General features: G+C 43.2%; 2 protein-coding genes across 3 annotated transcripts; one reads left to right on the top strand and one right to left on the bottom strand.

Moving 5' to 3' along the window:
- Positions 1-30,872: 30,872 nt before the first annotated feature.
- On the bottom strand, positions 30,873-91,339 carry reck (reversion-inducing-cysteine-rich protein with kazal motifs). Its single transcript, XM_070852650.1, has 21 exons — positions 91,202-91,339; positions 71,839-71,897; positions 61,923-61,997; positions 58,852-58,888; positions 56,785-56,870; positions 56,637-56,684; positions 55,943-55,976; positions 55,175-55,372; positions 54,101-54,365; positions 53,809-53,982; positions 49,529-49,741; positions 48,360-48,496; positions 47,326-47,469; positions 47,044-47,232; positions 44,792-44,914; positions 42,850-43,021; positions 40,685-40,874; positions 38,348-38,558; positions 38,159-38,232; positions 35,077-35,232; positions 30,873-31,090 (listed from the first exon to the last, which is right to left on the bottom strand). The coding sequence occupies exons 1-21, from the start codon at positions 91,272-91,274 to the stop codon at positions 30,878-30,880; spliced, it is 2,871 nt and encodes a 956-aa protein (XP_070708751.1). The 5' UTR covers positions 91,275-91,339; the 3' UTR covers positions 30,873-30,877.
- A 22,318-nt stretch (positions 91,340-113,657) lies between these two features.
- hccsb (holocytochrome c synthase b) lies at positions 113,658-118,051 on the top strand. Of its 2 annotated transcripts, none has more exons than XM_070852653.1 (8): positions 113,658-113,739; positions 114,387-114,501; positions 114,616-114,656; positions 114,919-115,062; positions 115,584-115,732; positions 115,916-116,035; positions 116,194-116,280; positions 116,410-118,051. In XM_070852653.1, exons 2-8 carry the CDS (start codon positions 114,393-114,395, stop codon positions 116,606-116,608), a joined length of 849 nt encoding a protein of 282 aa, XP_070708754.1. In that variant the 5' UTR covers positions 113,658-113,739; positions 114,387-114,392; the 3' UTR covers positions 116,609-118,051. The 2 variants fall into 2 exon arrangements, with proteins under 2 accessions (XP_070708754.1, XP_070708755.1); XM_070852654.1 differs by having other exon boundaries at positions 114,616-114,663; positions 114,938-115,062.
- Positions 118,052-129,473: the final 11,422 nt, after the last annotated feature.

Here is a 129,473-nt window from a genome sequence, read left to right as displayed (position 1 = left end):
CAAGTCTTTTTCTTTTTTTAAATGATCTCATTATAATAATACATTGAAAACAGTTACCAGTTTGGATGGTCAAGGATGTGCTAGGACAGCAGCTGCATTGCCCCTGTCAGAGCCACCAGACTCCATGAACAATTGGTCAAATGTCATTTGAGTGTCTGCCACTGTCTTGATTGGTGACGTTGTTAGCTTTATTGTACCTGAACTAACCCTTTAAAACACCAAAGTCACACAATAACACAAACTAACGAACTGATCTGGTTGGTGGCTTTAAGAGAGCGATATCCCCACTGTCTCCTCAAACCAAAAGGATCTTCCAGGTCTCTCTCTGCAGGGATCCTTTCCATAATGCTGTCAGACACTTAGAATAACACTCTGAGCCTGTCAGTGGATCAAACAAGCTCTTTTAGTGGACGTTATTTGATTGGGTTTGTGATAGTCATTCATTGTGGGTTTTTTTATATCATTATCACTACATTAATTTGATAAATGAATTGATTTCAAGTAGAATTCAGGTCAGAATCAAACTTCTGTCTGAGAGTTCTGAAATGATCTGAAAATGAAAACAAGACATTTCAAGTTGTTTTAATTAACCTGGAGGTCTGCAGTCAGTTAATGATTGGTGGGTTTCAAAAAGAACGTTTTGAAAGACAGATACAAAGGGTGGTACTCTGACACTGAACCCAAAGTACTTATGACGCCGAATTCTCATCTTACATTCAATGGTTTTGTCACATCCTGAATATGATTCAAACCAGTACAAGGAATCCAAGCAGGTTTACTGAGCATCTATATATACCGTAGACAGTATATGTTCTTCCACAACCACAACCTGCATTTCAAACCATGTGCAAACCACGACTTAATAAATGACCTTGATGTCTTATGTCTGATGTCCAATGACAACTTCCACAATGTGTTGGTAGTGATCAATACGTGCACGGCGTCAGCTCTAAACACGCTGAAGTGAAAGAGGAATGATGGTATTGTTGCTGCAATGTGGAACTGTGAAACATGGGAAAAGGTAGCTGTCGCTTTGTCTTTCTTTCTGACAACACAGCCAGCATCACACAGACTGCTTCAGGCGCTCGGTTTGTTCACATTATTGCTTCCAGAAGGGTCCCAAGGAGGTGATTCCTGAAAGACAACAAGCTCCGATAGGTCAGGGAGCGACACGGAGGTGTGCACCTGCTGCTCTGAGGCAGCGGCCAACAGAGAAAAGGGTTTGTAGTCTGGAGGCAGCAAACAGTTTTTAGAATTGCTCATTCCCATTTTTCTGTAGAAGTTTGCTTTTTCAAAAGTCTTCACACAGTCAACACAGCAGTCAGTGGGGACTAAACAAAGTGCATTCATGACCACCTCTTTTAAATTCAATCAAGTGTTTCCTCATTCAAACTCAAACACCGCTTAAAAAAAAGGAAAAAATAAAATGCATAAACTTCTTCTTCTCCTTGATGACCTCTGAGAAAGCCCCGTGCTAGGGGAGGAACGTGGGCAGGTGAAGCAGAATCCACAGGGTTTTGTAATTGTCTGGGATGAGGTGGTGTTTCACAGAGAGGTTTACAGCCCATCCTAGGATGGTGTCACTTTTCCCTCCACTTTACTCTCCATTCCTCAGCCCCATAGAGAAATTGTTTCCTCGTCGAGGTGGAACACTTCCACATGATCAGATGTCCCTCTGGGATGTAATAAATGCTGGATGTCTGGACGTTCCTCCAGAAGATTGGCAGGGATGGATCAGACATTAGAAACATCCTTTCCCATGTGGATTACAACAGAGGAAAGAAGGAGTGGTGTCGATGAGAACTGATGAGGGGACAGAATTGACGAGCACTGTTGTATTCCTACATCTGTAGCAACATTTCTGATTCACCTCTGAAATATACGTAAGTATATATAGTATATATATAGTTTTATTCTAAATCAACAGCTGAATAAAAGAGACACTAATTGTAATGGTACCTGTTGTTAGTGATCTTTAAGGTCATTATATATTGAATGACAAAATGTTACTATTGACAAACTAATATCGTCAGTGTTCGGGTCCATGAGCTCAGTTGGAGAAGAGAATGAAATGTTTTGGTTGCATTAGTACATGTGGGATGTGAGAGGAAGTGTTGTGCTGAGCTGCAGACTTTGGACATGCCCAGCGGCCCTGACTAGTGCACGCTGCCTGGATCTGATCCAGCCTTGACTCTGTGTGCACCAAACTATTCTCACTAACTCGTTTTGTGCATATTCATGAGTGATGAAGTGTGAGTTAAAGGTTGTCTTTACTTATTCTCAGAAGAAGGCAGAAACCTAATGAATGTGCAATCAAATGTCAGACTAAACTTCCACGACACATTACAAACCATGAATCCACCTGAACCGTAAGTAGCTATTACACATGATATATAAATTCAATGTATTTAAAGCTGCTGAACTGAACACTTCTGCTCAACCACACCACTAAAACACAGTTTTTACAGTGTGCAGTATGCTTCTGTCTAATCTGTAGCTACATCTTCAAAGCACAAAACAAACAAGTTTCTTAAGCCCAATCCAATGCCAGAAGTATTTCTCTCTCTTGTCTGCTGGCACACAGCATGTCACTAATGAAAACCTTAAATATAGTAGAAAGCTTCCACTTTATACTATACAGCCCAGAGTCATATTGAAACAGCTGGTAAGCATTTCTTGTGTATTTTATGTCCACACATTTACAACCAAAGCCCTTGTGTATTGGAATTCATTGATCCCTGTCAGTAAGTTGATGTTGCTGAATAAAGCTTGTGCTGCAGCATCTCTGTCACTTACTATTTTCCCTGCAGTATATTTTAGAAGTAAAGATGACTCATTGGCCGTTAGATAGCGTGCTGCCACACATGCAACACTCGTGGAATTCATATTGTCTGCTGAACTGAAACATGAAAAGTAGTTTTTGTGATGCCACCAACTATTTGGCCAACTGTGGTGTACTGTAGGGGTGTTTAGAAAAAAAGTCTTGAATAGAGGAAACACTTGAAGGTAATTGTAAATCTAAATCACATCCAGAATCATGCTGACATCCTCTCCCTGTGGATATTATACAAAAATATGATAGAAATGGATGAATGAATATAAAAGGTATTAGGGGAAACAAAGCTCACACTGTAAATTAAGCGTGCATTATGTAGGATGAATAGTCAAAAACACACATAAATCACAATTTGGATTATTAAACACGTATCAGAAAAATGTGGACAAGACTCCCGACAGGAGCACTAGTGTGAATGTGCTTACTGAAAGACTAGATAGTTGCCTAATAAACTCTCCTCCACTCAACAGACACAGTTGGGAGGAAAGAAATAGGTGAAATGATCAATTATTGTATCATTTATGCCCTGCTCCAGTGATGATTCCCATTCATTATGCATCGCTGAGCATATCTTTCATGTGCAAAAGAATCCTCCAAATGTTCCCAAAACCAACACGTTACTGAAATATTTAATATTTGCTGTAGATGTGAAAACTTTCTTTTTGACTCCTCTGCTCTCTGGAGCTCTGCTAGAGTGAAGAACGATCCAGCACGTGGCCCTGCAGCGTGCAGAGTGTACATCAACAGAGTTTATGATGTTACTTTTTTTACACATCTGATATTTCAGATCAGCCATCACTGTCGCTTCAGGAGCGTACCAGGAGTGTAACCCCGTCACATTCACAGTAAGAAAGCTGTACGTAGGTGTTGAATTCAAGCTCTGAATGCTTTGAGGCTAATATCACATAGCATATAGTTGTGTTGTAGCTGTGGACCTGCGACTCCACAGGTGAATGTGTCAAATCTACAAATTGCGCTGACATCTGTAAACGGGTTAAACTGTGTAAATGCGTGGTTCAGTGTCGGCGTGTAACTGAATGCATGAACGAGTGAGATTCACATTGCACATGTTGTACTTTACATTCAAACTTGTAACAGTAAAACAAAATGAAATGTGCTCCATTACAACAGCCCTAATGATCCACTAATGAAGACTGCGGCACACGATTGAAGAACAAAGTGTACAAGATGATGCATACGGTATATTAAAACTGTTATTAATTCCAAATAAAGAGAGATCTGACTAATGTTAGGAACAAACCTACTGGATGAGCCTCTGAAAACACATCATTATTTCTTATCATTCATCATAAGAATATATATTTGTCATCAATATGATGCAAGGGGTGGAATTCACCACCAAACTGATTAATGAAGTCAGGCAAGTGTCAATGTTCTTTGTGTGCACTGTGTTTGTTATGTTGCCTCAGTATTACAGTTAGACTTATAGCAGCTGCAGCTTTGTGCGCAACGCCTATCAAACTGTGCACAATTCTTCCACATCTGTGGGACTCCAGTACCAGAGATGAAGGCAACGCATCTCTGTGTGAATCTCCTCAGGAGAGTCGACAGCTTTGTCCACAACGCAGTTTCACTCATCACAGTGGGGCTGTGGACTGTTGGTCATCTGAAAATGACTTTTGGGAGGAACAGTCAAGAAGTTAATAAAAAGAAAACTACATTAAACATGAAAAGAGATCAAATCCACCAACTGACTGCAAGGGTGATAATGTACAATAACTACACTGTGTGCACAATTATTAGGCAAGTGATTATTTTGACCATATCATCATTTTATCCATAATTTCCAACTCCAAGCTGTATAAACTTGAATGCTTATTGGATTTAATGCATATCAGGTGATGTGTATTTGTGTAACGAGGGAGGGTGTGGCCTAAGGAGATCAACACCCTATATCAAGGTGTGCATAATTATTAGGCAGATTCTTCTCCTCAGGAAAAATGGGCCAAAAAAGAGATTTAACTGACTCTGAAAAGTCAAATATTGTAAAAAGTCTTTCAGAGGGATGCAGCACTCTTGAAATATCTAAGATATTGGGGCGTGATCACAGAACCATCAAACGTTTTGTTGCAAATAGTCAGCAAGGTCGCAAGAAACGTGTAGAGAAGAAAAGACGCAAATTAACCACCAAAGATTTGAGAAGAATCAAACGTGAAGCTACCAGGAACCCATTATCCTCCAGTGCTGCCATATTCCACAACTCCAACCTACCTGGAGTGTCAAGAAGTACGAGGTGTTCAGTTCTCAGAGACATGGCCAAGGTAAGAAAGGCTGAAACCCGACCACCTCTGAACAAGACACATAAGTTGAAACGTCAAGAATGGGCCAAGAAATATCTGAAGACAGATTTTTCAAAGGTTTTGTGGACTGATGAGATGAGTGTCTCTTGACGGACCAGATGGATGGGCCCATGGTTGGATCAGTAACGGACACAGAGCTCCACTTCGACTCAGACGCCAGCAAGGTGGAGGTGGGGTACTGGTATGGGCGGGTATTATTAAAGATGAGCTAGTTGGACCTTTTCGAGTTGAAAATGGACTCAAAATCAACTCTCAGACCTACTGCCAATTTCTAGAAGACACTTTCTTCAAGCAGTGGTACAGGAAAAAGTCTGCATCTTTCAAGAAGACTTTGATTTTTATGCAAGACAACACTCCATCACACGCATCAAAGTACTGCACTGCGTGGCTGGCCAGTAAAGGCCTTAAAGATGAAAAACTAATGACATGGCCCCCTTCTTCACCTGACTTAAACCCTATTGAGAACTTTTGGGCCCTTCTTAAGCAGGAAATTTACAGTGAAGGTAAACAGTACACCACTCTGAACAGTGTCTGGGAGGCTGTGGTTGCGGCTGCACAAAAAGTTGATTCTGACCAGATCAAGAAACTGACTGACTCCGTGAATGGAAGGCTTGTGACTGTTATTGAAAAGAAGGGTGGCTATATTGGTCACTGAGGGTTTTTTTTTTTAAATTTCAGAAATGTTTATTTGTAAATTTTGAGTTTGTTTATTATTCTCACTTTAACAGGTGAAAATAAACAAGTGAGATGGGAAAATCTTTGTTTTTCATTTAGTTGCATAATAATTCTGCACACTAATAGTTGCCTAATAATGGTGTACGTATAGATATTCTCTTAAGAAAGCCAAAACTTCACTTTTACTACTTAAATGTTCAGGTTTGAGGGTTTGTTAACATTTTGGATTGACCAAGAGCACTGTAGTTGTACAATAACAAAATGTATCCTCAAAAATACAACTTGCCTAATAATTGTGCACGCAGTGTAGTAAAAAAAACTTTACAAGGTTTTTGCCATTCATTCACACACTGATGAGATGGTCCGACCATCAAGAGCAGTTTGGGGTTCAGTGACAGCAGCAGGTGGGGATCAAACCACCAACCCTGTGACTGGTCGACAACCACCTGATCTAACTCCTCAGCCATAGTCGCACCTACAGCTGCAAAGCTCCTCTCAGCTTCACAGCCAGACTCAGAATGTCTGACACACCCTTTGTATCCAAAGTGGCTACCCCCCTTCATTTCTACCGAGGGCTGGTTGGATGGAACAGCTGTTGCCATGACAGCAGACACCTGAATTTTGATTTTCTAAAACTATAACAATGACATTTCAGGGAGTTTGTGACGTTTTTCTCCACTGGCAGAATACTTATTTCAAACATTAAGTAATCACTACAGTGACAGAGCTCCGTTCCAGGCAGCCTGCACGTAGAAAGAGCAGGCAGTAGGAGCTCTCTGACAGTTTCCTCTCTCTCGCTGTCTGACAATGGAAAAACCTATTCGGTCCGGAAGGTGGTGGTACAGTGTGTTCCTTTTGATTTTGGAAGCAAACCAACAGCTGATAGGATCACTGTTGGTAATGAGAGTATCCAGCAGCAAGGTTTTGTTTTGCTTCCCACAGAGACAAGACTTGTGGGAGGCTGATAAGAGGAGGGCCCTCCACCCACGCCCCTGCAGCCAGCTACTACTCCGATCACATGCTACTCTCTTTGGGGATTTCAGCCTTATTTTCTCTCATCTGAGCTGTTGTTGGCCGTTTAGGAAAGAACGTGGAATGCAAAACAATGCACATGGGAGCTATGTGCCGTGCAGCCCTGAGTCAGCATGTGGCTGGTAGATTCCTCCTCATGCTGACAGGTGTGATAACCTGCAGGCCAACATCTCACATACATACCGTTATGTTAAGATTAGTTTATTGGAGCATTAAAAGACATTTCTTTCACTGGCAGTTCATGCAGTGTAGCAAGTGCACTGTTTACCTCTTCATCAGCTGCTCTCTCTCTCTCTCTCTGTCTCTCTCTCTCCTCAAATCAATTCTATTCAAGTGTTTTTATTACATGACTGCATACAATACTGTTGCCGAAGAATGTCCTTCTCTCTTTTTATCATCTGCTGCACTCTCTTCTCTGTCCCTCCATCATGTAACTCATATTGTGAATCAAAAGACAAATAATAAAACTCGCCCCATCATCACTCTTTCTCCACTCTATCCATTTTTCTTCACACTATTTAAAAAATCTCTGGAATCTCTGGAATCACACCAAACAAACCCATAAGGTCAGTTTATATGCAGACAATTTATTATTTATTTATTAAACCATCAACATTGTTACTTGCAGTATTTAAACTCATAGAAATAGTCTCCTCCATCTCTGATTAAAAGATGGTCAAAATCCACCATCCTCTCACTGAACTAACACCAACGGAATGCTGCAACCCCAAAAATTACCCTTGAGCATCTCAACTGGTAAAATTCATTGTCTGGGCTTTGATATTTCCTCCAGTTTTCCAATGTTCCCTCTCAACTTTACTCCCATCCTTAAATCCAGAGAAGAACAGTTAAACTGCTGGAATCATATAACACTCTCCCTTGGAGGCCTCATTGCAACAATCAAAATGTCAGTTTTACCCAAAATTAATTAAATAGATAAATAAAAGAACATTTTTACGTTTCAGCATGTTGCACTGTAAAGGAGCGGATGGCCTCCTGGTAAATAGGAGGAGGAAACGTATTGCTGTAAGAACTTCACTTTGTGTCGCATATAAGCTGAACATTATGTGTGTGTGGTTTTGGGTTGATTTTATTGGTTTGAACTATTTGCATGCATTTTGACTTTGATTTTAATTGGACCAAGCAACTGATTAAACCTCACCCATCATCTACTGATGTTCAAATCCATTTCTTTGGTTTTTCTTTGCTCACAGATCCATATTCTCGCACCAGACAAAAGAGCTGAAACACTGAATACAAATTCTTTCACAAATTGCTTGTTTGCCTATTTTGGATGCATTTTTAATCTGAGAAAGAGGTCAGGTCATACAGTGATGTCTGAAGTGTCTGTCTGACAGGCAGACAGGGTGAACATGTGGCTCATGTTCAGTAAAACACTTTTGGCTGAACGCCAGCTGCTCCTCTGCAAAATGCACCGGTGGGAGCACTTGAGAGCGCTTTGGGGGAAAATATCCATCAATCCATCCATCCATTGTCTATATCCTTTATCCTTAAGGTTTGTGGGGGGGCTGGAGCCAATCCCACTGACATTGAGCGAGAGGAGGGGTACACCGTGGACTGACAGACAACCATTCACATTCACACCTACAGGCAATTTAGAGTCACCAATTGTCTTTGGACTGCACGGGGAGAACATGCAACCTCCACACTGAAAGGGTTCTAACTGCAGACAGCCGGCCAGCAGATTCAAACCTTCTTTTTGTGAGGCAACAGGGCCAACCACAGCACAACCACTGCCCTCCAGGAAATATGCAGAAGTAACAGTATCAGTTTATGGTAGAGTACTATTCCAACTACTCCAAATGGAATAATGATTTGATATGCAACTCCAAAATCCTTCAACTAGCTATCAATACATTTTGGCTGTAGTTATTGAGTTGATCATTAATCATAAATACAAATGGATTATTTTATCTTAATGAGGATGAATTAGTTACATTTGCTATCTTTCCTTTTTATAGAGATGGTGCTTTACATGAGGCCCTATTAATTAATGTAATTATTATCTCTGAATTATTATTGATGTTCTGAAATGAACTCCTAGAAATAGCACAACCCCAGTAATAGTTTGCAGCACAGCTAATACAGCTATGCTGTAGCTAATGTGCACTACCTCAAAACTGTAGTTATTCATTCCAGTGGGGGGCACATGACAGACAGTAATGGTCTGGGAGTCTTGCTGTTGGATCAGTTTTTCTTATATCAAACTCTGCAGTAAGCTGGACCAATCAAAAGGAGGAGGTGGAAAATGACAACATAACACGACTCATAATAAAAAAAAAAGCAAATGAAAATGTTATTATAATTTTTATTATAGTTGTTATTATAATTATTCAAATGTAACCCGGCCTGTCGTCACCTCTAATTATTTGTGGCCAGTGAATGATGAAGCCAAATCCTGCCCCTGCTCTGCCACCATTTTATTACCCTAACCATATCAAACCCCCTGCGTAAACCTAACCAATTAAAGGTCCTCCTAACCCTAATCCTAACTCAACAAAGTGCAATGGAAATAAACATAGTGAACAGAGGATGATGTACATGAAGCATGTGACTTAAATGTCGCCAAGTTTCCAATGAAGAGCTGAAGACATCAAATCTGTGAGGAGTGATTAGGAGACTGTAACCTCTCTTCTCCTGCAGAAGTTTAACAGCACTTGACTGGATGATTAGTATCACCAACTCTTCATCTCAACGAACCAAGTCCTAATATTCACAGAACAGTGGTGGATCGAAATGTGTATCAACTTGCATTTTCTTCTTTTTGTGTGGAAACTCAATTAGAAAGTAGCTCTACTTTTGGATGGAACTATTTTAAGCAACCAAACAACGATGGACAAGTTCACAGTGATCAATGCCAGAACCACATGTACACATGGTCCTTGACAGACACTTCTCAATAGTTTTCTCCCTGATTTTACTTCTCTACACGTCCTCTTCTCTCTCTTCCTTCCCCTTCCCCACCACATTTCTTTCTTTTTTCGCCTTTCCCTCTCTAACCTCTATCTCTGTCATGGCGAGGGATCTGTTTGCAACAGATGGCGTCCAGGAGACACAAGCAGTTCCTGATGGGACAGATGGGGTTGCAGGGCCCATTAACACTCATGGAAGAGCAGAGCGTTGCTTTGCCCAGTCCCCTGCACAGATAGTAGGCACACAGGTGGGTAGAGGAGAGAGGAAAGACAGGAATCACAGACGATGGAAAAATAGATAAAGCTGTAAAGGCCCCATAGGGAAGCTGATTCGTGGCAGCAGCAAAATGTGATGCAATAAGGATGACACATGAGTAATGAGGCTGCTAATAGAGGGAGGGGAGGGGAGGGGCAGGGACACTAAAGGTCTAGTTGCTCATTCATTTTTATTGTACTCCATAGGAAAGCAAAATAAAACAACATGGCACAGCTTTCAGTGGTCTGTAGTTAAATCATATGTGGCCTTCATGCAGGACCGTCATCACTCCTGTGTCATACATGCAGTATCAGATGTCCAACATAAGACAAAAGGCCTGCAGTCTGACCCAAAACTAGCAGTTTATTGCTCATAATTGTTATGAATCCTCCCTGATCTCCCAGCATTCACACGTTCAGTCTACTGATATGTATTCATGGTTACCAATTCTCCAGATGGAGAACCAATTCTCCATTTCAGATGCTGCCACTCCCTCACCCTGTGCCTTCACCCCATGCCTTACCTGAGTTCCCCACCTGGAGCACATTCCCTGTTTTGTCCCTCAGCATATAGTCCGTTTCCACTTGTTCCTTGCCGGATTGTCTTGCATTTTGCTAAGCTTTCCAGTCCTCATTATCAGATTCCTGAACCTTCCTGATCCCCTGGACCCTGCTGGTTAAGTTTGCCTTCCCTGATAGATCTTATGGTTCTGACCCTTGCCTGTTTTCTGGAATAAACCCTGTGGAATTTGATATCTTAACTGATCATTTTTGTGTCATGCTTGTTTGTTCGTACATGTTCATGAGTCAGTGAGTGTTAAACATATAGTTTCCACCATCCATTGGACATTCATACGTATGTTAGACATCAGAATATTATTGAAGTTCATCACATTCACCTCATAGTCATTATTATGAGAAAGCAGGTGTAACAATGTATTCTGTGAATTCAGCTAGATTTCCTCTGTAAAAGTTACTGTATACTACTGTTATATTTTGATAGCTGTTACCCAATGGCACCATAGCACTTAGAGAGGATCACAAACTGTGATTGCTTGGATGTATTTCTGATGTGTGACTTTGTGTTAATGAATGATCGAACTTGGAGCAGGTCAGATTTATTTCCATGTGAACAATTCGAAGGACTTTTAATGTTGATATACTAACTCTTATGCATATCGTATAGTCACTATTAGTACATAAACTCTCCAACAATGCTGCAGAACACTACCGCTTGATTCTACATCCTTCAGTGTATTCACCTCATGTATAATTATGCCATCTCTGCCTCTACTCCCTCATGAGCAGTAGTGTGGGTGTCTGTGTGTCTATCTAATTACAGGAATGGAGATTGCTCTGCCCCCCAAAGAATCGCCACCTTATCGTGGTGGGGGGTTACGCGCCCTTGTGAACCTGGGGGTGGTGCTTACAGGGGCTGGTAGCGCTGGTACCAGCCCCTGGTAGCGTCTTCCAAGGCAAAGTGGGTCCATGGAAAGTGCCAGACTAAGAGAGATTCAAAAAAACCAACTGTATGAAGCTGAGCCCAAAGTGTTCCCTCGCACAGTTCAGGGAAACAGAGGCCCCCTCCTGGAGCAAGACCTGGGACGGGAGCTCGCAGATGAGCGTCCTGTGGATCTAGGCCCAGCCTGGCCAAGCCGGAAGGAACAACACGGAGCTGTAGGGGGTGTCACACAGGTCAGGTGCATAGCAAGCCGGGCGACAGGCTGAAGCGGGGTCCCCCTGCAGAACCCTGGCATCGCAGACTGGCTCTAGGGACGTGGAACATCACCTGCCCTTAATCAGCTCTGCTTTTGCCTCTCCCCAAGGATTATCTGTCCGCACCAAACTGGACCTGTGCAATTACCAACTCGTCTGCATTCACAAACGGAATTAGTGGAAAACATCATTCTACACACATGGACATTTTAAGTACCTTTTGCTTTAACTAATGCTCCGACTGTTTTTCAGCTGCTGGTCGATGACATCCAAGGTTTGTTTGTAGATCAAGTTACCATGTATGGCAGGGACTCCCAGTCCCCCTTTGAACATGAGCAGCATGTAAAAAACAGACTTTATGACTTTATGTTTATGTTTTCATGTCTCCACAGTGCCCTTCTTTGTGTATGTGTGCAAATGGACCATGCCAAGGTAACTGCTGTGCCAGAGTGGGCGTCATCCTCTAACCTAAAGCGGCTCCAGTGTTTCCTGAGGTTTGCAGACTTCAAAAGAAGTTTCATCTGCAACTCCAGGTGCATCACAGTCCCTCTCATAGCCCTCAACCCCACCTCCACTCCCCTCTGGTGGACTTCAGAACAGCTTTTAATGAGCTCAAGTGCCATTTTGTCTTTGCTCCAGCCTGATCCAGCCCTTCACTTCACTGTGAAGGGGGATGCCTCTGACACTGGGGTAGGTGATGTGCTATCACAATGTTCCCCTGCTGACAATAAACTTCATCCCAATCCTTTCTTCTCCCACAGACTATCTTGTGCAGAGAGAAGTGATGACACTGGCAACAAGGAACTTCTTGCCATTAAGTTGGCCCTGGAGCAATGGCGACGCTGGTTAGAGGGTACAGACCAACTTTTCATCGTGTGGACAGGCCAAAAAAACTTGCATCCAGTCAGCTATGAGTCTTAATTCACGTCGAGCTAGGTGAGCTCTGTTTTTTGGCAAATTTAACTTGAGACTTATCATCCAGGCTCATGCAACATCAAGCCTGATGCGCTGTCAAGCCAGTTCACTGCTGAGGAGACTGTTTCTGTTCCTGGTTCCATCCTGCTGCACACCTGCATCATTGCTGCCATGAGGTGGGAGGTAAAATCTGCTAAAACAAATACAGGATAAACAACCTCACCCCCAACTGGCTGTTTGTTCCTGACTCTGTCTTTACACACACTTCACTTGCCATCCGGGTATCAATCGGACGCTTGACTTCCTCCATCATCGGTTTTGGTGGCCCTCTGTCAATGCTGACACCTGGTCATTCATCTATTCAGTGTGTGCCTGTACCAAGTCAAACAAACTTCCAAACTTCCTGCTTTGTCACCTGCCAATCCCCAGCCAACCATGGTCTGATAATGCCTTGGACTTTGTCACTGGTCTCCCTCTATCCAAAGGTAATGTGATCATGCTTTCCATCATTGATTTTTGAGTTTTTCCACAGCTGCCAATTTTCTTGCACTTCCAAAACTTCCATCAGTGAGGGAGACCAACCTTCTGGTTTACCACCTTTCACCTGCATGGCCTACCTTCTGACATTGTCTGTGATAGAGGTCCTCAGTTCACCTCTCAAGTCTTGGCGTTCTGCACATCCCTGGGAGCCACTTCATCTGAAACTAATGGTCAGATAGAGCAGGCCAATGAGGAGATGGAAACTGCTTCTCGTCTGTCAACCTGTCTTCCTGGAGTTCTTGATCACCCTGCATGAAATATGCGCCCACCTCCCTGCCCAGTGCCTCCTCTCACTTTCTCTGCTCACTTGGTTAGCAGTCACACTTGTTCCCTGCACAGTAAGACGAAATAGCTGATCCTTCAGTTCAAGCCGACACATGTTGCGGCCACAGGACCTTGAAGTGTGCCGACACTGCCCTCCTTCATGCTGCTACCAGAGCCCAGAATCAGGCTAACCATCGCCGCACCATGTTACACTCCTGGGATCTTCCCCTCCTGGTGTAATCTAAAACACTGTCTCCTCACTATCTTGGCCCTTTAAAATTCAACCCACTGTGTCTTGTCTTGTGCAGGAGTCAGGTACCATCTGCTGATCATGATTAACCCAGCTGTAAAAACCCGGCTCAAACTCCACCACGCTGCCAGATTGTAGACGGTGTTTGGCAAAGGCCTGACTCCAGCTTCTGTCTCCAGTCCTCCAGCCCTGCTTGCCTCTCAAGTCAGCCCAATCCCTCAAGCACTAGCCAAGCCAAGATTAGAATATTACCATAAAACTCATGGAATGATATGTTCTCTCATACGATACAGACAAATTCTTTTGATGAATGCATTGCGATTCTGTAGTTCGAAAAGTAAACATTGATTTTCTTACAACTGAAACCAGACCAGAAAAAGTACAAATTTAGTACAACAGTGAGAGGTCTTCAATTTACTTAAGTGGTGAGAAAAAGTTTGCAAATATAGCATATTGGTATTAAGTCTTGTTGTTCAATATGAAATATCCCCAATGTCTCAGGGAGAATGATAAAAAAAAAAAATGTAGCTGTAGACATAATTCTGTTACTTTAACTTCACAAGGCTCACAGGCTCTTACAGAGGCCCACCTGACAGCCACTCACTTGTGTGTGGGAGTTGCACAAAACTTGGAAACATCTTATGATCTTTAAAGTCGGTGCAACTGCATAAGAATGTTAAAATGTACTTTAACTGTGTAAAGAAATACTAAAAAACAGAAGCTGGTTGGATCACAACCCCAGCTCATTTTCATATGCAAATTAACCTCTACACAACTTACTTTTCAGAATTTGCAAGTTGAGTTAAGGACATATTTTATGTGTGTACCTTGAATATTTTGGTAAAACATCTGTGGTAAAAGTACTGCACATGAGTATAATTCTGAGGTACTTCTGCTTTATTTAAGTATTTGTATTTCATGTTTTTCACACCTATAGTTTGTTTGCTGTGGTACAAATTAGTTGATGACTTGGAGTGTTTCCCCTCTGTTTGTTTTCTTCTCATAGAGAAGAATAAGAAGGATATAAACCAGCCAAAATGCATCACTACAAACCACATGAGACCGTTTTCACCGCCGACTGGTCAGATGTGTCTGGCCTCTGTTAAGGGAAACTAATCTATTTATCTGAAGGGTCGAGGTCAGACCACCTCTTCTAAATGAGAGAGATACAATACTACAAGAACAAAGGGTAGTTCTCTAAGTGTGTGTAAAAGATATTTATTCTATTTCAAGTTGTATTCTATACTGTGTGCAATATGCACAGTTAAAATGTTTGTCATACATCTTTTCATACTTAAGGTTGTTTGATGGAATAAAACATAGTTGGCTCAGTTGGCCAGCAGTTTCACTAGCAAAAAATAGTTCAACAATCTCAAGCATTTCTTTTCAGTTCTATTAGTTCATAATCATTGAACCAAACTACATAGGCTAATGTAAGATTCAGAAAAGAGAGTAAAAGTAGATTCTTAGTGGTTACAGTGGGCCTTGTGTTAAAAAGTGTGTGTGTGTTTAAAAGTTTAATGACCCCATTATGTGTAGTTTACAAAGGTCATTCAATTATTCACATTATAAAACATATAAAAAAGCATTTTGATGTTCATAAAAAACGTTTATGTATAATTATTATTATTATGTTTTTAAATATTATTATGTTTATGTATATATAAATTTTTTAGCATTTAGGCTAACACAATTGATAGTCTAATCTCATCTATCTATGTCATTATTTCTGGTAAAACAGACACCTTAACTGACTAGTTTAGTATAGTTAGTAGTCTACCCATGGCCCTATCCTCACTGTGCACATGTGAATCTCATGAAAACTTTATCCTGTAAGTTATCATGTCTAATTGAAGGAATAACTGATGTTACAAAGTAAGCTGCTTATGTACTTGATAGCCAAAGTATCAGCAGCTAGTGTGACGACTGTACCGTGACAGTTTCACAGAGTAACTTGGCTTTTACTTGTCACACAATCATTGCTATGATTAAGCTTCTAAATGCTTGTCAAAGCTGCAGATTAACTGTTTGATACCTTCTCCAAGTACTTGTATAATTTGTTGTGTGCTTTATGGAGACTGTAATAAAGTGTGACTGAAACACAAATGCATTACATACGGCCATGATTTACCATTTAGTACAGAGTTACAAGCGAAACTCTTTCGTATCTTCATAGTCAGGCTATTAAATGAACCAAGATTTTTATATCACCCGTTTCAGATGTAATTACCTAAAATGTTGTGAAAGAACATGATTATACACTGTTGCCCATAAAGTTGGAATAATTGTTCAATACCTCCAATCTTGTTGTAAAGCCTGAATACACAGTTTGCAGGTTCATTGTGGTTTAAGTTTCACTGTGATATGTTTGGAAGAGTTTGATCAATAAAGTTGAGAAGATATAAACTTTATTTATCAAGAATAAATCACATTGTCACAATCATTTCATGAGAAGAGGTCAAAAACATTCTGTTCCAACTTTATGGGCAGCAGTGTATTTGTAATCCCACAGGACCCTTACTACTATATATAAAAAACGACCAAAACTCTCCTGAAAAATGAAGCATTTTATTCACAGCCACTGAACCTGAAATATAAATGATGTATTATACACTGTAGCCCATAAAGTTGGAATAAAATGTTGTTTACCTCTTCTCATGAAATGATTGTGACAGTGTGATTTATTCTTGATAAATAAAGTTTATATCTTCTCTACTTTATTGATCAAACTCTTCCAAACATATCACAGTGAAACTTAAACCACAATGAACCTGCAAACTGTGGATTCAGGCTTTAACTAAATTGGAGGGTATTGAACAATTATTCCAACTTTATGGGCAACAGTGTATAATTTTATGTAAGCAGTCCAATCATGTCTTCCACCAGTGTACAAGTGTTTCTTGTACACTCAAGTGTTACCCCTTGTCTTCTACCTTTGGACGCAGAGACTTACTGATGCTGATGGTCACTGTGTTGTCTTCAGGTCGTTGCCTGACTAAGGCCCGACCTGCTCCAACAATACCTTCCTCCTCTGATGGGTCCAACACACACCTGATAACATGGTACATTCAGTGTTAATTGTTAACAAATACATAGCAATATGAGTAGTAGCAACGCTAGCTGCAAGATATTATATGAATAAGGTACGAGCTATGATAGAAACACAGCTCCTTTCACTCGGGAACACATTTTAACGTCTGTAAAGAGGAAGGTCTCAGCTTCATGGCAATACTAACATTATCTTTCTAATCCAAATAATCTATATAATCTCTTCCAAATGTTGACTGTCATCAAATCTTGTTTTTGAGAAAAAAGGGGCACGAAAGATACTCAAAGTGAGACTCCACACCAGAGGATAACACATGCACATGTGTGCCTCGGATAAGTGCACCCTTTAAGCCCATTAAAATCCTTCGCAGTCATGCACTTAAAATATGGGCCATTATATTACATATCCATTACATTTGTTTTGTTATATTTAAGTTGGTTTCTAAACATTTCATCTCTTCCAGACGTTCATAACTGGAGCCAGCCTGCATGCATGCACACACAAACATTACACCTCACCTATAACCAGTCATTTTCTTGTCCACTTATTATCAGAAACACACATTACTCACCTTCATGACCGGAAAAACACAAGGATCATGTAGCCAAGTTAAGCACTTATCTGACTCATCTGTGTTCTTTTAGCTCGGCCCACTTGTTGTCAATTGAATTCAGACGCGAATGATGTCTTCTTGGTGAGAATTCATTTTGTCTAAGCTGCTGTATAAGTGAACTTTGTAAAGCACTATGAGACACTCTGTTGTGATATTGGGCTATACAAATAAATTGAATTGAATTGAATATAAACCCGTCTGTCTCCGTCTTCGTCTTTCTCCCTCAAGAAGTTGAGGGGCGACACGAGTAAACTCAGCTGGCAGTGTTTCGTTTTGTTTATACTAGCTATATGTATATGTGACATTTTCAAATCATTTTGGCAGTATATTAAAGCTGAGACTTTATCTAATCAGAAAACTAAAAAAGTCCTGTTGAACACCTGTTTCTATGCAGCGGTGCCATTGGGACACTCGACTCATTCAGATGGAACGCGTCACAAATATGAATACACTATAGGTGAGATATACAGTACCGCTCAAAAGCTTGGGATCACGTGGAAATTCTCTTGTTTTCCATGGAAACACACATGAAATTAGTCTGAATAGCAAATGAACAGGACATGCTGACATTGTCAGAGTTAGAAATAATGATTTTAATGGAAATGATGAATGTGTTCTTCAAACTTTGCCTTCATCAAAAAAAAAAAAAAACACCTTTTACAGCCTGGCAGACCTTTTTGCAAGGTAATCTGATGAGATTTCACCCCGTGCTTCCTGGAGCATCTCCCACAAGAAGGGTTGGCTTGATGGAGTCTTCCTCTGTACCACACGGTCAAGATGCTCCCACAACAGCTCAGGAGGGTTCAGATCCGTAGACTGTGCTGGCTGCACAAAATTCTGGCTTATTCTTTGAATATTGCTGACACATGTTGTGGGATGAAACTGGCCCCAATCAAGTGCTGTCCACAGGGTATGGCTGGTATTGTAAAGCACCCCCAGACCACCACGCTGCCTCCACCATGCTTTACTGATGGTATGAAGCACTGCTCTTGCATCTTCTCATTTGTTCTGCGTCTCACAAATGTTCTTCTGTTTGATCCGAAGACCTCAAACTTGGACTCATCTGTGCACAACACCTTCTTCCAGTCTTCTGTGCTCTTTTGACCATCTCAGTCTTTTCTTTTTCATTGGCTTTTTCTGCATCCTGAAGTCGCCTCTTCACTGTTGATGCTGACACTGGTGTTTGACGGGTGCTATTTAGTGCAGCTGCCGGTTGACGACCTGTGAGGCGTCTTTGTCTTAAACTACACTCTCAGATATTTGTCTCCTTGCACAGTTGTACATAGGGGCCTCCCGCTCCTTTTTCGGTCCTTGTTAGAGCCAGGTTGTGCTGCTCTCTGAAGGGAGCAGTTAACAGCATGGTAAGAGATTTTAAGTTGCTTCGCAATTTCTCACATTGAATAGCTTCTTTACCTTTCTAAGCACAACAACAGACTGACGGGTCTCTAAAGAAAGTTCTTTCTTTCTGGCCATTCTGAACAAACAAACCAACAACTGCTGATGCTTCAGATACTAAACTAACCTGACGAATGCCATGCTCCCTTATTAGTACAACAGTTTTCAGCTGTGCTACACAATTGCAAAAGGGTTTTTTAATAATCAATTAGCCTTATAAAATGATTAACTCGGATTAGCAGCCACTCCAGGAGATTGACGCAGAGGACTGACAGTTGCTGATAACAGGCCTCTATGCAAAAATGTGGATCATACTTTAAAAATCATCTCATTCATTTTAGTTTGTGAAATGAATCAAATTGTTTGTGAATTGCATGAAAATGTGTTTCTCTTTGGACTGTGGCTCAGTGGTAGAGTGGGTCGTCCCTCAATCAGAAGGTCGGGGGTTTGATCCCCAGCTCCTATGGGTCAACATGTCGAAGTGTCCTTGGGCAAGACACTGAACCATAACTTGCTTCTGAAGCAGCTTCAGTGTGTGAATGAGTATGAAAGAATAGTCTCCTCCAAATTACATTCCTCCTGTATGAATGATGTGTGAATGAGGATGTCATGTAAAGAGCTTTGAGTAGTTGAAATAACTATTCAATTCAATTTTTCAATTTTATTTGTATAGCCCAATATCACAACAGAGTGTCTCATAGTGCTTTACAAAGTTACTAGAACTAGAACTAGAAAGGAGAAATACAAATACAGACCATTTATCATTTGCAAGTGATCCCAAACTTTTGAGTATGTATGCAGTGTATATTTACACTATGGAAAGGAAGTTTGGAAAGTAGTTTGAGGTACATGTTGTGACATACCAAAAGCTTTTAGGTTCAGTTCCTTTTGCAAAAAGTGAGATTTGTTGTTATTTATAATATAATTCAAGACTATATGACCAGGGGATATCACACGTCACTAACAGAGTCACTAATACTAGTGTTACTGATGCTAAGTGTCTCTGCAAGGTTTCATTAGCTCGACTTAACACAGACAACATTACAGCTTCACGGTGTGACCAATGCATCTCAACATTTTGGTGATGATTTTTTGGTGCACGCCACGCTTTCGTGCACACATTTAGTCTGAGTCCTGTGCAGTGTTTCATCAGGCCGCTGGTGTGCAGAGCAGTGTGAAGCTCACAGGGAATCCTTTTACATATGCAAACCTTCTTATTTGAAACTTTGGTCATGTTTAATATGTACATCCAACACTGCAATATTGTCTATGACAGAGAAATAGAAAAGCACAGCAGGTCCTCCACCTGGAGCTCCAACAGTAACATGCTGCTCTAACATGAAGCTTCACAATGAGTTTTTGGCCCTGGCCCTGCTGATGTGGTTCTCTGGTTCCTATGGATCCTGGTCCTGGCCCTGCTGATGTGGTTCTCTGGTTCCTGTGGGTCCTGGTCCCGGTCCCGCTGATGTGGTTCTCTGGTTCCTGTGGATCCTGGTCCTGGTTCTGCTGATGTGGTTCCCTGGTTCCTATGGATCCTGGTCCTGGCCCCGCTGATGTGGTTCTCCACCAGCCAATGGATGTGCGTCTGTCCAAGACTACAGCCTGTCCGTCCTTGGGAGCTGGATCTCTCCTTCACTGTGGTGCTCCCGGAGGTTTCTCTTTTCCCACTGGGTTTTTTGAGTTTTTCCTTCCCGAAGAAGGAGGGTCATAAAGGGCAGGTGATGCCTCGGACTGATCCACTGATCCATTGGCCTCATCGACTGCTGGACTCTTTATTAGATTGTTTGTTCGCTTACACTTGTTTATTTCAGTGAACTTTGTAAAGCACTGTGAGACACTCTGTTGTGATATTGGGCTATACAAAATAAAATTGAATTGAATGAACGAACTGATTCAGTCTCAGAGTCAGATATCACTGCAGTACAGCTGATACACCATTATTTACAGAGTAATAACAGCTGATTTAGGCACAGAGGATGCCATGGAAGTATGTCCTACTTGCCACACTGAAAAGGTGGCAGGATGATTTTAGAATATTGTGATTTACAACTGGAAGTAGAATCTTGGCTTAGGTTTCATGGGGGGCCGGGGGCCAGCAGCAGCAGCAGCAGCAGCAGCAGCAGCAGCAGTAGCAGCACATTATCTCACTGTTACCAGGGCAAAAATCACCCTGGTAACAGTGAGTGAGCAGTTTAAAGGCGGCAAGCTTTAGGATTAAAGAAAATATATGCCTTTGTTAGAGTATCAGTATTTATGATTTTAAACACAGAAGAAATGTTTTGATTGAAGTGCTGAAGCTGATGTTGGTCACTATGCTGCCCTGTGCTACAAAAACAGTGAGGAGAGATTGACAAGGACCGGACAGACAAGATTGAGGAACCCACATGCTCGACTCAATTGAAGTTACAAAGAAACTTTAATCAAATGCAAAAACAGGAACCAGGACAAAAACCTAAAACTAACAAAAGGCGACTCCGTGAAAAAACAGGAGCGATCAAACAAAACAAAATCAAAACACTAAGAACAGAAATACTCAGGCAAAAGGCACTCCAAACTAGAAACACGATACAAAGTAACAACTGAAAAAACTAAGCTAGACTAATCTTAAAGTGAACAACAAAAGGAGCAAGGCAGAGCTTGACACAAAGTATACAACTGAAAAAGACCAAACCTCAAGAATAGTTCTCCAACAATGGGATTTCACAGACAAGATAGCGCAGAATGGCAAGACAATGGACATGAAGAACTGGCACAGGACAGAGGGAGACACAGACAATAAATACACAAGGTGATGGGGAACAGGTGGAAACAATCAGGGAGGAGCCAGACAATCAGACGAAAGGAAGTAACTGTAACTGAAACAAGGAAACACATGATACTACAAAATAAAACCGGAAATGACAAGACAACATGAGACGAGACAAAAACGGAACTTGACAAAATACAGGATCATGACAGAGATGTTCCATTGGGAGAATATTTGGTGTATATATTTATATATATACATATATATATATACATATATATATATATATATATATATATATATACACACTACTCACAAAAAGTTTGGGATATTCGGCTTTCAGGTGAAATTTCAGGATGAACCACCACCAATACATTTCCTGCTTCAGTTAGAATTGGTATTTAAACAGTCCTCCTCATCCTGCTGTTCACATTCTGACATCATGAGACCAAGACGACACCTAACAGTTGATCAGCAGCACCTCAACACTGGAGGCTTCAAACAGGAAGTCCTCAGACGGAGGTGTTCACTGAGCTTAGAGGGTCACAGAGTGTCATCAGGAGGTTGGAACAGTGATACAGAGACTGGAAGAGTCACAGAAAGGAGAGGAGTGGACGTCCTTTGGCCACGTCCCAAGTTTACGTTTACCCTCCACTGTTGTTAGATTTTCTTTCAATAAATTGTTTAAGACGAAGAAACTACCATTGCATGCTGATACTTAAATGTCCTACTTTCATGATATAATATCACTGTAGCATTAACTTTTTACATTTTCCATAAATTTCACCTGAAAGTCGGATATCCCTAACTTTTAGTGAACCCTGTATATAAATATATACACAAAACTAAATTCAAACCAACACCTACGCGCTGAAATGTTAAACGTAAAATAATATAAAACTCCCAAACACAAATAAAGGGCAAAGCTGCCATGCAAAACTGAAATTCCACAACAATGGATAGTATGATGAGGGTTTAAAACAATCAACCCTGAATCCCAAACAGAGAGACTTGAATGCCATTGGCCAGTAAAGAGAGTTCCAGGCAGGAGATTGATTGTTTTGTCATATAGCTCAACTGATCTTTGTGTTTTGTGTTTCCTGACACGACGAACAGATCGACGTGACACAGACACTCGGTGTACAGCAGATTACTTGTGAATGCTGTGTTGGAGTGAAAGCCAAGGCCGGAGTCAAGGCCACTGCTGAGCTGTACATGAGCAGCTACTGATTAGACTTGTACATCCACTTCTGAATCTTGTCATTGCATTCATTCAGAGAGAGTTGATTTCTAGCCCGTCCTGTGCAAATTAGTTTAGTGTCCTTTGTGAGTTGCTCTGCGAAAGTAAATTCTACTGCTCTACTCTGAAAGCTATGCCGTATTTGTTAGGCCGAACGGAACTGGCTGAACCCACAATGCAGACGAGGACACTGGTACGTAGGTTAGGAGACAGGTTATTTACAACAATGAACCAAAACAGGGCTGGGGAAGAGACCGGGGGAAGCAGGCTGGTGGAGAGGGAGACAGGACCGGGACAGAGACCAGGAAGAGCTGGCTGGTGGAGAGGGAGACAGGACCGGAGCAGAGACGAGGAACAAATATGAGCTAACGCGACAAGAAGTCTAGAACAGGGAGCCTGAAGTATACCATGTGGAAACAGACAGTCTGGCAACGAGTGAGGAACTGAGCTGGTCTTTTAAAGGCTGGAGAGGTAGGTAGGTGGCTTGATTGGTGATCAGGAGCAGGTGTGTGGAGATTGCAGGTGTGTGGGTTGATGACCGGGAGTAACCTCCTCGACTCAGGGCAGACAGACAGGGGGAGACAGACACACATAAGGGAGAGAGACAGGGGGAAACAGGGAAAAACACAAGGATCCTAACAGTATTATGTTGAGGACATGTAATTGCATTGAGTACAGATGAAGTGGGCTATGTCTACCCCTGAATCTCAACAGATTTGTATTACTATTTATGTCATTTATGTACATTTACAAGAGCAGGCAACACAGAATCCAATTTCAGACTGCTGGCTGAGAATAAACGTAGATCTGATTAGAAGAGACGGCATCCATCCCACTTTGGACGGAGCAGTTCTCTGATCTAGAACTGTGGCTTTGAGTTCACTAAAAACCTTCCTTTGTGATAAAGCTTATAGTTTAGGGCTGGATCAGGCCTTGGACCAGCCCCTAGTTATGCTGCTATAGGCTTAGAGTGCCAGGACTCCCCATGATGCACTGGGCTCCTCTCTCCTCCTCTTCCTCTCCATCCTGATGCTTCATGTCGCTCTGAAAGTGCCTTATTAAATAATGTATTAAATAATGAGTTTACAAATGACAAACTACGTACCGTAATCTGAGAGCCAGTGGAGATCAGGTGATCTGGAGGGATGTGGGCTCTGGTCCAGGTGTGGCTGAGCAAGCAGGCAGCACAGTTTTGGGCATTCTGAAGTTTATTGGGGGGGTAGTTCTACCAAAGTCATTGAGCTGAGCTTGAGTCTGTAATTGAGACTGCATGTGATGAAAGCACCAATGAGAGTTTCTGCAGCAGTTATGGTCGGAGGCAGGCGATGTTGATGGGACTGAGAGAGGGTGTTCTGGTGATTTGATTTACATGGGGGAGGATCAAGAGGAGAGGGTGGGGTTGAGAAAAATTCCAGGATGAGGTAACAGGGGCGATGGCAGATTTGTAATGTATATGAGATGACATCTGTCATAGATGTGGATCACTTGCCAGAAATACTTGACATGACTTTTCATGGCTCGTTAGCTCTGACTACCATCTCCAAGCTGTGGCCAGTCAGTCTCCCGTGGTTTGATTTGAATTTGGACTTTGAACAAACCTGCCAGAGAGTTGGACTTCCCCCCCACCAAATACTGTAGGTATAGCTCTGCAAGCATGGACTATGCTCTGTTTGCACTATTGAAGTCCTGTCTCATCTCAGCCAGACTGCTGCTAAAAATGTCATGGCTTGTTTTGGGACACATGACTTGTCCCACTATATATATACACACTGTATATAACTGGATCCAACAATCTGCAGGTGCTTACAAGATCAGTCTTGCTATTTTTGCTGTCCGGACCATTATTTCATTTGGTTGGGTTTATGGACTTACCAAAAAATTGTTATGCTCTAGGAAAACCCACTGGATACTGGCATCAAGATCTCAGGAGGTAACTTAGTGATTATGTGTGTGCCCTTTGACTCTGTCTAACTGTCTTTTATATTATAGTAGTTCAACAAACTGCTGACAGCTCAGAGGAAGTGAAGGGATCTTTGTTTCCAATGGGCGGTGTGACACCAAGCACAATGTTCACTGACTAATACATGAAATAAAAGGACACCGATTGTTTGTCACTTCTGTCCACAGACAAGCAGAATATCACTTGTTCATTTGCTGACCAGGTCAAACCCACATTTAGCCAAGATAGTTCTAATTGACTGATTTTGTTCTGTTCTGTGTTCCTGTTCCTGTTCCTGTCCCGGGGGAGGGATCCCTCCTCTGCTGTTGTGGTCCATTTTTCCATCAAAGGCTTTTCTGATAACTTTTCCTCATCCAGATCAAAGGATGTCGTATGCAGAATACAGTAGACTGTAAAGCTCCCTGAGGTAAATCTGTTGTTTATAATATAAAAAAATATGAAATATAAAAAGAATTGACTTTGGAATCTGCTTCATGCGTGTGGACTGGATGATTATCACAGCATGCAGTTTCCATCAACCAGCAGCGATGGTGAAGGACATGAGCCAAACCCATGACTGTTACAACTGTTTGTATCACCACTTCAACTTTTTGAAATTGTACTTCAGTGAGAAATGAACTGTTTTGATTTTGAGAATGTGGTCAGTTTTTCAAAATAATGGCTCTTTAGAATGTTGCTCTGACGTTCCCAGAAATGGGAGATTCCCTTTGCTGTGCTGGCAGGACAGCTACCGAGATGACCATCTACGCCCATGGTCATCCTGGTGACAATTTACTGGTGACCTGATGTCTGCAGAACTTTAAATATATCATATAATTCCTGTTGTAAGATAATCAGTCATATTTACAACGGCACCTTGGTTTGGCTGAAAGTGAAGATACAGCACCACTAATATTGTTATGGCAGTGTCGATCTGTTGGTCCACCACTTAGAATCTATCGCCAACTACCGGACAAACGATCTTATGTTTTGTACAGATATTCATGTTCTCCAGCAGATGGATCCTAATGACTTTGTTGATCCTCCCACTGTCCCTCTAGCACCACCAGCAGGTTGACATTTCAGTTTTTTAGTGAAATGTCTCTAGCTTTAGACATTCATGGTGTTCAAAAGATGAATCCAGATCTGATCTTCTGCCTTTTTCTTCTTCTGCCACCACGAGGCTTTGTGGTTTTGAGTGAAGAGTCTTTACAAATATTGGCTGGATTACCACAAACGTTAAATATAGTACAGTATAGGTCAACATTTAATCTATCCAGTATTTTAGTTTATGACCAAATACCTGCAAAACTAATGGCATTCACATCAGCCTCAGTTGTAGTGAACACTAGCTGCTTTCACTTCTGCATTTATTTCATTTTATTTCACCTTGTGCTGTCACTCTGCTGATGTCTGCATAAGCTTTAGTAGCATACTGCTCATCAAAAAGGGAAAGTAAAAGTCAAAATAGTTCCATAATTATTTTCTCATATCCACTACGGTCAACATTTGGGTGACATTTTAACCCATTGAATGTAACATATAATTCATTAACTTCTCCCCACTGAATGCCCTAACTAGTTTTTAGATTGAGGAGAATGACAGAGATTGAAGGTCTGAGTCCAGAGTGACTGACTAGACTGCGCGTCATCACTGCAAGTACTTGCCTCCTAAACTGAACATAAGATTTCAAAAGAACAAAAAGATAAAACTCATATTCTCATCCAAGCTGCAGGAACTTGTGGGAGCTCTGCACAATTTATGAAAATCAATCAGACATCCCACAGGACAAGAACCTGCATTAAGAAAAGATCTTCTCTGTGCTCACTGACTTGGCACACAAATGAAAGCCTCCTTCATTAGCAGCAAAAGAAAAGACTCTCAAGTACGTGTGGAAACTGGCCTCAATAACCAATACCAGCACTCGTGTTTGGTCGGTTACAGACCACTGGTAACTTCACCAGTCTGAGGAAATGAAAACGAGACATAAAGACTAATGTAAAAATGATTCACTCTACTTCCTAGAGACTGTGGCTGGAGATTCAATTTGAAAGCATCGTAATACATGAGGGCTCCCATCCACCCATCACACCAGCCATCACTGGTGGCGCTGGATGTGCTTCAGAATGTGAATGTCATGTGATAGGAACGACACTGACTGTGTCACACTGGAGGTCTCCCCCGTGTCATCTCAGTAAATCACTGTGCTAGCTGGACCACTAGCTAGGAAACAAGCTATATATATATATATCAGTTTTAAAGCAAGCATCACTGATCCTAATGGCCTACTATCAATTTCAAGACGCTGGATTTAATATTAATGCCTCAGTACTCAAACGCCGTTCGATGTCTGAGACTGAGGTGGATGTGATACATTGGAGCAGGTCCTTCGGGGCAGTCTGCAAACATGTTAATAACTGCCTCAGTTTCTGAGTGTTGTTTGCTGTCGGATCATCTGCTTCAACAGGGAGTCTGATTACAACAGTCACATCCCATCTTTGGGGTTTCAGTAGTGCGGCTCCACGTTTGCTGGATGTGGATTCCTGAGCTTGTGTCTGAACGCGTCTCGCAGCGGTTTGTGAAGAAACAAAACAGGGCTGGTTGTGGTATTGCTTTTTTATATTTCATGAATTTTGCATCCTGTTGACTGTCTTTCTTTAAACCCATGGCACTTTTACAGAGTCAAACACAGCAGTGATGCAATGAAAAGAACTCCATTAAACCATAGATCATTTGGTATGAGGAATCAAACATGATGTAAAAACACAGTATGAGGGACAGCAGACCTAGCTGTTATTTTTAGAGACAGCATCTCAGCTGATTGGACTGACTCCCCCACGTTTTCTATGCTCGGGACAGCTTATGTCCTCAATTACACCCCATAACGCTGCGTTTACATCATATCCAAAGACAGGAAGAATGAGCTTCCTGCTACAAATACAGTTCCTCTTGGCTTCCTGAGGGCTGTAGAACATGAACCAAATATGATCATGATGTATAATGTATGTATGAATAGTTTCATATTCTGGGACATTTGGAGCTGGTGTCAGGATGTAGCTTCACTGAGCATTAAGACTAGTATAATAGTATCTCCAGCTCTGCATTACGTTCAGTGAGGTATATATGTATACACATATACATATACATATACATATACATATATATATGTGGTTGGTGAGGGAGCTGACTTGGGACATGGTTACCATGGTATTATGTAGCCATTAAATACATACTACAAACCATTTTGCAGGTTTGCCATCTCCATATGAGTTAGCAGAGAGAAACCAACTGATGGAGCTGGTGAACAGATGAATAAAATGTTGACGTTTCTCTTCATTCTTCTATGTGTATGGGTAAATAAAAGAAAGGAGATACGAGGTGTGCATCAGTCAACTTTAGAAGTGCTTGCATGTGTATTTTCAAACTTTGGCCGGAGCCAGGCTAGCTGCTTAGCACTGCTTCCAGTGTTTGAGCTGAGCTAGCCACGTCCACGTCCACTGGACTGCTACCACTCTTCTCATCTGAGAGAGAGAGAGAGAGAGATTTAACATCATCCCTAAAATGTGAACGATGATGTCTGAACGTGTGAACTCTTTCATCTGTACTTTTTTTTTTTTTTTAGTGTGACGTTAAATCGAATGAAACACTGACGACCTGCCGGCTCCTCGGGGACTCACACTCACACACACACACACACACACACACACACACACACACACACACACACACGAGAGTAGCCGCGGAGCCGTGGTGAGGGTTCCCTGCTACACAGCTGCCTAGCACAGTAATACTGTTAGAGATGGGGACATGTTGTGCTGTACAGGCAGATACACGAACACATAGAGACGGAACACAAACTATAATACATTCTAGAGTAAAACACTTCATAATTGTCATCATGCAAAAAAAAAAAGAGTAACAGTTATTTGTTGAAAAAAAAAAAACATGGCACATATTATATGATCATTATCTCAATCCATTTTCAGATACATATCAAATATAGAGACATTTCTTAACAAATATAAACTTATTGCATTTTCATTATTACTTCATATAAGACACTATATGCAAGGCATACTGTGGAAATCTTCTCTACCCAAAGTGGACTGTGGGCATCTGATTGTCCTTTTGTTATGACATGGCTTCTAGACAGGAAGCATCCCTTTTTAATGCTTTCAGAGCTACTGGCCTCACACAAAGGGAGCGGTGATCCAGCGTTCACCAGCTGCTGGGGAACGTCCTGGCAGCATTTTATCAGAAGTGGTGTTCATCTCATCCTGCAGTGCCGTGCTTCCCTCACGCTCAGAGCACAGGAGCTGATGTCACAGTGACGCCTTCAGCTGCAACACTGCTTTAACTACAAATTATAGATGGTCAAATAAACGACTCGGGGGGGTGGGGGGAGGTGGGAAAGTGAGCGAACCACCACTTTCATGTTTGTCTCCAAGTTAAATGATTGCGGCCACTTTTTTTTATCCTGCAACAACAACCAAACAGAGCTTCATGTTTTATTGTTGTAGACTGTATAGGCTTTGGGCTGAAACATTAGAAAGGGCCTGGCAAAGGATTATCTCCTCAAGAACCTTGGTCACAGGCTGTCTGAGTCAGTGACTTATGGGTCGTTTCGTGATTTAATGATCATGAAGTCCTTTTAAAAATGGTTTCACGTGAGTAGTTTTAAAACTATCCAGTATTCCACAATAAACGAGAAGATTAGAGACTAAGATTTCTGTCTTGTTCCATCTTCATCGTACGCTCAGGGGACCACTGGACTCAAACTGCTAACTGACACTTCACTGACCAAACTAAATGAGTGCATTAGTTGCAAACTTCTGACTAAAATCAACTGTTGGGTGAAGCTCTTACATGGTTCAGAAATGTTCTGCTTGTAGCTCGGAGGCAGAATGACACTGATGTGCTCTTTAGTCTGAGAATTCATTGCACAGTTTCTACATTAAATGTTTAACCTTCGAAATGTTCTGTGACACTTTATTCACATTGTGGATGATACATCCTGGTCTGAAGATTTGTTTTGTGTTTTTCTCGTGCGCTCAAAATGTCCTGAAAATACATGAATGATTCTGAACACCACATTAAATAAAGTGTTACCAGGTCTGCTTTGGAGAAAAGTCTCTTATCGGGTGAGTCCAAGGTAGTTTTAGATCCTAGATCGCCGTCTCGGCTCTGATGTGCTTCACTGCGTCGCTGCGTGAAGCACATCAGGACGCGGGCTCCCTTAGTATCTAAACGCTTTTCGTTCACCCTCGGGCACTTTGTTTGGTCAGTAGTTACAACTGACTTTGGAGGCTGGATTATAGATTCATCTGAGCTGGCTCAGTACATGAGCATGGCATTAACACTGCTGAGGTTAGAGGTTCAAACGCTAGGCCCATACACACCTCTCCTTAGACACACCACGCACCGGTGCAGACTGTGCAGTCTAGTTTACTGGAGGCTTAAACTGTGCCACTTGACTCCATCTAATACCTGGTTTACACTGAACAGACGGTTGGAGGTCTGGTTTCAGTGATACCAATCTTTGTGCGTGTGATAGTGCGTGTGGCCGAGGGATTTTCCGGTAATTTGTCAGACAGATGTGCTGCCAGACAGGAATGTTTTGTCCTTGTGTGTCTCTGAGACCGAGTTGGACACGCACACACACACACACGCACACGCACACACACAAACAAACACAAAGCCTCAGAACAAGATGGAGTGAGTCATGAAACTTACATTCCCTCTTAACAGCTTTCAGAGGAGAGCAAGCTGCTTGGACTAATGGATAAACACTGCTGGTATGAAGTCAAATGCTTCTTTAAGGTCACACACACACACACACACACACACACACACAGTCACACACTCCTCACTGGAGGGAACTCCAGTGAGAAACTCATCCACTGAATAACACTGTTCATACAAAAGCTTTCTGTATTAATAGCTTTTCCACCACCTTGATTGTTTGACACGCAGGCGAGTCAATAGGAATGATTGTCGAAAGACATCGCCGCTGCTTCTTCCTGCTCTGCGACCGCCCAAACACACTCACCTCATGACACCCCTCCCCCACCCCCTCCCCCCCCATCCCAGGAAGAGGGGGGATACTTTGGAACACTCAAGAGTTACTGAGGGAGAGACTGGGTGGGCATCAGAAGCACTTAGAGGACAGCGGCTGTGGCAATGAGGAGGCACAGCAGGAAGCTCAGGCCGGGGGGCAGGGGTGAAGGCCGCGCCCCCCCGGATGAGTGGATGGAGGACGTCTTGATCTCCGAGTTGAGGAAGGCGGAGAGGGGCACCTGGGAGACCAGAGTTGGGCTGGCATAGTTGATGAGGGAATCGATTTTCTCGGCTTCCTTACTGCAGGCTTCGATCTGGAAAAATAAGAGAGCATGCTGAACGTCCTCTCTGAACCCCCCCCGAGTCAGCACAGGGGTCACTCTACTTCTTTACTGATCTTTTTATTTGCTTTTAAATGCACCTTGATAGTATTAAACTAATGTTACAAACTGGATGTCAGTTAATCGGTGTCAGCCACCTGTCATGATGAAGGCTGTGTGTGCAGTTAGGGGTTCGTTGTGGAATCAGGGACAGTCGTCGGGCTGAGGGTGCTCCCCATGAACGGAGAGGAACACAGGCCAAGAAAGACCTTCGTAACCTTTTTAAGGGACTCACGAGAATGAAATGGCTAAATAAGAACCCTTTAAATGTCATGCAAAGTGCTAAAATAGGTCACTAAGAATGCTGAAGTGTTTCAGTTCTAAAGGCTACATTCGTATATTATGGAGTCTGCTGTGTGTGCTGCTTTCCACATAACCTTGGTCGGTTCTTAGGATTCTTGAGCTGGGACCATTACCTAAGATAACACGTCAACTGGGAGCGCTGCACTCCTGAATCGATGCGATGCCCTTCTGACCGTCGTGATTCAGGTTGTTTGTTAGAAACATCTTGCAGGTGCACAGTGAAGCAGCGCTCAGATGTGATTAAGGATGGAGAAACTTTGTTTTGGCACCGCCTTCGTCAAGTCGGGGCTGGATTTACTTCTCAAACAAGTGAGGGAAGCTGTTGCCTAGTAACAGCTAAAACTAAAAGCCTAGCAGAACTGAGGCCGCTGTTTGCTTTGTGTGTTTTTCATCAGTTGCTCTTCTGTCTAAATCCAATGCCATTTTGCCATTTGTGAGAGATTCATTCTGCCTCAGCAAGCTTTACCCTCCTCTGCTTTGATTGAAATCTTAAAAAGGCTGAAATGGAGGTTTGATTAAGTTCACAAATTGTCATTCAAACTTCATGTTTCATCTAATATTGCCATTCAGGTTTAATAGTTCTCAGAAGCGAGGGTTCCTTGTGGCTGCAGCACAAGCTAACGCAGTTTTAATCAAATGATCATTTTAGCTCCTTAACAACTTGGCTGTGTGGATTCTGAACCTTCTCTGTGATTCAGGAGAAGATTAAAAGTCACAGCAGACATGAATCAGCCTGTGTGACTGCACACAATTGCTGGGGGGAATGTAGAGATGCATGGATTTCCTCTGATAAACTACATTTATCATCACTAAAAAGATGTCATTATTTAAATAGATCATTTCTTCTGATAAATCAGAGCATAACCCTGGAAAAACAGAATGCATGAGCCTATTTGAATAACTTTCATATTCAGGCAGCATACAGACAGTAAGGAACAAACCTGTGGAGGCACAAGTACTCCAAGCCCACTGAAACACTGAACTCTCCCCCCGTGTGTCTCAGCTCCAGTACTACACTGATGATGGCAACGGGGGTGGGGGGGTGGCAGGAGGACTGTTTTCACAAATCACGACCCACATCCATCAACCTTTCTATTCCTATCAACTCACTGCCAAAACCCTTCAAGCTCAGCACAGACCAGTCGGCCTGTCACCAGCAACTACATGGAGACTGTTACATACGATACGTCACATGTGACCACTGGGGAGTACCTGCATCATCATGGTAACAATAAATACCCAGCTGGTTGGGTCGAAGCACCTGAACTACTTGGTTAGGCTTAAAACAAGATGAGAGTCTGGGTTAAGTACGTCAGTTTGACTTTTGATTTCACAAGGGGACCGTCCCGTGTGTGACCACCCCAACTCTCTCCCTACGAGTGTCGGTCTTTACACTATGTCACATGACCACCACCACGCATTGCACTAAACTGTAGAACCAGGAAAGTCACGTGTCGACCGTGACGAAGGCACTGTTTCAATCACGCTGGCGCGCCATTTGAACACATTAGATTCTGACGCCACATAATTCTGCTCATGGTCATTTCACATGTTTCTGTGCGACTAGTCTGGGGCTCTAAAATACTGTCGCTCAGATGAAAGAGTTTCTTTGTTTACAAGGACAGAAAGACCTTGCGCTAAAAAAAGACAGGAGTACCAACAGAAGCATCTGTGCTGTCATACCTGGTCCTCCCACAGGCCCTGATGTTTTCTGCAAGGGTTCTGCTGCAATACGGGACTAATTTCACAATTTCCAAAGAAACAGAACTGACGCAAGCTTTCTTGGTGACACATTTCCTCTGCAAGAATGTTGTGGGAATGAATTCTGTTTTTGAGGGCAAGTTTTACTGAATGTTGTTCTGAATAGTGACAATGAGCCAAAGAAGGATCAGGAGGTGTGTTTGCTTTGTTTTAAGGTGGTGTAGAAGCACAACTTTGAAGGTCGATCTGTGTAAATAAAGGCCAGACTTAAACTATCTAACTATTGTAAATACTGTCAAATCCAGCAGCATTTTCATGAAAAAATTGCCTAAATGTTGGAATTCACAGATTTCAATAGGAGTTTTGTCCCCTGCCAGTGACAGTGGATCAGACCCACTCTCTTTTCCTTCTTACTCTTTTATTCTCGCTCTTCATGTCTTTTGTTACCCTCCCTCTTTCCACCCTCCAACTCTTCCACTACACAGTGTCGGACTATCTGGGACTTTTGTATGAATCGTGTTTAATGCTTTTGGGCATGAACTGATTCTGGTCTAAGATTAGATTAGACTACTAGCAGCAGCAGCAGCATTTAAACACCAGCCTGAAGACATCTCAGCTCCACATAGAGTGCAGCTGTACTCCATTGTTTTTTAACCCACTTACTGGGTGACACACATAACACACCTCTTCCTGTTACAACAACCTGACATGAGCCCCTTTCTGTGACTTGAGGATACAACGTGGGCTGAAAGATTCACAAGTTTTATGCCATTTATGATTAGCATCCATAATGAGATCTCTCACTCAGGTGATTTCTGCTACATCGAACCCCAGCTGACCCTTAAACTACCAATACATTTTGCAGTATTGCTATTGCATGATGTCTTTGAATTAAGAGTCCGAAAGCCACACCTACAACTCATAAATATATAAGTGTGTGTGTGTGTGTGTGTGGAGTCTACAGGTAGATTTTCACGAGGTCATGATTTAAAGTGTCGTTGACAAGACACTGAACCATTTAGCATTTCTCGTAGTAGATGTGAAAGATGCTTTTATACACACTCCCAAAGACCACTATTGAATAATAAGAAAAGTCCATACAAATGGATGAAACTGAACATAGCTCGCTGACACTTAGTTGCATTCTGAGTATTCTAGCACACTGAAAGAAGAGCAGTACGTACTTTTACTACTTGAATCCTTTGATTTCTCGTGTTAGATGAAGCTACTTATGGCACACAGGATAGAGGGGGGGGGGGTATTAGGCGTGTTTTGTGTGAAAAATAATAATCACACACTATATGACACATGACATATATATACATATTAGTAGTGTTTGTCACTACTGTCTGTATAATAAACAGGACAGCAAACAATGCAAATGAAGTGGAAAAAGGTGAAGTGAAACAGTGACTGAGACAGATGCATCCTCCCCCTCCGTTTACCACTGTAATCTGTTTAAGCATGAATATTTATGTCCAGGAGGAGAGAGCTGGGTAATTAGCAGAGCTAAACGTGGCCGTATTTATGTTTGTGTGTACGTCTAAAGGAGCTCCTGTTGTTGTTGGGTAAGACCCTGGAAGATGAACCTCTGTGATTTTAGAAAAGAGAATAGATTTATTAGATTTATTAGTTATTACTCAATACAATCTCGATGTGACATTCCAACAAATAAATGTTGCTGTTAATCCATTCAATGCATCATGCTGTCATCTAAATGCTGTTTTAGAAACTGAAAATATGCCATTTTTGTCAAAGTGACTTCCAAGTAGACACAGAATATTGTCTGTTAGACACTTCTGAGGTTTAACACACTGCAGTATAACAAGAACAAACAGGAATGCCAAAGAACTGAGTAATGACTGCATGTACTGTAAATGTGTGTGTGTGTGTGTGTGTGTGTGTGTGTGCTTTACCTGCAGCGGTGTTGGTTGCTGGTCCACCGGAGCGATGAGGACCACCAGCTCGTGGTCGATGCTCAGGTAGCCGAAGACGTCGCACTGCGGCACTGAGACATGGAGGCGCAGGATCTGCAGGACGTCATGGACGGTCACCGGCTGGTTCTTATTCATCTGCAACACGGGGGGTCAGGAGGGGTCAGACAATGTTGAAGGAATGTTGCACAAGTCTCAAGCTAAACTTGCATGAAGTTTTCAAATGTCAGTAAAGAATTGCTGCCTGTTGGGTGCATTAATGGTCCTTTCACAAGGACTGTACGATGTTCCTGTCATAGTGAGTTTGATGTGACATTCACAACTTCACAACAATCATCTGGTGGTGTCTACACACTCCCAGTGGCCAAGCATTCATTTCTCTGTGGGTGGGACTTTACGGTCCTTTTTCAGTTGGTGCAGACAGTGCTACTTGTAGCTACTTGTAGCTACTTGTAGCTTCTCAGTTCGTCCACTGTTGGCGTGTCATTTCCTGTGTACCAAAATTCTCCAGACATTTAGAGTAAGAGCCTATAGGCAGACAGTTCATACAGTACGGGTAAAAGCAGGACCCTGGCTTCCACTGAGGGGACTGACGACATGTCCTGAGTATTTCCACTGGGAATAATCCAATAATCCAATGGATTATTGGATTATATCTGAAATAATCACTACACTGTTTGTATTCCTCCACTGGTTTAGCATTGCACTCCTACAACATTGCTTTATGGAACCATGATGGACACAAAACATTGACAGATTGTGTTTTTTATTCCATGCATTGTTCTTCCTTGTGCCTACGTCATCCAAAATGCAACTCGACTGCCATCGGTTTGGTCAAACACAGCGGCGTGTCAGGCTGGTACTGTGTCCTGTAGCCTGTAGCAGAGAACTGGTGTTATAGAGGCGGCCTGTAGCTGAACAAACAGGACGGAGGGGCTCCGAACAGGCTAAGCTGCAGTTAAACTCAACTATTCTCATGTATTTTAGCAGCTGCAGATTAAATCAGCTCTGCTTGTGTTTGGTATTAACAGGCTTAACGCTGAGTCCTACTACGATGTGCTTGGGGATTACAGCCAAGTTGACTAACAGCCAAAGGGACTTTGTTGTATAATTAAGGTGATCAGAATGAGATGCTGGTGGGACTTATTAGCTGTTAACATGTCAGCATTTAGGCATCAGCGTGCTCCAGGCTTTACTGCTTTTCAACAGACTGGGCACACATCCAGGGAGGCTCAGGAGAGGCATGTGGGAGGTGGAAGGAAGCAACCACTTCTGATCAGCGTGTTATGGATGTTAAAGGGATAGTTTGGATTATTTCAAGTGTGGTTGTATGAGGTCTTTATCTATAGTCAGCGTATCGCCCACAGTAGATGGCAGTCGTAGTACCCCTACGCTGGAGAAGCAGGCGGGAGTCCTGGCACAGATGCTAAGCCATGTACTGCTGTGGACGGGAGCAGCAGAGAATGGTGTTTTAGTGACCAAAAGGCCCAGCTGAAAAATCTCTTTCTCTCTCTTTCACAGCCACCAGGCTCCATTTACAAAAACAGCTGAACACAGCAGTTGCGGCCACAGTCAGTTAGTGTGCTCGTGTTGTTGTGCAACCTTTAAACTCTTTGAAATGGTAAGTCGTATCTGAACTAACGTGTGAGTTCATTGATCGAGGGAGTGGCAGTACAGCAAAAAAACAAGCGAAAGAGAGAACAGATTCAGTTCCCCGTTGAAACGGCTGTCTGGTGAAATGGTGGTGAAATATCCTTTTTTTTTTCCTTCAATGTGCCGATGGCCATCAACTGTGGGTAATATACTGAGTAATTTCCAATGACCCTATCTCTCCCTTCAGGTCAAACCTTTTCTCTGGGGATAGATATGGAACTGCAATACAATAACGTGGACACAGTATGTTGGCATACATGTATAAGAAAGGGGATCTGAATGTCCAGTAAAGCACTTTACTTGTCTCTATCCTTTTTAACTAGTTTGGACTCTTGTCTGTCATGTGTCCTCATCTGTTTTCCAGAGAAGAAATAGCCCCTCAGCCTGAGTAAAACTGTAGCACAGAACTCTAACATTGTTTCTATGATGGTATAATCAGGTCAGCAGAGTCATTGACTCCTTTTAAATCTCTTCTTAAAATATACTTCTATCTGCTTTTCCTGACTTTATTTGATTTTTCATTATCTTTATTGTGCAAAGTATTTCTTTTTTTCCCTTTTTAAATAACTTAACACACCTCAAAACCAAACAAAAACACAAATTCATCTGACAATGAAAACTCAACTAAGAGACATTAAGACACTAAGACATTCGTGGAAGTAGAGATACAATCATGTAAAAAGGACTCCATTGCAAGTCCTGCTTTCAACATCCTATTTCAGGAAAAGTTAAAGTATCAGTTAGAGTACTGGTTATGCACTGAAATGTCTGGGAAGAAGAAGAAACAAAGTTTTCAGTTTTTGAACTTTTCTGTAATTATTTCTTTTTTGTTTGTTTGCTTTTTTTTAAAGGCCAAAAGCCAATGAGCCAATACAGAGCAGCAGATCATAGATACTGGAGTAATTGGACTCACTAATGCCTGCACTCATCTTGAAGGTAAAGTTGGTATTTTGGCAACTCAGCTTAACACTTAATAGTTTGTGTTTGCACCTGAAGAACTGCTGAATCTATGAATACTTGACTGCAATCACTTAAGTGTTTGTTTTATTGGCACCGCCATTTTCCTTCAGGTTGTTTCTCGGCGTCCTCAGCATGGTGTGTGGAATAGTTAAATACTGCCACTGTGTATGTGTGTGTGTGTGTGTGTGTGTGCATGTGTGGAAACCAAACATGAAAAATGAGGTTGAAAAGGGTCGACCTCTGCTAAAATTGTCTTTAGAACACTTTTGTGCTTCAGTGACAGAACTGTGCTCTTTTGAAAAGGATATTTGTGCAGAGTCTGAATAGCTGCAGTAGGATCTCTGGATCTATAGCTTTCCCAACTAGTTAACAACAGCAGCATTTAGATAGAGAGCATTGTTGAACTGCCTTTATATTCAAGGCAACTATATTGAAAATAGAGAATAGATACCTTAGAAAAAGTGTTCATCTGCTCCTTGCTCCAGAGGATCTGCAGCATGCTGGCACATATCGGACAACAGGCTCCTGGAGAGAGGTCAGAGTCAGGGATTATTTGAAAACAGCTTCCAGACATGTCGTGAGCAAAGAGCCATCAAATGGTGGTCTTAACATGGTGATTTTCTGTCAGCGGTGCACTCACCCGGTGGGGTGACAGGGTGGCAGCCCGGGGTGGACAGAGGTGGACAGGGAATCACGCCGCACGCAGAGTCGGGGGCCAGGTCAGAGACGGCCCCCACGGCGTGACAGGGGCCCTCATAGTCCACAGCCACGCGGTCAGAGAACGCGTCACACACTGTGCTGTAGGTTTCACCGTTGTGGCCACAAACTTGCTGAGGCTTCCTACAGGCATCCTGAGAACATTACACACACAATCACACACATATACACACATATACAGAATATGAAGTCATATGCATTTGTGTTATTGTTTGTTTTTCTGTCTTGTGTTGGGGTCAGTACTCATATGTGTGTATGTATATATATATTTATATATATATATATATATATACACACTGTTGCCCATAAAGTTGGAATAATTGTTCAATACCCTCCAATCTTGTTAAAGCCTGAATACACAGTTTGCAAAGGTTCATTGTGGTTTAAGTTTCACTGTGATCTGATGGGAAGAGTTTGATCAATAAAGTTGAGAAGATATAAACTTTATTTATCAAGAATAAATCACATTGTCACAATCACAATCTATTCCAACTTTATGGGCAACAGTGTATAAATATATATAACATGCTGAGGGTTGGCACCATTTCTGGGCCAAATTGGCTTTCAGACATATTTAATAATTATGAGAGATCATTACTAATTATATTGGTTAATAGGACTTACGGTAAAGTCCACCTCGTTAAGTGAGGTAAAAGTCAATTTAATTCAATTTAATTCTCATTTATGAAACAAAATGATCAATTATGATTGATTATTAACTTAACTACAATCAAATGAACATATTGATAACTAGTTGAATGATGTCCTTGACTGAGTAGAGGTTGGTCTAATTATTGATGTTTTCATGTGTTCATCACTTCAAAGTTGCAATTGGTAAAAGTGGAGCTCATTTTAATTTATTCATACATAGTTTATATACTACTTTTGGTTTACATACTGCTGGGCAGCTTTATAAAGCCTTATTGATATAATAATGTAGTTTATTTATTCATTACATTTTGTATTGTTAACCTGAAAACAATGAAGGAAAAAGTATAGTGACCTCAAACTTGGATTTTAGCTACAATCTGCGATATCCTGACCCTGACAGGTCTTCATCAAGTCTTCATCAAGCAGTTTAAAGACACCAAATTGGTTACATCACTCTGACATCATTACATGTACAATTCATGATCGAACTCGATAGGGTGAAACATTTCTTTTTCAAGCAGTTATTTTTTTTGGGGGGGGGTTTAAACAAAATGACCATTATCATTCCTCTGCACATTCACACTCAGGACATGAATAGGCATAATTAGGTTAGTACCTCAGCATTCTATATGTGGCAGCTCTGTCCTGTGTTGATACTGAAGGTTCCATCTTTCAGTGTGAGTATTATTAAACCTTGTTTTGGCACAGAAACAGCTCTCCTAAAAGTCACGTACGACCTCCTCCTCTCCTGAGACTCTGGACTCCTCAACATTCTCATTCTCCTCGACCTCACTACAGCCTTCGACATCAGTAACCACAATGTTCTTCTCTCCCAGTTCGAATCCTCCCTCGGCATCACCAGCTCTGCCCTCTCCGAATCAAAGTCATACCTCTCCAACAGACCACTCTCAGTATCAACTACTGCACCTCCTCCTCCGTCCCAGGGCGTACCCCAGGGTTCGGTGCTGGGTCGTTTCCTCTTCACCCTCTACATGCTCCCCCTTGGTAACATTATAAGCCGTCAAGGATTTCCAGTTCCGTTGCTATGCCGATGACATCCAGCTCTACATCTCCACCAAATCCATCACCACTCCACCCTGACTTCTACCTCACTATCAAATACTCCACTCTGTCTCTTTCCCTACAAATCTCAACCTCAGAGTCAGCAGCCTCTCCTTTCAACACCATTTCAACCAAATCACCAGAACTGCTTTTTATCTTGTCTTTGCCCATCACTCTCCATCACACAGTTCTCCATAATCCCTTCCTACCTCAATGGCCTGCTCCACCAGCACACTCCTTCTCACAGCCTCCACTCCTCTGACACCAACCTCCTGTCTCCACCACTCAAGACTAAATACCAGACTCGGGGGAACAGAGCTTTTTCCATAGCTGCCCCCTCCCTCTGGAACTCTCTCCCCAAACACATCAGAAACTGCACTGTTCCCTCTGGATCAGTGCAAGACTGAATATGGTTTTGCTCCCAGGTCAGTGCATAAAAAATGACAAAGCAACAGCAAGGTCTGCACTTGGTACAGCAATTAATGTTTCTCAAGAAGAAGACAGCAGTCTCTTAGCCCTGCGGTTTCCGCTCTCTGGTGTAACCTACCTGGCAGTGGCCCATGTAGGCCAGGGTCTTCCCAGCTTGCTGCAGCTGGCACAGACTGGGATGGACCAGGCCGTCAGTATCACAGGCCGGCTCCACACTGTTCTTATCGCAGGCTGCCGGCCGGCCAACACACTCGAATTGCGGGCAGTCGGACGAATCACTCAGACACACACGATACTTTGGGATGCACCTAGAAACACACACAATATGCCTTTATGTATTCATCTACAGTTGCGCTCAAAATTATTCAACCCCTATTGCAAATTAAATCTATTGGCAAAATGTACAAACTTTCAGCTGTGTTCAATGAACGACAGCGTTCCTGAGGAATCTGAGCCCATTCCTCATGATGTTCTTCCTCTGATGTTCTTACGTTTGTTAGTCTTTGTGTGTTGTATCTCCTATTTCTAACATGCAACCAAAAGTCACTATGGACAGACCCCTGGTCAGTCCGGGTATTTAATGTGTTCTATCTAAGGCACATCTGATGCAACTAATGAGACCCCTGATTAGTTGCATCAGGTGTGCTTGACACACCACTATGGAATCAGATTTGTTTCAAAAGTTTCAAGCAAAACTTACTAAAAGTCAATCAAAATAAATGGATTTGAGAGGGAAAAAAATGAACTCAAGCAAAAAATGATAACCTTCAAAATAAAAAATGTCTCTTGAAAACAAATACCTCTGTCTTTTCTTTTGTTCAAGGATGTAGTTTTGCTCTCGCCCTCTCTCTCTTTTGGTTACGCTTCTGGCTTTTTCGTTAGCGCTGCCAGATTCTTTGTTTGAGTTTTGACACAAACCTATCACGTATTGGCTGTGACCCGGAGGTTGTTCCCCTGTTTGCTTGAATTGACTCCTGGGGATCTATAAAGTTTTTTTAACTTTTTCTAATCACCCAGCGGGAGAAAGAATCTTTCATTCGCTATGCAAGGCATGCATGAAGAGGAAGCATAGGGGGGCATACAAGCAACTGCTTCAAGATTAAAGTGATCCCCAGGAGTCAATTCAAGCAAACAGGGGAACGACCTCTGGGTCACAGCTGTATCGCTCAAAAACTCAACAGCCAATAGGAACGCGCCCTTGAAAGAGCCCGCCCACGCGATAGGTTTGTGTCAAAACTCAAACAAAGAATCTGGCAGCGCAAACGAAAAAGCCAGAAGCGTAACCAAAAGAGAGAGAGGGCGAGAGCAAAACTACATCCTTGAACAAAATAAAAGACAGAGGTATTTGTTTTCAAGAGACATTTTTTATTTTGAAGGTTATCATTTTTTGCTTGAGTTCATTTTTTTCTCTCTCAAATCCATTTATTTTGATTGACTTTTAATAAGTTTTGCTTGAAACTTTTGAACCAAATCTGACTCCATACACCACCTGATTTGTAAATGGGTGTTCTTATGAGGGACTCTCAGGGGGTTGAACAGTTTTTAGACTGCAGTAGGCATTAAAAGTGGTATATTGTGTTGAGGTTGGTTAAAGTCCAGATTTCCACTGGTCTAAAGTCCCTTCCTTGTGTTTCTTGGCCCAAGCAGTTCTCTTCTTCTTCTTGTTCTTCCTCAGTGGTTTCTTCTTTGCAGCAGTTCCACCATGAAGGCCCTATTCCTGCAGTCTCCTCTGAACAGCTGACAAAATATATGATATACTACAAAAAGGTAAAAAACGTTCAGTTTGACTTATGTAAATTTTAGATTAATAAACATTCCTTTATTTATCTTGATCCTTCATATTTTATTTTTCTAATCCTGGAGCCTTAAGAGCTCGCTTCTCACTGCTTATGTATGTGATTAATAAACCTTTGAAACCTTAAATCCTTCCTAATTCCCCTCTGAACAGGGGAAGTTGGGAATAATATAAGCTTCTTTTAAAAGACGGCCTATGTGTAGCTGAGTTAAACATATCAGCATATATGCTTTTTGTTTGGGGTTGAACATATATGTATAAAGTTACTTAGATTTGTGTTCCCATGAGGGTGGAAAAGACTTGGAAACATGATGCTGATCTTTGAATTCAGTGGTATAACAAACTCCATGCTGAAAAAGGCCTCGTGGCCACAACCATAACTGCCTGAATCTACGACCTGGCTGTGAGTCAGATGGAGGGAGAAAAAGTAAGAGGGATTTTTTTTCTTTGCTGTTCAGTGTTAGCTCTGACTCTACTGATGAACCCACCTCTGGTTTCTCTGGCAGGGTTTGTTGGCGCAGGGGTTGCCGAGGCGACACAAGCCGAAGACAAACTGATGGTCTTTAAATCCCATACAGCGAGCAACACAGCCGCTGGGATAGGTCCGCCCATTAGAGGCACACACCGGGACAAAGCGGTCCGGACAACTACAGGGAAGACCTGGACGACAGAGGAGGCAGGGAGGGAGATGGAAACCAGTACAAGGGAGGTAAGTATTCATGGCATCAAGTGTGATGGAGTGAAGACACTGGACAGGATGGCTGGGTGAGGTTACAATATGAAACCTTTATCTTTACAGGAAAATCACTGTTTATAACTTGGGTTTCGCAGCTCTGGCTTGTAAGACAGTAATGCTGCGTTTCCACCAGCTCGACTTGGCCCTACTCGACTCGACTCGGTACGCTTTAGGTAGCGTTTCCACCGGCCCTAGTACCTGGTACCAGGTACTATTTTAGTACCTCCTCGGCCGGGGTTCCAAGCGAGCTGAGTCGAGCTGACAATGCGACGTCACCAGACTGCAGGCCACTGATTGGCCAGGGAGCGGCGTCACTTGATGAGTCATGAGAGCGACTATCAAACCCGCTGTTTTTAAAACCCCGGAAACAGAGACGGAGCGTTTTTATTATTTCTGTGAACGAGGTAAACGGATACACGCAAAACAAACGCTCCACGTCATTAGTTGTGTTTGTTTATGCCGTATACAAATTATGCTACCGGAGTTTCGGCCCGCCTTGCTATGACAATCCCGCCCTCGTTTAAGGTGGTACCTGGTGTAATGGAAACACAACCGTACCATGCCATGCCGTGCCGTGTCGAGTCGAGTAGGGCCAAGTCGTGCTGGTGGAAACACGGCTTAAGTCACCTTTTTTCCAGATCTCTGTAACTACTTTAGTAAGAACAGTCCTCATAACTGATAGAACCATTGAGCTTCAAAAAAGTAACCACCACTGTACTTTTTCACTTTGAGGTTAGCATTGGGAAGTTAGGAAGGCATAAGCCCCACTCTGCTCCACATGAGGTATAAAGTTCTTACTACATTCCAGTTTTATTGGGCTCTCTGATTTCTCTATGATATTCAGCACTGCTGGTGCAGCACAGTCTGGTTCCAGGCCTCCGTCTGTTTCCGTTATTTCGATTCAAATAGACCTGCTGTTGTGCCCATTAGCAGTAGATCTAATGAAAGAGAAAGCATCAACCAATCAGAGGTCTGAAGGTTGGTTGAATCAGGATGCCATCTTCCTACACAGCTGGCTGGCTATAGATATATCACTACTTCATCTGATATTTTAGCTTCTCCTCTCAAGCCAAACCCTTATAGTGAAGAGCGTTTGTGCCACAGGGCTTCTGAATGATCAGAAGCAGAGCAGGGTCACAGAGACGCTGTCTGTGTGAACAAGTAAACCGTTTCCTTTAACCGTGTGATAGATGACTGTACACAACAAAGATGGCAACATGCACAACAAGAAGACATAAAAATCAAAAATGCATGAACATCACTGACAAGAGAATGATGATAAACAGTTTGTAGGTTCGTTGACCAAAAGAAAACCTAAAGAAAGACTATATAACTAACAAAACTAAACTGTTACCTGAACCAAGGCCTCTGATGGAGGACCCCAACTTGAGGAAGACACACAACCAGCGCCCCCCTTTTAACCATATATATCTATACAAGTTTACATATACAGTTGCCCTCAAAATTATTTGACCCCCATTGAAAATTAGGCATTAATTTACTTAATTTGCAATGGGGGTTGAGTAATTGAGTGCAGCTATATATGTATGGCAGGACCTTGATAACTTGACCTTCTTGGATCTAGACCCTCTCAGCGGGTGACCAGCTTTATCTGTAATGACCAAACCCTGTTCAAAGCATTACATCATTGAAAGATCACACACACACACACACACACACACAGACAGACAGACCGGTAAAGTGTCGGCGGTCCTCGTTGGAGCTGTCCAAGCTGAGACATTCTCTTGTGGAGCAGACGGTTTCACCAGCGAAGCAGGAACAGGTGTGGCAGTCGATTCTGAAAGACGTCCCGTGGCCTGGTGGTGCACACACGGTTAGACAACAGGGCATGTGTTACTGTACGGTTATGATGCCATTGGAAACAAGAACAGATGGGGAGACATTTACGGCGATAACATGGTCAGCTACTTACCTAATCAGCAAAACTTGTTAAGTAGTAGTGATTAAACTAGTAAAAATAAGGTATCAGCTATGATCATTGGTGTAAATGTCAGCTGTTACCATAAAGCTCACGACAACAAGCACTTGGCTCTCCTCGATAACTAAGCATCACGGTAGAGCTCTTACTGCTTACATAGTAAACAACATGTCCTGACAGACAAACCAACATAGCTGTAAGATAGCAGAAAATAGTGGAAACTGCTGTTTAGAGGTGATTCTTCAGCCTTCAATTAAGTATCTGTGCACCTGCAGTCACAATGTGTGCCTGTTGCCATAGCGCCATGCCAGCCAGACATGAGTACCATCAAATGATCGGCACTGACCCAATTAAAAACAGAGAGTGCTGTTATCCAGGAGAACTACATCCACAATTAACTAATCAAAGCAGTGTTTAAAGAACTTAGCTAGGGCTAAGACTTTTATATGTATGTTATGTTTTGGCCATTTTGACAGCCTTCACCCTTTTAGACCATCAGGGCACCCCAAGATCATAACTGTCACCACATGCTGACATTTACTAAGATCTACACTTCACTTCAGTACACAGCTCCTCCAGCAGGCACAACTCCCTTCCACAGGGATTGTTTCTCACTATCTGCAACCACCTACCGTGGCGTGCCTGTGTGGAAAACAACGTGCTGCAGAAAGGTTTAGGCTAAAGTAAACTGTGCTCTTCACATGTCCAACCAAGGTGACTGCAGAGCAATTATGATCGAAACAATAGAATTAAGAGGAGCCGACAGGCACAAAGCATTTATAGTCCTCCATGCCTTTTCAGGGTGAAGAAATATAACCTGCTTGGTGAAGTACAAACCTGCTGAACTGAAGAGACAACTCTTAGGGCTTCTGAGAAGGTGAATCATTTTTGTGCTGTGTCTGTCCCCGTTGTTAGGCAACAGCACATTAAATTGCCAGACTGTTGAATGGAGTTTAGCTCCATACAAAACAAAACAGTGTGTGTCCATTTCAAACCGAACATCTGTCTTCAATAAAAGCAGAGCAGCTCGGCCCTCCTTGGAAGTGCAGGCGAAAACAAGCAGAAAAGCAGAAAGCTAGAGGGGTAATACACCTGAGGCGAGGGGAGGGGCATGGGGCATGTATCTGTCTCTGTACAAGAGGGAAAGATTATTAATTCACTGAATTGGCTAATTGAATGTGTACTGAATCTAAATAGTTTCAGCTGAGTGCCCCGCAATGCTGCTAACTACAAACCATAATAATTATGTGTTGTTGGATATGAAGCAAGCTCCAACATTTGCAAACAACTCTCCAACATGTTACAGCCTGAAAAGTGAGCAAACGTGGAAGGATAATGTCTGTTATTCAACGTTATGATTTAAATCTAATATCAATTCATTCATTAGTAGTGAATGAACGAATGAATTATTCAATATCAATTGTGTGGTTGTGTGTTTGGAGCTGTCCATCATGCCAAAGTAACACAATCAAAGATGGAATCATACAAACTTAGCTTAGCTTAACTTGACATAAACCTGCAGAACTATTACAATGTCTGGGATTCTTCCTACAACATCGTGGATATCATTAAAAGAAAACTTTGAGCTGTGAGTTCTGGGAAAATTACTTCTGTTTGCTACAAGGAACGATCTGCAACAGCGTCAATGTGTGGGGAACATTCAACCTGATCAATATATTTCATCAGCCCTCAGTCTGACTCTATATGTTGGTTTGATCAGACACATCTAATCTCTAGAAGAACTAGTTCGTGTTTTTGTCTCCATGTAGTTAACGTTTCCACCCAACCTCTCCTTCCTTTTAATGAAACTACATGGCACGAAGAGAGTCCCCGCTGCTCGGATTGAGATGCTGGAGATCAATCACGCTTGTCCAGAAGTAATTCTGCTCTCCACAGGAAGAGATGAATCTAATGACTTATCATGTGGGTCATTCAGGGACATCAGAGCCCCAACGGTGGCATTACCTTTAAATCACAACTGTATCTAACACACAAAGGAGGTCTTACTTTTCCTCTGTCCTCCTACGATGCAGGGCCTGCTGGTGTCCACACAGGGCATCTCCAAACAGTTCTCCAGACGCCCACTGGGACCACAGCTGCAGACCTCGTAGCACCCGGCAGGACCAGTCCGGGTGGGCACCTGGATGCGAGCGAACTGTTGCACCAGAAACTCTGAGGCCTCGCCCAGTTTACAGCCTGAAGACACACACACACACACACACACACGCTGAGAATGACGGCACTTCTTACACGGCAAAGCTGCTCCACTGCAGCAGTTGCTGGTCGTACCTGGCACGCAGAGGTACGGCTGACAGCTGAATTCATCGAGACAGCCCTTCCTGTTGACCTGGCATATGTGGTTGCTGGGGCAGGGGTTGGGGTTGCATGGATGGATGACCTCTTCTACGATGTTGTTGCCGAGGGAACTGGGGGCTGAGGTCAGGTGACGGTTGAACATGGAAATGTAAAGCAGGATTAAAGTTGACTGTCACATGAGATGTCACAGTATATTCTGTTGGTGCATTCGTTGTTGGGTTTCAAAATAAAAGACGTGTCAGAAGAAAAACGGCACTAATGTAAAATGATCAAATATAATAATCTAATAATCTGATAATATAATAGGAGCCTGTTCGTCATCTTATGGCTTTATTGCTAGAAATATTTCAAACTGCATTAATTAATAGAATCTTCATATTACCTATTGAATCAAATCACCACTGCACTGCCTTTTAGCTGAGGTGTGATTTGAAGTTGAACTCTGAATCTGACGACTTTAGACTTGACTCGTCAGGTCAGAAATCCTTTGACTTTAACACCAGTGACTTCACTTTGACTTTAGGCTCCTGACTCTTGACTTGGACTGATATGTTAACGTCCCCTTGCCCAAAGCTTAACCAGCATCTCTTCACGGTCATTCCCAGCAGCAGCAGGCTGCCACAGACACAGTTCAGCTCATTGGTCTTAAACCCGTCAGGTGGTTAGAAACACAACTCTATTGGGGTGCTGATGTTAATGTTAAAAGCTGGCCATAAGAGCTGCACTGGATTCTATGCTGTCAGAGCTGTGTCTGTCAGCTCCTGAACTTCTGTCTTCCTCTGCCCCCTGGTGGCCGCAAAACTATTTACTGGCAGATCTAGCTGAAATATACACACAAACTCTTACGTGGAGTTTGAGGTTTTTAAAATGTTTCCTTCCAGTTGAAACACTGTATCTTGTTGGTATTTCCATCTCTTCCTGAAGACAGAGTGACTGCTGCTCCAAACCGAAGCTTCACAGACAGTTCAAGTCTCCCTGAGCAGGGTGTGCTGTTATGTGTGACTCACTGAGGTATCTGTGGAGGGGGATGCAGCGTTCAGGGTCATCAATGGGTGATAGCAGCTCGCAGATCCTCTCTGGAGTTTGTCCTTCGTGGAAACGTTTCTTGTCCCCACACTGGGTCAGGATGTCCACACAGTCTGACCTGAGGACAGACGAGCAATAACAATCGAGTGTACAGCTTTATTCTGCAGAGACCGATAAAAGAAAATGTGGAGTGGAGGAAAACAATGATTGACCTCAAGCCTTTTCGGGTAACTGAAGCTAGACAGATGAGGCGAGCGTCCCTCAGTGCAGAACGTGATCATGTCTTCTATCATTTCTTGTCTTGATGCTGGCTTTATTCTAGAGCTTGGTTACCTTCTTTGGTACCACATGACTGTTGGCTCTTTGCATTAACCAGATTTTTTTCAACGTCATGTAAATGAGAGACTTGCTTAACTGGACTGGGAGTTTAGAGGAGCCACATTTCCCCAGCTAGACTTCCCCCTGGGGACACTTGACCAGATCTCTAGCATGATTTTGCATGTACACATACGCATGACACATGGTTCGAGCTAGGACAGTGACCTTTTCCTGACCGTCCAATAGGCAGAAAAATGCCCCCATAAAATAACACAAAACAAAGGAGGTTACGACAGGTTGCCTCAGCACAGCTGCTTAAAAAGGAACTACCTACGTAGATTGAGAAGTTTTCTCTGCTATCAGACCTGACATGTTGTTGATGCATCAGTCTGAATACTGCAAATTTGCTGTTGAGAAATAACTCCGGTCCAAATGGGGCTCAGAGCACCCTGACCCCTGACCCCTGACCTTTTCCTGTCTGTTCCCCCAATGAGACAGATGCCTCCTCTGCTGCTCTTCTGGAAGCTTCTTCCATTTTTACCCTATTCAAGGGTTTTGGGGAGTTTTTTCCTCATCTGGCTTGAGTGTCTAACAACAGGGGGTGTTGTCAGCTTTCCAGACCTGACCCAAGTATTGTCTGCTGTCACTGACGAGTCAAAATAGCTGAGAAATATATAATAAATTCTGTATTGATTAAACCTCCTGGTCATGTGTGACCCTGTTACGGCTGGGTAGTGACTAGTTACTAGTTAGTAGTGTATGTGTGTGTGTGTGTACTGGGTAGTAACTAGTCACTACCCAGTAGTAACTTGTAGGATGCTACCAGACATACTTGCATATGACGCTCCCTCTGGACTTGCTGTGGCAGGGTTTAATCTGCAGGGAACAGGCCACGGCCTTCCACATGTCCGGCAGACACTTCCTGATGTCCAGAACGGGGATGTTCATGAACGGCATCTTGATCGTCCCGTTGGACCACAGCTTGATGTCGTTCATGGCGCCCTGGTCCGATTGGACGTTGCAGCTGCGGAACAGCTCTGTCGGCCTGTGTGCAGATACAGAACTCAGAGTGAAACAGAAGTTGGTTTGCACATAAAAGAATTGAAAAATAAGTCAGTATCTCCACACTAGCCACGGGCTGCTTGCAGAACGAGGTGTGATGTGTAATGGTAACTGCAGCCTTCTAGCTGTCTGCTCTGCAGGCCTTACAGACGGAGTTTAAGTCCTGCTGCGTAATGTGAGGACCGTTTTCCCCTTTTGCTGCACCAGGAAGTGCCTTTGATGTCTGATTGGTGGGTTTGGTCTCAAGTGAGTCAGCTAATTGGTGGTTTAAAGAAAGATTCCAGGCAGAAGTTCTGGGTGTGGCTGCGTCTTTCCATTTGTTGATGAGTGGATGCTTTGTTTATCTTGAAGCAACCGTGTGTGTGTGTGTGTGTGTGTGTTTTGCCCCCACACTAATCAACAGTGGTTTTCCTCTCAGACCAAACCTAAATGTGGTAATCAGCTGAGTCCTATTAGAAGTAACCCACTAAAGCTCAGTAAGAGTTCAGCAGTGACAGTCCTTCATCAGGGCTGCTACGACACACACGGTATAATCAGGGTTCTTTATCTTTTTTCCCACAGTTCCAAAGGGAAAATGTAGTGATTTCTACAGGCTTAGAAGAAGAACAACTTTACTGTTCACCTGTTTTGTTGTGTTTTCTTCTCATTTCAGAATCTTCACGTCTTACAAGGAAATCATGCAAATACACAAAACAAATATGGCAGACATATGGTCATACACACATTCATGCCATTTCTTTTATTCCCAAATCTCCTCGTGCACACACTCTCACACGTATACACACATCTACACAGGTGTTTTATTTAGGGTAAAACTCTTACTGCACCAAAGTGGGCCTGCACCTCCTCCATTTCAAAGTCCTGTGATGGAAGTAATGTGAAGTGTGGATAACGTTTGCAGTATGAGCATAGTGACTTCTGATGGCTCTGTTATTGAGGTCGGAGGGGGCGGGTGTTGGGAAGTGAATGATTTGGGAGGCATCCCATACTGCTGCTGATGACAGAACTACAATGATTATAGTGTGATTATAGTGTGATAGTGTGAACAAGTTTAAAAGCCTATATGTGTACGATCAGAATTATCACCACATCTCTAGGGGTACTATCAAAGAGGGAACATTTTATCAGACTTGCTACGACCACATGGACGTATTAAGAGAATTGGATACCAAAATGGAACTCAGATTTGTTCCAATGAAAGTTTTCACCTGGCACATGAAAATGTGTCTTAGACTTTATGATGAGAATAAACATACATTTGTTTCTGGTGCACCATTCTGCTGCCGGTTATACTTCCAATAGGAGCAAACTAAATACTATAAAACAAGAATCTTTAAAAACAATTCTAATGAAACACTTCCGAGCCAGTAGGCATTTACAGAATCCCTGCAGCCATGTGAAGGCAGCAGGACGGATGTACTGGTGCATCTGCAGCCTCTGATTGGACAAGTGTGGTGAACTTCATCATATCAAACACAAACGGCACCAGGCACAGCACTCTTAATAAAGTTTGTCTTACACAGACACAGACACAGAAGGACACACTCACACACACACACACACACACACACGCACACTTCGGCACACTGTTATTTGCCACATGCCTGAAATACCACCTCCATGCCAGCGTTTGACTCCATGCTGCTCCCGACTACACAGCCCAGCGTTTGAACCCCTCAGGGGAGGAGAAACGCACACAAAGCTCTCCAGAAGCCCATCAAAGGAAAGGAAAGTGCCGTACACACAGTTTGTTTGCGCGAACATCTAATTCCACAATGAAACAACAAGAGCTCCATGTCATCATGATCTGATGCAACAATTTGTCAAAAGATTTTTTTTGTGCCAATAATAACAGAAAGCCTGGGGTTAAAGCTGCCTACGTCAGAGGGATCCTTGGAGACAGGGATGTTAGACAGCCTGTGCACCACTTTGACTGGATGGACTGACGAGAAGTTTTGTGCAGACATTCATGGTCTCCTGAGGATGAATCCTGCTGACTTTATCTAGCCCTGTCATTAGGTCAAAATTCCAACTTCTCCAATACTAGCTTATAGCTCAAAGCACTCCTATAGTGCTAGCGTGGCTCTTTATTTGAAACGTCTGTCAGATTTCTGTCCTCACAGTCCAAACTAAATTCCTTCATCTAATATCATATTGAGGTGGCAGTTGAAATATTTCTCAGCGTAACACACATCACTCCTTTTTCTAAATGATTTAGGTCCGAAAGCCGCGTTAGCACATTTATTCCTAACCCTCATCACCGATTGCTCAAGTGTTCAAGTATTAAAAGTTCCAGCCGTGATAAATCTGGCAACTGTGTCTGTGCAGTCCTGTCACTTGCTTGAAGATACCTGTGTGTAAATAAGTGTGGATGGCAAAGGCTACAGAATACACAAAGAGTGAGCTTCATATGTTCAGTAGCTGCATGGGAGTTTATAATTAAAACAAACACCAAATGTTTCAGTGAACTACACAATTTATACATTTTAACTGACTTCTATTTAAAGTGTCAGTCTAACCTGAGTGAATCTGATCTAACAAACTCATATCTCATCTCTGGTGCACTACCTGACCCGGGCTTTTCAGAATACTCTACAGTATCAAGTGGCTGTGAGCTCTTGTGGTTGCCTCACTCACCAGGTGACCTGCAGACCGCTGTGTGCGTGTGAAGTATATTTGAGTTTGTTTTGATGTGTGTGTGCTGGTGTGATTTCCCAGTGTAGCCTTTGAAGCCGTTCCATTTGGCCTTTGGCCCCATCTGTAGACAGTGTGTAAAACATGCTGTGTGCTGATAACTCGGGGTCACGCTGGGTTCAACACAAATCGCTCTCTTGTTTTCCCTCCCTGCATCTTTCTTTTCTTCAGGCTCTCAGCGGTGCATTTTCACACACATGCTCACAAGCACAGCTGAAGGACCGAGGAACCAGTGCGCTGATGCAAATACATCATTATTGTAATTATTGTGCTTTTGAACTTTTGAATTTACTGTTGCAAACAGAGAAAGGACCTGAAGAGTCTGCTGAAAGTGTTAGAGCTTGACAGCTGAAACAGTTGAAAGCGGTTAGAATTGGCTGAGGTGTAATGGTGCTGCAGGAAGCGCTGAAAGTAGCTGAAGTGAAAAGGCGGATTTTCAAGGCTCAGAGGTACAGTGGGTCATCTCTCAATCAGAAGGTTGGTGGTATGAGTGTGAAAGAACACATGTACGTATGTAATGTAAAAGTGCTTTGAGTGGTTGAAGAGACTACAAAGGCACTGTGCAAATACAGACTATTTAAAAGCTGATCTGTCACTTGAACGATGAGAGACGAGTAGTCAGAAAGTCAGTCAGCGTCTAAGCCTCCAGTCAAGTGAAATATCAGTCCTGGGGTAAGAATGTAGCACTGGAAGTCCTTCAGCTACCGGTTGAAGTGGCAGAGATGAGAGCTGCTGAATGATCATTTGGAGAGCTAAACTGTAAACTACAAGCAATGAAAGGATTTCAGATTTCACTTTGCACTGGGGCCCCCTGATAGCTCCCCTGGCAGAGCACATACCACGAGGAGGAGTCCGTACTGCATGTCATGTACCCTCTGTCCCCCCTGTCCTTTCTCTCTCTACTGCTGACCAGCAAATGAAGCAAAAAATGCCAACAATAATCTTTAAAAAAAGAAATGTCAGTATTTGTCAGTCATTATGTCGGCAGCTGAATGTGACACGTGACACGCTGCTGCAAAAAGATCAGTGAGAAACATTTTAAAAACATATATTGATAGATATGTTAAGTGTCTGGCTTTTACATTGGTAATTCCTCTGATTTAAACACATAGTTTGTTACAATACTTGTGCAAAGATGCTCTAAATGCTGTTTGTTCGATGACAGTGTAAAGCAAGCTAAGCACCTGAAGGCACCTGATCGGTTTGGACCCTGATCGTGTTCACTGTGTGTCATGTGAGGATACAAATTCAGTGTACAACTTTCAACTGGCATGAGAATGACTGGATAATATCAAATATTATTACATTATTAGACTCCTTGCAGATGAACAGAGGAGCTTGGGGGGGGGGTCTAACCTGTTGTTGAAGTTGGTGCAGTAAGTGAGGTCCTTGCAGCCCAGCTGGCAGGGCTCTCTGACATCAGCCAGGCAGTTGATGAGCTCCGTCTCCCCTGGGTTGTACTCGCAGAGCTGGTCAAAGTCCTGCCATGTCTGGCTGCCCCAGTTAGTGCTGATCTCCTGACACATGTCCCTGTCAGAGCACAGCACAGTGATAACAAGAGGAACACATTTCATCTCAACCTCTAGTCTAGTCTTCCTCAGAGGGTGTGACAGTGATGCATTGTCTTCCACTAAGCGGTGTGCTGTACCTGCAGAGAGAGGTGTTAGCCTTGGAGCAGCAGTGCAGCTTGGCACAGTCCATCTTGGCGGGATGGGGGGTCTCGTCTTCGGGCGGGGAAGGAGGGTGGGCACTGCCCAGAAAGCACTGCCACATGGGCTCCTGAGGGAGAGGCTGGGAGCCGCATTCCTCGATCAAACCCTCCATGATCTCGTGCTCTGTGCTCATGGTGCGCAGAATTCGCCGACAAGCCACCTGGCAGTGGGTCGCCTCCGCCCGGTCACAGCAGTACAGACCTGGAGGTGGGGGCCGATGGACTCATAAGTGCTGGAAAATGCACCACCGTATATCATGAAACATATATTTCTCCCAGCAGAGGACGTTATCCATGTAGCCCACTGCTGCTTCCATGTTGAAAATAAAACTGAAGAAGTTCCTTTGCCAAATGAAAGAACAAACTTGTACAATGAACCATCAGCACACTGAAAGGCTGTGGCTGCATCACCCAGACTGACTGAGAGGCCTATTCACCACTACACCGACTGCACAGAGAGCTTTCAGATGTGCCACTAGTCTATGTTCACATGCCTAACAGTGATGCAATGACCATTTCTTCTTTCACTGTCTCCTCTACACAGTTCAGAAAGTTACCGGCTCCATTCTGAAAGCTGTATTCTCCAGTAGGAGGCTCCATTGACTGTCTTTCACCAGTGAAGTGGAACGATCATGAAAGATGGATGAAATGAATAGGGATGGACTGAGAGACCACACAATGCAAAAGGAGAGATGAGCAACTGGAGAAAAGTGGTACAACAACAACAACAACAACAACTGTAGTAGTTGTAGTTTAGAGATGAAATGAGGTTTGCATTGCTCGGAAAAGTCATGTTATTACTGAGTAAATAATATTACGTGACACAAAGACAACCTCCAAACCAAGAAGAATAAAAGATAAAGCTTTGTGTGACTAGATACAGAACTACTAGAGGAAACCTTCCCTCCACATCTGGTAGCGGCTCTGCTAACTAATGGTGGAAGGAAAGCTGCATCGGTGTTGTGCTGACGATCCAGTAGGGAGCAGGACTGGAGCGTCAGCAGGACTTACTGTCTATGGGGCTGCGTATGGGGTAGGACTTGGTGAAGTTGCTGACGCAGCTGAGCAGCTGAGCGCTGTGGCTCTGACAGTACTCTTTGACGGCGTTGATCTGGGACACGGTGGGCGTGGAGTCGGTCCTGAAGATGGCCTGGCAGTACTCCCTACAGGTGGTGTGACGCCCTGCATAGCTGCAGCATGTGGAGCCCACTGGAGGAACACAGACGAACACACACACAGGTCCGACAACTGAGTGAACGACTGCATCAGAACCAAACACCTGCTGAGTCAGGTAAGATCAGGTGTTCAGGAATAGTGGTAGTGAGGAAACACTCGGACTTCGTGCTGAGCTAAGTCATATAAAGTAGGAGTGAAGACTTTAGTAAACATGGTAGGCTATGTTTCTTTATTGATATACTGTTTATTCTAATATGCACCAAACAGCACCTATGAAGATTTAGAATAAAAACTTCACAATCTGAGTATTAATTGACTATTTGGTCCTATATATTATTATTTAATGGACAATGACTGGACCCAAGTACTGTAGGCTGGAGTGCTCTAATCCTCTAAGCCATAAACACTCTCATTAACACAACATTGGAGCTCACAGTGTGTGTGTCCTGTGTATTCTGTGCATGTCGTACATTTACAGTGTAACACAGTGTCACAACCTCATTACTGGTACCAAGACCTATTTGTTGGCTGGAAGGAGAGATGAGATCAGTGTTCAAAATTGTTGGCTTCGTCTTGTGCACGTGTGTGCGAGCGACAACTTACTTTCATTTTTGGTGATGCAGCTGTACAGGGAGTTCTGGAAGCACAAGAGAAAAGCTGCTGATGCCGACTCACTGTTTTCACACGGTATGAAAGATAAAACACACTAACGCTCCGTCTCACTGGTTACAAATCATTGTGGCTGCTGAGGTTTGGACGTGAGTCACAAGCAGCATCACCAAGAGTGATTTTTAGAGGCCTGGAGATGTGACAGTATCTGATCCCTTCTGGGCCCTCAGATTAATCTTCCCCCAGGTTGGGAACCACTGCTTTAATAAATGTACATAAATATATTCTCAACTTCATGAAAACGAGTCTTAGTTCATTTAGTAAATGTGTGGTGGACCTCCCCTTTATCCCCCTCTCTCCCTTCTTTATTCTATCCTTCAATCAGTTTTCTGTTAAACAATGTTTATTCTGTTTTTACTTTAATAAAGCTTACATATACATATAAATATGTCACACCTTATTTCTGTGAACGTTACTGTTAGTGCTGTATGTTTCACAGTAGCAGCACCACCACTAGGGGAATGTATAGAAGATTTCCAGGTATTATGAATAGTGGTAGTGACATCTTTTTGTCTGGCTATGTCAGAATAAGAGAATTTGCTCATCCCTCATATTGGTTCCAACTGAAGCAGGCACTTCACCTGCAGCTACTGAATTCACGTGACCCCTCCGGAACTCTTGGACTTACCTCTGTGACTTTTTTGCATACTTTTGTTATGTCATTTTTGGATGACGCCTACAAAAGGAAAAGGAAATAAAATCAAAGCAGGTCAACTCTGTCATGAACGGAGGAGAAAACGTACTAATCCATACTAAACACATTTACAGCGTCTCACCTGTCTGCATTCCCTCCGACACTCAGCTGAGATGGCAAGCTCACAGCAGCCCAGCCCCACCCAGCCGTCTGACTTCCTGGATACTCCTGAGGACAAATCAAACACTCCAGAATCAACCATATGTTGTGTGTATCTATTTTGTGAAGTTTATTTATTTATTGGGACAATATTGGTCTTTATGAAAAGCTTGATATATGAGTGCACTGCTTCTATGCTGTTAATGGCACATCTTTTATTACACGATGATTACTTCTACTAAGGAGCTTTCTTTTTTGTCTGTTTGTTAAAAAAATAAATCAAATGATTTGAATTCAATTTGGGGAAAAGTGGGGCCTCGGGAAAAGTGATTTGTTTTTGGAGCAGAGAAACCGTTTCCGTGGTGATCAGAGTGTTTCCCTGCATTTCATCAGTGTTCACCATCACCCCTTTATGTCAATGGGTGCACCCAGACACCCTCGTCACCTTTGTTGCCAGCTGTGGATTGGCCGGTGCTATTAATCGTTGTATATGTCTTTCTGACATACTCCTCATATTCTAAATGTAGGATTATCTTTTATAAGTGAGAATGTGCAAATGCCTTAAATTGCCCTTTGAGGGACGACTAAGTATTTTTGAATTGTCAAAGCTGATATAGACAAGCTGTAATACATTTAATAGTAGGGGTGTAGCCCTCCTATTACATGCATTACATCTTGAGTTTCAAAAAGTGAATCTGCATTTTGCAAGAGTTGAGGAAAGATGTGGGAAATCATGAACGCTGAGGAGAGGTGGTAAATCTGAATGTGGTGAACATCGGAAATCAACAGGTCAGAGTCTCAGAAGATCTGATGGATCAAATCAAGTCAAGTCAGATCTTCCATAGGTCAAAATAGCAAATAACAACCTGCTTTGGGGGTGTGACAATCTGTGCAGAGTACAACAGCCTCTTTCCTGAGACATGGATGAGGTAAAACTCTTTAACAGGAAAAAAATATGGAAAAACCCCAAAAGCAAACAATCATCTCTCATGGACTAAATGTTCACAGACTCCTGAGGCTGTCTGAATGCCAGTGTTTATTGGGTGAAAAAGGTAACAAGAACAATTCCTCCCAGTGTGGAGGCTATTAGGTGTCTGACAGGTGGATTTGTTCCAAGCACAGGCAGCAGGATTTAAGCCTCTGGTCCACTGCCTGCTCTCTGCTGTGGTCAGGGGGAGCTCACCTCGCAGCTTTAAGGGCTTCACTTGCTACCATTTCTTCTCATACAGCCGCACATACAATACATGCAGGGTGAATGTCATCTTTCATGTCAGTTCTAGAGTCGGAGCGTCTCCTCTTCATTCATTGTTAGGACCTTCTGCTTAGTCTAGTAGATATAATGTGCACTGTGTTCTCACCAATGTGTTAATATTGGAATTGGAATGGGAGCATGAAAACAAGATACTTATGTATTTAATCATTTTTCACACGGCTAAAAAAATCTAAAAAGCACAAGACCTAGGAAATAGAATTATAAATATATCAACAATACCCAACACATAATCTTTAAAGCTGCTATGAGCTCTGCCAGTCCAAATCAAACTAAACATCAGACACGTTTGGCACGTGACATCCCTCGTAAGTTGTTTAACATGTTAGCAAACAACTCGCTATTTACACATCTAAGAGACACGGAGCAACACTAGCAGTGCCTTCCAGTCATGTTCCTGGTGGCCTTGAGTCTCTTTTAGCTCTGTTTTTGGTCTGCACCAGCTCTTCAAAATGATATCGCACTGTTTAGCTGTTGAATGCTCCACTACGTTAACTGTGTCTGTGTGCACAGCCTGAGGTGTCCAGTGGGTTTCTAGCAGAAGCAGGCAGAAAAGACTGAATCAAAGCCTTTTAATCCGTAACATCTAAAAGAGCTGAGAGGAAACGTACAAATTACGGGTTCACTGTTGCAAGACCTTTCACATGACACATCTGACACACTGCTCATGTAGAAATATTGACGAGGGTCTTTTAGGGTACTACTACTGCGAAGAGGTGCCACAGTCAGAAACCTTAGCATGCTACACACACAGGGCTTCCATCAGCACTCTTCTCTTACCTGGAAGTGTAGAGTTGATGCACATCCAAAGTTCATTCTATAAGGCAAAGAACATGAAAAAGTTACTGTATGATGTCACTTGAGGTTTCATAAAACTAATAATGACTAAGAATTCATTGTTGAAGTGTGCGTGGAAAAACTGTGTGATTATACGAGTTGGAAAAATGCCTGCAGTAGCCAAAAGAGTATCACTAAAGTTCAATAAGCTCACTAAATCACTTCTAATAAAGTGTATTTATACTTTTCTGCGTTTAAGTTTGATTTCAGAATTTTCCAATACCAATGATGAACCTCGGATGGTTTATCCACTAGTATATATATATAAAACACAGGTATTCTTATTCACAGAAACGTACATAATATTGTATATTTACAAACCCTCCTTTTCAGTCTGCTTGGTGAACACCTGTCCACGGCACAAACGACATTGCTGGAGTGGAATCTTAGTGCTATAAGCACATCCATGGTTTGTCTTCCACTTCCAGCCATGGCGGTGGGCATGAGTACTTTATATGAAGTGTAATTGAACACACTTGGAGTCAGCGATAGGGGCATATTATTTTCTATTATGTGATGACAATCTCTAGGGAGCAGGGATAGGGAAAGACTCGTTATCCAGTTATTCACTGGCTTAAAATCTGTCATGGAAAGAAATAGTGAAGGATCGGCTGAGATGGGGAGATTGGTGGGGATGCAGCGAGGATTTTCTCTGATTTCAAACAGCAAACGCTCCATTCCTTAGATCAAATGAATAAATCAGATAAATCCTGTGAAAGTCCTGTTGGGTTTGTGGTTAAATGTTGTGGATCTGTCTCCTCTGTCAAAGAGACAAAGGTGCAGATATGGACCAGCACCACAAGGAAAAATAAAAGTGCTTTCCTGCTCTTTTTACAGGACAATCATTTGTTTAAATGTCCGTCACTGTTAACACCCCCCCCCCCCCCCCCCCCCCACAGTGTCTCTTGGCTGGGGAACAAAGGTTGCTGTCAGTGGGTGTCAGCATCCTTTATGAGACACACAGAGGAGTAACAGTGTCTTTACATGACGCATAAACATGATTTGTGATGAAGCAGGGGCCAATAACGCAAGAGTGTGACAGGAAGAATAATGTTGCCAAAGCAGAGAGCCCTGTAGCCCCCCCCTCCCAGAGAGCCTGTGTGCACTGTATGTGTACATTTCTCTTTTTTGTTTTAGCCTGATATGTTTGGGAATTCAGTTGCTTTACATTAGAGCAGCATTTCTCTCTCTGCTTTGTCCTTTGTTCTTTTGTAAGAAAAGGGCAGAATGAAAACACTATGAATAATACACACACACACATATATATATATATATATATATATATATATATATATATATATATATACATATCTGCATACAGTGCACAGCTGTATGGACGTCTGGAATGAAACCAGGATGGTTAATATCATGGCAGGATTAACCTGTCAGAGGACTCAGCAAGTGGGCCCCCGCTCACCCCAGTCCCTCTCCTCTCTGTGCAGTGTGCAGACTAAATCCAGTGTACCAATGTTACCATGAGCTATGGTGAAGCAGCTTTAACTACTAGCTTCCCAGCCCTCATTAGCAGTCTGATTTTGTTCAGTGCCTTTCTCCTGGTCGAGCAGAGGGGACCAGCAGGTGTGGCTATGACTTGCTACGCTAACATTAGCTAACTGACCCAGTTTATGGGTGTTGAGTCAGAGCGTTGTTGAGACACTTTACGTGACTGGCAAAGAGGCTGCATGCAGAAGTTGTGCGGGGTGGGTGTTCAGAAATAGAGGGGCCTGCTGGATGACTTAGTTGGGTGGTGTGGACTCAAGGGATGTGGGGCTGGCTCCCTCCTATACATACCCTTGTGTGGGCTGGGAACATAAGGGAGGAGGCTGAAAAGCTTCGATGTTGGCAGCAGGGCGCTGCAGATGTTCTGCCAGTCTGTGTGCTGGCTATTATGCTGCAGGCGAAGCGAACAGGCGGAAGATGCTAACAAGTTCAACAAGAAAGTTAGAAAGGCCAGCTCAGTGGCTAGAGGGGGGGTTGGACTGGACTCTGGAGGCGGTGATGGAGAAGAGAGGTGGGCCGCTTAACCAGCAGCCATGAGCATTGTTTATCTACTTCTGTCTAAATACTGGTGTGGTTCTAACTGGCTGCTTGGAGAGAGATGAGACAAGCACCAAAGCAGCCTCAGCCTCTGGTAGCCGTAGTGGGTGGAACGATGGAGCCTGTGTGTGTGTGACAGACTGTGTGGTTTAACCAGGTGTTCCAATAGTCTGGTAACCACAACCACCAGCCCACTTTCTGTATAATTACAGAGTTGATCCAGATTTTTTGTTAACACTGGCCAACAGAGTACCACCGGCAGCATCAAGACATCAAGACATTATGCTCAGAGCTTCTGTTATTTCAGCAGACCGTAATATCAAGATCCTACTCACACTGACAGTCTTTTCAGTATATCAAACAAGAATTTAGATTTTTGGAGTTGCAGTCATACCTTTTACAACACGCAGCACTGGATATCACACTTTGATTCAGTCAGTGAAAGCAGTCCAGGCATTCGTGAACCGTATTGACACTGTTACCTAATGTCAGCTAATAAAGCTGTTAGTGAATAACATGAGCCCTATGAAACATTAGGACAAAAGCATGCTCTGTTTCCTTTGTCTGTGCCATCATGTCCTGTTACTGCCTCTAAATCTCAAATAAAAGACGAGTTAGTATCTATTGCCTAAATTCCAGAGCGCTCTTTATGTAGTCGGTGGATTCTGCTCGTAATACATTTCAAAGGCCTCTATGATACGTGTCTCTTTTTATATTTCTGTGCAACACAACCGTTTTCACATTAGCCATTAGGTTTGCGGATCCTGTGCAGTGCATGCTCTGCACAGGATTATGATTAGTATGATAAATGATTGCTTTATACGACAAAGCTGTGTGTCTTCCCTCGGGCTCTTTCATCTCACTGCATCCGTCTGAACTGGTGAATGATACTGTAACACCCCGCTCAAGCTAAGAAGGGAGTTGTCAGTGCACGTGCAGCCAGCTAGTGGTTGTCGTACTAGAGGGAGAGGACTCACCATGGACTCTGGGCAGTAACCAGGTAACCTCTGCAGGAGATGCTTCAGACGAGACTCACTCTTTATAGTAGCGAGCTGCAAGACAGGAGCAAAAGACAGAATTAATGCCACACATTCTAAATCCATGTGTACGTGCCCATGCATGATTTCCGAGCAGGATTCTGAGTGGAGACGAGGTCTTTGTCCTTTGAGGGATGGGGAGTTTAAACTGAGGTATAACAGTGCCATTGGGCCTCACGCAAGCTTCACCTGTGTAACCAGAGTTATTCTTAAATGGCAGGCATCAATGATTTAAGAGAACTTGTCACATTCTTGGATTTCAAATTTTCTGTTAGTATGAAAGACATATCTTCTCCTTTTGTTCAGTCAAGGTACAGCTCTGCTGTGCTGGCTAATATATCTGTGTGTCCTCATTTGTGATGAATGAATAACAATGGAGGCGAAACAGGCAGCCCTTATTAAACCCACTTTGTCAGCAGTCATTATACTAATCATGAATGTACACTACACACGTTCTAGTGGTGAGCTTTCCGAATTGGATTTAGAGCACTTTAGAACCTCACAACAAAGCAAAGAAGTTCAGGATAACAACAGAAAAACGATATGACATGATGCCCAACAATAGGTGACTCTCCTCTGCTGGCCGAATCACCTGAGCAAACCATTAGAGACTGGGTTGGAACATATCTGATTGTGTCAAAGTCAAAAGGTAGGAGAGTGACCAAGATCACTAAATACAGTAATTATGCTCACTCTGATTCACGAGACAGAGTGCATCATGTTGTTTTCCTACATGGGGGAAAGCATTCAGGCCATGGGAAAATGTAGTCAGTCACTTCTGAGATATGCTCACTTAGACATCAACAAGACAGTTTGTGGTGTGTATCCACACACACTTAGCCGTACCCCATCCAAGTGTTGTGTGAACATACAAGGCGAGAGCCTGGGAGAATGCAGCCTCTGCCAACAGTCTCTGGCTGAAGTGTGAAGTCATGAAACCAAGTGAGGGAGATTTACAGCTTCACAATGTTGGGAGGACACAATGTTTTTGTGGACCTTCTCTCTCTTCCACAGCCATTAAACATTAATTCCATACACTTCCATACACTTCCTGTGAAAAGGAATAAGCAAAGAATACCAAAGATTGTCGATGGTCTGCAGTCAGTTTCTCCTCCATGGAATGTGAAAGTCTTCCCCTCCTGTCTGTTTGCAAATTATACACAAATATCCAGCGCTGATGTTTGTGAGCTGAAGATTTGTGACGCCATCAGTGACTGTTCTGCAGTCGGAGCGTGTTTTCGTGAGGCAAAGTAAGCGAGTGAGGTGAACGGGGACAGGTGCATGCCACCACTCTTAAAACAAAGAGTTAGTGATAGTATTTTGGCTGCTGATGTTTAGCTGTTTAGCATTAGCTGTGACGCACTGCTACATGCTCCATCTTTTAGTAAGTGTGTGTAAAAAAAGCTCTGTTTTAGATTTGCCGCTTGTATGTGATGTCAGATCATCATGTGACCTCTTCCAGCCGGACAGCAGAGTGGAGCTCCCGCCCACTGTAAACCTGCATCCACCTTGCTGGCCAACATTGTTATGTGGTAAATGCTACCTCTGAAATTAAACACGCCAACAAATGCTGAAAACTGTGTTGCTGCAGATTGACCTTGTCCATCCATCCATTTTCTATACCACTTATCCGTCAGGGTCACGGGGAGCTGGAGCCTATCCCAGCTAACTTTGGGCGAGAGGCGGGGTTACACCCTGAACTGGTCACCAGCCAATCACAGGGCCACATACAGAGACAGACACTCACTCACTCTCACACTCACATCTACGGGCAATTTAGAATCAACAATGAACCTAATGTGCATGTCTTCTGATTGTGGGAGGAAGTCGGAGTACCCGGAGAGAACCCACGCTAACAGGGCCGAACATGCAAACTCCACACAGAAAGACCCCGGGTTCAAACCGGGATTCGAACCCGGGACCTCGTTGCTGTACTAACCACAGCACCACCATGCTGCCCTGATTTACCTTGTTTTGGATGGAAATGTGACGCAAATGTTCTCCCAGCATCAGCAGAATGTGTGTGTAATGCTGTTTTACTGGGGCCTGCTTTCTCAACAAGGACTGCTAACGGCACAAGGTCAACAACGGGTGGATGCCAGCCAGCTGTCCGTGACCAGACTTCACACTAGGAGGCTGGAGGTCCTGGTGTTTTGTGTTGTTTTGCTGTTTATTTGACAGACTGGTCCGCTGAACTTGGCCTTGGCGGTTTTAGTCTCTGTGGTTCATTTTTCCAGTCGTGACAACTGTACAGGGGTAATCTTTATATAACTGATAACTTTATATTTCTGATACTAAGGCTTTAAGTTGTGCATAATTAAGGCTGTGGCTGCATAGATTGACAGGTTGGTGCTGTGATGGATGGCTATTGGATAGTCACTTGCCATTTACTAGGATTTATGTAGCTACTTATTCAGAGCCAGACCATCAGGGAAAAGGGGTTTTTTAAATACACTATATTGTGGGTCTATCCCATGTATACTGCTCAAACTAATCCCAGTCCAGGGCTCTTGTACCCACAGAGCCGGGGCCTCTCCCTCTCCTGTGTGCTGTTAGCAGGCAGGCAGCCAGTCTGGAGCTGCAGGCTCCTCGTTTGACTGTTTTAATCTGTTTATTTAGTGATTCAGTTTCACTGGGCCTTTACCGGTGCTAACTTTAGGCTGATAAGTATAGTGTTAGAACTGTAGAGTTACCAGAGCGCACACCACTCAGCCTTTTTCACCGCAGTTAACCCGTGGTTTGTCTCGACTACTGTGCTGCCAATTACCGCTGTGAAGTCTGTCGCTTAGCGGAGGGGTGGGACTGCAAGCAGCCCCTAGTCTGCAGTCACTCTGTAATAAGCTACATACATTGCTCCCATGCCATTAGCATGTTTTCATGAATCTAGTCCAACGACGTCAAATGCTTTAACTTCTGTCAGGCAGTCCAGATTTCTTTTTATAGACACTGTCACCAAAACTGAAAACACTTCACGGATGACAAACAAGTAAAACTCACGTTTCACATCTACCACAGACACAGTGTGTTGTCTCTCACCACAAGAGAGCAGCACAGTGGGGAGACAGAGGAACATGTAGTCTGGATTGGGCGGAGTCAGGCACTTCCAAGATGGTGACTTCCAGAGAACACCCTGTTGAGCTTCATTTGGGCTTTTCACAAATCCATGTGTGACGTCACAGAGCCGACGTCCATGTTTTATACAGTCTATGGCTAAAACTGAGCACTGAGAAAGAGGCTGTAAAGAGCAGCACGCATTGTGCACAGTGTCAGAAGAAATGTGTGTCTTTCCAACATTACAATATTACAACATATTCTAGGAGGACCTCCAACTACAAGAAGGAAGCTGAAAATGACCAGAACAATGTCTCCAGTAAACCCTTTAGCACATGACTGCAGCAGTTTGCTGCTCAGAGTTATAACTCACACACAAAACACACATTTAGAGATTCAGTGTTTCACCCTGAGGATATCATGATCTCCAATGTCCACTGGGAATAAACGTCCAATGACCTGTTTAGATATATATATATATTATAACTATACAACTTGCCTGAGAATCCTAATATTTTTCTTTTTTTCCAGTATTGATCTTCAGTATCAGTCCTCAGTAGCTGTGTGTACATCCACAGCTACACTGTGAACAGGCCTCAGCACACTGAAATGGAGACTATTTGACTAAATGTTACAAATATATAAACGGTTCTCACATTGTACCCCACAGCACACACAATTCACAGCGACATATTACTTCCTGTTTACGCCCAGCAGGGTATTGTGGAATTACAGTTCCACAACATGGAGCATTATTATTCCCCTAATAGCGATAAGAATAACAAGAATTCCATTAAAATTCATGTTCTGCTCTATCCACTCATTTTGCCTGAAGGAGGTGCCCGTAGTGACAATGATTTCCAACCTCTGCTTTATGCTGAAGTTTACTGTTGTTCCTAAATATACATTTTAATATATCTACAGGAGGGTCATAAAGGGCAGGTGATGCCTCGGACTGATCCACCGGACTGATCCATTGGCCTCATCGACTGCTGGACTCTTTATTAGATTGTTTGTTCTCTTACACTTGTTTATTTCAGTGAACTTTGTAAAGCACTGTGAGACACTGTTGTGATATTGGGCTATACAAAATAAATGAATTGAATTGAATTAATATTAACAATGGATGACATGACTTATCTGTATGTCACTTGAAGATGAACTCACCAACTCACAACTACAGATGTCTCATTTAGCTCAATGCTTTATCTCTACACCCCCAACTTTGCAGAGCTGGTGGAGACCAAAGACAGAGCTAAAAGGACGGTGAATACTGGACTTTTGAACTCAGGAGAGTGCTAATGTTGCTCTTTGTCTGCTGGGTGTGGAAAACAATATGCTTTCCCACAACAACTTAACGAGGTGATAGAATGTCAGTTTTAGCCTCACAGCTTGTGCTGCTGCTCCCAGGAGGCCAAACAAATTGTGCATTTCAAGTTAAACTTGACCTGAATATCAAATGTTGCTAATATCTGGCTCTCATAAAGCTGTAAATGATGCTTTCATTTCATGTGCTTGTACTAAATGTGCTCTGTTTTGTAAATTGGAAGTGTTGCTGGTGCTATATTCTACATAGCCGGTTTCTGCTGCTCCAACAATCATCTGTCTTTGCAGGACTTCTAATGTTTCTTCTTACCTCTCACTTAAAAAGAAGAACTACAAAAGTTTCATTTCAGTAACTTTATCATGCAGTTCTATTTGTGTGGATTTGGGGCATATTCATTATCAGAGAACATTTACTTGATGCCAGGCTGCAGGTGCTAATAATGTATGTGTATTCAAGTGTTCTTGCACTGTTCTTTGTAGGAACAAACTGATTCATCCACTCCTTTTCCAAATGCCTGTACATCTCTGCCGAAGTGACGGAAAAACACAGAACCACACGGAGCGCCAGTGATTTGTTGGCAGATTATCAAAGAAGAAATCTCTCTGATGCTGCAACAGACCAACTCTGAAAAGCAACGAGCCAAGCAGGCCATTTGTAAGACTCCCTCGGTCCGTATCAAAGTTGAATAAATGCTGGCTGGCAGAATGATGGGCTCTTTCATCAAGCTCACCTAAGAAAAACACTTTTACAGCAGTGGTTTCCAATCATGTACCATCAGGGCCTGAGAGTTTATGGGCTTTTTGTCCCAACAAAAGTCAAAAACAGCTGATTCTGTTCATCGGTTCCTTCTCTATCCATGGAGGCCCGTGTAAGTGAACTTGTTTTCTTTGAATTGATTATGTTCCTTATGTTGATGTCCTTGGTCTGTGTGATGTCCAAAATTGATGATGTATACTGTAACTTTCTAAAGTTTTAAAGAAAATACTGTGCAATATGTGCAATAACCAGGGTGTCAGACAACCTTTTAGGAAATGTTCTATATACTGTAGTAATATACTTATTTAAAGTTTAACCATCATTTTTATCTATCAGTTACAATAATTCACTCGCAGCTTCAGTCCCTCCACTTGTGGATTATGATCCATATGGTGTCATTCAAAGTTACATAAACATGATCTTGACTTAGTTGCAGCTGCGTGCCATTGGCTAAAGTTGCAGTTAGCAGGAGACTAAACTATTAGCAACATGTAATGTCGCCTGCTGATCTACATACGCAACTCATAGAAGTATTATAAGAGGTCTTATGATAACTTTCCTTCCACCAATGCAGCACATTTAGATATTACAGAATACTGAAGTTAGCAGCTTCGTCACCAAGTTCATCTCTGAAACGCTTCATCGCATTATTGCATTGTATGGGTCGCTTTGCAGTGTAGGCAGCTGGTGTAATGGCAACTTACTCTGCAGGACTTTCCACCATTTAATCTGGCTTTCACCATCCTCGGAAGGGATGTGAACACACATCTGTGTTTGCAGAACAGACAATAGACAGACAAATCTCTCTCTCTCTAGTTTCCTCTCAAACCATTTGAATTACAATATGCTGAAAGTTTATTATGGACTTTTTGCCCAATGACAATGACAAACTGCTACGCCGGCTTTAAATGAAATATATCACATCAACCATTTGGACAAATGGCTGTATTTTGTCTTGGGAGGACAGTCTTAAATTCACTGTTATGTTAACCATATGAGTAGACAAGATGGACTAGGCTAAACACAAGCCAATATTTAAACAATGATCTGCCAAGGTAAATATGGATTTAAATACTACTATTAATTCAAATGTATTTCTACTACTTTATTGAACATTTTAGAGAAACATATGAATAAGTTTGCTTCGTTATGAATAAACAAAGTATCTTTGACAACTTTCAATACTAGTAACCATTTCCTTAGAGCTGTTTTTTTTATAGCTAGTTTTAATTCTTCTTTATCTTAGCTCCATGTTTGATCCCATTGATTTTATTCTTCTAGATAGCCTTATGATACAGTCCAAGACCGGTTTAAATCATACCTAAAAATAGAACATTTTCAGTATTAATTGGCGATGCCTCCTCCTCCTCTGTGGCCCCTCTCGCTTGTGGTGTACCCCAAGGCTCCATTCTCAGCTCAGCTCATTCTCTTATTCACTGTGTACATACTGCCACTAGGTCATATAATGCATAAATATAAAATGCAGCATCATTGTTTTGCCGATGACATACAAATTTAGGTTCCACTTAAAACCAGTGAAGAAGGCAATTTTAATCATCTTTAATCTTGTCAGAAATAAAATGCTGGATGGCCCAAAATCTGAAATCATTCTTTTGGTCCTCCAAAGTCCCTCTATATCATCCAAAATCAACTTGGCCACTAATGTTAGAAAACTGGGTGTGATAGTTCGCAAACTGATTGATTACTGTAACTTGCTGTATTCAGGGTTAACCTAAAAACCAATCTCGCACCTTCAGCTGATACAAAACACAGCTGTTCGGCTTTTAACACATTTTTTTTTTTCATTAAATCTTTATCTGTTCAGACAGTCTCATTGAGATTAAGATCTCTTTCACAAGAGAGACATGAGAACAAGCAACATTCACAAAAACATTCACAGCCTCGTAAATGAACAACATGAGGGGCCTGTTTCTTCTGAACAGAACATATTAGCTGTTTTAGCCTCGCTTCACTGGTTATAGAATTGATTTTAAGATTTTACTGGTCCCTTTTAAAGCACCGCATGGCTCAGCCGCTGGCTACATTGTTGAATTACTGCTCCCTAATGAGCCTGTTCACAGTCTCAGATCCTTGGGCAGGGCTCTGCTGGCTGTTCTTAAGTCCCAGCTCAAGACTAAATGCTTTTGCAGTCAGGGCCCCTCAGCTGTGGGACTGCCTGCCCGACGATCTGAGGCTTGCAGAATTGGTGACATCTTTTAAATTACTTCTTAAAAATGCCCTTTATCAATACTGCCACCATCCTGTTTCTTTTTTTCCCCAAATGTGTCTTATCGGTTCTATTATTCCTGTAAGTAAGTATTCCATTTTTTCATCTCATGTCCTGAACTGCTTTTAACCATGTAAAGCTCTTTGAAACTTTGTTTTTGAAACTTGCTCTATAAGTAAAGTTTATTATGGTATACTGTCATTCTAGGAGTTGGTTCATCAAAATAAACAGCAGGTGGCGCTAATGCTCCAGTCAGGTGCAAATGTACCATTATAGAATAAGAGACAGAAACAAAATGGCATGGCTCAAAGAGCTGCAGGCAAATCTAAAAATGCAGAAAAAAACATGAGATATTTCTGCTTGGTATTAATGTATAAATGTGAGAACAGTTAGTCTCGTCATTGCTCCACACACATCTGATGGTTTAACCTCTTTACTTTAAGTCATATGTTTCAGATACACCATTATTTATTCACCAAGTCTCTTTCCATTGCACGGTTTCACATTTTCTTTTTATTTATACATCATGATGCCATCGTCCGCTGCAGATGGACGATGGCATCATGGAAAATAGTGATTTAAGAAATGTAATGTGCTACTTGAAAACAGGTACATGGAACCGCATCAACAGTTATTTCAAATTCATTTTCATATCATCTTTCTCAGTATGCTCAGGTTAACAGTGTCTGCTATAGGGACAGGAATCAAAAAACTGCTCCAAACTGTCCAAGCCATCGGAATCATATTCCTTTGAGCTCATCAGTTCAGTTTATCGATGCCAACGGGAGAGGCAGGGGAAGAATCAGAGGAAAAAGAAGCGTGGTTTCATTTCATGAAGAAACATGAAGAAAACAGTGCCAGTTAAAATGTCTGTAAAATGATCACTTCAAGCTAGGTGTTTCTTCCATCACTGATGATTTGTCAGGGAGCAATAAGAAAATCGATGATCAAACATCATTGGTATGAATAAAATCTTATCAAACCCCATCCCTGGTCTGACACACCTTCCACCCCCACTTTTTCATTTGCAGAAATGTCCATCCAACCATCATGCCCACTTCTACCTGTGTAACTTTTCATGTGTACCAATGTGTGCAACACTATGAATACCAATGAAGCCATCATCCCACTGTGTACAATTTATTATGTGGAGATGACAAAGCCCACCTTGAAAGGGCCTGCCACTCCAACTCAGATGTTTCTCTCTGCAATCACTCTGGTGGGAAATCTAAGGCCCATTATTAAGTTCATTGGTCACTTGGAGTTCACACTTTTAAAAAAGGACCACCCAGGTGTTTAAAACACCATTAATATAGAGATAAATAGTTTAATAGATAATATTAAACCCTGAATCATATCAGTGTGATCTGTCTACAGTGTATTGTCACATCCCTACCCATCTCCAGTACTTCATTGCCCCGGTGCCAGTAAAGCTTGTTCATTTCTAGTCCACTTTTCTATGAATGTCCCAGTCCAGCAGTATGTGAGGAGCTTGGAGCCACATTAGGTTTTATTCTGATGAAAACACACATTCTATGAGCCGTCATGGTTCTATATATAACCACCAGAACCTTTGAAGAACCACTCATTTTCTGGGTGTAACCAGGCACATGGCAACATTCATTAGAGCTAAAATGGTCCTGGTGATTACAATGTGGGCGTGACAGCCATTCCCGCCCCCCCCCCCCACACACACACACACTCAAGACCTTAACCACAACCTCTGAAGGGCATTCTGAAGCCTTTACACTTCCACGAAGCTTCTCCATCTTTTCATCTTCATCATTCTTTCTCTTCCTTTTTTTACCTTAACAGGTCCCCCCCCCCCCCATTTCCCCACCTCTCTGTGTCCATCTTCAACTTTCATGTAATGTCTTTTTCTATTTGGATCAAGTCTTTGATTAGCTACAAAAATGGTGATGTCAAGCAATAGGAGCACAATGAGTTCTGTCCAACCTCCCTCTTCAGCCCCCCCACCCCACCGCCCACCCGCCCACCCACCCACACACACACACACACACACGCACACTTCAAAAGCAGGAGTATGGTTTGAACTCTCTGCCTGTTTGTTGCTTGCAGAGAAAAGCTTCTTTTTTGCATCTCCTTTGTGTCTCTTTGCCATAAAGAATGACATGGAGGCTTCAGAGAGAGAGAGAGAGAGAGAGAGAGAGAGAGAGAGAGAGAGAGAGAGAGAGAGAGAGAGAGAGAGAGAAGAGAGAGAGAGAGAGAGAGAGAGAGAGAAAGAGAGAGAGAGAGAGAGAGAGAAAGAGAGAGAGAGAGAGAGAGAGAGCATCACCTGCTCCCAATTGAAACAGGGTGAGACAGAACTTGTATTCTGCACTTCAAAGAGCCAAGAGACAAAAAAACTTTACACCACTCCCCTTCAATAACCTCTATTCATAGGCTGACCATAATGGGCTGTGGGCTATGGGAGTGGGTTTCTGTGTGTGTGTGTGTGTGTGTGTGTGTGTGTGTGTGTGTGTGTGTGTTTGTACCTGGTCACAAGCTTCTTTGCAAGGTGAGAACTCGGCAGCATAGTGGCAACAGGAGGGATCTGCAGAGAGAGGCACAAAGTTAGTTATATACACATTATATACATTATATACACATACACATTTATACACAGTACAACATGCAGCAAAAGTCTTTTGTACCTCACATCTCAAAACAACTAGATAAATAAAGTAGAGTGGATCTTAAAATAGAATAGAAATTGAATGCACTAATAAAATACAACAAGAATAGATCAAATGAGGTATGAATGTAAAACGCAGTATCCAAAACGGAAAGGGTTCATCCTCTGGGAAGACCAATGTGCTTTATAAATGTATGTATACATGTTAGTCCTATTCAGGATTGAAGGAGACATAAATGAAAATGGATGGTCATAGCATAAACTGCTCATATTGCTGACTTGTCAAACACGTGTTTTTGACCGACAGTGGACCCTCCAGACCACCGCGGACTGATAAAACAAGTATCAAACCTTAGATAAATGTTGAGTGATGGAGCGGTTCTAGTTAAAGGAATAAAAAGGAATAGAAAATGAGAAATAACAGCACAGCCTCTGTTCTTTTCCCACGAAAAGATAATCCCACAGAAATACATTGGTTTAAAGTTCGTGTTCAGGGACATGAAAAAATGAGAAATTTGTGTCCACAGACACAAATTCTAGATTACATTTCCTGACTATTTCACACATGTCCATGAGACTGGGTTGGTCTATTAGTTGTGAAGATTTTTAAGACTCTTACTGAACCATTTAGAGCATCTATACAGGAAACTACCCTGAAGGTCTTGTTAGCATGTTTCTGTTTGACAAAGGTTACACTCTGTTTTACACTAACCAATAAATATTAAGTGACTTTTCTTAGGTATCGCAAGGCAGCTAGCCAGCTATAAGAAAACTATGTCCTCTGTTTGGTGGAATGGATGTCCAACCAAGGGAAATAAGTGTCAGAGGGTGGAGCAGGTTTGTACAAATTTCAGTTTGGAAATGTGAACATTTTCTGCTTTTTAGTCCTCTATGACAGTAAAGTGAATATCTTTGGGTTGTCACTGTTGGGTCACCTCAGGCTTTGGGAAACTGCGATCAACACTTTTCACCATTTCATTTTATGGACCAGTTAACGAATCCATTATGGAGAAAATGATCAATATATATTAGAGGAACTGTCCTTTCAATTCAATAATCAAATGAATGGTTTGACTACATTAATATATATAAGAACAATGCACTACTCTGAAGTATATTAGTTAGTTAGTATAGAAGTTGTTTGCTATGAATGGTGAGATTGAGCAGAAGGACCAGTACGGTTGTGGTTCCTGAAGTCTGCCTCAGTCCACAGTGTGAAACACGTCACGTCAGAGATAGCACAGGGAGGAAATATTCAGACGCCGACTGTCTAACTGCGTGCAGCATGACGCTTGGTGCTGTGGCAAAGACACGATCATAATCTGTGCACGCAGAGTTGCAGCGCCACATTTAGATCACCTACATAAATACTGTCTTCCTGTTCTCGTAGCTAAACAGAATGACACGGACACGGAGCGACGCTTGGCTGGCGGGGCTCCAGACCACAGCCCTGCCCAGGGTTCCAGTAAGTGACTTGGCTCAGCTCGCTGTCAGAAACAGCCTCCACCTCCACATGTGGACTGACAGCAGTGATGCTGAGCTGGAAGCATGCTCTCTGATCATCCACCATCTCTGTCTTTTCTCCAGTCTTTCTACACTTTGGTCTTAAAAGGAGTGTTCGCCCCAACAGTAGAACCCATCCCGTTTTATTGCTTTCCCTCTTTTTATATCTGATGTTAGACAGTTCTGACATTTTATTTAGAGGAAATATACACACATTTATTCATCTTTTTATACCTTTCATAGCTGTCATATACTAGTGCCTCTTAGTCTGTTTATTCCCTTTTTACATGTGTTTGTCTATATATAGATCTTTATATACATCTTCCTTTCTTCAGAGCTCCTTTAACATGAGTGTACTGATACAACTGGAGTGACAATAAACATCTTGAGTCTTGATGTGAAACTCAATTTGAAGAGTACTCCAGTGATTTAGCATGGCTCTCCTATGGCCTATAGCACGGTCCGACTCATGGACTGTTTTGACAGCGTAATCTCAGCATGGTAGAGCGCCTGAGACCGTCTTTGATCACTTCTATACTGTTTGTCATGAGGGTGACAATTACAAACCACTTTGCACCATTCTGTTCAGTTCACTTCTGAGATGAATAGTCACAGAATATGTACTTTGTTCTTTTCCTTCTAAACTAAGCGATCCCATCACCATTTACAGGCACGGCTCACTGCCAGCTTTAGCAGGAGTGAAAACACACCAACACCGTGGAGTTACCGACTTCTTTTGATCAGAGTTCACCGTGTGTTGGTTGGACAGCTTGTTTACTAGTCCAGTGCTTCACTTATTTACCACAGTATGACATTTTAAGAAAATACCTCTCTTTTGTTGTGCAAAGTGAATTATTGAGCTTTTCAGCCTAAATGTACCCATAAAGGTTCAGCTGTTTAGTTGGAAACCGCATGTAATGTAACAGCTGTTTCATGATCATAGCAGTCAGAGAGCAGAGATAAGAGGCAGGAAATGGATGGATGGATGGATGGATGGATGGATGGATGGATGGACCTATTAAAAATGATTCTTTAATTCCAGTTCATTAGTGTTTTACTAAAATCTTCACTTGTCCTGATGAGCTTCCGGCTGTAAGAAGCAGTGGTGACGGTGTCTGCTGCAGGACTGATGGTGTAGCCCAGGGTTAAATGTAAGACTCTTAACACCGTCTAAGGCCTTTTATGAGGATAGTGAATGAATACTTTTCCACACTTTTCAAGACCTGCAGCCATGCAGCTTTGAAGATAACTGACAAACGTAGTGTGAGCGCGCTGTAAACCACACTGGTGCTGCACTGTGCTCTCCCACTTGACTGATCTGTGAAACAGCATCACGGTTCTTATCTGAGTTATTGCCCCACTCCTCACCGATGTTCTAGCAAAGCACAAAGACTTGAAGGAGGGGGGGGGGTCTGAAAACACATAATGACACCTCGAAGGGTCACTAAATAATTGTATGTTGTCTGTTTAATCTGCAAAAAGCTATTTGTTTGGAAAAATAAATAAATTTGGATGTTAACTTCCAACAAACAGAATAACTGAGACAAACAGAACGTGTTTCCAAATGGGGTTTGAGTCTGGCTTTAATCTATACTAAAGTAACACCAAGAGTCAAAGTTAAGTTTACACACACACACACACGCATATATATGAGTAGGGCCATAAATTCTGTTGTCTCCTTATCCTTATATTACGCTCCCCCCCTCCACCAGTCAGCCAGCAGCCCCTTTGTTACTCTCTCCCATACTGACCACTGCTGGCAGACATTATAAGGTTCTTATCAGTACGTCCATGTGTGTGAGTGAGCGCACGTGTGTGTGTGTGTGTGTGTCTTTTCAGCTGCCTGACAGGAGTTGCTGGATTCCATCACTGGATCTGTTACACTCATCTTTGATGCTCTACAGAGGAGCAGGCTCCTATTGTGTGTGTGTGTGTGTGTGTGTGTGTGTGTGTGTGTGTGTGTGTGTGCATAATCGATGGAGTGAACAAGTGAAACCTGCTTTGTACCCTAAATTGAGCTTTGGGTTTAAAATCTTCTTCATGTGGTCACACCACAGTCATGCTGTCTTCACACCACCAGCTTTACGGCACACACTGATTCTCTGTTGTGTTGATTGGTCTAGTGTTAAAGCTGCATTACATTATGGTTGTGTTTGTGCGGGGGCAGCAGAACACAACATGTGACATATTATCACCTTGTAAAACGTTCTGACCATTTTAGCTCTGGTTGTGGTCCTCTCTTCTCTGTAGGTGCTAAATGCTCCACCGTGTTCATCAGCTGGGCTCGCACCGTGTCTGGCTGCCAAAGCAATGAGCTAAAAGTATCTGCAGTTCTTTTGTATTTGGTTATCATGAAGTCTCTTTGAACTACGTATCTGCATTTTCCAGCAAAAAATAGCAGTGAACTATTAAAGGGTCGTCTTGAATCAATCACAGCCCACAGCATCTTCCGTCCAAAGACCGCGGCAGGAGTGGCGATCGCCCCACGCGGAGAGGAAAGAGCGCCTGGATAAGAGCTAAGCTAACCCAGCTCGTCCCTAAGGCTGCTCCTAGCTGGCATTACTGTGTGGGAGTGGGATGTCAAGTGGATGAAATGGAAAAATCAGACTGTTTGTGCCCGCATCTTTACACAGACCTGGCTTCATGTGAGGTTACATACTACCAGGGACCAAGAAAAACAAGGGAACACTTTCACACAAACTACTTCATTCTTCAGGATTTCAAGCCTATAAAAATCATGACCCTCCCTTACACTGAACTTGTGTTAACAGGATTATTATGTCCAACTGTAGTTATCATACGGTAATTATAATGGCGACAATCTTAGCCCAGTGCTGGTCACTAGTTAAGATTAGGCTAAGAAAAGACCTGAGGACTAGCTCATGCTTACAACCTGGTCCATCAAAGAACACAGAGTTATTAAGTCTTTGCAGCTACAAAGAAGCAAATACAGAATCATTTCTGCTGTCAACACATCCGGGTTGACGCACTTTCAAGTCGTTTCAGGTCTCAATCAGAGTACCGCCACTGATGCAAAAGTGGAAATAAGTTTTCATAAATTTTCTTGTTTTTTAAGAGCTAGCCTGTGTGTGTGTGTGTGTGTGTGTTGAAGGCCAGCGGAGGCCTTTATTCTGGGAAATGTTGGTTATATAGGCTAGCCTGCAGTATAATATGCTAGGTTATGTATAAAGTTATGCTAAATTGAATGTTTTTCATGCTCAAGGTTGTTCTTGTGAGATTTGTGTTCCCCCGAGAGACCAGAGAACACAGACAAACAAAAGAGAGAAAAGGAGCCAGACTAAAGAGGGAAGAGGGAGGAATGAGACAGACAGAAGGAGGCAGGATGAGTGAGCCGGGGAAAAGACAGGAAGACGGGAAGAAGACAAGACGGGGACTTAAAGTATGAATAGTAGAGGAGGTGGTTGTGTGTGTTTAATTTCCTTGACAGGCGCATGGAGAGAAGGTGGATATGAAAATTGTAATACTGCTTTGGTTCAGGGTAAATATGTTTGTCTGTGCATGTGGTAAAGATATCCATGCATGGTAATGTAACATCAAATGTACTTTAAAACCAAATTTTGAATTCATACTGGAAAAAAAATGGTGCGTTTTCAGATATCTAACATTCGGCATGTGAGGAAGAGGGAGAGGAAGACGCTGGGACGGGCCTCACAGGAGAGGCTCAGCTACAGCAGGCAGCCAAGCAGTGTGAGGTCCCAGCCTTAGTGACAGAGTCAGTGGAGGGGGGGGGGGGGGGTCACAGGCAAAGTCTTGCCATGGGTTATGTGGTGAGAGAGGATTCCTGCTAACTGTTACACCACAGAATGGAATGCTGTGACAGTTCTCTCTCTGTCGACCGCTACGTTCAAGAACAGATGACCAAAGACAGACCGGAGATGTTACACTGGCACAGAGATCGGGTGTAAAAGCCACTGCTGTAACAAACATTACAAATATTTCAAGCATCGGCGATGAAACTTTGGAATGAGTGTTCCAGGAGATGGCCTGGTCCTAAATAGCTCGCTGTTCGCAACAACTGGGTATAAAAACAGGCCGGTGACGCTGGAAGAAACGTCAGAGGATCGACGTCTGGAAGCCACAAAGGTTTGAACAACATTTTGTGCTTATCCATCGAGTAGATGTTAAGATATTTCACAGGAAGAGTCAAAGCTTGGCCTGATGGTGGCGTTAGAGCCAATCTGGGGTCACCAAATCCTTTAAACCTTGTGAGTGTGACACCCACTCACTGGCATCACCATCACTGGACCTATGCTGCTAGCATGGCCAAAGAAATGGCCAAACCTGTGTTGACTTTAGTGTACTGTCTGTTTCTGGCCTGACCCCCCCCCCCCCCCCTTACACACACAGAATCCCTCTTTCCAAACAATGGCAGGTGACATAATAATTTGAGGAAGGGGGAGGGATGATGAAGGCCATTCAGTCATGTACAGTATGAGGCCTCTGGCTGGCTGCTAATGAGCGCTGGCCCCATTCTGCCTCAGCATACACACAACAGGAACAACCCCCCCCCCAGCTACATTGTTACATTTAGTCCCTGGAATGAAGCACAGTGTGCACACCTCCTCAGCGGCATTGTTGAGCTGCATTCTGCCATCCACACTTTATTTATAGGGGTTTACTCTGTAGGGTGAATATCAGTGAAGGAGACAGTTGTGCAGATCACACCGGTCAAACTTATCTGGATGAGAAAACGAACATGAATGGGGAAAACCATGGAGTGTTTGTTGTAAACCTCCGACTGACTAGTTCGACTTTACCAACTTTACCAACATTTCGGGTTCTGCTTTGTGTTTGATGAAGTGGATGAACTGCAGGCTCTATGCAACGCTCCTTTTCAGACGTTGTAGTAGTGATGTCATGTTCCGAGGCCTCAGCAGCTACTTTAGTGTTACCATAACAGACCGACAGGATGGACAAAACAGTAAGAAGTGATAAACTGAAGTAATGAGGATCCAGTCCTAGTAATGCTGCTGCGTGTGGTGCTGTAGACGTGTTAAAGCCTTGTCAGACATGCACCTCTTCACGTAAATGTGCTGGTGATGTCACAACAGCAGTCTAACTGCATCAGGCCAGTTAACATGTTCATCATGTCACGTCACACTAATGACACAAAGGCAGCGGCACGCAGGTTTTAACCTGAGGCAGAGCGAGTATGTGACTTCTTTAAATCAGCGTCATAAATGCAGCACTTGATTATCAAGTCGGTTTGTCTAATGATGTACAAGAGACAGAATGAGCTCGTTTCATGTTGCTCCAGGTTTTTCTGCTCATCTGAGTTTTCTCTGTTGGTGCTATTCTGTGTTGGGGCACTGCTGACATTCTAACTCATATTCCTTATCACAGCAGGCTCTACCGGGCCCGGGGAAAATTATTTTTTTTAAAATCACAGGTAAAAGTCACATGCCTGTGACAGCGCTGCAGTGACAGTGCTCCCTGTCACACACCAGGTGACAAATAGGCTAGTACGCAACACTGTGATGCTTTTTCCGCCTGTTAGGACCTTTTACAGAAATGACAGCTGGATCTGAAAGGCTTCAGAAACCTGATCTGTCTGCGGACCTCTGACAACACACACACCTTATCCCCAGAGACAAGGGACGTATCAGCAGGAGGTCTGAGATCTCTCCAGGGGCAACATGTGGCCTAACCATGGAGGTGGGCGGTGGGGGAGGGGTTACTCAAACTACTGGGGGGGGGGGGGGTAAATTGTGTCTTTTTTCTTTTGTTGTTTGTGTCCCACCTGCAAATCACATTAGCAGTTTTCAGTCTCTCAGCAGATCATGGTCAAATTGAGTTTGCAGCTTATCTAAACCATCAGTGGAGCTCACGGGGACACAGATGTGGTGTGAATGTGGTGTGAAACGGTGAATAGAGGCCAGCTGGTGGCCATCAACATGCCAAACTATATGCAGGAGCATCATTTCAGTGAAATATCTGCTCTGCGATGGGCTGTGGTGTCTGTGGAGTGAAGCTGGGAAGGCAGCTTCTTAAGTGTCAGGCTAGTTTTTGGCTCACAGACAAATAGTCATTTAAAGAATGAAATACACAAATCAACTGATCAGTTCCACAGACAGTGCTACTTAAAAGAAAACAAGCTAAAACTGGTAATACTAGAAAATGAATGAATGAATACATTTTCATCAATCTTGCTGTGGTGTTAAAGACTGACACTTTAGTTCTAATGCAGTTAAATACAGTGGAGGAACGGACCCACATGTCCAACTGGTATCTTCACGTTCACAATGAAAGCATCATCACAATTAGAGCTCAACAATAAAATACGCCAGTGTATTTTTGTTTGCAGTATTTATGATTTACGCTGGCATTACTTTCTAAAAGTAAGCTTTAGGCCTGTGCGCACCAATAATCACAAACGTTTCACTGTTTACGTCCTTCCAGAGCTCTTTTCAGGTTGGAGCTGCTTCTTAGCAGTCTCAGTTTGCTCTAGAAGACATGACCAATGAAGCTCACCTTGAGAAAGATACTTGACAGACAAGCGTCTGTTTAGTATCATCTGACGATGTAAAAGCTTGATGTCTGGCTGACAGTCCTGAACCACTGGAGCTGTCTGAGCTGCCTTCAGCTTCACAGCAGCTTCTGGCTCTGACACCTGGAGGCCCGGTCTTTACGTCGGTGAGTTTAAAACAGCCATGTGACGTGATTAACTTCATGGGAAATGTGATTACCCTCGTTCATTTGGCAACTGCTGTGCGATCGGTGAGATTGTTTATGTGGAGGGAGACCTGCCATACGGTCCGCTCTGTATAGTACACAGCAGCATGCGGCCTGCAGCACCGAGGAGCTTCGTTTCGGTTGGCTGACTCACAGAATGTACGTGATTAAGCTACAGCTGAGTACATTTGGTGCTACAACTGTCATCAGCTGACTTCAGCTGACTATAACCTAACCTAGCAGCTCATTTGGACATTAATAATGCCCGTTAAACCACAAATCATACTAATACAAATTGTGATTTTTGTGAATGATGAGCCTTTTATACAGCAGTTGGACTACAGATACCTCTCCACACCCCATGTGATCCCAGCTGCCTCGTGGGAACATTTTTGGATATGAACCACATCCACACATATTCTGTTATTCTCACATGCAGGTCCTCTGTAAGCCTGTTTGCCAAAACCTCCACAACTACAGACTGAGTTTCCTTTTGAGTTGAAATGAAAGAAGCATGTTACTTAACAGCTCTGATTTACAGCACACATTTACAGTCGACCACAGTCTAATTGATTTAGTCAGCCGAATGCTGAAAGGCTCAGCATTAACATTCCAAATAACATCCACAGTGTTCCCTGTTTGGCGTTTCCTGCACATTCGTTCCTACTGCAGTGAACAGAGTCATCCAGAGACACAATCATCTGGATCCCTCCTCCCCTGCTATGACCCTCCTGACATTCTCACCACACAGTGTCTTATTAACAGAGAGTTGCTCTAGTGGTAGTAAACACGATAATTGAAACACCAGCATCCTCAGGCTGGGCCACAGCACTACTAACCAGGTAACACTTTGTGAATGCCTGGATGGCTTACAGGGGCACTGGAGGGGTTTAGTATCTCACTTCCAGAAGGTTGAGTCGCAGACTGGATGGTGAACAAAGTGGAGCATTTAGCAGCTAAAGAGCCAGATGTATCCCTCAGGAGTTGTTGAGAGATCAAACCAGAGCTCAAAGAGAATATTGGACTTGCACTCATCAGGTGGACTCAAACGCGACAATTCTAATGTTGCTCTGTGACTGTGTAGACATTTTCAGACCAAAACACCTTTACAAGGTGATAATATATCAATGGTACAGGACAAAATGGCAGAATTGGACAGGAGAGGAACCAGAGCAGGGCGCAGCAGAAGGGAACAGACATGATCAACCAGTCCAACTCATCATAATGTGTAGATTATTGTAGAAAACTATTTACCTCCGTTTCCCCCCCCCCGCTGAAATGTCCACCCCCTCCTATTCAAATGTAACATAACTCTGGGTTTCCTGCCAGCCAGTTTCCGGTGTGTCTGTTTGCGCTGAGGGAAGGAGGGGACATGACAGCATGGCTTGGTACTCGCTCGTTTTGCAGGGTTCAGAAAGCACTGGATCCAAATGGATCTTTGGTTCAGTTCATTCATTCAGTGCCCTTTTCTGATTAAACAGCCAGTTCAAGTTTTGAGTGTACAAGTGGGCTGGAGGCATGGCAGGGAAGGACAGCCATAACAATCAAAGAGAAGTAATAATTCCTAATATGCAGACACACTAGCCACACTAATAATAACGGGTCAATACTGAGATTTATCTTTCTCAACCACAAGTGTCAGTATTATGTATTAATATCTGGCTCAAACATCTGCTTTTATTCACCCCTTCACAACAATCCTACACACTGCTTACATTTTACACCATTGTCTGCTGTTTTCCAGAGCGTGGTGCACTGTTTCATGTACTCAAACGCTTTACTTCCATCCAGGCAGCTATTGGTTTAACTTCATTTCACTGCAGAATTTAAGAAAACTTGCAGGGACACTTTCTAGATCCTTCACAGTGACCATCATGTCTGCTCTTGTTGTTGTTTAATTTGCTACGAAGAACTGTCAATCACAGAGTTTGTACTTAGAGTATTATCACATGACAATATCAATCGATCAATCAATCAATCTTTATCTATAGAGCACCAATTCATAACAGTTTTATCTCCATAAAGAGCAGGTCTAGACCAAACTCTTTAATCAGAGAGAGACCCAACGATTCAGGAATTCAACATTAAGGATTCAAGAATCCCCACATGAGCAGCATCAGATATTATATTAGCAAACAGTGGCAGTTTCTTCCCTTTAACGGGAAGAAACCTGGAACAGATCCAGGCTCAGATGTGGGCGGCTTCTGTCAGGGTCCGACCAATACCGACCAATGACAACAGGAAGAGCAGACGTTAGTATCACTGCGAAGGGCTGCCTCTGCAAAGTTTAGTCAAGGCTGTACTGCCCCCTCTACAGGAACAGCCTGCTACTTAAAGAGTCTTTGGGAGCCTGTTTACACTTAAAATGTGTCTTTGGGGAACACAACACAGGAGGACTCCTAAACCACCACCAAGACGCATTGTGATCCATTCACTCAAACCACTTGCCGAGGGGGTCTGGGGAACAAGGACCTAACAGGAAGATACGTTATTAGTGCAGAGCATGGTGGTTCTTTTGGTGCCTTTCCCCTGCCAATCAACAGGCCGTACATATATGGTGTATCAGTTCTTGAAACATTTTCGTCTTCTTTGCTAGTCTGTGTGGAACAATTTTGGTGCTTGGCTGGCGACAGACTGATGTAACGCATGTGCATGGGGTCCTTTGTGACATAGGCAGTAACAAAATCAGCTGCCTTCTTTGTCTACAAACTCGGCACAGAGAGCAGGAACCACAGAGGGATGTACTACGAAGCAAGTACAACACAGGCAGGGGAGGAATGCTGCAGAATAAGTGAACATGTTTATTTAACCACTTAGTGACTCTCAGCCCTCCCGTTTATTTCTAATGTAGCAGCTACGCACTGCAGAGCTCTTATTTAATACAGCATGGCCAAATCTAAATAAAATGAATTCTATTGATTGATTATTATCTATGACAATAGACTAATTCATCCTAATTGGTGTTTTAGCTGCAGTATCAACAGCGTAAAACAGCATAAGAGACATCTGAAAGTGAGTAACACACAGAGAGCGGGTCCAGCCGTAGTTCATGTGTCAGTCTTACTGCCCAACAACACTCAGCATGCACACAAACACATTTTAACAAGATGAAACCACTGCTACAAACTAAATAACAGTGAGCATTGACTTTCTATCGATTAGGTTTAACAGAATGAACCACGGTGTGTGTGGTAGTGTGTGCAGGAACACACACCCTAACATACACAGAGAAGAGAAGCCTCTTATGCTGTCAGTCTCATTCCTGCATTCCTCAGAGCCGTTTCTAGACTCTGTGGGGGGAGTTTAATGGATGGAGGTCAAAGGTCACTTCCTGTCAGTTGATTAATTGAGATTTGCCATAAGGAGCTCAGCATTAAAGGATCAATAGAGAATGTTTGGTTGGAAACAGGAGAGAATATTCAGAAATGCACCATCGTGAATATTCCCTACGCACCATCGCAGCATTTATCATGTAAAGAAAACAACATACATTTCTGTTCGCCCAGGCTATCATCTGAGACATCTGTGGTCCGTAATGGTTGAAATATTTCTGGGGGCTTTTGACAGGAAGAGAGAAAAGTGCACTCAGTATAGTGCAGATCTCCACATCTAAGCATAACCTGACCTTAACCTATAATCACTGTAAGCTTTACATGATATTTCACTTTCATTTCAGTCTTTTTTATGACAATCTTTGGTCCTCCTGGCATATTCATGTCGTATCCTGTGTACCTTTAGTAAATCACAGCACACTGGGGATGGAAATAATCTGCAGATGCTCTGGTTCAAAACCAGACCAAACTTTTCCATGGATAATCATTTTTGAGCCACAGCTAACAGACTGGGTAAGGCTTGTTTTTAGCCAGAAATGCTTTTTGCACGCTGATTTCTGTTGATGATTTGCTGTCCAGACCGTGTAGAGACCATTAAGTGTGGTGAGGAGTCAGCAGTCAGTGATGGAATTACAGTTAATAAAAAACGTTTTCCAAAACTTGAGGATCACCGCAACTGCGAAACATCGTTCAGCATAAAGACATGAATAATAAATGTGCAAGTATTACACTGATTGATCCTGTCTTTTCTGACAATACACACACTCGCACAATCAAACGCATGATCCCCTCCAAGTTTACACCGATGATGATGAATGTTTGTTTCTGTTATTGTGTGACTTTGGTGTTTTAGAGTTTTAGCCACACAACAAACTAACTGAACGAGGGAGCAGCAGACCAGCAACCCCCAGTGTTCTGTGAGCTAAAATGGCTGTTTTTGTCAATGGAGTCTGGTGTGTTTGAAGAGAGCGATGTAACGGATGCAACCGTTTGCTGTTAAAAGGGAGATCTTATCGCCTGTCAGCAAATGTAGTTGATGAACTTTGATAATGTAGACCTTTGCCCCAAAAGATGCGTGTAAATGAATTCGTTTTCATTAGATGCAAAAAAAAAACATTTTTGGGGGGGAAATGGATCACACTCTCTGGTGTGTGTGTGTGTGTGTGTGTGTGTGTGTGTGTGTGGTACATATGGTAACGTAAGGAGCTGGTGTGACCAGTCCAGCCACATAATGACTAGGTGTACACATACACTCACATACACCAGCTGCACATCCACAAAAACTCCAAAACTCGAATCCTATCAGAAAAAGAACAGATGCCAAACACACACACATACACACACACACACACACACACCTCCAGATGGGAACCCACTCATTTCATATTCAATTAGCAGAATCAAAGGAGGATGCAGACCTGACCTACTGTATCCTGTGTGTGTAATGGGAAATGACATAATGAGGTGCATATGGTGACACAGAGGGAGGCAAAGGGGGAGAGAACAGAGAGAAGGAAGGAGGCGTGGAAGTGGGGGTGGTGGGTGTTTAAAGTAAAGCATATCTCCATCAGTTGGCCACAAGCAGCTAAATTGGTTCTTTGTCATATTTCCAGTTGTGACCAGCGTACAGAACAAAGTCACTGTGGAGGCTCAGTCAGTGCCAGTAGGCCTACACGTCTGACAAGTTCATTATGCTGTGACCATCACGTGATGACGCAAGGCTCAGTTCTTAATACCCTACACTGTGGGATGAACTTGAGATATCATAGTAAAGGATGGAATGATCTGAAGAAGTGATTCTCATCCTCTCTCACTCCAAATTGATTAACACGTCCCAAAATGACACACTTGTTTATTGTAGGTAGAGTTTCTCCTCACTGAAAGTTGACAGATCTGTCCTGAGGGTGACCCGAGGGCTCATGAGAACTAACTTCATCAGGCAAAGGTACATTATTTCATGTTAAGACATAGTCCAGCTCCACCAAACGAGCCAACCACTACCACACACTTTTCTTTGCTTGTCTTTGTTCAGCTCAGAAAGTGACCTTCATTTCATCCTTTCTTTACCGAAGACACCACCAGCATTCATTAACACATCTGTACATGTGCCTGTGTTGTGCAGCTGGACTGACCATCTAGACCACTGAGCATGACTGCCACTTGTGTCTCATATTGCAATTCAATTAAGTAAAGAGATGATGATGCACGAGAGTAAAAGCCTGAGAATACTGCCCCCCCTCCCTTCTAGTGAGAGAACAGCACCCCTAACGGTCCTGGCCTTTTTCCTGCATGGGTGCCACGGTGTTTGGGAATGTCAACCGTCAAAAAGTAAAATGAGAGTAAGGGCCACTTGGACGTTGACTTTTCACTGACAACTGGAGCTCAGCGTCCCCGGACTGGCTGGGTGAATGTGTGAGGGCACGCTCACTGTGGCCCCTCCCTCCACTGCTGCCATTTTCGTCCAAACAAGAACCTGAAGCTGCTCCAGTGAAGCTGCCCGATAACTGCCGGTAGAACATTAAGAGATATTGCTTTATTCATCAGTGTAGTACAGCAGGAAGTGTGAAGAGTAGTGTGTAAAGAGTCCAAAGACCACGGAGACCGCCAGACTGTGGTCATACTGCTCTGTGTCTGCCGCCACTGAGTGAATGTGAAGCGAGGCGTCACTGGCGGACAGCAGTGGATAAACAAAGCTTTAGAGAGAAGGGTGAGACAGACTGGGTGCTGGAGCAGAGGGCTGAGATGGCACACTCTGATAACATGGAGATTCTTCCTTTATATCGTGCGAGGTGCCGTGTCGCAGGCCTTCTCAGACGATGCTCGTAGCTCGCACAGGGCATTCATGCTGTGTTTACTAGAAGAAGCAGGTCAGTTTGCAGGAGGCCCTGCAGCTCTGAGGCTCTGGTGCTCTGGCAGGACAGTCATTAGGAGAGGAGCGAGGGTCCAGGATCCATCAAAAAGGTGTTTGTTGAACAGAAGAAAAAATGTGAGAGCAAACTGTTGACAATCAATAATAAGTACAATGTGCAGAGATAAATCAGACACAAAGATTGTGAATAGAAAGACTTGATACTGCTGACACGCATGTTGTAAACAGAATAGACAAAAGAGCAGCTGTCACTCAACGAAGGGACATAAAGAGACACAATGTAAGTACACATGAAGGACAGCAGGATTTCAAAGACAGGGGAACTTTGAAACACAAATTCACAGCGTTGGCCAACAGCAGCAGGCCCATCTCGCCACACACACACTAACACACACAGACAGGAGTCCAAAAATTAACACCTGTTCACACAGACAAAGAGTATATGAAGAATGTGAGTGCCTTTACAGCAGTACCGTAACAATAGTCCGTTTCAGACTTAAAACCTGGTCAGCAAAACAAACCCAGGTGAAGCTTAGACCAGACACCAGACTGCTCCTGGGGGCCTGTGAGCCGGCTGGCTCCCAGCTGGATTTACTGAGGATGAAGGCAATGCTGGGTAAAACTCCGACAGACTCCCGGGGTTAGCAAGCTACCAGCTAACGCCACAGATGTCTGCCTCCACTAACAACAGTGATGTATGTCACCGTGTGACCGCTGGGGGCTGTGCTGCTATCAGCCACTAAGGACAACCAAGTCCCACTGGTGAGCATAGAAAACACCCTGTTGGCACCCATTAACCAGCCACACTGATTCATCAGTCAACCTCCAGCTCAGACAGTAAGTAACTATTCAGAGAGCAAAATGCCGTCGTCCAAATGGTTCAACAGACCAGTAGAGAGGAAATGGAGAGAATCTATGAGACCTATGTACGTACCCTGGACACTCTGGCCCAAAACCCAACATCATAATTATTTTGTATTAAATAATTGAGCGACTGAGGCCATGATAAAAGCTGTCCGCACACAAGCTGAAGTCAGGTATGCCTGTCAGTATTACACAGATGGCAGTTCAAACAAGATAAAATGCTAGAAAATTCTTCTTTCTGACGTTAGCAGGGATTCTTACTTCAGATGAAGTGGGGTGCCTGCACTATAAAACACTGAAGGAAACCCTGTGGATTTAAACCAGTGTTTGCTGACCTGCTCGCCATAACAACTTCATAAAGTTCAGATATGTCAGGGGTGTGTGTGTGTCACCCTCTTGTGGCCCAAAAACCAAATATTGCAATAATTCTGCACAAAATTTCAGTGAAGGAGACGACGCTCGGCTCCTGCTGCAGCTCCACACTTGCTGCCTGCCTGCTCACAGCGTGGTACTGAGTCTGAGCAGTCATGTTACAGTGAGTTGGTGTTTTTGGAAGGTGTTGGATGCCAAACTGGCCCATCATTATACACACACATATATCTCATAGCTGTATGAATAAGCATTCACAACCTCCTGAGTATCAAAATTAGCTTCAGATCCATTCATTTCTGTTTTTTAAATCTACATGTCTTTGGCTTTTTCAGATGCAGGAAAGTAAAATTCTCTCATTTTCCCATCCATTGATTGAATGGACTCTCTAACCTGCTAGTTGCTCTTTAACATGGGGGTCTATGGGGATTTGCTCCCTTTTGGAGCCAGCCTCAAGTGGCCAGTCCAGGAATTGCAGTTTTTGGCCTAATTTTCCAGAGTCGGAGGTTGCTGCTTGGTTTAAATTATACTCATCAAGTGTCAGCTGGTGTTTTTTTTTTTTTTTTTTTTACTTTTTAGCTTCAGCTTTATGGCCATATGAGATCTTAAATGATTTTGGCATCAATGCGGTGAAATACTTGTTCCTCAGTGGATTAACCAAAACATCTACATCAAGGCAGTTTGAGTTCTGAGAGAAGACCTGTTTCCACAGCTGAACACCTGAACAACAACAAAAAAATAGCTAAAGCCCCTCTTCTCAAAAGTGCATCACAGCCAACACCTGGGGAGGAATGGGAGAGACAGTACAGCTGATCAAATCAATAAGCACGCAGCTTTATGAAAACAGCGTGCTATCGAAGGTTAAAACATCTGACCGCAGGTAAAGAGGAGATTACATACAGAAATAGCTGCAGGTGCGTGAAGTTTGTTCAAGATTTCGCTGCTGCAGCAGACGGTGAGCTCGTGCATCATACCTCCACCTGTGAGGTAGCCTAGGAACCGAAGATCCTCTGCTAAAGCTGCACTCTGAGAGCCTGCGACAGCCTGGTGCTCTGCAAGACGCCTGTTCTGTTTACTAGCATGTAAACCTCAACTATGATAAGACTGCTGATGCCGCCCTCGATAGCAAAGCGCTTTGAACTGAGCGTCTCCCGGGAACACAGCCGGGCCAGCTAAACGTCACCGCTGCACCACAATACTCTCTTCAGTTTTCCATAAAACTTGTTTGTCCAAAAGGAGAAATCGTCGACCGAAGTGACCTTCACTGTAACTACAACTTCACTGGGAGTATTTCTCTTTTTTTTTTGATGTATCTAACTTAGACTAAACACCAGCAGTGCTGCTGGTTGGAGGAACTTTACATTTCAAAGTCAGCTCAACAATCATTAGACCAAGAGATAGCCAAGAAATTCAGCTATGTATGCTGCACTTTAATCTTGTGTTCACCAAACTATAATTAGGTTTGCGGGACTCAGGCCTGCTCGCAGTGGACATGGAAAGAAAAAGGGCTGCCGTTCACTTCCCTCCTTCCCCTCCCTCTTCCCCTTCTGCTTTGAGGAGTCAAATTGATTCCAGATGCACTCTCTCACGGCTAGCCTCCACAACCAAATCACAGCATGAAAGAAATAAAGGAGAGACGCTGAGCGAAACTTCGTCGGCCAGAAATATGAGTGGAATTTCTGCACAAAATAGGTGGAGGGACGACGTCGGAGGAGAGGACGACGCTGGCTGATCTGTTTCCAGTGCACTGCTATTCATCACACCTTTTTTTGGGGGGGGTTCTCTGGGATCTCTCTCGCCGTCATGAGCCCGGAGGACAATGTGCACCCCAAATGAGGATCTGAGAGCCGTGTTTCTTTCATGTTCCCGGCAGATGTGTCAGAAGAAAAAAAAAAAAAAAAACGAACTAAGTGATATTTAGCCAGAACAAATCCACATCCTGTACCCATGTGGACTGAACATCAAAGACCTCCCCACCAGTGAGGCCAATTTCTAACCCTGCCCACGGAGCCCCCCGAACACACCGGCTACAAGGAGGGGGCAGAACACACCGTGGCCAAACTCATGTTTAAGAGTTGACAACAGTTGAGGACTCTGTGCCAAATGGCTCCAGAATGTGGCAACTCGGTACAAAGTGGCAGCTCCATGTTGACTCACAGCATTAACAAGTGAAAGCAACTCCAAGGCCAGTTGGCTCACAGCACCAACACACACCTCTGTGTTTGCCTCACAAGTGCCAGTGAATTCATTAGAACACACACACACACACACACACACACACACACACACACACACACACTTGCATGTGAGCTTTCTCCATGCAGAGAGCCACACATTTATGTCTGGGTCCCCTCTCTGTCTCACCACGGGGTGATGGTGAGACGTGATTTAAAAATCCGTAGCTGCACACATGTGGCACGCCGCCTGTAATCCACCTGGAAATACCTGGGATGAATTGAGAAAGACCTTCTCTGCTCTGAGGAGCACTTTGGAGAGAGAGAACGGGTTCGGAGTAACACAAGAAAAGCTATTTTCTGGACGTGAATGTGTTTCGAGGGTGTGGGATGGGTGCCGAATTGCAGAACGGGTCCCAACGAATCTCCAAATACCTTAAGAATCATTCCTGATACCCGTGTGCACTGTGCAGCTACCCCGGAGCTGTAAAAGTGGTGAATTGTTTATGACGTTTGTCATCGCGGTAACGGTCCCCTTTTTACTTTTCCCCGAGCCGCTATGTCAGCCCCCCGTTTCCTATCCCCGACAATTTGACACAACGAGGCGAACAAAAGTACTTCCTAAACTGTTCCTGCTTATCAGCGGCCAAATATTGCGAGAGCGAATCCAAAGGGTGAAAGTTTAACTTCGACGTGGTCGTCCTTAAAAACTTCACGGGCTCATTCAATAACGTTCCCGTCCTCTGGAAACGCTACACGGGGATGCTAACCCCGAGCGCCGCTAACATTCATTCCCATAACGGAGAAACTCCTCATATCGTCGCTGTGCTTTGCGGCAAAATTACAGAGCTAAAAGTCACCACTAAATCCCTTTATTTGGCTGTCGAGGATTCACTCTTCAATTCGGCGTGCAACAAACATGACAAAATGATTCAACTCAAACTTTTACGATTGTTTTTTCCCCCGTTATTCTTCGCAGTCATTTCACACCGTCCTACTGTTAGATTCCACGGTGGGCGGCAGCTAGCGCCCTGACCTGGGTAAAACAGAAAGGTTTGGTAGGAAAAGCTGCTGGCTGCTGGTCATTTTCATGCCCGAATATACCAGAGGCATTGAATGATTCGGAATATATTTTAACGAATACTCTGCAAGGCGGTGAAGTTCACCATTACGCAAGGGAATGCCAAATTGTAATATCTGTGAATGGAGTTTAGCGTGATTTTTCTCCCTAGACGGGATGCCAGCTGTCACCGAATCAACAAGTTAGTTGTGCAGCGTACAAGAGAAGACGTGTCTTTAAGCTTGAGTTCCACACTCTTCTGTCATTTTTAGCAACTTTACCGATGAGTGAGAGCGACAGACAGGACACACAGACCCCCCCCCCGGCAGCTGAAACGCCAGACAGACGGACGGACTCACCCTGAGCTCGGAGCGGCTGGCAGTAAAAGTTCACGGCGAGGAGGACGCTGATTATCTGCAGACACACACGCATCTTATTGAAATCCTAAAGTGCATCGTGGACAAGAAGACTTAGAAAACACTGGTGCTGTGACATGCTCCATAGGTCCCCCCTCTCTCTCTCTCTCTCTTTCTCTCTCTCTCTCTCTCCCTCCTTCTCTCTCCCCCCCCCTCTCTCTCCGTCCCCCGGTTCCGTGGACCGCACGGCACATGCGCAGAACGGAGCAGCAGCCCGACTAACGGTGACAAGAGCAGATGTTTGAAATATGAAGTATGGGAGCAGGCTGAATGAGGCCATTGATTGAGAAATCAGAGTCAGGGCTACGTGAGCCGGCTTCTAGCTGGAGAATTACAAGTCTGACTTTCATTACATGTTGTTTGTTTCACATTCTTTTGATCCATCTTACGCAGACATGACCAGGAGGACCAGGTCAGAGGAACCTGTGCAACGTTTGCCATATGTGGGGGAAAAAGGTGTCTTTCACCTGACCTGAGATAAGTGAGGTGACAAACAGACAAAGAAAGCCACTGACCTGCTGCAGAGAGACCGTAGGCTTCTCCTAGAGATGTTAACATCCTCCAGGAACAGGAAATACTTGTACAGAATCTATCTGCAACATGTCCACTGACAACATCTTTGGTTTTCCTACATTATTTGCTCACGCCAACTAACCCCACGAACACTAGAGAGCTCTGGGTTTAACACTGACCCAGCGTGGGTCCATATAGCAAACGATACCTGGCTAACTTTAATTTAACAGAATCTTTTAGTGTGTGTAGCACACATGAGGTTACCGCCGCATCTCATTATACAATCCTGGTATTGTGCGATGAAAATAGAAAATAAAAAAAGCCTGAATCCTTTAAACCACGATCTCTACTTAACCGTAGCCACAGAGTGAAACTGAATGTAAGGTCCACTTACCATCGTTTATTCCAGAGCTTTCTACCGCACCTCTACCCTGAAGCCATCCTCAAACATCCTCGACGACCGAACAAACCACCATGAGTTCGAACGCTCTGGAGACAAAAGATGGAGTTAAGATTTGCTTTTGAGAAATGGAGAGAGTCCGTTCTATTTTCCTGACCCCCCCCCCCCCCCCCCATCACTTTGATACTACAAATCTACCCACTAGAAAGAGACCATTGTTTGCTGCCTGATGAAATTGTCTAAATATAAGATAATAATCTAATAGTTTCAGCATGAGAAGATAACCATTCAGGTAAGACAGATATGGGGATTTGCCATGCAACAGGAAGTGTTGTTTTCCAGGGAGGGGGCCTCCCAGTCTGTCCCCTCATTGTCCCTCTTAATGCCCGTGTCAACAGGGCCAGGCGGCGTTTTGTGCCGCACAGCCGCCAAACAGCAGGGAAATCTGTGTCCGGGGAGACACCCTCTTTTGTAATGGGTCAAAGGTCGTGAGCGAGGAGGATGTCAGAGGCAGGAGTCAGCACATTGGCCCCATGTGGCTACATCATGCTGTGGAAAGGCATGAATAGTGAGGGGCCCGAGAGAGAGAGGGCCCAGTGGCAGCCGAGAGGAGGAGAATGAGTCATTTATCCACACAGATGTACTGAGGTCATCTGGGATAGAGGGTGCTGCTCTGGATGGAGCTACATGCTACTCTGTGCACCACAATACTAATGCGCTGTTTCATCCCACTAGAGTCACTGTCCACAACCCGTCCTCTGTACTGTACAGTGCTGCCTTCTTCAGTACATTAAAGGAAGAATTTGACCTATTGTTTTCAATACTTTTTAGATAAAAAATCTTTTGATTAAATATGAGATTACAGCACAGCCAGGTTAGCTGCATCGTTAGTCATCATTCATTTTATATCAGAATCAGAATTCCTTTAATAATCCCCAGGGGGAAATTACTTTTTGTTACACACAGCTCCAAAAGAATAAGAATAAACTTCAAACACAAAAGTAAAAAATATAAATATATAAAAAGTATGTATTAAAAATTATGTATCAAAAAATATTATTACAAATTATTACACAGAGGTAAATTATTGCACCAGATGAGTCCAGAGTCTTATAATAATAATAATGATAATACCACTACTAATAATAATAACATAACAACATGTACATTCAGAGTAAGGCGTTATACTATATAATACTAATAGTACTACTACCACTACTACTACTACCAACAATAATATATAACAACATGTACACTCAGAGTGAGGAGCTGTATTATATAATCATAATAATAATAATAATAATAATAATCAGGTGAGTCCAGAGTCCTCTCCTCTCTGGTGGAACAGTTCCCGTACTGGATGAAGTTGGGCAGTGCCTTTGCCATGGTGACATGGTTGATAGCAGTGAGTGCACTCAGGTGTAGAGTCTGTACCCGGGCTATGGCAGAGTGGATGACGTCACTTGCCGAAGTTGGATTGGCAGAAGGAGGAATGTAAACAGTCACCATGACAACATGTGAAAACTCCCGTGGCAGATAATATGGACGAAGACCAACAGCAAACAGTTCAATGTCCGGGCTGCAGATACACTCCTTGATAGTAATATGAGCAGGACTGCACCACCTGTTGTTCACCAGAACAACAAGCCCCCCTCCTGCTCACCGCTCCTGGTGCAGTCCCTGTCGGCCCGAACAGTTTGGAAGCCACCGATAGAAACATTGTCGTATATATGCACTGAGTTCAGAAAGTATGTCAGTGTCTCACTTCTCTTGCTCACAGTGAATGTCACACTCCCACTCATTTGAAGGACACAGACACAGGTTTCCTATCCTAAAGTGTATATTTTAGTTTTATACAACATGCAGATTAACTGAAACTTTTCTAAAATAATATTCTTCTTCAAATGACATTAATTACACAAGTAATGATATTTTAAGAAGAAGTAAGTGAACATTTTGCTATGATGGTGGTTTCTTACTGTAATTTATTCCTTACCGCCCCTAGTCGGTCAAGCAATAGTTTTATCTTTTATGTGTTATCTTAACATGTTGAGCTTAAGCTCACTTAATTAGCTTTAATGTGTACTAGTCTCGATATTTAATTCATTTCTCTTGGTAATTACACTAAATGAAGTTAGGATTCGTGTCATTCTTTGAGTTCAACAAAAACATTGTTTTTCTGTGTAAAAATGTTACAGATGTTTTTAAGGTGGGTCAAAGCTTTTAGAGTATCTTGTTACTTGATACTGGTGATGTTAGCTGGATAACTGTGACACCCTCCCCCCCAAACCTTGAACATGGAGTGAGGTAAGGGCCTTTCTGGGTTTCATTGATCTGCTTGTCGCATCGCCTTCTGTAACTTTCCTAAACCAACAATCTATCAATTAGACTGAATTCATGCAGCCATTAGCTGGGTGTTCTCTTCTTTTCATGCTTTACACAACTACTTTAGTCACTTTTTGTGTGAATGCAGCACCAGTAGTGCCTTCAGCTAGAATTACTAGTGACTGCTCATTTATCTCCATTTGTATGATTCATCGTGTCTTGCTTTCTTGATGACGGCAGACTTTTCAGTGTGGCCATCTGGATCAGGTAGAAACACTTTGCCAGCTAGTTTGTCTGTGCACTCAGATAATCCCCAGGTATACATGCTCAGATAATGAAATCCCTTGGTTCCATTGTCCTGGGCCCCCGTCTGGACTGTCTTGGTCTTGATAGTAGTATAGTGGTGGCAGCCTAGAGGTGACTCCACTATACCCTGTCCATGATGATGAGTCTCTAAATAAATCATTTTAAAAATGGAAAGCTGCCAGTCAACTGTGCCTTTAAGGTTGGGTGGAGGAGGACATGGCAGCACCCATTGTTCCACCACAACATTTGTAAGGTTTGAGTTTTGAAATGATTTTGAGCTTCTGTTGCTGCTCTGAGCCAGCGGGCTCTTTGGTCTCTGTACAGTGCTGTATTTATCTGATAATATTTTGTGTTTCTCACTGATTTAAAATCACTAGAAACCGTACAGGAGCACACACATGCACATCTAAGCAGCAGTGTGGAAGAATCAAGTGTCTGTTGAAGAGAGAGTCTCTTGTTTGCTGTCAGACCTACAGTACAGACCCCGAGGCCAGAGGCTCCATCCGTCACTGGCTGGCCAACTGGCTCCCAGCTCAGCATAAGGCTCCATTGTCATGGCAGATGTAGTGAGACACCATGATAAATTCAGTGTTGTTGTTTTCCATTAGGTCTGCCTCTGTCTAACCAGATGTTTAATTGTGGTTATTACACAGCTTTACAGATGTACATCTGGGACTGTGTGTGTGTGTGTGTGAGAATTAAAGCCATATATCGAGCCGATAGCAGCCTTTTATTAAAATGTAGATGGGATCCAGTCAGTGATGCCCACTTTTGAAATGTATGTGATGTGTTAGTTGGACACGATTTATCTGTGCAGCACTTGATTCTTCATCAATATAATGTGCGGTAGACCCTGATCGATACACCCACTGATCTGCTGATTTTAGCCAATCACAGATGAAATAGTATCCTATATATATTAGTATGGAGAGTAGTAGTAGCACAGTCATTTAGAAAAGATGTGACAGTACAGATTTTTTTAGCAGTGTCTTGGTCATGAAACTCCTCCATGTCTCTCTCACATTTTTTCAAACTGTCAAATGTTGATATTTGCCTCTTGTACAGACTGGGGGGCAGCATGGTGGTGCAGTGGTTGGCACTGTTGCGTCACAGCAGGAAGGTTCTAGGTTTGAATCTGCTGGCTGGAAGGTTTGTGGTTTGAATCTTTTCTGTGTGGAGTTTGCATGTTCTCCCCGTGCTTGCGTAGGGTTTCTCCAGGTTCTCCAGCTTCTCCAGGTTCTCTGGCTTCCTCCCACCGTCCAAACACATGCAGGTTAACTGGTGACTGTAAATTGAATGGTTGTCTGTCTTTCTGTTGGCCCTGTGATTGGCTGGTGACCAATCCAGGGTGGACCCTGTCTCTCGCCCAGTGTCAGCTGGGATTGGCTCCAACCCCCCCTGCGACCCTTAGGGAGAAGCAGTATAGACAATGGATGGATGGGTGGTACAGTCTGGTTTATCATCTAGTGTAATCAGACACCTTCCACCATGATTCATCATGTTGGGTTATAGGCATCATTACTGCATTTTCTTTAAAGAATGGAGAATAACTTGCATGATACCAGGATTGATTAGTAGTGAACACATAATGCATCAACTGAAAAAATGGATTCAGTGTCAAACCTGAAATAACTGTTCTTTTGTCTACTTGGCAGCAGTGGAAACATGTAAGCGAACACAACACTGACACGTAGCCTACATAACATGGCCAAAGTGGCAGTGGACAGGTGAACTTATTCTTGAGTTCAGGTGTTTCAGCCATGAACTCTCCAGCGACAAAGATGCAGAATTTACACAGGGTTGTAAAGAGCTGAGTGACGTTAAATGTGGTACTGTCATAGGATGCTACTTTTGCCCACAATTCAGTTTGTGAAATTTCTGCCCTAAATCTGGGTTCTTACATGCTGAGAGAACACTGCCTACTGGAATACATAGTGCTTACTATAAAGCTTGGCTTAAGAGGGATAATGCTCTGGGGCTGTTTTTAGGGTTTGAACTAGGCCCCTCAGGTCCAGTCAGGGGCTTTCTTAATGCTGCGGGGCACAAAGACATTTTAACCAATTGGGCGCTTCCACATTTGTGGCAACAGTTTTGGGATTAGGACGATTAGGATTAGAAGCGGCTAGTATCTGTATGAGACATCAGCTAGGCTTTCAAATATTCAGAATATTATTTAAGAGGTGATAGAGTCTTGAGAGCGAAGGCACAAATGAAGAATAAAACACAAGTTCAGTCTCCAGAGCAACAGCAGTGTGTGTCTTAGTCTCGCTGATAGAACTACAAACAATAAATTCCTCTCACAGTTTCAGGATCTCATGTCTGCTGATCCACAAGCTGACACAATGCTGCAAGGAAGAGTGTTCTGTGGATCTGTCACATGAGGGAGAGTGATGAATGCACACACACACACACACACTCACTCTCTTTCTTTGTGTGGCCTGTCTTCTTCCAGATCTCCATGGTGGAGTGGAAGTCTTATGGTTCTTGAGGTTGATTGGTGTTCTCCTGGATCCACATTCTTCATACATACTCTGTAATCTACAAGTGTCAGGAGTTTTGTCATTGTAATTGGTATATGCTGTGATTTTATTGGTCTGTTCTGTACATGTGACATCTGTCCATCTTGAGACAGGGAGCTCTCCTTTATTGCTCTTCCTGAAGTTTCTTCTTCTTTCTTTTTTTCCCCATTAAAAAGGTCTTTTAAGACATTTTTGGTCTTTTGAGAAGTTTTTCCTCATCCAAATTTGGGGTCTAAGGACAAAAACTACAGATTCTAAGGCCCACTGAGGCAAAGTGTGCTTTGTGATTTTGGGCAGTTTGACTGGCTTGAGCTAAAAGTCACTGAGAGAAGTAAGAGTAATCATGCACAGTATTTAGGTTAGAAGTATGCAAGTACCACATCAACAGCAGTTTCAGTGATTCACACACCAGTGTAAAGTTCAGTGTGAAGTTCAGAACAGACAACACTGCAGCTAACAGCTGAAGCCAGTGAGAGGGTACCTGAAGCTGGGGCCTGTCTACTGGCCACCTGTCGCTGGCTCACTCATTACATTAAACATATAGTTTAGAATGGAATGTCAAAGATAACACAATGAGCAAGATCAGAAATATATTCAAATGTCTTTTCCCAAATTCAGCACAAAGCTGATTTTTGGCCTGAGAATCTAACCAGACACTCCTCAGCATCAGGCTGCTGCAGGAAGCTCAGGTACAGGTGTGGTAACTTCAGTCAGGTGTGGAGAGGGAAGTGTTAGCTGCAGACAAGCTGTTTTTAGGTGTTAAGTTAATGAATGTTGTTGACCCTAACCTATTAATACCGTTGTCTCATTCATTGTTTCTGTCTCTATCCAGCTGGGATGCTAAACTGGACATCGTGTTATCTCCGACATCCCATAATGTTTAAATTTCAATGACTGTTTGATGTTTTTATCCTCCATTTTCATCTCTGGCACCGATCAGGTAGCAGGTAGGCAGGCTGCTGCAGCATGCTTCCTCTCTGCCGTTCGCACGGGTCCAAACCACAGCCCTGCTTAATGATGCAGCTACTGCCGCTGTCATGACACCTCAGTGTAAACATGATCAGTGGACTGAGGTTATTTATCTTCATGGACATTGAAACGATTCAATGAGCCAACTCACAAATTAAATACTAATCTAACTAGACTGTAAACATGCTTCTTAAAGCATGACGTGACCATTCCCCAACCTGAAAGGAGCAGTGTGCTCACATGGAGTTTTTAAAAAGCATATCTATACTATAGCTGAGACCTTAACCTTTCATTTGCTGCTGGTTAGAATATTCTCACCTACATTTTGCCAGAGAGGTATAGCAGGGAGAGTGAAAGGTCTCCCCTACACTAAATGGCGGGAAAGACAACAGAAATGGGGATTTATTCATCTTGTATTGTGCTTAACGTTAATGGATCATAACATACTGGGCATGGAGTTAATGTGCAGATGATCCACTTAGCAACTGTTCATCCCATTTTGTATCCAGTGAACACTTTTTAAATGTGTGAATGGGTTCATCTTACCACCACTAATACATGCAGTGCAGAGCCACTTCTCATACATAACTATTTACATTCCTGTCATTTTCTACATTTGGTATTTTCACCATATTGGTAACTTTTCTTATTTCATAAACAATAATCTGCACTCTCTCCTACTTTCTACTGCGACTGCTGCACAAGAATTTCCCTGTGGATGGATGCAGTTGCATCTGATCTTATTTCACTGTCCGTGCTTTTACAGTCACGTTACCCAAGAGCTGAGGATACGATCTCCAGAGGATATGTCCATCAGCTGAAAGCCCTCTGCCAGGGTTTCCTGTAATGGGTTAAAACACTTCAGAGCTATCCCATATGCTGACTAGTGAAGGCTTGTTTGACTTATAGTGAAGGAAGCCTCCATGTGACGTGTTGGAGTGTGTTGTTTCCATTCAACACCTATGCAGCAATCAAGACGATAAAACGCATAGGCAGTGTGTGTGCATGTGTGTGTGTGTGTGTGCGCGTGTGTGTGTTTACCTGTGTTTCTGTGTGTGTGTGTGTGTGCAGATACCCTCAGTGCTTTGTTTTTGTGTATGTCCCTCAGGCAGCCCTGCATGGCTTTTCACCACCTGTCAGTATGTGGAAACACACTCTCACACACACAGACTGGCTCACAGTGAAGGTGTGAATGGAAACCCTACATTTCCCAAAACAAACAACTTCTGTCAAGTTCACACTAGCTGTTCATGGACAGTATGTGTTCATACTAGCTCCGTGGTTGAAGAGGTACACACACACACCATAAACACACATACACACACACACACACACACACACAAAGACAAACCACTGGGGTGCCTTGCATTGGAAAGTGTGTGTGTGTGTCATGGAGGGAGAAAAGGCAGAGAAAGAAGAGCCTCTGTCAGTGTGTTGGTGTCAGCCATGATGGATGGGAAACAGGAACATATGGTTTGCTATTGTTACCCACTAAATCCTCCTTTACTATTGAACTGTTTGCTTGGTTTCCAGGCGCTGGGTTTGACACGGCTGAGATAGACCATGACTCACAATGCCATTGAATGTAGAGTGAAGGAAACTAACATGAGCCACCTGCAGCCCACAGTGGAGCCAGGACTGTCAGCAGAGAGCGCCGTGTCCACGTTGCTCTACATCCGTGCTAGACAACAAATGTCCTCAGAGTGGAAGCTACCAAACGGAAAATCAATATCTTTATGTTGACAATAGCCCCTTTTCCACCAACATTTCCAGGATCTTTTATTTCCAGGAGTTTATTTACCTGGGGAAAAGAATTCCTGGTAATCTGTGTGGTTTGCGTTTCCACCGCACCTCAAAGAAACTGTTAGTACGGCGACTGTTGTGGTCCTTCAGCTTCTTGTAATGTTGCTTAAGTTTCTTCAACTTTTCACGAATTTATTTCGATGTGTGCCCTACATTTTCATTTTCTCGTAGCTTCTCTTCTTTTGCTCCATTTTCCAAATGATCAAAACGCAAACCAAGTGAAGCTTGTAGAAATTAAATGAACAAGTTTGCAGCCACACTGGTGTGTTCCACCAATCAGCGTTCTTCAGCACACAGCCCCGCCCCTCAAGGATTCCGGGGAATCTGAAAGTCCTACCCCCCTTACTAGGTACTTTTTTCAGGGAAAGTTTTTTCCCCCGGTAATTCCGATGGAAACGAAACGATGTTTTTCAAAATCCCGGGTAAATGATAAAAGTTCCTGCAGTGGAAAAGGGGCTAATGTAAATGTTCTGCTTAAGAGAAAAGCTCTGATAAAGCCACAGTACATTACCTGCCCAGCACCAAACACAGATAGCAACTAGATAGTGAAGACAGTACAACAGTAATCAGTAATCTTGAGCTGGATTTACAGTTGTGTGTTTCAGGGTTACAGAACAGCTATGCAGCCAAAGCAAGTAGCCTCAGTAGCTCCTCTGTGGGCTACACCGTAGCTAGCATGCCCCCGGTCTGCACGGTGTGCTTGCATGATCAGTTCCTGAGCTGCTGTGACTGTGAATGACACCTTTCAAACATTACAAAGTTGACACGTTGCTAATATAAAAGGCTGAAGAGTTTATTTTAGAGTAATCACAGGGAGATGTGTATGGGCACGGTATGCACGGGGTGGGGGTCATGGTGGAGTACACCTTGAGGCCACATGCAAACCAAATCAGCTCTAAAACTCTATTTACACAAGTGGAAAAACCCACATGCACACACAAACATAGGTAGAGGCCGCCCACAGACCATAATAGGGCCTCTGCACTTTGTGGTTTCAGGATGCCAATAAATGAGCCAGAAGTCTGTGATTGAGTCTCATTTCATCTGAAAGCTCAACGAGTTGAGGTCTACTCTTATGTGCTCCAATTTCCTATTTCTGGTCTTTTTAGGGGCGACGTGAGGAAAGTTCAAGAATGAACTAATTAGAATTTGGCGGTCAGAAGTCAGAGTGACTGTGACCTCACAAAACACGCTTTTGGCCAAAAATTCATTCACTAATTATGACAGAAGTTCACAGAAATGTCTAAAAGGAAAAGATAACAATGGGATGACTTTTTTTATTCAAAGGGTCAAAGGTCAACTTTACTGTGGCATTATAATGCTGCAGACACACTTTTCTGACTAGAACTTAGGAACAGATGTTTCACATTTGGTTGAATACTAAACTTGTAGCACTGATCTTGGGTCTGACCGACATGAATGCAACCTGCAACCTGACTCTGTTTCATGTATGTCACTGCTGATCTGATCTGAATGACATGAATTAAGGTTTGCTATTGTAATGTAATGAATGAATGCATGAATGAAGCATTTCTCCAGTTGTTTTAAGAGTATATACCTCTAATGTTAATTGTTTCAGTAAAAAACACAACAACTACAATAACCTACTGAACGCTGCAATATCGTGATGAAACATAATCATGGTTGGTCTCACTAAGCATTTCCTGAGATTTTTATCACTATCTGGTTCTATTATTATCGTAGCCAGACATCTGTGAGCAACATGATAACCTGATAGTTGAACTTAACATCTGTAGTGGTTCACATCTTATGTCAAGATAAGATCGAGGTCTCTTTTACAAGTATCAGTGTACAACATAGCAACAAGACAGTTCAGTCACACAGAGACATCACATACACAGCGATTTGAAGCAGGACCATGTGACTTTTGATGAGCGGTGGCCTCTGCTGCAGCATATGGTAATTAGTTAAATAAGTTAATGAGTCTCTAGCCTATATCAAGTGGATTAGTCATATGAAATGTCCAGAAACTACATCTGCAAACATTTTTCACACGTGAAATGCTGCTCAGCATGTTGATTAACATGAGAAATGACAGATTTATATGCCCGTTTTATATAAGCTAAATATTCTATACTATTGACTACTGTTTCTAATTGCACAAAGTGCTAAAGCCCCAAATTCTCACATTAGCTACGGCCCTGCATGGCTCTCTCAAAGCGTCAGGGCTGGTAACTTCAGGGTAAGTTGGCTTGTTTTTTTTCTAGAGATTGAAGGGCTCCAAATGGATGTGCTATGGATGATATTCAGCTTGGATTCAGCTTGCACACTTCCCCCTGGTCCACCTGCATTTGAAGTAACTCAACATGGCATTCCAAGCCGATGTTAAGAAGCTCTGCTATAGGCTGTTGATGAAGGCGTTTGCATATCCTGAAGTAATGCTCTGGTGTCTGGGAGGTCTTTCCTGGGCAAAATCATCTGACAATGATTTTTTTTACTGGCTCAGGAGAATGGAACATGTTTACTTCCTTTGAAGTTTGCAACCACTACAGTGTGTGATGACTGAGACACCTATAAATAGAAAACTCTCCAGCCCATGCTTTTTACTTCAGTCTCAATACATTCTCAACAAGTGGAAAAATGAAAATTCCATTTGCCAATGAGACTGAAATGTTTGGTGAAAAATAACTTTTTGAGTTTTCCTTTTTGAATTTTGAGTTGAGCATCTAGTGGAGGAACACTCGGCACTGCACACATTGACATTTTAGTGCAACAAAAGAAGAAACTGATCAGAGACTTAAGTGTAGAGCTCATCATAAGCTGTACTCGTAGGAGCCATTCACTGAGTTTGTCATATATATTTTATTTGATTAAAATATATGACATAAGATGATGCTCTGGAGCTGCTTTGCTTCTTCTGGCTCTGGAAACCTGCAGCGTTTGAAGAGCAGGATGGATTCAATCAAGTATCAGGAAATCCAGGAGAAAACATCATGGTGTCTGTGAGGAAGCTGAAGCTTTGACATCACTGGACCTTCCAACAGGACAACGATCCCAAACACACCTCACAGTCCACCAAGGCTTCAGACAAAGTCCTGGAAGATACTAGAGTGACCGTCACAGTCGCCTGACTGACTGAATCATAGAAAATCTCTGGTGGGATTTGAAGAAGGAGGCTGCAGCACACAAAGCCAAGAACATCAGAGAGCTGGAGGCTGTTGTCCACGAGGAATGGGCTCAGATTCCTCAGGAACGCTGTCAGAACCTGGTGTCTGGCTGTGCATCATGTTTGCAGCAGGTCAGAACAGCAAAAGGTGCTCTACTAACACTTTTGAGACTGCAGTAGTCATTAAAAGTGGTAGATTGTGTTGAATTTGGAGAAACCACCTGCAATATTAGTTGTGTTGAGCTATTTCAATTATTCTTGTTTGACTTGTTCATTGAATGCAGCTGAAAGTTGAAATCACTTTGAGCTCAACTGAATGTATCATAATTGCTTGCCTGGATTCATACCGTGGTTGTTTACTCCCCTCTCTGTTCATCAGAACGTGCTTGGTTTAGATGGGGGCAGCACACACGCAGCAACGCTGTGTCCAAATGGAGATAAATGGACCTCACTTTTTGAAATGTAACCCCCTATGTTAGTAAGTTGCTCTGAAGTACTGATTCTGCCCTCTGTTACCCAAAATGCTGCACTTCGGGAAACATGCCAATCAGTGATGTCACAGCAGGTGGTTTCCATTAGTTAAACACCCGCTGTGACACCACAGGAAGTGAGCTCAGGCCTTGATTTAAATACATGAGATAAACAAGGATGCATGACTATATACTGATGACGCTGTCATCATCATCTGTTACACGAGGCTTCCAAAAGACATATCTGTAAAAATCTAACTATAGTATTACACCTGTGAAAACATTTTGTTGTCTCTGTGACTTGTTTTTTACCAGGCTGGGGTTGAAAGCACCACAGGCTCATGAAAGCCACGAAAAAAATTCAAACCACATTTTATATTAACTGAGAACAGAAACACAACTGGCCTACCCTCTTGGTGCGCCTTGTCAGTTGACATTTAACTGATCCCAGAGAAAAACACAAACGCAGAGAAGATCTGGCTCCTTTCGCAATGTTCTTACTCACTTGTTTTTGTCTTCGTCATGTGTCTGTGCAAAGCCATCTGATGATTTTACACGATAAATTCATCTGACAACCATCATCCAAAAGATTAAATCCACCCAAACTAATTTCCCCCACGTTTTATTTACAAGAGTACAAAATTCTCATGATGTAAATTCATGTCTAAGTCATAGAAATGAATGAGAGATGGGCAGATTGTGCTGCAGCTGATGTTTCAGATGTTTGTGTGCACTTTTGGTTTGGTCGCTTCATTCCAAACTGGTCTGTGCAGAATATCAAGTAAAAATGTTGCCTACATCCTCCGGTACATCATTTTAACACTTGATTCTAAATCCCTGATCAGATTCTGAGCAATGAACGGACCCCCAAGCAAGTGAAAGTAAAAAGTGCCACCTTTCTCAGTGTCTGACTGTTACCAACAGGTCCAAGGAAACATACTAGTATACTAAACAATATGCAGAGGAGGCCCACATCTGCTAATGTGTGTGTGAGAGTGGTGTGCACGCTTAATAAATACCTCCTTCTCTGTGCGTGCAGCACTGGAAACGCCGGTGCAGACAGCACATATGTACATACACATGGCCTTCATTCATACTGAGGCGACTGCTGGGATCAGAGGCTGTCCACTGCTTTCTTCTATTTACAGAGAGCAAACTGCATGTAACTGTTCAACTGTTATGCAACACACCAGTAATAAATACAAGAGCTGGAGCAATGGCTTATTCAATAACTGGCATTTGTTTTCCTCTTTCACTTCAATAGAGTCTGAGTTTTCTGGGTGCCATCGTGTTTCTAACCGTCAGCAGCAGCATGTAGCTGTATGCAATTTAAGGAGCTATTTACATTCGACCAACTGTTTCGCCTTATCTGTGTGAAACTCAGTACCATCCACACTGGCTTCTAACAGAGCGGCAGCTGAATCTTGTTGCCTCTGTGCTGGAGAAGGATGATCTATGGCTCAAACAGCTCCTTGGTCCAGCCATTTGATGTCACCATATGCTGGCCCACCAGACTGAGCTGTTTCTGCTGCACAGGTCCTATAACTCCATGAATCTGTCAGTCAGACATTCATGCTAATGAGGGACGAATCCTGCTGTTCTCTGTGATCTCTAAACCTTTCAGTGAAATATCCCAACAACTATGGATTGCCATGAAATCTTTGATTCAGACATTCATGCTCCCCTTAAGACAAATCATAATGGTTTTGGTGATCTAGTGCCATCATGTAAGTGTGAACATGTTAGCCCAAAGCACCACTGAGCCTAAATACAACCTCACAGAGTCGCTGGTGGCCTGGAGACTCTGAGTCTAGTTTTATATTTACATTGCTCAACTGACACTAACATTTCTGGTTCAACTTTAAATTATAGGTGGAAAACAAGGGACCGTTTTTTTTTAGGATAAGAACTATGGCCCAACACATGAATCTGTCAAAAAAAACCTAAACTGATTTTGTCTTTGGGTTGACAATATGTGCAACTTACAGCAAAAGGGTGCTGAAACCTGAACAGAAAAAATGTCTAAGATCTTAGTGTCAGTTCTTCTGCTCTTTGTATGGCTGGCTACCAAGGCATTTCAAAAGCGTATCAAATCCTTTGTGAATAATAGGTTGGCATTTGTCTGTCTGTAAATCCATCAAGCAAGAAAAAAAACCACTTGCATCATGCATCCATGCGTCACAGAGCTGCAGTTTGCTCTGTCACAGAGGTGTGGGACTGTGGAGGCAGCTGGATCCTTTGTCATTTATGATTGTCTGATGAACGGGCCTCATTAACTGTGTCTTTGCACTTCTAATACCAACCCACGCATCTATTAAGACCGCAGGAAACAAAGTTTGATGTTTGCCGTGCTCTTCGCACCACTGGGCTTGTGCCATATCCCTCTGAGTCGTTACAGAGGAAATACGAAAACATTGTCAATTAGAATTTGCTTTTCATATCTGGTAAACAGAAATGAAAGGGAGGCCTATGTGTTTGTGGATGGATTTATGACACAGTCTGCATGATGTCAGAGGGAGGAAACAAGAAGGAAGAAGCAAATTATCTCAAAATCAAAGCTGCACTAAATCAATATTATTAATTAGCACAGCTTTGATATCACTAAAACCACTGACAAACACACTTAACTGATGATTAAGTTTGTCTTTTGTTTATTCTCTATTTTCACCCTCATATATAGCAACCACAGACATTTGATACAGAATGATGGACCTAACAAGTAACACCCTGTCTTGATTTCTAAAATGACTAAAATGAAGATGTGCTCATCATCCATTCAGAAGGTTTATGGCAGCGTTCAAACCTTCAAAAGCTTTATTATAGCAGTGACATCAGCAGCGTGTCTGTTATATGTATTCAGTGTAGCAAATAACACATCTCGCCACAGAGTCTTTACCCTCTGTTTGAAAAACATCTATAAAAAGACACTTTTAAGGCCACAATTACCAGTTTTCTGCTGTATGTGGCTATATTTGACCCACTACTGTATAAATCGGGTGGATGCAGCTGGCTACGTCTCTTTGTGGAAAACAGTCTCACTTATTGCAGTGTGGCACAAGATGAATGTCTGTCCTATAAATTTCTTGCCTCTGAATGGATGCCTTAAAACCAGTGATGAGAGGGCAGTAGAGCAGCTAATCTATCCAGCTTATGTCTCCTTCTTATCTACAAGCGTGGACACATGTCAGTGATGTCTTATGTTGCACTTTGGCTCGCTAGACAAGCCACCAAACAATATATCAGCTACATATTTAAAAGACCTTTTGTCTTCATTTTAGTTAAGAATATCCATCCATCCATTATCTATACCGCTTATCCATCAGAGGGGGGCTGGAGCCAATCCCAGCTGACTTCGGGCAACAGGCGGGGGTACACCCTGGACTGGTCGCCAGTCAATCACAGATGTTGGCCCCCACCAAATGGTGAGGACTACGTGTTTCTCTGTCTTTTGAACAAAGGGCTCCCTCTCTGAACTCCCAGAGTCCTTTAGTCCTTTAGTTCCACACATATGTGCACACACTCCTGGACCCAGATTTACAGCCACCATTGGTCAATGTGTGACACATGACCGTACAACCTCAGGTTAACAAAACCAGAGCCCCCCCACTGATCTCTCGCTCTCTCTCTCTTTCTCTGACTTCTCGTCTGGACCTCTGAGGGTCCATCTCTTTTTCACCTTTGGCTCTGCTGGAGACCAACTCGATCATTATACCAAGCTGATAGTTCTGATCTGATCTGATCTTCTTCCTCGTTGGTTGAGGTGGTGCCCCAATCGAGGTGGACTTTACACTAAGTCTCATTAATCAACATAATTAGCAGTTATCTTAGATAATTATTAATTATTTCCGACAGCCAAATTGCCTCAGAAATGGTGCAAACCGTAGCATATATTTGGCGCCCCAGAGTACTGAGCACAACATAGAGACAGACAACCACTGACACCTACGGGCAACCTAGAGTCACCAGTTAACCTGACCAGCATGTCTTTGGACTGTGGGAGGAAGCCGCGGTACCCAGAGAAGACCCACACAAGCACAGGGAGAACATACAACCTCCACACAGAAAGACCCCAGGTTCTAACCTGGAACCTTCTCGCTGTGAGGCCACAGTGCTAACCAGCAATTGAAAACTGACTTTAGCAATAAGTTCACTGCAATAAGACTTTTAATAATTATGTTGTTCTGATGCTACTTTAAGTCATTTTTGATGACAGTTGCCATGATTGGAGTTGTGTTGGTGTCCAATATTGACTCTCCTTTAGCTCTGGTTCTGTCTCTGAAGAACACGCATGGCTCTTTCGCTGCTCAGCGTTAATATTCGCCAACGAGCTTGGTCTGTCTGCTGTTCGGTGCTGGGCAGAGTCTACGGTGGCTTTATCAGAGCTCGTTTAATGAGCGCAGCTGGAAACCAGGCTGATGGGAACTGAGACAAACAGGAAGGTTGTGGGCTGCAAGACCAAAACAGTAAACTGAAAGGTGCTAAACATCTGTGTAGAGCTGAGAGAACTGTGAGTAGGTGATCATTCTCTGTGGTTTTAACAATACACCACACCTTTTGCATTACACGTAATATGAAATATTGTTAATATAGAAATTAGAAATTGATTGGTGTGGTTCTCTGTACATTTTCTGCAGGCAGCCACATCTGCATCCCAACACTGACAGTCTTCTACACTTGCAACAGGCATGTTTTTACTTTTGTTTCCCCAAAAACCACCAATACCGATCGCAAACAGTTGATTATACTAGAGTTCTTGTCAGCCAAACACTCGTTCTAAGGGCTGCCCCTCACTGACAGCACATAAGCTGTAATTACCAGTTAAAACTGGGATGATCCAAACCACAGAAGAAAAAAATGTAGATTTAGAACCAACACTCAGTTTGTGGTGTTCAGCATTTGCCAGACCGCTTTAAGCCAGAAATAAGACGTAAGGCTTGATTTAGACAAATAGTTTCTTTTTCACTCTGCATTCTTCTTTTGTTTCTACTCGGTGGGGGTCAGTGGGAGGTTTGGATGAGCAGAGAGACTGTCACAAACATATAACTTGTCATTTTCCACTGAAATATATTCAGAACTCCATTTGCATTTCAGTATATAACCGCAGTTCAAAGTGTATGCTGTCAAAATGAAGGTGACACAACACAAAGTTTTGCCATTCGGCATTCAACCCAGCTTTGATTTAATGATGCAGCAGCCACACTTCCAAGAACATCTGACATTTGACTGATGTGGCAGGTATCTCCTCTCCCCATCAGTGTGTGTGTGTGTGTATGTGAATGGGTGAAGACGTAAAATTGGTACCATCTTTGGAAGACTGCCTTCAGTAATTTGCACCATATCGATCGAATGAACTTCGAAAGACATTAAAATCCACTGGATTAATTTAAACTTTACCACTTTTTAGAGATCAACCAGTCAGTCAGTCTTTATCTATTTAGCACAAATTCATATTCATGCATATTCAAATGTTATCTTCCATAAAGAGCAGGTCGAGAGCAAACTCTTTAATTAACGATTCAGGAATTCAACATTAAGGATTCAAGAATCCCCACATGAGCAAGCTTGTGATTGTCTGTACATGGTTATGTGTGACTGGTTATGTTTTGCTGGGTCTCTATTCTCACTTCTCTTGCTGTTCTCAGTTGTCTCTTGAACAAGAAATCTGATGAAATAAAGGTTCTAACATTGCAAAGCTCCTTTTCCCAAATGGTTTGACCAAAATTAAAAAATAAAGCATTTCAGAGGAAGACTGTTGGTCATTACGACCCGCTCTTTGTCTGTCTGTCCATCTATGCGTCCAGATGTTTGTTCTAGTGACAGTTTGTCCTTCACTCCACAGTAACAATCTGCATCCTGTCCCTCGTGGCAGGAGGTGTCCTTCCAGCCCTCATCATCTGTCGCTCATGCTGAAAGGCTGTCCACTGTGAATCAACTGCTCTGAGGCCCAGCTGACTGGCAGTCACTGCTGCTGTTAGACCCTTCAGCACTAAAAACCTGAGCAAATGACACATCATGATGCCACTGATCAGCAAAACCCTGATACTTAAATGGATGCATTGTATCTTTCCACTACTAAATGCACTTTATTATTACTCAACTGTGCAATAATCAATAATACATAATCCATATAATGTTTCCATCCCATCCCACCCTGTTGTTGTGTATATAATGTTCCTTTCTGTGTAGGTTTTTCTGTATATATTATGCTTATTTCATTTTCTATCTCTGTAGCTGTGTGCTTTGTGTCTGTCCTTTGAGCTGCAGTAACAACGACCTTTCCCCACTGAGGGATCAATAAAAAGCTTTAACTTAACTTATCTTTATGAAAAAGAGCTCTTTCTTACTGCCATGTCACTTTCAAATCAGCTTTTTTGACATCAGTGTTAAAGTTACATCACTGCCAAAGCAAAATGACATAGTACTGAATAACTACATTCTATGCACAAGAAATCATGATCGCGAATGCAGAACGATCCATTAGAACATGTAAACATAAGCACAAAGCGACTGGACGTCATTGATTTAAAGTGAAATGAATGAGGAGACTTGTTGGTGCTGGCTTTAATAAGGGAAATATTCCCTTATTTCTTTTAGAAACAGGTCTTTCAGCCCCGAGCAACGTCTGCAGCCGTCAGGTGTCACATGTCATCTCACGGAGGGCTGTGAGGAGACGGATGCAGAGGACACACACAGTAGGTCTGGTACAGGAGCAGGATTGGTTGTTTCTTCTCCCCCAAATCATCAGTACAGCTCATTAATGGATCACAGTCCTGGAACGTCTCAAACTACTTTCCTCTTGTGCAAAAGCAGCAATTCATTTTTACATGAAATTCATCAAGGAAAGGTCAGAGACAAATATTCAACAGAGCAAATCGGATTTCTTTGATGCTTAATATCTTTGCTAAGACATGAGCCCTTCTAAAGGGCCAGTCTGCGTAAATACAGGCTCCAGTTGAGTTTGTCCAGGACAAACAGACATGCTGTCCCCTCATGCGTCTGATCAAAGCCAGACCGAGGGGGAAACAAAAACAGATAAAAAGACAGACTGAGTGAAGGAAACATCTCGAAAACAGCGAGCTGAAAATAACACATTCATCATCTCAGACCCAGCTGGGGATGCACTGGAATTAATCAGGAGTACAAAGCCATGCAAAAACAGAGTCAGCGACGCAGGCCAAGAGAGGCCTGCTACACTTCAGCTGAGTCCCACTGTGTTTACAGGCTGGTTTCAAACACGGGGACATTTCCCAAATACACCTGATCTGATGATATTATTCAGCCTGCAGTAGGTGGAACTCTGAAAGGCTGCCAGGAGGGGGGGGAGCGGGAAAGTCGAATGAGTAACGAACCGTCTGATTGGCTCTTGTGTTCATACTTTTCATAGTTTCTAATTTCAGTTAATATCTTTAAAGAGGACCTGGACCTGTGGTCCGTCAGTCACATGGCCAATGAATGAAAGATATTAATAGTGTTAATGATAGTAAAATAGTTAGAGAATGCTTCAAAACAATGAAAGTAAATGGAGCAACACGTTAGCACATGGCAGATGTCATTGTGTGTGTGTGTGTGTGTGTGTGTGTATATGTGTGTGAGGATAATTGTAAAACTTTTACTACGATAACATCACAGTAATGCGTATCACAGCTGTAGGGAAGTCACAGTCATGCATGGAGCCATGAGAATACTCATTCACAAATACACACACACACACACACACACAGAGTTGTGTTACTATGAGGCAAAGTGGCAGCATTAGATAATCGTCTCATTCCTGGCACTGACTTGCTGTGTGTGTCTGGTGTCCTGGAAGAAATTAGGAAACTCTTCTGCCTCAATATGTTCACCAATAATAAAGCGACCTGTGTGAAAAGCTGGCTTTTAATCAGTGGGACTGGTGTTGGGTTTCACATTGTGTTTGTTAACTGCAGTCTGAGGGATTTGGTCTTTGATTTCAATGTGAAGTCAGTCCTGAAGAAAACAAAGATATAAGTTGGGTATTTAGATTTTATGATCGCAGATGTTTAATTATCTTAGAAAGGAAAAAAACTTCAGAAACATTTTCTACCAGAACACGTGTTCACACACAGATTATGGTCTCTGGTTGGGGCTGTTGAAGTACAGCAATAGTAAACAGTACCATTGTGCAATTTAACACCAACACAAGACAAAGCACATGTTTTCAGCCCAGTTTGAGGCCCTTGTAGTTCAGCGCTGGCTCGCATGTAAACCAACAGCAAAAATAAACAGTTGTCTCCAGACTGTCGCTGAACAGCTGCTGACTACAACCTTCACTGAGCTAAAGTCTGAATGACGTTAAACCAGTAAACAGCTGCTGCTCACTACAGGTCGGAGTTAGTTGATGTTCATTCATGCACTGCACTGCCCCGCCTGCTTCCCCCCATCCACAGCCACAAGACGTTCACAACGAGGTGACCGCGCCCACTGAGGGGACAGGAAGTGGAGACCATTTCGGACCGCTGGGCAGCCTGGAGTGACCCGTCTTTGTTGTCAGAGTATCTTTGGGATCATGAGTCATTTAAGAATAAGGGCCTTTTTAGCATGACCCACCTCTGTATGGTTAGTCACAAGGCAGTGAAGCACACCTGCCTAATGGTCTATCTCCCTCTAAATGGAACCAACATGTACTAAACAAACAGCACGCTGTATGGAAGAAGACTTGAAACCAGCGACTGAGACCATAAACTCATTGGGGAAATGTTTACGGAGATAATGAATCAATTCAGCTGAGTCAGCAGTCAGAAAGGTTTGTGCTGGGGTCGGTACTCTGGATGGGCATCAACATGGGCTGAAGGTTTGCAACATTTCTGGGGCAATTTGGTTATCAGAAATAATTCATGATTATCAGAGATAATTAATAATCATATTGATTTGAGGACCACGTTGATAAAGGAGGAAAAAGAGCCAATTTAACCGATTCAGTCTCATCAAATACTAAACTATCAGTTTGGTATTATGATTAATAACTAACTTAATAACGACTACCAAAGTGACCATGTTGATCACTTCTCTCCAGAGTCCTTGACAGAGCAGAGGTCTGCAGCAAGTGTATCAAAAGACTTAATAAAACATAGCAAACAATCTAAATGTGCTCTGAGATTTAGATTAAGAAGTCACTCTACAACAGACAGAGGATCAGTGGGGGCCCACAGCTCACTCATACCCTCGTAGCTTGGGCCCCCCCTGGCATGTTGATCAGTCAGTGGTAGGTTACATGTGGTGTGACTCATAGATAAGCACATGAGATATCAAATGAGCTGTACGACAATAGCTACTATTCAAATACAGTCACTTCAATAGCGTAATAAGGTCTGACTCCTGGACCTGGTTTGAGGACAGTCAGGGTCAGCAGCCACAGCACCAGCACACTGTGGGCTCCTACTTGGAAAACTAGGACATTTGCTTTATTTTTCCTCTTTTTTCTCTCTACTTTTAACAAGTCGCCCTGCGTTCATGAGTTGATATAATGAAGTCAGAACACATAGTGTGTGAGCATGAAGCTGGGGGCCGTTTATGAGCAGACATCTTTACTGCCACAGACTGAGCCCTGCTCACACGACGTAATATAAGAATAGGGGGTGTTTGGCGCCATCTAGTGGCCAGCCACCACTATCACAGGAGGCACCGTGTTAAGTAACACACAGTGATAGTGATTGTGATTGATGAAAACAGGTAATTAGACTCCAATAAAGCCGTTGAAAAAAGAACTATGTTGTGACAAGGTGTGGTCAGAATAACGAAGTCACGGCTGTAACGGTAACCTGTAACAAGCCTTGTAGCATTATAGTGCAGTGTAACGGTGTTACTGGTGTTACATATTAGACAGGCTCCGCACTCACCTACGGACGTTATCAAACCCTCTCTGGTGTGACGTCACTCGTTGTCGACGCTATTCGGTCCTTGTCAACGTGATGACGTATTTGTGCTACGTACGGCACATGTAACCCGGAGTTACGCATCGCCTTGTGGGTAACACAGCGTCCGTCCTGCACGTTGACATTGGGACAGTAAACCTCCTCAGCTTCGAAAAGGTTGGTCAGGTTGTTTCTCTGAACTCTTCACGCTGTAGATTCTGTGACTGCACATAAACTAAAACAGGCGCATTGAGCTTAACGGACACGTTTAAAGCGCATTTTATCTAAGAACGGAAGAGCTAACGTTAGCATGTCTGCTAGGTAGTCTGGCTAAAGTTAAAGGAACTGACTGACTCGTCACCTCGGTCAACTTCTGTCTTTTTTTCGTGTTCGAAACGCACATTAAACTGGAGGCTATTAACGTTAGCTGTGACGTTATTAAGTTAGTTTGGACGGAAGCCGTGATGCTAACGTTAGCCGTGAGGTTATTCAAGGCTAACTTCTGGCAGGATGACCTGTGTGACAGGCTTGTGTTAGCCACAGGACGTCACTGCTGAAACCTTCACTACCTTTTACTATCACTCAGTTATTAGCAGTGTCTTCTTCTGCCAGAGAGATTAGAGTCTTTAATGCTGGGCTGCTGTTGTACAAAGTTTTCCATTTCTCTTGTCACCCAGAGTAGTTAGATTCAGGCCAGCTCTCAGCACTGCTTCTGTTTGTGTCTCCAGTGATCACATCTAGTCATCCAAACCACTGCACCTCACCCAGAGTGTATTTACTGTCTGAATGTGTTCTGTGCTTGTTTCCACGCGGGGCGGGGTCAGGGCAGGATGGGAGCCTCCTTATCCACACCTGCTGCTCCTTCAGTCAGGGCGGAGGCCATGGTGGCCACCCCTCCTCAGGGCTGCCCCATGCACCAGGAAGCCCAGCCTGTCAAAGGTGCCGCATGTCATCTTATCACGCTCCTTTTCTACATCGTGCTGTGTTCTGTCACTTTTTAAACGGGGATTGTTAACATTTTGTGAACTGTTTGTGTGTGTCTTCCTCTCTTAGTGTCCCCACCTTCAGAATGTCCCATGCATCAAGCTCCACCTGTGAAAGGTATCAGTTTTAAGTGCAGGCCTATGCCATTATCTGAACATGCACATACCACTTTAGCAAGCAGGTTACCTGTCCTGGCAACACTGACGGATAATTCATGGCTCTAAACACCATTGGCATGAAGTTTTCCTGTGGTGGAGTTGATCAGTTTCAGTGGCTGGTGCTGCTGCTCCCTGCTGTAGTGTCTTTGCCAGTATCCTTCAAGGTTAATGTCTGCTGGTAGCCTATAACTTGACCCCACTTTACTTTAATCAGGTCTACTTGTTTCCTGTAGTGTCTCCTCCAGCGGAGTGCCCAATGCACCAAGCAGAACCAGGTCCAGCTCACCAGGACCGGGCCTATGAGTTTGTGGCGTGTCCCATGAAAGCTGCAGCGAGTGACATCAACCCAGCAAATATGGTACGTGCACCTCTTCAGTGTTGGAGCAGAGGGAGCGAGAGCGAGGGAGGCTAACAGACGTAAACCAATGAAAGCAGTTTCCTTTTGACTGACACACCAACTGGATAGGCTTGCAGTTCAAAGAAGGCAAAGAAGATTACGGTTTTACTTGTCGTTTGTTCTAAAACACGTGCTGACACCGTGCTTATCAACAGCGCACCACTATATAGCGAGCTATCTACACATACTGCAGTCCTCTGCCAAGTCAGCAAGGTCTTTGTTCGTGTGTGTGTGTGTGTGTGTGTGTGTGTGTGTGTGTGTGTGCCCTTGGCTGAATAGAACGCTCTCGTTCACCTGGTTTTGCAGTAAGATGGAAAAGAATCTGGTTGTAGACTGAATTTATTCTCTCTCAGTTGAGTTATGTATCTTTGAACCCTGACTACATGAAAACAGCAGATAAACACTATGGAAGTCTTGAAATATGGCAAGACAGCAGCAGACATTGTATCGTTGATCTCTCTTTGCTCCCTGTGTGTGTACAGATGCCTCCTCCTAACCAAATTCCGGCTCCAGACCAGCCGTTCGATCTGTCCCTCTCTAGAGAGGAGTCCAGTATTCCCCGTCACAACTCGGACAACAAGTGGGTTTACCCGTCCGAGCAGATGTTCTGGAACGCCATGCTGCGGAAAGGGTCAGTCCATACTGTACAGCGGTCCTATCCCAGTCACTAGACACTCATTTTAGCTGCACTGGGGGGAACAAGTAACAGTCTACCAGCCTACATGTCCCGTCATATCTGAATACCTGGGCCTGATATAGTGTGTTCTTTGGCAGTCTGTATCTTGTTTAGAATGCCGTCTTGTTTGTACTGCAGCTGGCGCTGGCGGGACGATGACCTCGCCTCTCAAGATATGACCAACATCATTAACATCCACAACCAGAACAACGAGCAGGCCTGGCAGGAGATCCTGAAATGGGAGGCTCTGCACGCCCGGTGAGTCTCCAAACTGCAGAACAAAGACTTTGGAGCCACTCTGAGACAGAATTGTAGCTGTGTTCACTGAAAGGCAGATATTTGACTGGTACATAGCTGTAAATAACCAAAGGCGCTTATTTGATGAGCATTACATGTTGTCTTGTGTCTTGTCGTAGTGAGTGTCCATGTGGGCCCACCTTGAAGAGGTTTGGTGGTAAAGCCAAAGAATTCTCGCCCAGGGCTCGCTTACGCCACTTGATGGGGTGAGCTCCTTCATGCTTTACCTGCCGGAATTTTAGTCCTCAGCCTCACAAATACAGTTAATTTTTTTACACATCAACCCATATCCTTTTGAATGAATGAATAGCTCTGATGCATCTCCCTCTCATCAGCTATGAGCTGCCTTTTGACCGCCACGACTGGATCATTGACCGCTGTGGGAAGGAGGTGCGCTACATCATCGACTACTATGACGGTGAAATCAACACAGAAACCTATCGGTTCTCCATCCTGGATGTACGCCCTGCCTTCGACTCTTTAGAGGCCGTCTGGGACCGCATGAAGGTGTCCTGGTGGCGCTGGACCTCCTAAAGGACTCGCTGTGTGAATTCAAACACACACATACAAGGACTTCTTTACAGGATGTGCAGTGCTGTGAAAAGAAACCATAAACATGACTCCTGAAGAAATGCTAATAGTTGTAGCGGACCCTCAGTCTGGCTCTGTGATAACCATCTGCTTCATCCTCTAATCATACTGATTTCAGTGCAAAAAAATAACATTGGGTTTGCAGTTCACAGGTGTTTAAAGTGGCGTGTGCACGGAGGTCAAGTGTGACTCGGATTGAATTTGCTCAACCGCTCTCACTGCTATTGGAAGAGCTGACTTACTGAATGGCTCTGGAGGAGTTAGTCACAGAGAGAGAGAGCCCGATGACATCACTCTGACGTCATCAGGCTCATCTCCGCTTAGGCCCAGAGAATTCTGATTTATGATAGAAAACCCGAACTGAAAAACTCAGAAGTGCTGAGTTCAAACGATTGGAACAAAGATGCTCAAGTGTTGCATTGTGGGAAATGTAGGATCCAGTATTTGATGTATATTTTGGTCGGTCAGTCAGGAAAGCTCCACCTCTGCTGCTCTGGTTGTGATCCATTCTGTTTCTTAACATGTTTTGCAGCCCCATGTTGTACTTATGGAAGTAGATTATTAAACGGTTGGAGTGCCCCTTTAATATCTTAACATTTTCATCTGGTCAGACTGTAGACTGTTGTTGCTTCTGCTTAGACTTAATCTCATACGGCATCAGTCTTTGGCTGGTTGTAAGCATGAAGTGAGGGTCTTGTCTGCCACACACTAACTGTGGCTTACATGGACACACACACACACACACACACACACACACACACACTTACATGGGTGGTTCTGTGGTAAAGCTCAGATGCAGCCCCGGTCAATAAACGGTTATGTTGGCTCTCTCTCAGGCAGACTGACGCCTGCTCAGAGCTGCCGATGACTCACTAGTGGATCCATCCTGTCAGACTCTCTGGAGCACACTGAATTTTTGTTTTAGCAGTACAATCCTTCCCGTAGCAGGTTGGGGGTGTGTAGACCTTCAGGATAAATAGCTCCACCTTCTCCTTGTGGTTAGTTTGCTTCTTCAGCTGTGATCAGATGCAGCTCACTGTTGCTTGTTTGGAGGGAAAATTGAAAGCCAGCTGTCCTGCACACATACTGTAACATGATGTTCTTGCAGAATACTTCATATAACTTCTCTGGTACAGTGGCTATGTGCATCTATCAGGTGTTTCACCTGTGCTTTGGTTTAAGTCTGCATTTGCTCTTGTGTTGTTAAAGATATTTACAGTAACATTTCATCCACTGCTGCCACCTGTCAGAATTCTGTTTCAGCTTTATCATTTCTGTTGCGCTGATATTCAGAATTTAATTTATTGTTTGAATGTGTGTAGACTATTGTTCCCAGAAAAGTGTGCACGAATGATTTTACTATCTCTGATGGTCAATAAAGCTGGTCCTCTGCCTCTGGATAGTAATCGCTTCTCTCTCAGAAACTTGAAACACTGTGCGCACACTCCACAGCCGAAGCTTGGCTGCAGGGCTCTGACTCCACAGTCTGTGTTCCAGTTCATCCCAAAGGTGTTGGATGAGGTTGAGGTCAAGACTGGTGTGGAAGGACTTGATTGGCCTGCACAAACTGGAGACATCACTTCATGTGTGCAGATGAAACCTGAACCTGGGAAAGCAGCCCCCCTTCCCACTCTGTTTTAGCACCATCTGCCGGACATCAAGCAACACTACAGGTGGCTGTAAGAAGTGTGTGACTAACCCAAGATTAGTCACTTTCCCAAAGAGAACTGGTGCTAATGAGAACACACTGAGGCTTTTATGGCTTAGTTTAGTTTGTGACTTTGAAACAAAGACCTGAAACATGATCACATCAAGTTCCATTCTAGAAAACTGGTCAAGTGTGATGTCAACAGCCACAGAACGGTAAACAGCGCTGAGAGTTCTGTTACAGCAAAAACGAACAAGACCACGCTGCTACAGCAACAGACTTCAGAGCAACGTGCTTCAGCCCACAAGTACAAGTCAGGTCATTTTGCTGAAGGAAACACTGTGGGCCCTTTTTGTCATTTGGAAAAAGCCTGATTGCATCGTTCTGCACTGTTCCCTCACAGCGGGAAGGCTCCAGGTTTGATCTTGCTGGCCAGTGAAATGCAGTTAGAACCTGAGGTCTTTCTGTGTGGAGTCTGTATGTTCTCTCCGGGTACTCCGCCCCCCCCCAGTCAGAAGACATGCAGCTTAGATTCATTGGTGACTCTAAATTGGCCGTATATATGAATGTTGTCAGTCTCTATGTGTGATACACAGACTCCAGCCCCCCCCTATGACCCTTATGGGTAAGCGGTATGGCCTGTCTGTGCAGTTCTGATGCTGAACACAGGAGGGAGGTGTTTCCCCAGAATTGGCTTTTTCACTTTGGGGCGTGCAGTCCATTAAAAACATCTCAGCACCTTTTCTGTCGTCAGTCTCCTCTGACTGCCTCCTGGGTAACTATCAGCCAGTCTGACTTTATCCACTTGACTGATATTTATCCACTTGTCCTGCCTCTCTTCACACGGTGTTAAGGTCATTCTTATTTCTATTTGGAGTCCTAACACTGGAGAGGAAGTGATAGATGATGATAGAAAAAAAATGATGATAAATGAAATGAAAAATGATAGAAAAGCCATATTTTGTTGTATTTCTATATTAACTAGTTAAGATAAATACTAAATATCAAATCTGTCAAACCTATGTGCGTCTTAGTCTGCAGACCTTTTAATATTTTCACAGGTGGACGTCTGCCGTGTCCTCATGTCACAGCTGCTTTTCAATTATTTTTCTAACAAATGATGTTCAAACATGAAACCAGTGTCACTTGAAAACAGAATATTACAGCTATATACATATATATATACAGCTGTAAGACTTCTCGTAAGGTCTGGGTTTGCTTTGTGTCGAGACGTTCCAGGTCTGCCTCGATCTGTGTCCTTGTCTCTTCTTGTGGAAACATCATCAGTCACAGCTAACTACTGTCCAAAGAAAGTAACAGATGAGGTATTGAATATGTGGTCAATTCATCAAAATACTATATACAATACACTGTTCAACTTTGCTGTGATGATTTTTAGTGATGTCACCAGCAGGGCCACTTCCTGGAGTCTCATCTGGTTACCTGGCAACTGCTGAGAAGCAGCTCTAGACAACAACCCTGTACACCAGCGACTTGTCGTTTCTACACTTGTTTTTGTGCCGATTAAACAAAGAGGACAAGCTGTGTTAGTTAGTGAGATTTCCAGATGGGTTCTGTTACCTTTGGTTCTCCTCCCCCTGCACGCTGGCAACTAAACTGACACATGTCAATTAGAAAGGCACTGACAAACACAAATGGATAATGGGAACCGACTTTACCCTAAACCTTCTGTCGTTATCTCTGCTTCAGGTAGTTATTTTCTCCCTGTCCTCAAATGCCTTGAGGTGACCTCAAAGAATCTAAGATGAGCACCGTCTCGATGCCCCCATGTCCACATATGGGTGCACTGACTTTGTGCTCGGCTGTGGGTTATTCATGTAGGTGGACGGAGCCGGGAGCACAGCGAGGGCGGCACACACAACATGTCTTGTGGCTGCCGCTTTGCATTCTGGGCGATCACGGCTCCTGTCAGCGGAGAGCCATGTCTCCCTGCCTCTTCTCTGATTGATCCCTGTCTGCATAGCTGTTGACCGTCGGCGCAGGAGGAGAACGGGAGCTGACACCTGACATGTACTGTCCAAGCTGAAGACAACGGGGCCTCTCAATGTGACATCTCATTGACTATAATTGGCCAGTCATCCTTGGGAATGTGAACAAAACGGATCCAGGATGCATCCCCATTTGCTCTTTTGGTTGGATTTCTCCTTTAAATCCCCACATTCTGTGTGGCTCGAGCACAGAGTCATGCGTATGTTGCCTGAAATAATGTGTGCATGTTGATTTCCCATGTGTTTCAGGGAGGCCAGATAGCTGCACAGCACACAGCAGATGTCCAAACAGCCCCTGGCATTCTGTGTGAAAGTCAGATATTTTATCATATCTGCTCTCTGCAGTTCCCATTTCCATACCAAAGAGGGGCCTTTCAAGCACTGTATCTGCCACTGGCCACCCACCACCCCACCATTACCCAGCTCTGTCTACATGTCCACTCACTATCAGCATCAGAAGTCAGCTTGGTAGAGGGGGCGGCCGCGCTGCTGCTTTACATCGGTGGGGCATTTTTGCTGGTTTATCTGCTAATCAGTGTGAACATGCAATCATTCAGATGTCTTTGTCTGTGTGTGTGTGTGTGTGTGTGTGTGTGTGTGTGTGTGTGTGGGTGGGTGGGTGTTGGGACCCAGTGTCAATTCTTATTAGCCATTATTTCAGTTTGATTTGAAGTGGATAGGCCTACATCGGCTTTCACGTTAATCTCACTTGTTGCGTGTTTGCTTTAGAGCCATGAAAGTAAATCGTGAAGCTGTTTTGGAGGAAAAGACTGCAGCTCAAACAGCGGCTTCACCGCAAGTAGAGGAAGAGGAAGGAAGAGGATGGTAGCGAGGGCAAACATCATCAATGGAGCCTGGAAATACATCTCCAGCCTTGGGCCGAAACAACCGCAGAGGTCACCGGGAGCCTTTTAGCCTTTCTGAGCTCGTTGTTTCGGAACATTTCTGCTTTAGTTAACTCTCCGCGCTCTCCCCATCTGGTCCCATGTATCTTCCAGCAGCAGCTTGATCCCTGTTGTTTGACTTGCTGCGATGTCAACAGTAACCTCATGAGCTGCAGCTTTATGAGCCAGCTGCCACAGCTGCTCTCCGCCGACCTCAGGGCATGATGGGAAATGCCTGGCTGTCCCCTGATCTAACGTTGTGTTCTACAGAAACTCATTTTCAGTTTTGTTGTTAACATTTTGATTTCATGAAGGTTTCATCTAACGGAAGATACTGTCTCTTCTTTTGTGTGTGATGTTGCTGGTGGACAGGTCCAGCTAACAAGCCTGACTTACAGTGGACATGCTGAGACATGCTGACCTGTGGGTGGTGGATGTCTTGCTGTCAGCGGTCCGACATGATGGCCTGTTTTACCTGAAATGTCTGGTTGAAATAATGGAGAAATGTGTAAATGAGGAAATGCTGTCATGGTTGTCACAGATATCGACTACTGTATTGTTATACTCAATCAATCAATCAAACTTGTCTTGGCAGAGTGCCAGCTAAATGGATCGCTCCAACAATTTATTTTATTCAATCTAGACCTGATCAGATGGGATGTAAATGCTTATGTAACTTGCTGCACAGACTCAGGAACACGTCCCGCCCTCCCCCACAGGTGGACAGGTCACCGAGCTGTCGATCCAAATGCACTTCAGATCCTCTTTTGTTGCCATTTCAGTTCGCGGTGATACGGAGCAGTGCCGGAGCTGCTGTGGCGTAAATGGAAACGTATGTACAATGAACATCGTGAATGGTCGCCGCGATTTTCTCTCCGCTTCCAGGAGACGGCTCATTTATGTGAAGTGGAAACAGTTTATTGTCACTTCCTCCTGCTGCTGTCATCCTCTGTCCAGGCTAGAGGTGAAATTCATGTCAAACACGCCCACACAGCAGTTTTCACTTCACTCCTACTTAAAGTCCTTCTTACAATAGTGAACACTGCTCTGACCCCCACTATTAGTTTCTTTATTACTCTCATTGGTTCATGACTCCAGCGTGGCTCCACCTGAGCTGAGGTCAGCCAAACGAAATGGAAACCCATGTGTGGATGTGCAGGGCCGTTAACAATGTGTTTGGTGGTCAATAAATGAAGTGACTTCACCTGATCTACGGTGCTGTACCTACTGCACAAATAACACAGGCTCGTCCTTTTATGGCCGATGAATAACGTGTTTAATAGACTGTGTTGTTGAACCATGTGAAGGTCTCAGAGCTTCTCCTTCTCTGCTGTCTACAATGGTGAATAATATGGATGAACAGAGTACAGAGGCATAAATATCAATTTGACTAAGGTATTACGGCTTGGGCCCAGAAACAAGAAGACTCAAAAGCACGACGCCAGAAACTTTCAGACAGTTGGACACTCTTTTAATTTACAAAGACAAACAATACTTAACGTGGCTACAATGACTTGAATGCAATGGGAACCTGGAGGGCTTGGACAGGACAAGACGATCTGGCACAGGACAAAGGGAGACGCAGACTATTTATACAAGAGGTAATGGGAAACAGGTGGAAACAATCAGGGCGGGGCAGACGATCACAAAGGCGGGAAACACACAAGGGCAGGAAGTCAAACAGCCTGAAACGAGAGGAGAGTTAGTTTTCACAATAAAACAGGAAGTGCGAGACGAGACTAGACGAGTGAACTAGACAAACTTAACAGACATGACGAGACATAACAAAAAGCACTGGGAATATATATATATGTATATATATTTATTTATTTATAATGTGAAATAATTGAGTTTACTAAGAGGTAATATTCGGCCTGATTGTGAAGATCAATTAAAGCAGAGGGTTTAGCAAAAGATTTCAATTTTCTTTTAAATTCCCAGCACAACTTTGCAACATAAGCTCTTAAAATGAGCTTATGTTTCATTTTACTTGAAAAATAAAATGCTAATAAGGGCAGCTTAGTTACATTGAAACTAAACCAAACATCTAGAGTTTGGACTGGTCAGACCAAAGTCCAGATGTCCACTGCTCTGAAGACCCTTCCTTGTGTTTCTTGGCCCAAGCAGTTCTCTTCTTCTTCTTGTTCTTCCTCAGTGGTTTCTTCTCTGCAGCAGCTCCACCATGAAGGCCTGATTCCTGCAGTCTCCTCTGAACAGCTGATGCTACTTGAACTCTGTGAAGCTTTTCTGTGGCTCTAATCTGAGCTGCTGTTCATTTGGTTCTGTTAATGGTTCCTGAGGCCGGTAACTCTAATGAACTTATGCTCTGCAGCAGAGTTTACTCTTGGTCTTTCTTTCCTGGGGGGTCCTCATGGGAGCCAGTTTCATCACAGCGTTTGATGGTTTTCGTGAGTGCACATGAGGAAACATTCAAAGTTCTTTCCAGACTGACTGTAATGTAATGTAATGGTGGACTGTCGCTTCTGTCGTTTTCTCTTTACTAATGTGCAAAGCTGTCATCAAAGCAAAAGGTGGCTACTTTGAAGAATCTGAAATATAAAACATATCCTGCTTAGTTGGTGAGAACGGTTCAAACGGCTCAAGTCATGTAAAGCTAGAAAAAAGCCCTTCATCAATGAGAAGCAAAGAAGAGCCAGGCTGAGGTTTGCAAAAGACCATAAGGATTGGACCATAGAGGACTGGAGTAAGGCCATCTTCTCTGATGAGTCCAAACACCTGGTCGTCTAATGGTTAGACGGAGACCTGGAGAGGCCTACAAGCCACAGTGTCTTGTACCCACTGTGACAGATTCGCCTTTGCGAAGGACGCATGAATCAAACCACGTACAAGGTTATCCTGGAAGAAAACTTGCTTCCTTCTGCTCTGACAATGTTCCCCAACTCTTGAGGATTGTTTTTTCCAGCAGGACAATGCTCCATCGAGACCCTGTCATGGCCAGCCCAATCTCCAGACCTGAACCCCATTGAAAACCTCTGGAATGTGATCAAGAGGAAGATGGACGGTCACAAACCATCAAACAAAGCTGAGCTGCTTGAATGTTGAATAAAGTCACCCAACAGCAATGTGAAAGACTGGTGGAGAGTGTGCCAAGACGCATGAAAGCTGTGATTGAAAATCAGGGTTATTCTACCAAATATTGACTTCTGAACTCTTGCTAAATTAAAACATTAATATTGTGTTGTTTAAAAATGAATATGAATTTGTTTTCTTTGCATTATTTGAGGTCTGAAAATGACCATTTGTCATTTTCTGTAAATAAATGCTCTAAATGATAATATTTTTATTTGGAATTTGGGAGAAATGTTGTCAGTAGTTTATAGAATAAAACAAAAATGTTAATTTTACTCAAACACATACCTATAAATAGTAAAATCAGAGAAACTGATAATTTTGCAGTGGTCTCTTAATTTTTTCCAGAGCTATATATATATATATATATAGTGTAGGTCAGGTATGCCTTTATTTAATGATATCCCAGTCCTTACATCCTACTCACAAGCTGGGTGGAGAACATGCACATCTATTATCACAGGAAAATGAGTGTATCTGATTATTGTCTGGCACTTTGCTCATTAGCTGAAATAAAGCGCTTAGGGAGGAAAAACAGCAGCATAAAGCTCTGTGGGAGGCCAATTCTCCCAAGGATACAGTGAAGTCAGTGGATGACAGTTGAATTTGGTTGGCTAATTGGCCCTCAACAAAGGAAAGAGCTTGTCATTTTCAGTTAATTAGGGGGGAGGAAAGTTAAGTTGGAGGAAGTTTTCTTCAACAAATAAACAAATACAACCAAAATTGTAATCATAGCATTTTTATGAACATACTGAAATAACTAATGTTCCTATTAATTTCTTCAAATTCTGTCACGATGTACATTCTTTAGAATTGATTTGGACGGCTGGTGTTATTTAAAGCCCTACCGTGGTGTCCTTCTGTACAGACCTCCACCACGTAGCTTCATACCCTGTGGCCGTATTCTGCCATGAAGGTAAACACACTGTATTAAAAGCCATGAGGATTCCTCCTTGTTTAATTGATACTGTCTCCTGAAGTGCCCTGAGGTGTTATGTGTGGGATGTTTTTGGCCAGCTATGGCGAGGGACCCCACCCAGCACTGTAGGTGGTTCCAGTCCATTATTAAAGAACAGCTGGGGCTGCTGGGGGAGAACTCTCTGCCTGCTTCAATGCTAGTCAAGCATGCCTCCTCTCTGTGTGTTACCACAGAGGATCTGCCAACAAAGTAAGACTTTTGAAGGTATTGCTGCGCAGAACAGAGCAAATAGTCAGACTCCATGTTTCTCGTCTGTCACCCTATTGATCACAATAATGAAAATCAAATGAGAAACAGTAAATAGGGGTTAATATGGTCAAACCAGTCAAAAGCCAAGCCAAGCCAAGACGTTAACTGAAGAACAAGTCAGTAAGACGGAGAGGAGACTGAAATACAGACAGAATGAAGGCAGAGTTAAGTGAACAGGGATGTGAAAGAGATGGAGTGCTGGATGAAATAGAAGTCGACAGCTCGAATAGAGCCGAGAGCTTCATCACACATCTCCTCGGGGATGTAATCAGTCCTCCTTCAATTTGGCGCACAGCGCTTATCGCACTACCGGGAGCCATGACCCAGCGACTTTTACGGTGTGGTCGACTGGCAAATGGAGAGAGAGGCCCCGTCTGCCTGCCAAAGCCTTTTAATGAGCGTGCCGATAAACAGCGAGGAGGAGGAGCGGAGCAGCAGCCCTTTATAATTACTTCTCCAATGATCACCCTATTTCACCCTACATACCAGATCGATATTACAAGACATGGCCTTGATGACTTACAAAGTCACTTAATCTTACTTCATACTGCCTTCGCTGAGGATGGGGGGAGGGGGTGCCTTTATTTGGCGGGGGGGCTTTTATTCACCTCAGGGAAAGCTCTTGGTCAAGTGCAGTAAAAGGAGGATATACAGTAATACAGATAAGAAGAGAAGAGAGTACTTTGAGGAAAAAGGGAGGGAAAGATAACAGCGGAACAAGGAAAGTAGGAGGGAGATAATGGAGAAGGCAGAAGGTTACAGCATGTTGAGTCAAGACCAGACCACAGATGGGATTTCTTACAGCATTACACCGTTCACAACGATCTGATGCTTCTGTCGTCATGGTGAGTCACTTCTTCTGTTGCCAACTGACCGAAGTACACAGCAAAATATTACATTAACAAAAAACCATCAGAGAAACAAGTGATTATTAAAGAATTAATGATATATTGAGAAAACTAAAACTCTCTTCAGTGAAATCACAAGAAGAACCTTTAAATCCAGACACCTACTGGCTCCTCTGTGGTTTATAGGGCCCCTCACAATCTGTATAATCTCATCTGTTAATGAATGTTCTGTGTCATCACTATACACTGGACAGCTGATCATATATAGTAGATTCTGTTCTACAGACGATGAAGCTTTTTATCTTCGTATTTCTCCTGTGACAGGATGACTTCAAACCTGCAGAGTTTTCTGCCTATGCCTCTCAAATTACCTGTTTTAAAAATTAATAACTGAATGAATATTTTAAAATGACACATTTCAAAGCTCAAATGTGTTGGATGTTAACATTGCTGACTTTTGTGCCGCCTAGTAACAGTATCAAAAAAGAATATGATTATACAAATTACATATAAATCCTTCAAGGAAACCATTAGACCCCCCCATGGCTGAAGAGGCTGATCCTACATCACAACCTATGCAGCGGTGCATGGAGCTGATGGCGGTTAGAGTCTTGCAGCCCGACGTGCAGCCACCCCAAGAACCCTGTTAGTCCATGCTGGTCTGTCTGAGCAACGTTCTCCATGTCAGGGGTGTTGGTTGACCACGATGTTATCCTTGTACCGGGTTCCTGCTGGCCTGTTTGTAGCTGGGTATAGAGGATTTGTTTAGTATTGTGTGAGTTTGGCATCCTTACTACATAGCCAGTCCATGAGGTCGTATTTTAGTGAAGATGGTGGCAATGCAGTCGATGTTTGCTTTCTTTAGTGTACTGATGTTGAGGTCTGTGCTCCGTGCAGTGGTGTAGGGAGAACAAATGCCGTGTATGTACCAGTTCTCAAACACTCCATGTATTGGTGATGCATGTTTTTAAAAGTGGTGTTCCTTATATTCAGGGCTGATGTTTGCCATATACCGTTAGAATAATGTGAAAGATGCTACAGTCACGTTCAGATTCTAAACACTAAACTAATACTGCACCTATATGCTCTGTAGTCATGTCCTGTAGAATTCCAGTCCAAAATTCTGACTTCTTCATGGAGCCTGACTGGTTGATTTCAGAATGACTGGATGGATTCTCTTCTCTTCTGTGCTGAAAAAGTCAAATCCACATCAAATAGATGCAAGGACAAAGACAACTGCACTTTAAAAGTGCATGAGTGAATCCTTGACATGTTAAAGGTGGCCTGGGGAATGGCCTTCAACACTAAGGGTAGCTTTTTTTCCCCCTGTCATTGTACATCTCTTTATGCACCACATATCATCCAGAAAGGGCTTTATAAAACAGTGAGAAAGCAGCACACCCCTCTAAACAAGTACATTTCACCTCCTGGGAGAGAAGCCCCACTCCAGGACCACTTCCTAGGTACAGTAATTAGACAGCAATGTTCCAGTGAACAATACCAGCTGTGTTAGACAAGGCCTAACGTGCTGTATACCCTGTACACACATGACTATTCATTAATGTACTGTATTTTTCTTCATACTCTGATTTGTTGTCACTTTGACCCCTATTCTCTGCCTATGCATGCATGATGAGCAGTGCATTCACCCAGCGTCCATTCACATCACCGTTAGCCATTGTTTCTACTCAAGCAGAAAGCACTTGTCTGGCAAGCACTAATTACATCCTTGATTAGGAGGAGAAGCAATGAAAGAAATAGAGTGCTCAGTAAGAGATAGCAGAGGTAACCCCAGCCCCCTGCCTCTTTGTCTTGACGGACAAAGACACTCACTGGTGACTTAGGTATATGTGTGTGTGTGTGTATGACACAGAAAGAAAGTATCTATTTGTTTGTCTGGCTGTTAACATATACTATGATATGCCATTTTGTTGTACCAATACCGATACCAGTGTATATGAGTGTGTGTGTGTGTTCAGTGCAAAGCACAGCACCATATACAGTTCTGCAGTGATGTTGCCAAGTAGCACTACATTTCATATGGTAGAGTGGAAGCAAAAAACCAAATGCCTCTCTGTTATCAAAGTTTGATCCATTCGATCAAATTCCAGTCCAGTCGAATTGTATGATTCAATAATTCTATCCCATTCACGTGTGGTGGGAGTAAACAGGAAGTCAGCCAGCTTGTCCAGGGGAGGCCTGTGGAGGCTTTAATGGTGTACGTGCCCAGTGAGCAACTTTCATAGGATGCATTATCAAGTTCTCCTTAATACATCTATGGACCAAAACTCAGGTGTTAAAATGTCTGAAATAATATCTACCACCTGGTGACCTCCATGTTTGTCCTCCATGGGTGGGCCGGAGCCAATCCCAGCTGACTTTGGACAAGAGGCAGGCTACACCCTGGACTGGTCACCAGACAACCACTCACACTCACACCTAGGGGCAGTTTAGAGTCACCAGTTAACCTGCAGGTCTTTGGACTGTGGGAGGAAGCCAGAGAACCCAAAGAAAACCCACACAAGCACGAGGAGAACATGCAAACTCCACACAGAAAGGTTCAAGGCTCAAACCACAAACCTTCCAGCCAGTGGATTCTAACCTGGAACCTTCTTGCACCTCAATGATATAAATGATATAAATGAGGTAGAAATACCTGTCGGGATAACTCAGTGCAACAGTTTCAACAGAACAGAACATTGAAATCTTCATCACATAAATTCATTCAAATCAAATACTACATTCATAAATTCCGTCAAACTTTTAATGCAACTCAGTTACAGTTTTGCTTGTAAGTGCGTTTTTACACAGAGCAAAAACATAACAAAGCTGTGAACATCATGCACAGACCACCTGCCTTTTATCTCGTCACTCCAGACTACCGAACAATCAGGCAGAAATACTTGTGAAAAAGGGTCTTTGAAAAAAGACTAGCAACAACAGCAGCTACTCAGTTAAACTTTACACACTGTTAGATTTGCGCCACAGCACACACACTGCACATGTCCAAAGGGCTTCGAGACATGAGAGGAAATGTCGAAGGCACATGGCCCGTATGCTATTCACATTCTTGCGATTTAGTATTCCCCGCTGCTGCTTGA

Source organism: Pempheris klunzingeri, chromosome 21, assembly GCF_042242105.1.
Source record: "Pempheris klunzingeri isolate RE-2024b chromosome 21, fPemKlu1.hap1, whole genome shotgun sequence".
In the NCBI taxonomy this organism is placed as follows: domain Eukaryota; kingdom Metazoa; phylum Chordata; class Actinopteri; order Acropomatiformes; family Pempheridae; genus Pempheris; species Pempheris klunzingeri.
Note: the sequence above shows the minus strand (reverse complement) of the source record. Positions and strands in the feature narration are given on the sequence as shown.

What these genes read in the sequence shown, in the direction of transcription:
- reck (XM_070852650.1), bottom strand. Translation starts at nt 91,274, where the DNA reads ATGCGTGTGTGTCTGCAGATAATCAGCGTCCTCCTCGCCGTGAACTTT. An exon ending in GCTAACACCTCTCTCTGCAG is followed by an intron (nt 53,983 to 54,100) that starts GTACAGCACACC and finishes GTGCTCTGACAG; the next exon opens with GGACATGTGTCAGGAGATCA. An exon ending in TGCACCAACTTCAACAACAG is followed by an intron (nt 49,742 to 53,808) that starts GTTAGACCCCCC and finishes ATCTGCACACAG; the next exon opens with GCCGACAGAGCTGTTCCGCA.
- hccsb (XM_070852653.1), top strand. Translation starts at nt 114,393, where the DNA reads ATGGGAGCCTCCTTATCCACACCTGCTGCTCCTTCAGTCAGGGCGGAG. An exon ending in AACGCCATGCTGCGGAAAGG is followed by an intron (nt 115,733 to 115,915) that starts GTCAGTCCATAC and finishes TTTGTACTGCAG; the next exon opens with CTGGCGCTGGCGGGACGATG. An exon ending in TGGGAGGCTCTGCACGCCCG is followed by an intron (nt 116,036 to 116,193) that starts GTGAGTCTCCAA and finishes GTCTTGTCGTAG; the next exon opens with TGAGTGTCCATGTGGGCCCA.